We start from the raw sequence: 101,659 nt of genomic DNA on the forward strand, positions 1-101,659 counted from the left end.
GATTTTGAAAAGTATACTATAACCAAATTATTATTATTATCATCAGATGTTATTCCACTCACTGACATTGTCCAAACCCTTGTTACTGCCTCATCTCAACCAGTTATGAGGTCATTTCTGATGTTATTAAAGCAGTATATAATGTGCATATTGTACTGGGTTACTGTGACTTTGCCATTGTACACAAAGGGACTCCACAAGTGATATTAAATTTGTTGTTTATTTAACATACAGTGTCAACAGCTGTATGATGAATCAGATAAAACATGATTCTGATCTCTCATCTTAAAGTGGGTTTGGTGCAGAGGGATCATAGTGAACTTTTCAACATGTACTCTATCTTTCAACATTAACAATTAACAATTAAATACAATTCAAACACAACAGCCTCACAACATAAATTATCACAGTATCCGCATCATTCTAACAGTCGCCCCAAACATTCAGCTCATTAACCTTGATAAAGGTGGTATTTGTCTGCAGGGCAGCTCATCTTCATGTGGCCATATTCTTTATATTTGTCTCTTTTCCCTCTTAGTCCATGGTCTTGTCACTCCAGGCCATTGACTTTCTCTTCGCCAGTTCCATCCAGGACGGCTTGCCACTGTCCGACATGGACCGCAACTCTGACGACTGTGTGGGGGACGATGAGGGCGAAAAAGATGCAGGGTTTTTCCGGAGCCATTTGTCCTCACTGGGCCTGTCCGGGACTTTGGTGGGGGTCGACTCTAAACAACAACAAACAAAACTTGTGTCACATTGCTGTAATGCGAGATACTGACTTTCTATAGGTGTCATAATGATTATACTGTATGTAAAAGCACCTGTAAGTTTTACCCCTGGTCTTCCTTCTGGTTTTGTGTCTGTGCTCAGAGACGTTGTATTGGCAGAGACAGGAGATTCATCTGATGACTGCACTTCTGATTGAGCGTTCTTCAATTCCACCTGAGAAGAGCTGAGAGTTAGAACATCTACTCAGGATAGAATAGCAGTCCACGAACCAGGAAGTTAAAGGATGAATCTCTGAATCTGAATAAAATTCACCTCTGACAAGGAGGATAGGTTTTCCTTTGTTTGTTTGTTTATTTGCCGCATTGTGGAGAGGTGAGACATAACATAACAAAGAACCCATTCATTTTTGGTCCAGGAATTATTTTTCTTAGACTTAACATGATAGGGGGGTTTTCAACGTTTTCGTTGATTTTTCAGAGAATGAGTCATAGATCTTAATGAATTAAATCCGGCACATTTAGGGAACTGATATTTATGAGTGTCTGCAATTGGTGCAGATCCAAATAATAATAATCAGGTTCTAGTGAATTTAAATGTGGTTTCATGAGGGGACTGTTGGTCCTTGGCGGAGGTGAGTGCCAATCTTTTTATATTTACATTATATATCACATATCCGTTCAGCAGTTATGAACATAGGCATGTTCATGCAATTTATTTTAAGTCAATCCCACATTTACCTCTCTGCAGCTGTAAATGCTGATTAGGGCATCTGAGTTGTCACAAACAAAAACACCTGTATACTCTTGTTTGAGTAATGTTTGCTATCAAACAACTGTTTCGGAAGGTTGAAGGAAACCTCCTTGACATATTCACCAATTTGCCAGGGAATAATTTATGGATCTTGATTTAAAAAAATCAGGCATGTTCAGGGAACTGATGTGTGTGTGCAATTTGGTGCAGCTTGATTGAATTTAAGGGGACTGTTAGGCCTCGGCATTGGTGTGTGCTCTACTGAGTGTCATTCCCGTTGTGACCAGTTTTTAAAGATTTACAGGTTCAGCAGGAGGGAAGGTTTGAGACTGAGACAAGGCAAGGAAAGGGTGAGGATTTGTTACAGAGAAGAAAACTGTAGTGTATTACTAGACTTATACTTTATGTCGTTTTCACAGTTGCAAAGTTACAAACCTCCTTCGCTCCAGCTGGTGTGACCCACTCTGGCTGTTTTTGCAGAAAAGCAGCCCTCTCGCTCACTGACCCGCCCCAAGCTGCTCGTCTTCCTATGGGTGAGGGACCCTCTTTTTCCTGCACGTTGGCGTCTCTTTCCCCTTTTCCCAGGGCCGACACTGGGGGAGGAGGAGCTGTGATCGATGTGGTGGTGGAAACTGAAGCTGTGGGTTTGAGCTGGTTGGTGGGGTGGACACCTCGATTAGTCCAAGCAGGTGGCTGGGAGGTGGCGTGCTGGCTTGAGGAAGATTGTGCAAGACACTGGGTGGCGCTCCCCTGCAGTGCAAACTGAGATGAGGTGTCTGCTTGTGTAGAAGAACGTAGGGGAAACTGTGGGGTCCATGGCTTGGTCTGTACAGGTGGATGAGACAGACACTGTGAGGCAAACTGAGTTGTACTTGGGTGTGACTGGGCTTCATTGGTTTGTTTGGATGTTTGTGCTTCTTTAGGAGTGTCTGACAGACCAGTAGCTACCGTTGTCGTGTTCTGTTGCACTGACACTAGTGATGGTTGGACAGCTTGTGCTTGACTTGTACTTTGCACCGTTGCTGTTTTCACTGTATCACTTGATGGCTGATTTGCTGCTTGCGATGGTGTTGAGCCCTGCTGCATTTTAGCAATCTGTGCCTGCGTTTGTGCACCAATCTGTGTCTCTGTTTGAGTCGTCGGCTGCACTTGTGCTTGCGGTCGAGCCACAGTCTGCGCGCCTGTTAGGTCTCTGGGGAACCTGCCCGTGAAGAGCTGCTGCAGGGTCCTGGTCTTTTCCATTGCAAGGCTCATCCAGGACACTTCAGACGATGCTGGTGCGGGGGCAGACTGGGGCTCCTGAGCCACAGAGGGGGCAGTCGCTACTTCTCTGGCGTCTGAGGAGGTTGCTCGGACCTCTGCAGACGTGATGGAAGAATTGCCTGTCGATGGTAAGGTATTCTTGAGTGGAAGGGAGGAGCCAGATGGGGTTGCATCTGTGGAGGAGATGCAAATCTGTTAGACACACTTGACAGCACTGTTAAAGTTAGCCTGGGTGGCATTTTAATGAGTGCAAAGGTCGTTTGTGATCAGTAAGAATCTTATCTCTCTGGAGAGATAATTTACGCTGTGGGACCTCCTTTCAAAGGTGCAGCACTGCAGAGTGAATCAATGATTAACTTTACACGAGACTGAAAAATATGGCTGCGTGTTGCGATTTTAAACCATGGCTCGTTGCACAATATGGAGTAAACAAGTGTTATTTTTTTTGTCATTACCTGAAACTCCCAAGCCAAAGCCAAAACCCAACCGTCCCCTAATGAAAGTGCATTTAAATTCACTAGATCTGGATTTTTATTTGGATCTGCACCAAATTTCACACACTCATCAATAAATGTTAAAGAAAGTGAAAAGGAAAATCCTGGATCTGTCACCCTGTTCTGGTTTGATACCAAAATGTTAAGGATTCTTTCCTGAACCGTATGGCATCTTTCCACTAAGTTTCGTTGTCATACATGACATAGTTTGGACAAAAACCTAATCTACTTTGCGGAGGTAGTAGATTAACGATTTCTCAAAAAACTCACCTGACACTCTGATGTCTCCAGAGGTGGATGGGGTACAAGAGATGAGCGGCTTTTTAGACACGTAGCCGACATTATCGCTCATCTCCTGTCTGTTTTGTTTGTCACACTGGTCCTCACTGACTGGCGGCTTAGAGAAATGGTTAGGGGTCGGATCAGCCCGAACTTTCATCGATTGAGACATTGAGCGTAGTTTCACACCAAATGCTGTCTTCCCTTCTTCCTCCTGGACCTCCTCCTGTGCTTCCACTGCTTCCTCCACCTCCTCCCGGCTGCTCTCCACCTCCTCCTTTGCTGAAGTCCCTGTGTCTGCGGCTGCATTTTTAGACGCAGATGCCACTGGTTCTGTCTTTTTGAGGCTGTCCATCTTATCCCATGTAATTCCTGAGCCTTTGCGTAGAGATCCCTCTTGCTTAAGGCGTCCCACAACTCTGTCTTTAAGTTCCTCCTTTTCCCTTAAGCCTGCAACACGTTTCTCCTCTGTTCCCCCTTTGCTCTTGTGCCTGGCTTCGGCTTGTATCAGCACTCCCACAAAACTGCTCGATCGGGGTCTCTCACTATCTCGTTTTTTGGCAGTGGTGATGGAGAAATGGAAGGACCCAGATCCTGGGCCAGATCTCTTTATTCCTCTTATGCTCTCTGTCTCATCTTTAACCTGCTGTTGAATAGAGGATTGCCTGGATGCCAGTGCTGAGCTGGAGGTAGAGGAGATCTGGTCCGAGGTCTCTTTAGTCATTCCAGTCTTTTTAAGAGTATTCCTCTTGTCGTGGAACATTACTTGTATCTCAGAATCCCCCTCTCTTTTGGTTTTGAGTTCTGACTCTATAAAGGATGATTGTGGACGTTCACTGGACGTAACATCCACTGGTCTTTGAGGCTTAGGTCGAAGAACCTGTGAGGAGATAGAGGGTTTTCTCCAAGGAGGAGCAGGGTCCGTTTGGGAAGAAGTCAAACCGGATGATTTGGGGGCTTCTTCTAAAGTTATTGGTGCAACCTCTGGGGATTTGGTAGGAAGGTGCTGAGCTATGGTCGTAGTATCTGCTTCTCTTTTTTCTGTTTCCAGCGACACCTTGTCTGGAGCACAAAGCCGCTGCTCCTCTTCTTCCACATACTCAGGGTGGTCAATGTTGTTCAGGGCCTGTGACGGAAGCCCAAAATCAGTCTGCTTAAAAAAACAAAGACAGAGAGGTCATGAAAGTAAATGAGGTGTGCTGTGTGTTGTTTGACGAACAGTACGAATCACTCACTGTAGCGAGTCTCTTCTGGGTCCTGGCCCGTTGGTTTCTGGGCTTGACGGACATCCGGTGGCGTGCAGCAGACGTATCCAGGCAGGGGGTGAACTGAGCAGGAGAACTGAAGTCCAACGTACTGTCAATGATGGGGGAAATGGATGGGACAGTAGGAGGTAAAGGATGGGATGGAAACTGGGGCACAAGCTTGGTCAGTGCAGGTTTGGAGATAGGTGAGAGAGGACGAAAGGATGGCTGGGATATGGTCTGAAAAGAAGAAATTAATAAAATGTTATTCATCATATTCATTCCCTTATACACCTAAACCTAACCTGACTCTGCCCTACCTGCTCAGTCTATAGTTTTCAAATCGTCAACTAATCCCACGAAAAGAAAAGAAAAACAATGAACTATCTCTGTGGCCTATACCACCACTGTTTCCACATATTCCTGAACTAGAATGAACATATGAGCCCTATAGATTATTGTGAGTCACTTCCTCAAACACTGTCCTGCAGGTGTAAATACTCACTAGTGCACGAACTGTGTAGTAGTTTGTGTATTGTGAAAATTATTGGTTTAACCATGCAAAAACCATGAAAGGCTAAATAACAACAACATAAGGTTAGAGGACCCTCCCCCCCAAAAAAACATTTGATTCCTGTTTTTGTAATGTGTGGGAAAATTTAGAGTACCAAGATATATTTTTTTTACGATTTAAAAGGGATTTATTTGAAATATAGGGGATTTTGGATTTTCACCTGCCTTTTAATCAAGTTTTTAACTAAACCAAATCCATATGCTCCGATTTAAATGGATCAGGGAAATGTCCACTATTTAGAGGTTTTCCCTCATTGCAGGGTTTTGAGTTTTCACACTTTAAGATTATATTTTGTAAGAACAGCAAAGCACACACAAACATGAAGAAGTATTGAACTTCAAATGCACTGCCTCTAAACTGATGTGCACATATTGTTGGTGTTAACTTTTCTCATCTTCTCCTCTTGTTCCTGCTAAACATAAAGCTATGGCTCCAGAGGACAGTGTGACAGAGTTTAGCTAATGTACTGAGACTCTATGATGAGTATGGCTTACGGAGCTTAATTTAAACATAAACTCATATACTTGAACTGATTAACCATGCAGATAACTCTCACTTAAGAGAGATGAATTATTACCTTGCAGACACCTCCTTGTGATGTAACATCACTTCCTGAGATGTCACGTGAGCTGTCATCCTCTGAGCGGCCGCACAGGTCCTCTGGACGTCTGACTGGCACAACCAAAGGTGGTGGCCCCAAATGCATCTTCTGCTGCTGAAGCTTGATCTATGATACCAGAGAACCTATTGTTTAAACAAATAAAACTACATTTGTAAAGGCCCAAGTCGCAGCGAGAGTTTATACCTGCAGAGCTTTTATCTTGCTGTGAACATTCTCCTGGGATAAGACCCTGGCTGGTTCAGTGTCTGTCAGAACCTCATCAGCCTGAAAGATGCTGTCATGGGACAACGCTCGGGATCCAATCATTCCCTGGGAGCATCTGAGGTAGCAAAACAAAAATAGTGTAAACGATTAGATGAGAAATTTGGACAGAACATTGAGCTATAGAAGACATTTTTTAAAGGATTTACTGTCATATCGGCACTCACACCAAATCCTCCTCTGATCCTAGTCCCTGTTCTGCAGTGATGTCGCTGGACGACTGACTGTGTTTGGTGTTTTCCTCTCCACCTGTTCTCTTGTTCCGCCCGAAGAGACGAGTTCTGAGGGACTTGAGTTTGGACTTTTTGCGTCCTGACAGAGATTGAGATGAAGGAGATCCAGGTCACAGCAGCTCTCTCTCTTTCACTCACACACACACACACACACACACACACAGTCGTGTCTCCATGACTACATTGACTTTTATTGATTTCCTGGAGACTTACTCTAACCTTAACCATAGTTACTACTTCATTAACCCTTACCCTAACCCTAACCCTAACCTTAACCTTAACCTAACCTAACCTTAACTTAAACCTAACCTTACGTTATGGGGACTTGATTTTTGTCCCCATAATAAAGAAAAGTCACCACAACATGAGTAATACCTATACCACACACACACTAGCATAATTTACATACTGTTGTCTAAATGATCTTTTCTAATTGTAACATCAGGCATGCGTCAGCTCGTGCTGAAGATTATTATCTATCACTGACGATAGCCGTGGCGTGTGCGAGTCACATGTTTCCGTGTTATGCTGACAAAGTCCTTTACTTTGATCGCTCGCTTTTGTCATCGAGTTGCTTCTCTCCCCACCATAATTCTCTCATGCAAAACGTCACGACAGATAATCTCACCTGGAATGTCTTCAGTGCCTTCTTCTATATCTCCAGAGGAAGCCTCCATTGGTCTGAGCTCTAAAGAAAAGTGCACAGGAAAGTGTGAAAAGAAAGGTACTGATAAGAAGCAACTAGGTATAGAGTTTTTAAAGGTTTGGCCTCAAACGTGGCGTGATCTCTGTTCTCTATGGAGCTTGCATATGCACTTGATGCATTCGTGTGATTGCCAGAGGATGTGACAATGGACTTAAGGTTCAAAGGTTTATTGGTGTTATCAGGAACAGAACAAACCTTCACTGTAGCTCAGTGGGGTGTGGTAAAGAAAGTGTCTTCACGAGCAACACAATACAAACAAAGACACTTTAACAAGAGCATAGTACACAGTAGAAAAGTGCAGCCTCATGAAGAAAACCCACTATGCAGGTTCAAAGCAGGAGGATTTCGGGTACGGCAAAGCTGAGTGCAGCCTGGATAACTCTGGAAAAAGCTAAAGCTCAAATTTTTCATCTCAGCCAGCTTCAGTCTTGCCTGACAAACATCCGAATTGGGTTGTAATGTTAATGGGTGCAATAATCAGTGCAGGGAGTGTGTTTGCTCTGTTTTACAGACTTGCCTACCCCCGATGATACTGTTCTGTTAGTGATTTGCACACACCAGGTTCTGTGTTTCATCCACTTCTCCCTGTGTATCCTAGAAACTGCATGGTGTCAACAAAGCTTTATCCTTTACAGCACGGCTGCTTGATAAGACCAGATGTGTCTGCACTTCCCTGCACTTCTCATATCACTCAACAGGCTCAAACACAACCTCTTAAGATATAGGCACATAAACGCAGCTCGACACTCTGAAAGTTGCCTGTGGTGTCATATTTTGACTTACATAACGTTTGAACCTCTCGCCCTACAAATGAATTTCTACTCGTCAGTGGAATTACCACCACAGGGAATGAAAAAGTGTTCATGCATCAGGCATGCCATCCGGTGAGCCAAGCTATAGCCCCAACAGAAACGAGGATAATCTCATGGATTATTGACATTGCAGAGAGATCCTTGTAAGATTTCACAGCACCATAATCTACAACAACAGCTTAATCACAAACTTCTCTTGCCGCGTATGCCACTGCACAACATTCACCTGACATGCACAGGAAAAGTAGCTCTGATTCTCAATGTGAAAACCTGTAAAACACACAGACACACACACACACTTTGCAGTACAACAATGAATGAATTTACCCAGCGTTCAGCAGCAGCAGCTCTGCTCCCCTTCCTCCTGTTTGTCCTCCACTCTGCTTTGAGTTGTCCCGTGTCGGCTGTGTCCCTGTCCTAATGTTTAAACCTCAGGCTTGCGTCATGCACATCTGCGGATGGAGGGAGATGCAGAGGGAAGGGAGCGAGGGAAGTGGAAGAAGAAAGAAAGAACAGGCAGGGAGGGGAGAGAGAGCGACAGAGAGAGAGAGAGAGCGAGAGAAGGTCACTTTATGACAGGGTGAGCAAATGCACAAAGAGAAAAGAGGACAGGAGAGAAAGAGTGAGTGAGAGTGAGTGAGCAAGAGAGCGAGAGAGAGAGAGAGAGAGAGAGAGAGAGAGAGAGAGATACTCTATTACATTAGTGGCACACTGTGGCCCTTTGCGCTAAGCTCCTTATAAAACGCTAACCTGATTTTAGGCCCAGAAATGAGAGTAGAGGGAAAAAATAAAGCTCCAGTTGGAAAGAGGACGAGGATACAGGAATTACAGCCCATAGAACTGTTTACACATTGAACCCCTGCAGGATCGTGTGTGGTGTATACACTTGCATTTATATCTTTATGAGGACCATTATGAGCATAGATCTCACCAGGTGAAGATATTTTGTCCGGTCCTCACTTTTTCAGAGAGCTTAAAAGGGGTGAAGACTTGGTTTATGGATTAGGGCTAAAATTATGTTTAGGATAGTGTTAGGCATTTAGTTGTGATGGTTAAGGTTAGGTTAAGGGTTAGGCATTTAGTTGTGATGGTTAAGGTTAGGTTAAGGGTTAGGGTTAGGCATTTAGTTGTGATGGTTAAGGTTAAGGGTAAGGGTTAGGGTTAGGGTTAACAGTTATCTTGATTACTCCCCCTGCCCCGTCCAATTAGCAGTTGAACTGGGAGCCAAAGACAAAGGAATGGCCAACACACATCAGTCAATAGCTCTCCATCCCCATATAGTGGTCCCCTACTATCACACTGGATAGTATTTAGAGATGAGAGTATCGAGGCCACTGGGCTACAGTCAGTGAGAGGGAGGGAGAGCAGCAGAAAATATAAACCAGCCGAACATAAACCCAGCCACTGACATCTGAATTACATGCAACAAACCACATGCAGCATGTCAACAGTGACATAAGAGTCTGGGATGTGCTGTTTTTTTAATTCCAATTCCATTCATGGATTTGTTGTCGGTAATCTACACATACAGGACAATATGCATGAAGGCATATTTTACTTAAAATGGGTTTACAGCAAATGTATTGTCCTATAGAGGAGCTGTCTGTACATACTGACATTTCACTGACTTCCACTTGTAATGCAGTTTTTGTCCCTTTCGCTCAAGTAAAACAGAAAACAGCTATGATGGTCTCTGGTTCATGTGATTCGCTGATGGATTATAATTTTTTTCCTCTCAGAGCCCAGATGGGGCTGTGCATATCGAGATTAAGGCCGGTGGATAATCCGATCGCAGCACTGTTTGAACTCAGGAGCGTAACCATTCATACAAACAATTGATTCCCATGAATATTAAATGAGGGGATATTTTCTCTATGTTTGTTTTGGGAAAATTATTTAGTTCAATTCTCGTCAAATTCATATTAAGAGAGAGACACAAATCACTGCTACCACAGCATACTGATGGTTCAAATACATTTATTTATATTACATTACATTATAGATGGTATGTTTTGGCATTAACAAGATTGTGTACATTGTGTGGGCCTTTCATGAACACCAGATGATATGTAAACTGAGGACTGCATATTTTGAAGTTGTGTGTCTAAAGCCAGCAGAAACTTTTGTGTAAAGGTGTAACGGAATAAAAACTAGAAAAATAAATTCCTGCTGAAAATGCAGTGTGAATGCTGAGTTGCTTTGCTGAATCAAGATGAGAGTGCACACTGGCTTTACTGAATGTGCAGGAAAGCAAAGCAGAAGACAGCTGAATGAGTTTAGTTTACTATGTAAACTTCCTTGAGATAATGTATTCTGTGATTTGTCACACAAATCAAATTCAATTTAATTGAATTAGTTCAATAGATTAAGTATTTCTTTGCTGAAAAAAAAAACAAGATGAAGTGGAATAGTGGTATAGTAAATAACTGATGTTGAAGACTTTAATTAACTGAAAAAACTGTTGAAACGCAAAATCAACAATTGGACGACAAAGTCTGAATGGAATTCTAGAAGCATGTGTGTTTGTGAGTGTGTGTGTGTGTGTTAGAAACTGTGATTATATGCATCATATCAATGAGTTGTCCCCACAGAAATAGTTGAAAAAAAGGGTGTTTAATCAACTCATCAGATGCACTTGTGTGTGTCTAACAGAGGAGCACCACTGCAGAAATACTCAAAACAAATTCTCATTACACAAAAACCATACTTCATATTGATGATATTTTTAACAGAAGGCTTCCAGGATGCTTTGCCAAACCCAAACATCTCACACAATAATCAAAAAAAATTACTGGCATATGAAAGTTTTAAAATCCCATTTCTGACTTTGATCTAAAGGTCAGGCAACATGGGGCTTATGAAGGCTCCTCTGGTTGTTTAAGGTTTTACTGTGAATTAAGAACAGGTCCTAGCACAAACTTATCTACAAAATGAGTCACAATTTATGTACACAAAGTGAATGTTGGAGCTGCAAGAGAAAAGACGATCCAAAATGTATAAAAAAACAGAGAAAAAATCTAGAATGTCACCACTCTAGGAGCTTGGTCAACAAATACATCAAAGGAATTGGTGAATCCTTTTATGATTGTGGTGAGATCAAATCATTTTAGGACCCCGGGTGTCATTAATCTGCTGACTGGCTGTTGGACACACACCACTCCTCTGGCAATAATTGTTGATATTTGATACAACACAGTAGATTGGGACTGAATGTGAAAGCAACAAATGTCATTGTTGGAAAGTATTTTGTTTTGTCTTCCTAATACTGACATTTTTGGTGAGGAGATTGAGGACGAAATTGAGGACGAGATTGAGGAGGAGATTGAGGGGGAGATTCAGGGACAGAATGAGGAGGAGATTGAGAAAGAGACTGAGGAGGAGATTGAGGAGGAGACTGAGGAGAAGATTCAGGGACAGAATGAGGAGGAGATTGAGAAAGAGACTGAGGAGAAGATTCAGGGACAGAATGAGGAGGAGATTGAGAAAGAGACTGAGGAGAAGTACTTCACATCCGATTCTGAGGAGAAGGACTTCACATCCGATTCTGAGGAGGTAACTGTATATACTAAAAATAAACAAAAAACACCACAAGCACAAAAATGATTTCATATTTTGAATTAAAAACAGCTACAGACTTCAGCCCACCTAAATAAAATTATGAATAGACTTGAAATGAAATGAATCAGAGAAGGCATCATTTATTAATTTATTGATTATCTTATCTTGCAATCATTAATTTTTCATGGTAGTGTAGCCCATCTTGCATCTAATATTAACAATTATCGACTTAATTTCATCACTTGACTATATTTAAATATTTCTGTGCTATGAGTAAAATAAACATGTTAATAGCTTGATAAATATGATGAATTGAAAACATTGTTCAAGAATGAACGTGAATGAAAAAGAACAACTATCTTATGCTTCACAGCAGAGTGTATCCAGTACATCGAGAACTTCTAATAGACGACAAAGAGACCTACAAATGGAAAGAAAACCCAAAGCTGCTCTTGAGGAGGACTTGAAGATACCGAGAAGAGATCGAAGAGCCCTGAACAAGGAGCGAAAAGAAAAAGACGCTCTTTCAAAAGCTTTAAAGAATGCGCAAGCTCAAAAAAACAGTCTTCGTGTTGAAATGGAATACACGAAAATTAGAATGACTAATCTTAAGAGATCGGAGAAAGTTCACCAGGAAAGACACACAAAGCTTCAAAAGCAGATTAAAGAAATGACAGCTGCTCACAAAAGCAATGAGGAGATGATCAAAAAACTAAAATGTGAGCTGCAATCAGTTCGAAAAGAGGAACTCTGTGAGCTGAGGCTGAGAAACCGTGAAAAAGACAAAGAAATCCGATCCCTTCACTTCAGTATTGAGAATCTTCAATGTAATATTGAAGCCAAGGGCAATACTATTTCCATACTGCAGGAGAAAGATACCCAGCGGGCCTCAGACCTCAAGGAGGAGCAGTCAAAAAATGTCAAACTCCAGAGGGATTATGAGGCTGCGGTCTCGCAACAGCAGCAGAGGGACAAAAAAGAACAGGTCCGGCTGACTGGTGAACTTGAGGATGCCCTATACAAGAGTCGGCTTGCTGAAATGCAGCATCAGGACGTCAGAGAAACTTGCAGAATACTTGAAGAAAAACTCAAGAGGGAGAAAGCCCGGCTCTCGAGAGCGATCACAAAAGTTGTGATGCAAAGGGAAGTCTCAGCAGCCACAGAGGGCATGACGTATGAGATGGAAACACTAAGGATAGAGAACAAGAATATCAGGGGTAAATTTGAGGCTTTGGAGGCAAAATATGACTTTCAATATAAAGGTGGAGCTCCCCATCCGACAGAGAGCAAGACAAGACAGGCCCAACATCAAGATGACATACAAAGTGCTATCTTGGAGGAGAGAGTCAATCAAACCGCCTCTGCTCTTGAAAGAGAAAGGGAGAGAGCCGATCAAACTTCCATTGCTCTTGAAAAAGAAAGGGAGAGACTTAATCAGACTGCCTCTGCTCTTGAAAGAGAAAGGGAGAGAGCCGATCAAACTTCCTTTGCTCTTGAAATAGAAAGGGCCAGACTCAATCAGACTGCCTCTGCTCTTGAAAGAGAAAGGGAGAGAGCCGATCAAACTTTCATTGCTCTTGAAAAAGAAAGGGCCACGTCTGAGAAGTGCCATGACGAACTCAACGAAGCTTTGGTCCAGCACACAAAAACGCAAGAGGAGCAGCACCGTTTGGCTGTAGACCTCCAGAAATCTCAGAACAAACTCAACTCTCAGACACAAGAGCAAACTAACGTTGCTTTGCATAAGGCAAAAGACGCTCTACACAGCCTTCAGAAGGAACACACAGCTCTTGAAAGGAAGCATGGCGAAATTAATTCTCATTACCGTGAGGTGCTTAAAAGTCCCTCTACCCTCCAAATAAGATATGAGAGGCTTGGCTTTGCGACAGGGGAACCCCGACCAGATTTCAGTCGACCTAAGTTCAACCTAGATTGGAGTAAACTTGGTTCATCCTTTCACGACTCCAAACCCTGCGGAACCCTGACCCCTGTCCATCAGAACTGAGATAATCATTTGACCTCAATGTGTAAATAATGTACATTTTGATCTGACATCTGAAGGTGCTCTGCATGTATATATAATGCATCAGTTTTCCATTGTTTGTAATAAAAAAATATGAAGTTCTTCTTAAATTATTCCAAAATCAACTGCAATTTTTTTAAATCATTAGCTGAAGAAAGAAGAAACAAGAAACATGTTGCTGAAAAACCTGAAAGGCAATGTGTGTGTGTTCCTGTACTTATATCTTTGTGAAGACCATTTTAATCATAGACCCTACAGAGTAAGGACATTTTGACCGGTCCTCACTTTTTCAATGGGCTGTTTAAGAGTTAAGACTTGGTTTTAGGGTTAGGGTTAGAATTAGGTTTAAGTTAGGGTTTGGTTAGGGTTAGACATTTAGCTTGGATGGTCAGGGTAAGGGCTAGGGAATGCATAATGTCAATGAGTGTCCTCACTAAGAGAGAAGTACAAGGTTGTATGTGTGTGTGTATTTGCATGTGTGTGTGAAAATCAAACAGAAAAAACCTACATTGATGATATACTATTCTCACGTAGACAAAAAAATACAATAATCGCAGGAAAAAAACATAAAAATTTGATTATTCAAAAAGAATAGAAAATGTAAAAAATCTGAATGTGACTTGAATAGCTGAAAGTCTTGGGACCTGTTTGAAAGATGTTTCTGGCACAAAGTATGAGGAGGATGAGTTGAGATTCTTTTTGAATTAAAGTGGAAATAATCGTTTCACACACAAAAGTAAGTACTAACTCAAAATCTACTTACTACTAACATAACCACTTAGAAGTAGAAACCTTAGACTATGCTAGCCAAGTTACTACTTCTGCAGGACTTATTTTATCGTCACATGTACTTTAAAATCACTGAATATGTAAGTCACAGGAAAAGCTCAAAAGATTTTTGAAAAACACAGAGACGTTATGATGTTATACAAGCACTTTTAATAAATAAATAAAAAACTATTTAGAAACATTTCCACCAGGTGGCAGTATGACACCCTCAAAAAGACGCCTCAAAAGTGATGAAGATGAATCCAGAGAAGATATATAAAATATTCCAACACATAGTTGGTCGATAGTTAATACGTATCAGCGACGAGATGCGTAATGTAAGATGATGCTGATCATTATAGTTTACATGAAGGCAAAAATCCATCAGTAGAGCAGATGAGTATGTGTGTGTATTAAAGGCAGGAAAGTGGATGAAGTCCCTTGAGCTAGAATAACAGTAAATCCAGCTTGAGGAATATCATAGTGTTTTAGTGTGTTGGGTGTGAAAAATGTCAACAGTGGTCTCATGGCACTGTCTGAGGTCATAGTCACAATATCCAATAGAGAAGCGGCCCTGTGGGACGTAATGCAACAACATAGTTTACCACCAGAGCTCAATGTTCGATCACAATTAAAGGATTGATTACTATGAAGTGTGGAAACTCACCTTAGGTCTCTTGAAGTAATCCAATCCTCTTCCTATCTTTATGATCCAACCATTGTCAAACCTGTAAAAACTAAATTATATCTAGATTCCGGCCACAAAATAAAGTCACAGTGATGACAAATAGGAAGGCTGATGTGTGACAGCTGTACCTGATCTCCCTGTCGTGGATGGTGGAGGAGTACTGCACATCCAGATCCATTCCATGAGCACTGACACTCTCTTTGAGCTCAGCCAAAGCTCTTGTCTGTTGGCTGCTGTCCTGCTGCAGGAGCAAGCGAAGACAACAAACATCATATTACGACCAGCAGAGAGTGCAAAGGATGCAGTGGGTTATTATATACACATAACCTACTTCATCCTGTGAGGTGAGGAGATGGATCCTCTTCACCTTGCATGGCGCTTTGAGCAGCATCTCGCAGAACCGAACAAAGTTGTAGAGCTGTGGTGGAGAGAGGGGATGAGGGGCATTTTGGATATGAGATACAGTACAAGGGTATGTTCATGTCTGAAAACAGCTTAACTATCGTGACTGTTTACAGCTGATTGTCTATAACAGAACTTTCTCACTTTGAACAAATTATGAGAAGATAGAAGAACTGGCTTCAGGTTATGAATTAGCTGGTCTGATAATTTTCTTAAATGTGGTTAACTCATATTAACGAGTCATAACTACTTATGTACCTGGTGGGTGTGTCTTATGTATGGGTCCTCCACCCAGACCTCCATCAGTGAACTGCTGATGTACGGCTTGAACAGAACCTCGTAGCTATGACCTGTAGCATCCTCCGGTATTTTATTCTGCTCATGGTACTTCCCGTCTGACAGGACAGAGGGAAACAAAATCAAAGTTAGAGGTGTGTGTGTGTGCGTGTATATATATGTGTGTATGTATAGGTGAATGTTTGAATGTATGTTCGTATGTATGTATAGATGGATGAATGGATGAATGGATGGATGGATTGATTAATGGATGGATGGATTGATGGATGACTGGATGGACAAGTAGATAGATGAATGGACGAATAGACGGATGGATGAGGTTCATGAATAGATGGATGGATGAATAGATGAATACATTAATAGATGACATCTACCTTCTTTCATCTGGCTGACAAGAGCTTTGATCTGCTCGGCTCGGGCCATGTAGCCTTGTGTCTTCTCTCTGTAGTGTCCTCTCTTGGAATCATCCTTCACAGCTGCTGACAGAGGAAACAAGAAGAAACAGTGATGGCCCCTGTCTCCGTGTTCCCACTAATGTACCTGTGGAATCCAGACAACAGACCTTTCAACACGTCGATCAGCAGCTGGATTCCCTCCTGGTAGCAGACCAGAGACTCCGGGAGGCGGCCGCTGTGGTCCAGCTCCACCGCCCGTTTCAGGACGGACACGGCGGCGTTCTCCATCCCTGTCACGTGGTTCTGTGTCATGGTTGTGTCGCCTGTTGTTTTTCGACCCGATTCTATAAAACGGACAATGTCGTCATGATTAAAAGTTGTTGAGAAACTCGCTGGAAGAAATGCTACTACTTCCTGATGGCTGAGAGCGAGAGCACCGCAAAAATAAGTCCGGGTGAAACAGAACACTGCAAAGTTGTATCAAACTTTATTTATATTTCACCTTTCAAATAAATCGATTCATAGTGTTTACAGGAGATTTAGAAAACATGGGTTGTCGTGAACTGAAAATTATTCACACGTTTGGATTTAGTGCATAGCAAATATAAACTAATTTAATAAAATAACAAAAACATAAGATCACTACCTAAAATAATTATTTTTACTTTTATTAAAACAAAAATAAAATAAAGTATAAATAATAAATGCATAAAATTACAACACCCTCCATACACCCAGACTAAATAGGTGTGTATTTAATTTTACATTTTAAAATATCGACGTTTCCAGCTCATTTTAAATCCCCTGGTTCAACAGACAATGTTTTAGATACAAATAAATTCAATAAGAAGTAAAATATATTTTTAATAGTTTATTGTTTCTCGGTTTAAAATATCAAATAAAGTGGGGTGGGAACTTTGTTCAAGTAACATTTGTCACGTCGGCGGATTTACACAGTAGCTCTTCGACACTTCCGGTTGTGCCGGTCATGGAGGATGAATCCAACGTGATCAAACTGAATCACCGCTATTTTCCAGCTCTTGGATAAATACTTAGAGAATATTTAGTGTATGTGATGTGAATATAGTCACAGTTGTGTGTTCGTTCATTTACTGCTGAGTTTAGTTGGGTGTTTTTGTGTTGTGGTGTCGTGGGGGGGACTGTAACCTTGATGCAGCTGGAGAAGAAGTAACTGTCCTGAAGAAAACATGGCAGGTGTTTGTCGTGGTTTGAGCTCCTTGTCAACAAAGGTAAGAACATCTTTATTATGTATATAACTAGAAACCGGACAATACCACAGCCGCATACTGGCACAATCAAATCACGTTTTAACTGTGTTTTATAAACCAGCACAGACAGACCTGACAAAAGATCAGCATCGTCTCATTACAGTACTATTCACAGAAGCCATTAAAGGTCCAGTGTGTAAGATTTAGGTGAAAGGGATCTAATGGTGAAAATGGAATCAAAAGACAAGAACCAACTATTCCTGGCAGTATGTCTATTCTTTAAAAATACATATTCATATGGTGTTGAGTCAACCAGACATTCATCTTTAAAAATGTTGATGGATAACAGTGTTTGGCTCTTATAACATATTGTCCCCTTTAATAAGACACTATAACTTATTCCACACCTGCAGATATGATTCCTTTCAGTTATGTAGTGTGTTGACACATTTTTACCTTAACTCATTCTCTACATTCAGGTGTAGTTTGATCTAGAACCAAAGGACAAGGCCACATTGGATGGATAACGGTGCCTTCGGGCCTTTTACATTTTCAGCACAGATGATTTCCCAGCATACACATATTATGAAGGCAGATATGTATAGATTAATATTGATGAAGTATCCTATAATGTGTCTTTACTGTACCTCAGTGTTGATACCACACAGACATCTTAAATGTCATATAAAATTATGCAAACTTAGTCCTGCGTACTGATTTTTAAATGAAACCAGAGATGCTGTCCTGCAGTTTTTATTATCATATTGTTAAATGGTCCAAATGTACAAGTCATTGTATTTGTGTTCTTTACTATTACTGAGCAAAGCTGCCTTCAGCCTCTGTGTTTAACTTTGACTTGTCACTGTTTGTGTGTTTTTACAGATCCTGACACAAGCTGCACTTTCACCCCGCCCATGGTTTGTGTCTGCACGCAGCAAGTTTTACAAAGCAAGGATCCCAAAAGAGGTAATAATCAGGGGGCCATTTTATATCAAAATGACCAAAAAAGGGGCTCGATAACCTGCCTATTCTGCCACCCCCACTCAGCTTTCCCTCCATCCTCCATGATAAAGACCCACACAAACACATCGACTATCTGTCACAGTCAGATTGACCATCAGCAGCCCTGGGGGAAATTCTACCCGCTTCTATGGTCGGTGGCCATCCATAAAGATTTTACCATCTTCGGATGCCAGGCAGGATTCAGCGTGAACTCTGTAGATACCGGTTTAGCTGTGTGCGTTCACAAAACAATCATACAGTTCTCGACTGCAGGGGTGTTATCTCTCGCCCCAACCCCTGAACAATCAGCTCCAAAAGTTAAACATCTGGAGATACACTCCCAAATATTCAAAATTTGGTCAAAATCCATCCATGCCTTGTTTAGTTATTTTATTTGCGCGCACACACATATACACACACATGAACACACTCTGCAGCGTAGCACAGAGTAATGAAGCATGTATGAGAACCATAATAACTGCTTTGTTTTTCACTTCTAAACATTTAAATGACTTATTTTTTTGTATATTCCATGTTGTCAGTATTCAGCTTCTCAGTTTTTCTTTGCAGCTCTTTGTAGAGAGATCAAAAGAACATGAGAAATATGGAGGAGATCCAGACCAACCTCATAAACTGCACATAGTGACTCGAATCAAAAGTGTGATGCGGAGACCGTACTGGGAGAAAGAGATGGTGAAAGATCTGGGGCTTGAAAAGGTAAGTTAGACTTTTATCCCATTTCAGTTAGCCTCCTCTGCTTTAATGTTTAGTGACAACAAAAGCCCATCCTGTGATGATCAGCAGCGATTACATGAGCACTGTGTAGTTTTTACAATTTAATCAAAACCACCTCTAGCGAAGTTCCTGCTATAGTAGACGTCTCTAGTTCCACATAATGACAGAGGCACAAACTCATGAGTTGAAATTAAAACCAGCCATGCTCTGGACAGGTAGTAATTTGAGAATAGAAAACTGATCCACTATAGAGGCACCAAGTATTTTTTAGGCAAATTTCTATTGAAAATGTAATGCTTTGATTTGTTTACTTGTTCACACCTTGTTCTCTCTTTGCTTTGTGTTTAGGCACACGTCCCTGTGATACACAAAAATACTCCTGCAGTTAACAACCGACTGAAATTTGTAAAGCACCTGGTGAGGTAAGGTTACTGTGCCAAAAGGGGGTGAAACACTTGTTTTGAATTAGGACATTAAAGCTGCTTTCAGAAGTGCACTGCACTCTGGACATTTCCTGGAATTTTTCCTGCCCCCCAGTAAAATTGTATAATAAATGTCCAAGTGAGCACACGTGTGGCTTAAGTCTCTGAACACCATCAGAGATTGCAGTAAAATAATATCTGATAAGTTGTGTTTCACGTGAAGATTTATTTATCCATTTGAGGTATTTGTTTGGTCATTGAAGGGACACATAAAGGCGACTGTTTGGATAATTTCCTGCCTTTCTGTCATGTGTTTCCTGGTTCATTCAGAATCCAGCCGCTGAAGACGCCCTATGGACTCCCTGCTGAACAGGACATGGCCGAGACTTTCATTAACAGCAAGGGAGAGCTGATTGTCCGTCGCCTCCTCCAACCTGTAGAACCCAAGGCCATTGAATCCTAGCCTTACTCTCACTAAGTGAATAATTCAGTTGTACATAAATATCATGTAAAGATGTGTCTCCATGTGTACCAGTTCAGATTCCACTTCTGGAAGGTAGCTGACTGTGGGTCTGCATAATAAAGCAGGAACACCACGATTATAAAGTGGACTGATCAATTTTGCTGTGTAAAATCTGTCTATGTTGCAGGTTTGAATGGGTTCTTGATTTACTCAGTAAAGTTATTGGTTTGTTTAGTCTACTTATCAGTCTATGTCAGTTCAAATAGCACCATATTAATCACACATTTCCATGACAGTTTAGAAACGGGGGGTTGCTCATTTTCTATATAAAACACACTTTACACAAGCTAGAATTAAAGACCTTTTAAAAAGGAAATACATGTATCTTTTTGATTTTGGTGTTTTTCTGTGTCACCTTCTCCACAATGGTTCTATTAACTTTCTTCAGACACCAGTTTAAGCTTTTTCACGTTTTCACATATTTCATATTACATTATACAATATCACACAATCCATGTATTCGCTCTAGCTTCTAATCCTTCAGGGGAGTGCGAGAGGCTGGAGCTGCTTAGCTGACATTGGCTAGGAAGCAGGGTGCACCCTGGGTAATCACAGATGAAGCCTTGAGACTGTTCCCACAACATGACTTTCCAGAAATAAATAGTCTGTCAAGCCCATAGTACCTCTGGAACATTCTAATGCCACTGTTCATTCATACGCGTATGACTCGTCTCAACTGTTGTATATTTTAATGTGGAGAACCATTGATCATGTGTTACCACAGGCAGCTCCATTACATCATATTTACTAAAAAACTAAACATTTATTGAGAGTGTTTAACTTCTAAACACTAAGAAGTTTCACCTGTCCATTTGTTTGTAAGCAAGACCGATTCTTTATTTCCCTTTCTTCAACACTGCTTTTTTCAACACTTTCGCCGTTTCCCCAAAGAATAATTCATGGATCCTGATGAAATAAAATCAGGTACATTAAGGGAACTGATATCTATGAGTGTGTGAAATTAGGTGCAGCTTGGATTTGAGGTGACTGTTTGGCTTTGGTGGAGCTAAATACACTATTGACTAGTGTCTATTTTTCTCGATGTGAGAAGCTCCTCCATTTTCCTTGAGCCTTGCAGTGTAGAACAGTGTCCAGCCACTGTACACTCACTATACAGTACGTGCTAAAAACCAGCGATCAGGATTCAAGACCCAGCTGAAGCGGACATCTCCAGGCTGTTTTTGACAGATCACCTGCTGCCCTGCTCTACCTGCCTCTACATGTCATTCTCATTAGTTTAATTAACTACAATCCAAACACGTCTGAATGTGCAAGGCCTTTGGTATCATTTACACCACTTAAGCTCTTTATATTTGTCTCAAGGCTTGCGTAGCTTTTCAAGGTGTATGAGAAGCAAACCTCAACCAACGTTAAGGACGCTCCTCTGATTTCACACAAGCATTTGTGACGAGCATCAGCGTATTTCAGTCGTCTCCAAAGTTGTTAGTGTGTTAGTGAGCGACTGAGAGACATTTGCGTTCTCACAAACAGCCCCTCCATAAGTATTCATGGACTTCCTGTATGTCTAATAGCAGCGATGAAGTGAAAAAGCAATGACTTTTCAGATATAAATACTCATTTCACTTTTGCTTGATAAATTAGTGAATGAATTGATCATCAGACCTGTGAACTGGCTTACCATTTACTAATGTTTTTGTCCCCATATTAAATGTATCAGTATATCTGTTGCTTTGTATCTTTACTGATAAATTACTACTGTTTAATAATTTACCTGAAGGTGGAACTTCTGTAGAAGTGGCAGACGGCATTCTTGCTTTCCTTCACCTCGCCGAAAAAGTCCTTCTCACTTGAGATTTCTCTGTACTCCCCATGGCCTTTAGACAACCACTCCTTAAAAACAGAGAACTAAGGTGAGTAACAGAGCAAGAGATCTCAAATAGCAGTTCAAATAATACATAAGAATTGAACTGTAATCTTTTCAGATACAAGATTATCCAACCACTCTTACAGATAAAGGTAAACAAAAATACTGATTGGATCAATTATATATACTATAATCAACAACGTTTGGCTCATTTCTCCAGAGATGCCCTAACCTTGCTAGGAGAACAAGTTCATGCAAATTCCCATGTTCTCTGGCAGACTCGCATGGCAGTAGATGTGTTGTACGCCGATAGAGGCGGTGTCTGTCATCTCTTCGGTGACATGTGCTGTACCTTCATTCCTAATAACACTGCCCCTGATGGTTCTTTCACTAACGCTCTGTCTAAATTGCAACTTCTGTCATATGAACTAAAAGGTAACGCCGGTGTAGGTGATATTGGATCCTGCTGGGATTCCATGTTTGGTAAGTGGAAGTCATTGTTCATCTCCGCGGCTATCGGGTTAGTCATCGCTATGACCCTTTTATCCCTGTGTGGCTGTTGCATTACTCCGTGTGTCAGAGGCCTTATCGTCAGGGCCATAGATAGATCCGTCTCCACTCAAATGATCAAAACCCCTGTCGATGAATATGCGCTGCTCTTACCCTCCACTGAATTGCTCACTGATACTGATTCCGATGATGATCCTGTGTAAGCCAATTTCCTCAAACACCCTCCATGCTTGCTCAATTATTCAGTAAAGTATTTTATTTTTTCTTTCCACAAAAACAGCAGTTGCTTTCTTATCACCAGGTTAGTGATGTCCTAGATTGCATCTTAGTGAATTTCTGGGCCCGATGTTTGTTTTTTATATATACTGTTGTGATAATTTTATGATCAAAGGGAGGAATGTAATGGAAAATGTTACCAATATACCACACTATATATTATCTCTGCTTATGCATGCTATTTCTGCTTGTGAAACTGTTAAGATGACATTAGAGCCACAAATCTGTCTCCCACCACCAAGAGCTCCAAGAGGCCTTCAGCATGTGTCTGTCTTATCTCCTGGGATTCTAATATTCACACACATAGAGCTCACAACACATACAGTAGTTCTCACAACACAGTCAACACATAGTTCTCACACAAACACACACACAGTTCAACTCTTCACACACAAATGTTTTCATTGTATCTGCATAAAAAGCATACGCCTGCAACTGTTTCTTTGTCATTCCCTCTGCAGAATGCTCATCGCACACTGTATGACTGTCTGATCTTCCTTGCAAGGAATAAAATCCTCTTAAAAGACTATTACTCTCAAATCTCTTTATTTCAGAAGTCTCCCCAGGTCAAATTTCCATCACAGTACCTAACACGGCCAAGGCCCAATACAAACTCACAGGCGCAGAGAATTCCTTTTACACTTTTTATTAACTCTGGATTGGTTGAGACTCTTGCTACAAGGAAATGCCACGTGTGAAAATGTGATCTGATGCTGAAAGATAATCATGGCACTCCAATGACTTACTCTTATTAATGGTTTCTATTCTAACATGAGACACAGTTACAAGAAAACACATGAAATAAACAGGGGAAAAACTAAATGAGCACACCTGTAATTCAAGAGAAAACTTTCTGAATTCTGAAAGTAAAGACAACATCAACAGCAACACAGTGAGGCTAAGAGACATGCGATAGATGACTGGAGCAGTGGCTCAGTGAAACATATCCTCTACAATTTAATGCGGGCTGTCTGCTGGACATTTGATTTTTAAGATGTAGCCCCGAGAGAAAACCAGACGAGCATCAGCGCATTTCAGTCGTCTCCAGAATCAGAATCAGAGTCGTTACTTCGGCCTCTGATGGTTTTCTTCTCCACTTTCGTAATCTTTGAGCCGGACTTCTTCCCTGCTGTGGGGGCATCCATCAGGTTACCACTGGGACGGGAGAAAGAAACATTAGAGCAGAGTCACAGTGTAAGCTATGAAGGCCTTAATAGACAAAGGAGGGAGTCTGTGTCTCACCTGTAGTTAATAACACCTGAACAGCCAAGCCTCCACTCAAGCATCTCTGTGGAAAAGTCATCTGTGTTTCCCAGGTCAGTGAATCCAACCACGTAGTCCTTTGTTTTTCCATCTATCAGCAAAGCCAGAGTGGGAATGGTCTTGATGCGCAGCCTCTCCGTCAGAAATGGGGCCTTTTCTACATTCAGTTTGATAAATTTGGTCTCAACGTGCTTCTTTGCCAAGATGGTCAGATGTTTGTCGATGATCTTACATCTACATGTGAGGGAGAGAAAACAGACAAGTTCAGCAGCTTGATGACAACAAAACAACAAAACTAAAGTTGTAGGAAAAGATCTAACATGTCATTATGTTAACAGAAATCGTAAAGAAGAAAGTGAGCAACTGAGAGACATTTAAGTTCTCACAAACAGCCCCCCATAAGTATTCATGGACTTCCTGTATGTCTAATAGCAGCGATGAAGTGAAAAAGCAATGACTTTTCAGATATAAATACTCATTTCACTTTTGCTTGATAAATTAGTGAATGAATTGATCATCAGACCTGTGAACTGGCTTACCATTTACTAATGTTTTTGTCCCCATATTAAATGTATCAGTATATCTGTTGCTTTGTATCTTTACTGATAAAATTACTACTGTTTAATAATTTACCTGAAGGTGGAACTTCTGTAGAAGTGGCAGACGGCATTCTTGCTTTCCTTCACCTCGCCGAAAAAGTCCTTCTCACTTGAGATTTCTCTGTACTCCCCATGGCCTTTAGACAACCACTCCTTAAAAACAGAGAACTAAGGTGAGTAACAGAGCAAGAGATCTCAAATAGCAGTTCAAATAATACATAAGATTTGAACTGTAATCTTTTCAGATATAAGATTATCCAACCACTCTTACAGATAATTGAATCTTCTTTCGGAGTGTTATGCAGCTAAACAGTACAATTCACAGTATCAGAGTTAAGTGACAACATCCACATACCTGCTTCTGTTTCTGGGCTTTTTTGAGTGCGTCCAACCGCCGTTCCTTCAGTCTATCCAATTCATCTTCATCCATTTCACTCAGTTTGCTCAACTGTGCATCCACCTGCTCCTCCATCAGCTTGGCCGACTGCTCCAAAACCGCTGATAAGATATCCATCTGTTGGTTGGCCATGGCTGCCTGCTCAGTGTAAAACCTTCACCGAACCTGCGTGAATAAAGAGCAGATACAGTGAGGAGCTTATCTGTGACTGTGGTTCTACTCTACTACTGACAACTGCCCCCAAACAGTGTGACAACAAAGGCAGCTGCCTTTACATATCAGTTGACAGTGGAAGTGCTTGAGCTTTGAGGTTGCCGTTACTGCATTTTGATAATTAGGGCCCGAGCACCGAACGGTGGGAGGCCCTATTGAAATTGTAAGGATTATTCTTATTATTGTAACCCAAATGCTTTTTGAGGGCTTTAACATGCTCAACTTCTTACCAAACTTTGCAGAAAATTAGAAAGTGGTGAAAATGTACGTATTCTGGAGTCATTTGAAATGGGCGTGGAAAAATGGCTCAACAGCGCCCCCTGGTTTCCCTTCGACCGATCTTCACAAAAATCGTAGCCCAGGTGTATCGTGACCAGTCATACAAAAAAGTCTCAAGGGGCATTATGAAAAACGCAACAGGAAGCCCGCCATTCTGCATTTAGTGGCCATTTTGGCCATATTCCACATTTTTACTTTGATGTACTTGTCCCAGGGCTTTCATCAGATCAACTTCATATGGAGATGCGTGTCATCACAGCAAGATGGAGATAAAAACTAACTCAAAGATCGATTTTTCGTCACACGGTGTGACCGTGGCGTGGCGTCAAAGTTTGATTACACGCCATCAAAACACGAGATTCTGTATCTCAGATATATTTGGTCCAATCGAGTCCAAACTAGTCATGTAAGACAAGAGTCCCGGCCTGATGACATCTAAACAGAAATCATGACTTAAAATCACAGCGCCACCTGCTGGCTTCAGGAGGTGACGTGTCTTATACTTTGATGAACTGCTCCTGGCTGCTTTACAATATACAGCTCAAAAGAGCTCAGTCAAGTCATTGGATCATGGTCAGAATTGTGACATTTCCTCAAACCGTGTAAACATTGAGGTGCAGCGAAGGTTCATCCTTCGCCAAAGGAGACGATGTTGTCATAAGTCCAGTGTGCATAGTCCTATCACTACCAAACTTCTGTCTCATGATTATAGTCCAAGCCTGAACAGCTCTATGTGTCAATATTTCCTCAGTGTCATAGCGCCACCTACTGATTGTCCAATTGACACAAAATTGCTCAAGCTACATCAGAGCCCCTACTTGAACAGATATATTAGTCTGTAGGTAATAATAGTGATGGCACCACCTACTGGCAACAGGAAGTAAGCTTTGTTTACAACTATCATTCGATTTACATAAAATGTTCACAGTGTGATGTCAATTGATAGCGTGGACCGTAATGAGCAATTAGCAGGCAAGGATCGACATCGCGTGACGGACGCAGGAAGTGAAGTGTTTATCCTTGCCGCAGTGCGCAAAACGCATGTAACGCGGAGACGTGCGCTTGGTCATTGATCGCTCTGCAACAGGCTTCGAAATGCCTGTGCTCGGGCCCGTTAGTGCTACAACGTAGCCCTAGTTGATTCATTGTTTCAGCCAAACATAAAAGGTAATTTCCTAGGTTAAGCTTTCTAAATTGTCTTTGTCATATTTTGTGACTGTGACTTTAACTGGCCCTTAATGTAGGTCACAAAGAAGTTATTCTCATATTGTTTTAAATCTATTTTCCAGCTCCACAGTAAGCTTTTCCCTAATATACAAAATAACAGCATCAAGAGTCATTATAACACTACAAAGTTTGTTTTATTGTTGTTGTTGACATTACTACTATCATATGCGGAAGTGTTCCTTGTCGAAATATCATTTTGAGTGGATTTGCTAGCCACTACTAAAGAACAGGTTCTTCACCAACTGGAGATTCTAGATGAGGCACTTTACTTAAGATAAGATCATCTTTTATTAGTCCCACAATGGGGAAATTTGCCATCTTACAGCAGCAAGAGTCAAAAACAGTAATCAGTAAGAAATAAGTAACGTGCAATACTTAAATGTGAGGAAATATAAAAATATGAATGGAATAAAAACGAATATACAGAATATGCGCAGTGTGGGGAAATGTACAGTGAATGGATTGCACATGAACCACTGTGTTGCACCGACAGAATGAATATTCCACAGTTTACAAGTGTAGCCTCTGTGAATTATGCAGCTACTTGTCATTGTTGTCAAGAGGCTACTTGACAACAATGACAAGTAGCCTCTTTCTGCAGCGCTCACACACACACCGAAGCCCACGTGTCAGGACGCCTGTGTTGTACAGTAAAAGGATCGGGGCTGACGTGACCCTCAGCAGAGAGAAACACTGAAAGACGAAGCCCGAGCAGCGTCTGTCAGGTGGACGCAAAACCACGGTAACGGGACACGCCTCGTTGCTGCCCCGGCTGTTCGCCTCGTTTCCCCGGGTAGTTATTGTAGCTGTTTCTTTACTGAATAATTCTCATTTGACTTCCCGTGTAGCTCATAAACACACGTCCCTCGACTGATATGTGTTGCCGGGTACAAAGACTAGCAAGTAGAAAAAAGGGAAACAGCATGAACATAACACGCTACGCATTATTCTATTAGCATGCAACGCTAGTTAGCCACTGTTATCCACGCAAGTCTAGAAGTTGACACAGGCATGAAGGGAAACTCCTCCATCGGCGTGTGAGACAGTGAGTCGGTGGCAATCTTTGGCGTCATGGTGGATAAAAGTGTTAATCATGGTTAAGTTGTCTTCGAACGATAATTACCTGGAGATATGACGGACGGCTAGTAGGTTGATGCGCGAGGTGCAAACAATCCTACCGGAAGTGACGCTGCGGGAGGACCGGATTGTGGGTAATACGTGTTAGTAAGTGCACGATCTATGTTTTTTTATTACTAAAGATATTGATGAAAATGTTGTTTTACTTTGGAGGAATGTGTTGTTTGGTCTCATGGAAAGTAAAGTATGATGATTAATCTTATTACAATGGACAGATTCTATATATATAAATCTTTTATATATATCTATATCGATATATAGATATATCTCTATATATATGGAATCTGTCCATTTATAATAAATGTCCATTTACAGGTAAGAAATCATGCTTCACTGCCTTTCACAGTGAGTTCAGACAATACATTTACTCTCGCAAATTTCTCCCCCTAGCGATAATGTTTTTTTTTTTAGAGCACTTCTTTCTACTCCTACGTTTTTTTCACAAATATGTACATGTTCTGTGAATATAAGTTGTTTCATTTTGTGAAAAATAAAGTTACAATTTAAAAAGTAAACTCCTAAGTTCAGGAGCGTTTCAAGGGATTTTTGGGGCCTGCAGGCAAAAGGGACCTGGGGGGCCCTACATCGGATCAAATCTCCCAAGAAATACACAATATCAAACCAGATGATTCCAATATTGAAATAATCATCTTATCTAAATTATGAACAAAGTGAGTACATACTGTGCATTCACATAAATAATAGTCAAGTCGTAAGGGTTTAAGTGCAAACCCCCACAACAATTCCGTGCACATCGTACAAAAGCATTTAGACATTGTAGTCTTAAAGGTCCAGTGTGTAAGATTTAGGTGAAAGGGATCTATTGACAGAAATTTAAGTTTGGAAGGGGAGAATGAGGTCAGGGGTGCTCAGCTGCACCATGCAACCTGACCACTTTGTCACTAAATTCTACACAATGCAACTTTAAAGGTCCAGTTGGTTTTCTGAAACACTTTTTTTATTTGTTTAAATCCTCTACACATCAATAAATACTGTTGTCTGAAAGAGAAGAAAAGCCGCAGTCTGTGGCCCTCACTGTATTAAACACGACCAATCACTTCATTCGGATTGGCTGGTGTACCTGTCCGTCACTAACCAAGCTTCCTGCTTGCGTGCCATCTTTTATGAGTACTTGCTAAACAACAAGAGTGAACATGAAAATTATATTAAAAGTTTTAAAAGAGCGCAATCTAAATACTGCATTTGTATTTGGCTTTATAAATTACTGAATCAACAAGACAAGCCTGTTTACACCAAAATTCCCAGTTTTTACCAATTTCTTTAACCTGTTTCCAGGGCTGATTTAAATTTGTGGAAACTTCAACTAAAGTATGGACATTTCTTGTCTTCTAGTTTTTGTTGCTTCTGTCCGATAAGTCTGGCTGTGAGTGCTTTTGTATACCTTCTGAATACTTTCTACTTAAACACAGAATAAGCTCGTGGACATCCTAGTTTGTTGAATGCTTCAAAAAATGACAAAGACAAATTCTTTATTACAGAGTTTACAGTTTATTACCAAGATTTAGAAAAACTTACAAACAGGTTCACAGCTTAAGGTCGTCAGGCACAAGCCAGTTCAGAGAAGACAAGACTGGCCGAGTTGAACTCCTGGCCATTCCCTTCTGGAAAGATATGACAGGTGAAGAGAAGCAACATCTTGAAAATGAGCGAGTGGACACTTGCACATTATGAATTACATTCATTTCAACTAGTTTAAAAAAAGAAACATGACAGCTTGATTTGGTTTGCATATAGGGAAACAGCTTTAAACGAACTTATGCAACCACACACAGTGTCTTGCTTGGTGAGATCACAAGGCCAGCCGACCGCATCTGCCGATTACCTGTGATCACCATCATCGCCGTGATAACAGTTCAATTTAAAGAAATACAATGATGTAGCCACACATTTCTCCAGCAAAGTGAAGTTACAGAAGATCACGCCTCCTGTTCCCATGCAAATCCAGCATTATTTTGATATTCAGATTTATGAAACTAGTGAAAACAGATTGAAAAACCAAGATTTACTCCCAAGTACAAAGCGAATATGAAACGTCACATTATTTCGAAGGGACATCTTACTTGTTAGTGAAAAAAAGAGATGCATAGGCTACTTATTGATTGCCATAACCCCAGTCCTCCGGAATCAGAGTGCTACTGAGAATCAACAGTTAACCTCACATGAAGTGCTTTGGCCAGGTTCTGATTTCCAGGTTGGAACATGTACAAACGAATAAAGAGTGAGAAGATTTACAATTTAAAGACAGTTACTAAGAATTCACTACATGTAAACAATACAAGAGGTAAGCCCTCTACATACATCTTTTCTTTTAAAACTTTAAACAAGGATCTTTCAAAACATTATTTACATTTTATAATAACAGGTTTTGGCACTTTTTGCAACAAACAAGAAAGAGAAAAACATACTACTGCTTGTACCAGAGTCTATTTAGTTTTTTTACGACACAGCAGTAGTGGATATTTCACAGTTCGGTGTTGATCGCATCGAACACCAAAGAAACGATAAATGAAATATAGGAGAATTTTGATATCTGAGCAGTGCTACAAGTCGAAAATTGCTAAAATGTGATTTGTGTTGAAACATGATGATTATGTCATTATTTTAAACCTGGACTGACTGAATTCACCTTAAAATGCATCTGAGGGACACAATTTATTCCTTTAGAGAAATAGGGGAAGTCGCCTGCTGTATCAGATGGAAAATACTTACCAGGGAAATTAAAATGTTCCAGGTCTCGTTTGAACTGAGTTTGTAAGAAATAAGTACTGCCAGCAGAAATCTTACCATAAAATTTCTCATGCCTATGGAACTGATTGTTGGGGATAGAAAGACCTTTCTTCGGAAAACAAGGAATTTTCAAAAAACGCTACAATTAGCACTGTTCTGGGTTTTTCATTTCTTCAATAAGAACATTACCAGTCCTTCAGATTATGTAACATGTCTCTTTTAGAGCAATAAAACAATGTACTGTACATACGTTCATTAAATACTGTCATGGGTCTCATACTTTGTGTTTGTGAGGCCATTACATGGCAGATGTGGCAGTGGCGTCACAATTGAGGAGGTGTCAAAATCTGTGCTGCAGATGTCTTCGTCAAATGTCTTCGTCAAAGTAGCGAAACAAAATGTGGTGAAGGTAACACAGTGAAATCAGATTCCCCTCGTTCTTCATGCTATCTTCAGGGTGCTACCATAGGCCTGGTGCACAACCACCTGCACGTTGTCCAGGATAAAGTCAAAAGCCATACACCAGACGGACTCCACCGACTGCTGCATGAGTCTGCAAAGAACAGATCAACATGCAACATAAAGAATCAGAATCAAAGCTCTGTTTGTCTCTCTAAATGTGGGTCGCATATCTCAAGAACCATTCATCTTGTTGGCTTCATACTTGACATGTGTGGTAAGGGCCCAAAGAAGTGCAGTGTTGAATTTTGTGCGATTTGGAGTGACGAACAGCAGGTGTAGGAATGGAGAATGTTAGCTCACCTTTTCATATATTTCATAACCAAATCCAGCATCTCCAGATCTTTGTCCTCGATCAGATCAGTGCAGTATTTCACCACCTGCAGGATGTCCTCCTCCATGGGTTCTAAGAAACAGGAAGTAGCGATTAATTCTGCAATACCACAACCAATGTGTTGGCACTGCTACAGAGCTGCACTCGTCCGTCTACCTGTTATGGAGGTGACCCATTCCCGTAGGAGGGTTTTAATATCCGTCAGGTCACAGGCTCCAGCCAATGCAGGAGCAGGACGAGGGATGAATTTGGTCAGAGACTCTGGGATGTCTGGTTTTGAGGGGGATGCGGAGGGAACATTTTCAGTCTGGGAAGAGAAAACAGATGTGAACTGGAGAGATAAGTTAAATTACGAACTTCCATAAACCGTCCATCCTCGCACACACCACTAGAGAAAACAAGACCTTAATCTTCATGTATGAAACCATATATAGACTCACCTTTACTATGTTTGATCCCCGTGATGTTGTAAGAGGTGGCAGGGTTTTAGCAGGGCTGTTTGTTGTGTGACGCCTCTTCGTAGGAGAAGGTCCTTTTTTAACCGGACTCGCTGCATTTTTTCTCTTGTAGCGCCGCTTCATACGACCGACAGTGGTCCCTGCTCCCGACTGTTTGAGCTGCAGCAGTGGGTTCTTCTGCTCCACTGCAGAAAAACATAGAGGACCAAAATGAGGTGTATATGCATTATGATGAAGTAGAAGACATTCCTGGACAACTAAATCACCTGGGCACTTACACATTTTTGTCTGAGGTTGGATAGTTATGCGGTTATAGGCAGACTTCAGTTCTTCCTGAAGCTCTTTGGGAAGGGCAGCGAAAACATCTGGATCAACCTGCAGCCAGAGATTCAAGAGATTGCTTGAAGCAGAGAGTGGAGGTTGGCTCCATCAGTGAGGAAAGCACTCAGTAATGTGGTGGTGGGAGGCGTTTTGTTTTGTTGCCATACAGTGAAACACGACAGCGGTCATGCTCCAGAAACTGCATTCCTACCTGTGAGAAGTTTGGTAGTTCCAGTACAATTCCCGGAGTGTCTGGCTGGTTTGGAATCTGCAGAACCAAGGTCCCGAAAGGTGGGGCGTTCAGTGCAGGTCCAGAGGCAGGAGGACGAGGAGGTGAGGTCGGACACGTCTTCAGAGAGGCGGACTGAGGAGGAGGAGGAGGAGGAGGAGGAGGAGGAGCAGACGTCTGTGGACTCGGTGAACGATGATTGTTTGGTCTCCTGTCCCGATGACTCCACGACTGCTCCACTTGCTCCCTCAGCTCTGCAGGCAGGGCCTCCAACACAGAACGGTCCACCTTGGCATTCACAAAGAGACAGACTGTTGAAACTGTATCACTGATCGACTGAATCAGATATATCCGCCAAGCCCTTACCTGTGAAGGGGAGGGGATTTCGATACTGAAGTTGAGACGTGCTCGAGGATTCTTCGGAGTTCGTGCCTGCTGGTCTTTGCTTGTCCCTGGGACCGGCTCAGGAGGAGACAGAGGATGTGGAGTGGAGCCAGATGATGAGGCTGCTGTCTCAGTCTTTTCCTGTTCAATGCCGTTGTCTGCAGCACCTACAACCCGAGACGAACCTCTGTTGTGGGCTCGAGCACTTCCTTGACCGAGTAACAGCTCTTTGATGGAGCGTGTCCGCTGGCCTGTGGAGTCCTTAGGGACAGAGTGATTTCCCTCAAGGAGCTGGACCTGGATGCCGACTCCTCTCAGGTCCTGAACCTGCAGCTTCATGGCATGAAACAGCTTCATGACTGCAGTGGCGATCAGCTGACCACTGTCGGTGCATTGAGGGAGCATCACAGTCCTGGCAGCAGGAAACAGATAAAAATCACCAGGATAATAGAATAGACAATAAAAAGAGGATGTTATCAATCCTTTATAACATACAGGGATGACAGCCTCTTACCTGGCCAGGTTATCACAGATGCCATGACCACCATATTTAGCCGACTCCAGTGGAGCTCCAACCTTGCGAACCATGACCTTGAGCGTAACTCTGCGACCCCGCAGCCCTGCTTCTTGTAAACGTCTTTGAACCTCCATGGACAAGTTATTCAGGAAACTCTCTGCCTCATCAATCTGGTGAGAGGGAAGAACCAGAGAGTTACAGAGAGACAGGGAGGAAATGAAGGATGATAAAAATAGAAGAAGAGAAGGCACAGGAGGGACAATGAAGGTCTAACCCTTGTAAAGCGAATGTTGTAGTTCATCTCCGCCGAGACAGACTTTCTTTCCTTTTCGTAGCGGACGGGCCGATCATCCAGGCCTCTGCAGAAACGGAACAGGGTCTGTCCGGTCCGGGGTCCAAACTTCTTCTGCAGCTGAGACAGAGACAACTGCTGGAGGTCCCCACATGACCTCACGGACATAGCAGCCAACTTCCTGCCCATAACAGGCCCAACACCTGGAGAGACGAAGTTACATTAACCCTGTGGTCACATGTTTAACACACAAAAGCAAATAGACTGTAGATTGATGGATATGACCAGCAGGTGGTGCTGTATATCTACCTGGTAAGCTGGTTACTGGCAAGTCCCTGATAAAATCATCCACTTTTTCAGACTTTAAGAAGTACTGCCCGTCCGGCTTGGCCTTTCGCGTCGCCAACCGAGCCAACAGGATGTTGGAGCCTGAACAGATGAGCGTTCAGTTTAGAATTTTTTAAATCACACTGTTTTGTTCTTTTTTTAACAGTATAAAGATAAACTCACCCATGCCCACTGAGGCGCAGCATCCTGACTTCTCCTTGATGTCGGCTCTAATAGCTTCAGCAAGATCATCCGCGTTGACGCCCAACTCAGTCAGCAGAGCAGAACCGTCTATCAACACTTCATCGCAGCTCAGAGCCTCAATGTCATGGGTGTAACTGCAAAGAACAAACGAGTGAGGTGGTGAGCGCTGAGCTTTATGGTCGTTTTACTTGCAAACGACAGAGAAGTGAGTGAAAAACAGATGAGGGAGTTGCTCTTACCTAGCCAGAGTCTCATACATGCTGAGAGCCACCTCTTTATAAGCCTCAAAATCATACGGGACGGCCTGCAGCAAGGGGCACAACTGTTTCGCTTTGCCAAAAAACATCCCGTTCCTCACGCCCGCCTGTCTGTGAGAGGAAACAGATTTACATTCAACTCAGTCAGGGATTGAAGCAAAAAAACATCTGTGTAGCATATATGGAAAATGGAAATATGCTTTCAGTGTATTTTTAATCAATCGACAAATGGAGATATTCCTGCTTAGTACAAAACATATCTGTGCAATGAGGTGCATGCGATTGTGAGTTGAAATCTTACCTCGCCTCATAACTACAAGATGCAATCTCTGCCATTGACATAACAGCAACATCCTGGTCCACTCCGTTGGCATGTGACTCAGGACTCTGTTGTGACGGAGTTCTATGTAGATCCTCATCACTTATCTCTGAGAGAGATACATTTTGTCCAGCAGGTTACAATACAGTAAAACATGTGCAGGGAAATGCAGGAAATACACTGAGCCAGGGCTGTGATAATCAAAGTCGTGTTTCTTCAGGACAAACAGGTGGAGTGTGACAGTCTCACCTGTTGTAGGAAGAGTGTGTTTCCTCTGGTAGTACTGCTGCTCCAGCTGAGGGTTGGCCCCTGGTCTAAGGGGCACTCTGGCCTGTCCACGGTTACTGGTCACAGCGACAGGCTTTCCTGCAAGAAAAGCACCAAATCAACCAGGGGAGCTCACTTTACATGTGACACTATTCTTTCTAGCAGGAGCCTATGTTATATATAAACAAAGTCAACCTTTAAACAGAAAGAGGTACCTTTGAGGTCCGGTCGATGTCGGATCCCCACAGACACAAAGAAACAATCCATGTCCACGTGAAGGATACAAGATTTAACAATTGGGGCTGCTGATGTACCTGAAACACACACATACCGGATCACCATTGGAGTTTTCCAAATCATAAAAAAACAATTCAGCGTCTAGAGGTGCCAAATGTATCCCAAATAATCTGGATGGACAGAAATCAGGCATCAAGAGTCATGAGTGGTTACCTCATTAATTAACCTGGGACACTGATATTACAAATATTTGAGATGGTGAAGAGAGCACGTAAAGATACTGGTCTCTGTATATGTGATGATGAGAGACAACAGAGGTCTGCATAGTCATCCTTATCAAAAAATAACAAGAAAAATCTGCCTGCTTTTTACATAGAGGAAAATAAGTGACTCACCTTGACTGTCTGAAGAGCGCAGTGCCACACATTTCCTTAGTCGCTCTTTCCCTGGAAAGGAGGCGCCCCCTGCTGCTTTTCGTTTGCTGTGCAGTTCATTGACATACTCGGAGAAGCCGGTCCTCCACGTGGAGATCTGGTGTAAACGTGAGTGAGAGTAGAACTCGGAGATCAAATCATTCGTCTTTGCCTGCAGCTGAGGTGAAGACTTTGACGCCGACGAGGATGATGATGGCGGCTTCTCAGTGATGGTTGTATTGAAAGATGCAGGATCTGATGAAAAGGCATTGTGGTGACTTCCGTTCAGTCGAACAAGGGAATGTGAAAGAGAGTGAGATGCGGAGGATAGATGAGTCTTTTCAGGGGGTGAATCCACCTGAAGGGATGGCTGAAGCTGTTTTGGGATTAGGTGGCTTTCGGTGGCTTTTATAGCCTCCTGGTAGGAGGGTGGTGGTGGTTTATGTCTCTGCTCGTTGGCTGCTTGAGAGCTGGACTCCTCCAAACAGACAGGCCACTGGTCAGATTGCTTCGGAGGACTGTGGGGAAACTCATACGGGTCGGGTTTGGGCTGACACTGCACCGGAGGATTCTGAGGTTTAATATCAGGACTCTGGACTCTGTAGTCAGGCAGTTCCTCGTCGACAGAGGGGTCGTCTGAAACAGGAGACAGGTCCTCTGGCTTTAAGGCACCATTAACATGATGAACGTGTCCATTGGTCAGGGGCACTTGCTTTACCGCCTGTGGGTAAAGATCTTTGCCACACTGTTGCATTTTGTTCATTTTGGAATGGCTCATTATCACATCTGCTGAGGTCTGCAAGGATCCATTTCTGTAAGACAAAGAGGTGATTAGTTGATGTTAACATTTAATGGGGAAACTATTTAATTTAAAATGAACAAAATACTCACACTTTTAAGTCCACTTCCTTGCAGCCGCTCTGGCAGGTGTTGCTCTGAGGTTGCTGTTGGCCGGCTCTCTGGTTGCTGAGACAACGGTGAGGTGTCTGAAGAGGAGACTGTGGGGGCTTTGTGCTGCTTGGGTTTAACATTGAGTGGGTGTGTAAAGGGCTTCTGTGACTGGGGTCTATATTGAGGTGACTGGACGCTAAGTGACTTGGCTGGGGGTTCATGATGAAAGCTGCAGAGCTGCGCTGGAGGGACTGAGGTTGGCTGTGGCTGGGTGTTGGGTTGGCTTCATTCTGGTAGCTGGATGAGGGGTGGTCATGTTTGGGAGCAGAGTATTGTACGCTGTGCTGCGGCAGGTGGAGCTTTTGATTGACGCTGGGCTGCAGCGGCCCGTTGCTCGGCCCTGCGATCTCTGAGATCTGGCGCAGCGTCATGCCAGGGAAGAGTGGGCCTTTCTGTTTGGTGTACAGCTGGTACTGCAGGTACGGCAGGAGATGCCCAGCCTTCACACTGTTTTACACAAAAGACAAAATAAATACAGAGATTTTTAATCATCTATCTGTTATTCAATATTAATAAACTTTAAATAAACAGGCAAAAAGCACCTTGAAGTGCTTCTACATATTCAGTTAATCTACAGCCGTGATCGGCAACTGGAGTTTGTCTGTCTGTCTCTCAGATCAACTTGATAATTAGATTTTTTTATTTCAAAGGTCACTTTTGCCATTTCAGAGAGACAGCTTCAACCAGTACCACAGACCAACCCAACAGCCCATTCAAAACAGGTTTAGAACCGGCACTGCACTTGTGTTGTAAAATATAAATAATCATATGTGAACCCATGAAATAAATACATAAAATAAATACCTGTCCGTAATCCACTGCGGCCTAATGATCTTCTCCCCTTTGAGCTCCTGGATTTTATTGTTTGGCAAGTTGTTGGCGATGATGTGTGTGGTCTTGGAGCGTGAGTAGTAGACGTGGAACTGGCCTCCGTGCAGCATCATCAGTCTGCGCAGCTCATCCGCACTTGGGTCTGCTCGCAAATAACAAGAAACAAAACACTAAGAGGAAAAGAGAAGCAAGAAAAAGATAATGCAGCTCACAAATACAGCCATTAGCTTATAATTTAGGCCCACACACCTGCAGCATCTCAACACACATTTTCTTGTCAGGCTGTGCCACTTTCTCATTTCAAAGTGTCAACGTGCATCAACAACCAAGAAAAACAGCAATTTCATCACGGTCACTCCTCAGATCCGCTCGTCCCGGCTCCTGAGTCTTGACGTCTTCTATTTGTATGATTAGTCCAGTGTGTGCTGCGCGTGTCAACTGACGCACCTCAAAAGGACGTGCGCTTGTGTATTCGATATTCTGATATCAGACACTCCTCTGGGACAGTCATGGCAAACATTTACATTGCTGCTCTTTCCTTCATACTTTGAAGCACTGACTGAGGAAATTATGAGGAGATGAAGACACACAAACTTGAGTCATGTAAAGTTATGTATGTAGCAAAGTGTTACCTGTGTAGCCATTAACATAAATGGCCACTCCGCTGAAGATGTTGGAGCATATGCCTTGCTTCTGTTTTTCCCTGGGGGCGTCACGCTTAAACTGCTCGTCCAGCTTGGAGACTTTGGCCGCCATGTAGCCGCCCTGCACACGAGAAGGAGAGCGGTGACAGAAGGTCAATCTCATTCATATTATTCACACCTGCATGTGCAGAGGCCCAGCGCTCCAACTGTCACATATGGAATTTAAGCACATCCAACCTTTGAATAAGGTATTGATGATTGTTGCTGGGGTGAGAAGACATGATTGACAGCTGAGAACGACTCAGGATTGGTCGAGCACATGTATTGACAGGACCTCGCCACTACCCCGTGATCAATGTCGTGCAGACTCCGGCTCCAAATGCGCAAGATGGCAGCGTGTTGGGGATGTTTTAGCTTCATTTCTCAATACGTTGCCCATCTTATATGTACAGTACAAGGTTTACATGTGGATGTGTGGATTCAACATAACAGAAGGCAGGTGGAGTAATAAAGTAAGGTGATTTAAATCCAGTTTGCAGTAAGCTACAATATAAATACCTTTTATACCCACTGCATAATCTTTTTTATCTCATACAGAGGTCATTTTCTGTCCATTGTTGGTGATGATGAACTGAGCGACACTCACCCTTTCAGCCCAACCATTGTCACCACTGGCGTTGGCTTTCTTCTTCGTCCATACATCTCGACTCATACTGAGTTACCTGAAGACACAGGAGGAGCCAAGTGAGCAAAACTGAATCATACAAGACAGATCATCAGAATACACACAATGCTTCATTAACTTAGCAGGTTATTATGAATGTTATGATGCATACAAAGAACTGAACGTACATCCTGACATGATCCCGGAGTCAGTTAGTAGTTAGAAAGTGCAGGACTAAAAACCCTCTGTGATCTCATTAGCCTGGCTTTAGATCAGGTATGGTTTATAAACATTACCTGTCTGTTAATATGATTATGATTTCATCCCCTTCTATTTAGTTATTTGTTCTATTTAATGAATCTATATTTTAATATTGTTATTACAGCTTTTCAAATCTCTTGAGTGGCATTTCATTGTCAGCATATTTATTTGTTTTACCTTATTCTTGGCTGATCAGCCAATAGTATAAAAGCACTTTGAGCTGTATGAAAGGTGCTTTACATGGACCTGTTCATAAAGTTTTTATTAATTTAATAACCAACTTCTTTATTTCTTTTGATGTTCTGCCATTATCGCAAGTTCTCCGGAGTATCGTGAGTAACTTGCTGATCTCGTCTCGCGAGAACTTGCAGTAAGTACTGCGGGAGGAGGACAACAGCAACATTTAGGCTAAAAATATGGTATAAATTACGCCATTTCGGGTCAAATTTGAATGTCGGGGCTTACGGACACTTGGATGACACGTCAGGAGCAGTATGGAGGTATTTTATGTTTTCTTTCTGTAGGTATTTTATGTTTGAAGAATCGCTCGCCATTTACTTCTATTGTTTTGGATTTGGCTGCAACACTGTTTACCCCTGAAACTCCGAAAGTGTTTTGTGGACTCATACACTGCACCCACCCCTCCATCTGCACAGTGGTGAGTAGATAATGAGTGAATTTTCATTTTTGGGTGAACTATCCCTTTATGATAGGGCTGAGTGATAAAACAGTAACAATAATTAAAATATCGCAATACATATATCGCAATTTCGTCTATAACAATAAAACACAAGTTGTTCTTTGTTGAGTACAACCTTCCCTCAGGTGCATCAACTTCAATAAAAACATTGGTTTGACATGTATCGTGATAATTATCGATATCGAACATTCTTGGCCATATTGTCAAACATAAAGCTTGTGATATTGCCTTGCAGGAGGGGGTATTTAAGTGTCCAAGGGCATGTCCGGGCAGCTCCTCCGCCACTGACAGCTCTGCACTGTTACACCACAGCCCCATGTGGCACTTTTGTCTCCTCACATCTCTACGTGCTAACATTAGCTCGGCTGGTTAACCATGCGCGTCGCTGCGCCACGATACGACGGTAACATCGACACTGTTTCACATCTGCAGGAAAAAGAAAAAAGGAAAAACACACGAGTCCCAGTGTGTTGGACGATGCAGCCAAACGAGCTGCACAACAATGGACCGGGCGGAGAGACAGTGGAACTTCGGCGCCTTGTTGTTCCGTCACATTTTGTAAACAAACAAAGTGTCTGTTCGTAAACACTTGTTGGTTTATGTATCTACCTTTGTTCCTGTCACAGCGGGTTGTTGTCCACACTTCTCCCTGCAGATACGAGTCAGCACAGCCGTCGTGCGCGCTCCGATCAGACGAGGAAAGAGCCACAAGCGAAGCCGAAAGGAAACAAAAAGAAGAAGGAGCGGGATCCTCCGGACGCTTCGCTCCGCTGCTCCGGCTCGACCTGCTCCACGGATCCGCTTCAGACGACCTGAGATCCCCTCACTCTGTCACGCTGCCTCGCCATGTCTGCTCCTCAACATTTTCTCTCCCCCTCCCTGTCCTCTCCATTTCCACCGCCTCATCTGTTCCCCCCTCTGCTCCCACACGTCAAGCACAAGGAGGAAGAGACACCGGGCTTCCGGGGGAGATTTTCAAAATAAAACGTTCAATGATGATTCAAGATTCAAGAGTTTATTGTCATATGCACAACGATAACATTGAACAGCCTGCAGAGGGGGGTTAAATTGAATGTTAAATTTAAAAAAAACAGTGGTCAGGAAAAATGTCGAGTCATGGAGGAAATTTAAGTTAGTTTAATTGCGTTGTACCATATTTTACTGCATTTTATTGTTTTGCACTGTATTGTATTATTACACCAACCAAGTTGTAAAATATACCCTATATATCATCATATATATTGCATGGCCATATGTGATTACTACTATTATTATTATTAGTAGTAGTGGTAGTAGTATGACTTTTGCACTGTTTTTTAATATGTGTGTATCGGGGTGGGGGGGGTCATAGGGTGTTTATGAATAGGACATAAATACTTAAAAAAATTAAAGCAAGTCTATAACAATAATAATAATTTGTTCAACAGTGAAAGGTTTTGTTATATCTTGTATTTCTAGGAGTTCTCTTATTGCTGTGAATTTCCCCGGCGTGGGATTAAAAAATATTATCTTATGTTGTCTTATCTCATCTTATTCATGCTGTTGAGCACAGTTATAATAGTAAGTAAGCCTCAATCATACTTAAGTTAAGCTGCCACATATATGTAACTCATGTTGTTGTTTTTTTTAAATGGTGATCAATCAAAAAAATTTAATTTGTGTAATGCATGTATTTCATCACACATCCCTGTTTCATTTCATTTGCCTTTTATTTTCAAAATCCAACCCGCTCCCTTCCAGTTTTCTACTATCTCTGCACAGTGAGCTTGACGTGTCCCCGGCTTGTTGTTTTGAACTCGTGTTGTAATTCCTGCACTGTGCAGGTGACTGAGTCCATCGTGTCCTCTGGGTCCATCATGTCCTGGAGGCTCCGCACACTTTCTATAAACCACCCAGCCTGTGACACCTCGCACCGGGTCAGTGGCGCACAGGTGAGTCGCTGGTGTGGAGCAGGTTGGTTCACATCACTCTCTGTGCACCTTTGAGAACAACATGGGGTTTAGATGAGCAGCCACGGTGTCTGTGTGTTCAGACAGTGGATCAGAACAAGGCTCCCTCCTTCCTTTATTTATTTATTTACGTGTGTCTGGCTCCGAGCTGCTTGTCCTCACACGGCCCCGGCGCACAGGCAGCTAAAGGCCGTGACGCAGAGACACGTGCCGGATGAACGAGCCAGCGGCGCAGGCTGTGAACTGATGACGCTCCAGGACGATCCGACTCTTTCTGATAGGCTTGTTTGATACGAACGGAGCCGAGTCCAACCCGAGAGCTCTCATTCTTATAAAGAGATCCTGCTCTTCAGACAGGCTGGGACTGAGGAGGACATCCAGCCTTCCACTCGATTCCAGTTTTGACTATAGACTGTACGTAAAGATGGAGGACATGACAGCTCCTCAAAAGTGAAGCCAAAATAACACGACTGTGAAGCCGACTGGTGGCTGGCTGCAGTATTGGTCAGAAAACCCCACCTCCTCAAGTCTTCCCCATCTGCATGCTGAAGTGTCCTGAGGCAAGATGCTGAACCCCGAATGGCCCCTCATAGAAAAAAAGTGCTGCCCATAGATGTATGAATGTGTGCGAATGGCATAACTGTACTGTAAAGCGCTTTGAGTGGTCATCAAGATTAGAAAAGCGCTACATAAATACAGACCATTTACCATTTACCATTAGTGCTGTTGAAGATTTGAAGAGTTGATGGTGTTCCACCTATAGGTGATATAATATGACAGCTCCCCAAAAGTGAAGCCAAATTGTCTCACTTGCCTCTTGGTGGCTGACTGCAGTATAGTTCAGAAGTCCCACTTCCTCCATGTTAGTGGATGGGACATGGACCAATCAAACTTTTTCTCTCTGGCTGGCTGCAATAAAATTCATAAATCCCATCTCCTAGTTGATAATGGGACATGGATCTAACTGGGGAAATGAAGTAAGGTAGTTGAAGATTTAAAGTGTGTAAAATAGATACAGGTCACCCTGTAAACGTAGGTGATATTTCACCTATAGGTGGCACTACAGCAGCACAATGTGTATTTATGGCATAAACTGGATATCAAAATTGATAACATGACAGTGACAGTCAGTGTTTTGATCACCTCCTGGTGGTTGACTGCAGAATAGATCAGAAATCCGGCTTCCTCCAACGAGACATGGACCAAAAAATATTTCTCTCAAATATGTCACTCATGCTTCTCATCACTCTTATTTTTAAAATGCTTATTTTTAATTAGTTATTTATACCTATTAAAGCGAGTTAAAATGTCATGATTGACAGGTGAGACTGACTTGCAATTGGTCGAGTGGGTCTATCGGTGGGACCTTGATAAAGCGGCTCCATTCCCGGATCACTACTGTGCAGACTCTGGCTCCAACCACCAAGATTACAGCGTATCCGAGATATTTTGGCTTCATTTCTGGATAGTGGGAGAAACTGGAGACATGTCGTCCATCTTTATATACAGTCTATGACACCGACTAAGTTAAGGGGGAGCTTGTGATCATCCCTCTTTTAAAAGGCACTTTAAAAATAACCTGAGCCATAAGGTGCGGCTCCCTTCACAGATCCATACATCCCATCCCCACTGTGGACATGGTGGTCCCCTCCAACAGCCTCACACTGTGACGATAATTCTCCTGTAGCCTGCAGTCTGAAAAAAGAACACATTAAAATCCACAGTCACGACTGCTGAGCATTTCCATGTTAGGCAGCTGCTCGATGAATGGATTCGATTATAATGCAGTGAAATAAGGTCACTGAGCCAGCAGCAGAAAATCACAGAGAAATGGCACAACCTCAGTTCAGAGTGTCCTTATCTGTGGAGTGTGGTTTGTCTGATTTGACACATGATCTACTCTCTGCTTTATGGGATCAATCAAGTCAGCAAGGGATGGATTTATTAATTTAAATTAATTAACTAATTAAGTCAAGTAAAGGACAACAGAGCAAATAAATAATTATCCAGGGAAATAAAAACAAATTTAATCTGGTTCTGGATTAGTATGAAAAATGAATTTCATAAAATCAAAGAAAACCAGGATGCTATTGACCTGAGGCTTGTTTTGTCCTTAAGTGCCTCCTCATTGGTTGTTCACTGTTGCTATGGTACCAGACATCAGATGCTGAAGTTGCATGTGCGACTTCTGTGGTGGTGCAGGAGGAAGTAGAATTGCAGAGATGGAGTGTGTGTGTGTGTGTGTGTGTGTGTGTGTGTGTGTGTGTGTGTGTGTGTGTGTGTGTGTGTGTGTGTGTGTGTGTGTGAGAAAGTGCACAAATGGACTGCTTAATTCTGAACAGCACTCACACCTATTAAGTGCGTGCTAGAGAGAGAGAGAAATCCTATAGGCTTCTCTGCCTTTCCGAGACAAAAGGATCCTAATATAAATGCATGAATGCCATCACTATTATGACATTTTACAATAATGACAGAGTGAGAAAAATAAGCTTCTTAAAAAACACGTATGGGTCTCCCCTACTGTTTCAAACCTCGGGGAGAAAAGCTGTGCTCACTGGAGGACACACAGGATTATTTTGTGTTTATGGGCATTCCTGTTTCTTTAGTTCTTCTTGGAAATTCTGCATCACAAAAAAAAATATCTGTACTTGCACACCTACACTGAGATGCCAGTTTATTAGGTACTCTTCGATGAAACTAATGGAGACGCCATTCGCTTTAGGGAGGATTTTCTTTTATCAAAGCAGTAACGGTGCCTTGATCGCCACCTGGTGGTTGGCTTCATTTCTGGATAGTGGGAGGAAGTTGAGTCATCCATGTTAATGTGCAGCCTATGGTTGAGACTGTAAAGCTGATAACTCTAAGGTGACCCTCAGGGTTAAAACTCTTTTTTTGAATGGTTCAAAGGATTTAAAACAAAAATGAAATGAATGACTATCACACTAAGTTAAAAGTGTTCCAGTTGCTTCTGATGATTTAGAATATTTTGACCCACAGATGACCTGGTAATCATCACTTTGTGATTGACGCTGTTTCCTGTTTCCTTTATGAGAAAGATCACTTTTTCTTTTGTCTCAAAACCATAAGTCTGTGCTGCTTCAAATGAGATGCACTATCATAGAAGATGGAAATGTCAAATTAATACTCCTTCACTAGATCCAAGAAATTAAACTTGAAGCCTGGATGAACTCTACAGCTTCGTTTTTCATTCAATTACACAACCACACACTCAGGAAAGGGACAAATAAGATTTGTAACTTTTAAAAGTCTGTAACTTAACTCACCAACATTTTATTCTCTTGTATTTTCTCTTCTTTTTCTAAAAACTGACATCCATCAAATATTGCACAGTAAAAACACATTAAAGTAAAAAAGTTTTTTACAATTAAGAGCCTTTTACACCGACAAGTGTTTTTCTTGGAGAAAGTGGTGAATGATTGATCGGTTTTTAAAACGTATTCTCCTGTCTTGGCCCCAGAGAAACAATCCTCTGGATAACGATTCATTCCAAAGGTTGAAAAAGGCTTCGAATGTGAGTTCTTAAAGATCCGAGAAAAGTTTGGCAAATGAATAGAGACTTTAAATCCACAGCACACACACCGCGTCAGAATAATCCAGTGATTTCGCACCTCAAGTAGGCTTTTTCACACAATAAGGCCCAGACGGTGAGCGTCACAACATCCTATGAGGATGACAAATGTCCGGCTCCATGAGTTTTTAATCCAACTCCATTTCACACAGCGCAGCAGGCGTCAGTGTTGTCCTGTCAGCTGCACAGCTGAGATCCATAGAGTTGTGTCTTCTGCGGTAAATGAAGCCTGGAGATCCAGCGAGCAGGTGAAAGTAAAATCCCTCTTTTTTTAGTTAAGTTTGGCACTGATGCGAATCCACTGAAGAGCCTGTCTGGTGAACTGGACCGTGTGAGCAATGCTACTGTGAAGAGTCAATGGCCCAGATAAAGTATTCAAGTAATTGAAGAACTCTGCAATGAGAAAAGGAAAACAAAATCTTAAATCAGTGGCTTAATTCAATTTAATTTTGGATTGGAATACGTTTCTTTTAAATATCCATATTACTGTTATTGTGTTTTGTTTGTAAATGTGTGGGACCTCCTCGAAAAAATTATATATCTCAAGGGGTTTATTCCATTAAAATGCATTTCTAACAATTATATGAAAACAATTTTTTTTACCCACGGTTATGTATCTTTGAAAATTTACCTTTATTCTCCTGTGCGAGGTTGTCGGCCACCTCCCAGTACTCGTAGCTGTACAGCACACTGTTGGTAATGGTAAGATGATTTGCTGCCATCTGGTGGATACGCTGGGGAATGCTTATGAAGGTGGGGGAAGTGCTGCCCCCATGTGAACTCCGTGCAAGGTGTTTGGCGTTGGGTGAGAGTGACGGAGGGGCTCCTTCTGCACCCCTGGGGAGTGGAAACACAGGAGCGAGAGAGCGATGGTGATCAATGAGGGTTCAGTGGCTGGGAATGGAAATAAATGGATTGAACAGAGAGGCTGTGATGAAAATGTATTATCCACCTACTTCCCAGAGTCATTCCAGCAGGGCGGTGTAGAAGGCACTTTGGGAGAACTCTGTAACGGCACCATAAACGTTATCCAGATGCTTGCACTCCATGTAAAATTGTAAATCAGACTTTTTTTCCGATATACCTTGAAATAGTCGAGCAGCACTTTGGAGTATTTCAGAGCGTGGTCCTTCTTTAACCGAAACATCTGCCAGTAAAGTAGGGCAAGGCATCGGAAACTGTGGACACACAAGCGAAGGTCAAACAAACTCAAATCACAAGCAAAACTGCGGGTTCTTCAGCGTGATGATGGATGTGGCATAAACACAGGCGATGACACACGCACCACAGAACCGCCAGCTGTTTGTCTTCCTGTCTCGCCCCAGGGCCAGAGTGGCTCTTCAGCCTCATTGCGTACCTTAAAAAACAGCCAACAGGGATATTAACTATGGTGCTGCCGGTCATGTAAACGGATGTGTCTGTTTTCTTGTTGAATTAACGTTTGATTCACCTGATGAGCTCCACTGTCTCCGAGTACATGGTATATGGAGATTTTGCCTCCAGCGGTCCTTCCTCCATGGCTTTCCCACACTCCATGAAGGAGAGAGCAGCATCCACGTAGTTCACAGCTTTCCCCAGTTTGTCCACCTGAAACAGAAAGAAAAATTCTGTAAAGCTGGAGTTAATATTAAAGAGGGAATTTAAGCGTAGCAAAGTTTAAATGTGATTTGTTTGCCTACGTTTTGTGACTGTGTCACTGAGTAACATACAGAGTGCTAATTTTACAAAAGGTTCAAGTCCCCATCAAGAATCTACTTTTGCGTATATTGTATAAAGGCTATATAAGAAAAAATAAGGCATCTTGAACGTGCATATTTTGACTCTAGATGTTTCCCGCTGCTTCTACTTTTGTGCTAAGATAGGCTAAAGGTATACACGGCCTGGACTGATCTCTCTACTGATCGAGTGCAGTGTCCTCATGATCTTCTGTAAAAACTAGGTGACATCTACTTACTCCTTGTACTCGTCAATTTTACGCCCTCAATGCTCCACAGCCACTCTCTGACTTGCCAATTCAATATGGACAAGAGCCCGGGGAGGACTGATATTAGGAAGTAAAAATGATGTTGTTATCGAACCCTTATGACAATGAAATGACATTAAGGCTCATTATTTTACAGTTCCATCACAAACTTTATCATAAAAAACTAGAAATAAAATAAAAAATTCGATTTTCCTTTCTTACTGACCAGAAAATCTTGTCTCAGCAAATAGTTGTATTTCACAATATATTTCTCTTTGTCGTCGAAAATGTAGAAGGTGAAGTTCTCACCATTGCGTCGGCTCGATGCTTCATCCTTTTAGCTTCGTGTAAGTAGTACTCAGCATGGTGTGGACTAGGAAGATGAACAACAAAGAAAGTGCAATACAGTCAGATTGTTTTATGTTATCAGTAAATCTATTAGCCTGCTGGGTCTTTATCAGACAAACCACAGACAAGGTGAGTCAGTTCTGCACTACGTGGAGTATGTGTCATTGCTCACGTTTCATATTTAGTCACGGTCCCCTGGTGTCCTGCAGGGCCCCAGCACTCAGACGGGGGCTGGGTCTGTCTGGACACTTTAACACATTCCACCTCCATCTTGGGCTGAGTACAAATATGTAGTGTAAATTAGGTTATGCAAGCAATAGAGCTGGGGTGATGTCAATAAGCAGTTGATTTGTTTTTACCTTCACAGCAGAATCTCTGGTCTTGTCTCTGTTCTTGTGGCTGTGATGCTGCTCTGAAGTCTTAGTTTTGGGAGGAGGTTTGGTGGACTCTGGGCTGTTGGACAGTGGAGACAGTGGAGACAGGGGAGACAGGGGAGACAGTGGCCTCTTGCTGTCTAAGTACTCCTCCAAGAACCTTTGAGTACACACACACACAAGCATATTTGCATTGACACAAATACACATTTGTACACACAATGAGACTTCACGCATATACTGTATATGAGACCAAACTGGGAGGTGATTTGTAGGAGGATGAGGGACTAGTTTTTTAAAGACTGCTGACAGGACAGGGTCACTTCAGGGACCAATCTGATTTCAGCTGGAGCCAGTGCACCCCTGGATGAAATGCAAAGGTGTGTGTGGTGTTTTCTTACCCATTGTGTGTGGTCTCGGTCACAAAGTTGCGCCCAGCTGTGTGAGCTAAGGGCTCTGTGCGATCCGATAGGTCTCCTCCGGCGTGGGGAAGACTCCTCTTGCCTTCTCTGTGTGACACACCGTTCTCCAACTGGACGCACACAAACGCACAAAGAAAAAACATGTCTATAATCAACACTTTCTGTGTTTCTGTATCAGTGTCATAATAACGTGTGATTTTTTCATCAAAATGCATGAATTGTTCTCTGAGAAATCAACAGAAATGCTGAAAAATGTCCTATCTCACAATGTTAAAAAGAAAAAAACGATTCCTGAGGCTGGCCTGATCCAGATCCGCACCAAAATGTAACAAGTGCTTCCTTGGGTCATGCCCCACCTCCACACAAAATTTCATTGAAATTGGTTGAGTGGGTTTTGCGTAATCCTGCTAGCAAACAATTAGAGTAACCCAGACAGAAACATTATTTCCTAGTTGGCGGAGGTTAACATAAAATACACGTTGTGTACCTTGCGTTTCCTTTTGCTGTCTTTTGTCACAGTCTCAGGTGTGTACAGGTGTTTCATGGTGTCTCTTTGTTTGTCCTTGGTTAACAAGGAGGTGGAAGGAGAGGAAGAGGGTTTTTTAACAGAGGGACCACTCGTGCTGTCCGGGACCCGTTTGAGAAGACCGAGGTCGATCTGCACCACCAGGTTTCTGAGCCCTCGCTGGGAATAAACCGTAGCCTGGTCACCTCGCCCAAACGGGACTAGGGTGTAGAGTTTTTTTCTGGCCTCGCTCTGCTGCCCCTCGCTTGGATGAGCAGTGGCACCTCTGGGGGGTGCTGCCTTGGGCCTGTTGGCGTCGGGTCTGCCCGCGCCTTGTTGCCCTCTCTTGGCGAGTCTCTTGTGGGAGGTGGAGTCAGCTGGAACCTTGGTGATCGGACGTTCGGATTCAGAATCTGAATGTGAGGAAGAGGATGAGGAGGACCGGCGATGGGGAGTCGGGCAACGTGACGGAGGAGGTGAAAGGTCCGCTTGTAACTCTCTCTCCTCCTCAGCTCTCCCACCCTTTTTCGTCGCCCCCTGGCGGTTTGAGTCGTCCTTAGGTCGGTGTTGCTTGGCTTCAGTGGGTGGTCTCTGTCTGACCTGCACTGTTTGCCATTCACGTCGATGTTGCTGCTCCTTCCTCCTGTTTTCCCCTTTTGCTGTCTCCTCTCTCCTCCTCTGCCTTTCTATCACTCCCTCCTCCTCTTCCTCCTCTTCTTCTTCTGCTGAACTCTGGATCCAGGGACGTCTCAGCAGCTGCTCCTCCGCCAGCCTCCTGTCTTCCTTTCTCTCCCCTTTTCCTTTCGGTTTTTCCCGATGTCTGTCCTCTTTCCTCTCGTGTTTTCTCCCCTCTGTTTGTGTTGGATGATCTCGTCTCTGGTCCACCTCCTGTTCTTTGGTCTGGTATATTTTCCTTGACGCTTTTGTGTGATTCACATGCACAGGTGTCGGCACTGTGGCCACCCACGGCTTGGCCCTTGGTTTCAGGCTCGGACCAGCCCTCGAGTTCGACCCACTGGCAGAATTAGCAGCAGCTTTAGAGGTAGATTGCGACTGAGAGCAGTGGCCAGCGTTGGTTTCACGACTAGCAGGAGCTAAGTGCTTTGCTCTAGTGGGGTTAAGTTGTGAGCCATGTTGAAACGGAGGCCTGGTCTTGTGGTTGGACCCGCTGCCCTGGATTTGCTCAAAATGTGAAGTGTGTTTGGCTTTGGGAGCCTCTGAGATCGGTTTAGAAACCGGATGAACGTTAGACTTGGGTCTCGATTTTTGGCTGTGATTCAGGTCAGAGTTTAAAACTGTAGCAGAGGCCTTCGATTTGCTTGGCTCTTGGTCGTGCGTTGGTCGGGTCCTGGGCCTGTGCTGATGAGTCGCCTGAGGGTGAGAACCGTTTGTGGGCTTGTTCTTGGTGTTAGGCAACGGGGGGATCCACGACCTAGCTTTTGTCCTGTGGGGATTGGTTGTTTGGACAGTTTGTGTTTGAATCTCAGGGTAGTGTCGGTGCCTTGAAGGAGACGGTAAGCTGGGACTTGGGCTTCTCGGAGGATGTGTAGGAAGGGGGCTCGGGCTGCGGCTGCCTCTCGGGCTTCCACACGGACTGAGGCAAACACTTAGAGCTGGACTGAGGATGGAGCTGAGCCTCGGGCTGGGGCTGGGGCAGGTGCTGGTGAAGGGGCTGGGGCTCGGACCGTAGCTGTAACCAGGGCTGGGAAGAGGGGTGTTGTTGTGGCTGTAATTGAACTGTGGGCTGGGAATAGGGCTTTGACTGGGGCTGTATTCCTGATTGCTGTCCCAGGACCTGGCTGGGGATGGGGCACGCTCGGTGTGGGGAGAGGGCAAGCGTCTCCTAGCGCTCCGGGACGGATCCTGTTCACTGCTGTCAGATTTTTTGTGGGACTTCTTCAGCCATTTGTCCAACTGCCACTGGGCCGCAGCGGGGTGATCAGTCTAAAGAAAGCACAGAAACAGGGAGAGAGATTAAAAATATAAATCATGAACTAGATACATTTAAAATGAAATCTATAATAATACAACAATATAGAAATAAATCCCACATTAAAATGTTCTATTTCTTATTATATTACTTTATTATTAAAGATTATGGCATGGATCTGGATCAGGGGGAACGATCCAGGAATTGTTTTTCCCACTTTCTTTAACATTGTGAGATCGGGCGTTGTCAACATTTTCTTACATTTCTCAGAGAATTGTGTGTGAATCTTGATGAAAAAATTCTGGCATATTTAGGAGACTGATTTTGTGCAGATCCAAACAAAAATCTGGATGTAGTGGATTTAAATGTGGTTTAAATGATTTTTAGTAAATAAGAAAAAAACATTTGCTCCTCGACATAAGAGCTAATTTCCTTCTTTATAATAGACACAGTTTAGTCCTGATACTTAGTATTATGATTTCATCTCTTTAAATTTACAACTTCATACTTGGAAATTTAGGACCTTTTTCTCGTAATTGTACGACTTTATTCTCAAAATCTTTTTATCCCCTTTAAGTGGCCCTAATACTCTGTTGTACTGTCAAAAAGATCTGACTGCATTTTAAATACAAGAAAGTACAATGTGCGTCTCTGTAACAGAATTATTCAACTGTTAACCATGAGTTGCAAAGGAAATAAGTGATTAGCACTCAGTGATAGTAACTTGTAACTTAAGCCCTTAAACATGCATTGAGGTATGTCTGTCTTTTACTTTGGGAGTAAATGTACTTTGTTATTTCACCTCTGCACACGTCTTTTTGTGCACTAATGTAGAGATGAAGTGCGAGCAGAGAAAAGCGTTGTGTTTAACCACATGAGGACTGACACATATTTCAAACAAGTGTGCACACACTCCAACGTTTGCACATTCCAACAGAGCCATGAATCAAAAATGTACCACATTTACTGCACCTCACAGATTCAGCTGCTATTAAAACCAACCAAACTCCAAATTACAAATTGGTATCAGGTCTAAAAAAAAAAAACTTGATTATTTAATAAAATAAGTTGAACTGACGTTAAAACCTCAGCGTGTGACAGTCTACAGTAGCTCAACATTCCCACGTTCAATAATGTCAAATGACTCACTTCATGTTTGCTTAACAACTGGCTTGGTGGCCGCAACAATGAGACGAACACGAGAGAAAGCAGGAGTTCGACACTCAAAGAAATAAATAAAAAAACCAAGGGGATACTCACGACTTCAGAGCAAACTTCTTCCTCCCTCTCTCCTTCTCCCTCTCTCCTTCTCCCTCCCCCTCTCTCTCTCTTTCTCTCTCTCTCTCTCTCTCTCTCTCTCTCTCTTTCTCTCTCTTGGCTGACCAGGAGCTAAATTAAACCTTTACTCCTCAAGTCAAACAGTTACCCCCCCCCCCACCCCCCACCCTCCTCTTCGGCCCACCTCCACATCCTCGCACTCTTTCCAGAGAAGACACTGCATCTCTTGTGCCGTCTCGCTTTCCCTTCCTCCCTCCCTCCTTTTTTTTCTGTCCCTCCCTCTTTCTCTCACTACCTGGAAGTCTGGATTTGCTGCTTCCACTTCTCCAACCCCCAATCTCTTCTCTGGGAGACACTCAAATGCTCCATGTAAATGAAAAACACATGGCGTGCACCCACCCACCCACCCCCACCACACACCCACACCCACACCCTCCCTCAAAAACACACACACTCAACTGCCCCGCTCTCTCTGTATCGGCCCAATGCCGAGCATGTTTGGTCGTACAGTCTGCTATGTCGTGTACAGGGCCTTCCATTCATAAAAGAGGAGCAGGTTTCCCCCCTTCATTCCAACGCAGAGCGCAGGTCTCACACCAACCCCCACAATGCCCCTCACCTCCACAAGCCCATCATACCCAGCGTGCTCTACACCTCTAAATCGCACGTTCAATATTTATCTGAGATAATGAAATGCAAGTCGCACACATTCCCTCGTGAGTTGTTGTTCTGTGAAAGAGGTTTTCAGTGTCGGCATGAACCCGAGTCCTGACGACTTCCACCTCCCGAGGGCTCAGCCTGTTGACATGACACCCAGGCACTAATTTCCAAAGCTACCCCTGCCCCTCGACCTCACATCCTCGTCCTCCCCCTCCTGTCCAACTCACACGCATTCCTCACTCCTCCGTCTCTCCCCACACCTGCAGTCAACTGCCTCGTGGCCACCACTCCCTGCGGAGAATTCCCCTCCGAGGCACACAAACACAGACGAGAGAGGCACGGACAGAGGAGATAAGAGAGCAGAAGTCCAGACTCGGCCTCGGTTACCTCCTTGCTGTTGCACGGCGGCTGCACGTTGGCCGGCGAGGCAGGATCTGGGTGAACGTCCGGGCTCGGGCTGCGGGAACGAGGGCTGCTGCTGCCCGACCCGACGGTGGAGTCTGAGCCCGAGGAGTCCGAGCTGGAATGTCTCACCCGCCTGCCATGTGTGTGCGCTCGCTGTGCTGACAGGCTGTCAGTCAACACACACACAAACATCAAGAGAGGGGTCAGCATAGGTACACAGATGAGAGCAGCAACACACCCACAGGCGGAGACATTGTGTTATTTTTGAATGGCACGCACGGTTTAACTTGTGTTAACAGACAGACACTCCAAAATAAACATGCACATGAAATTTTGTAATCAAGTACCTGTGTCTGTCCCAGGGCGCTGACTCGTGAGTGGCCTTTAGAGACAAAAAACAAAAAGCAGAAACGTCATCATCCACAGCAGCAGCAGCCCTGTGATAGACTGGCTACACTCGCCATACTTGTTACCTGTGCTGCTTCATTTCTTTATGTAATTAGCGGCAAAAAAGGAAATCTATCAAAGTGCCGCTCGTGCCGCGTATGGGTGTGTGAGATATTTAACACGACCAGAAAAACAGGCAACCTGTAACAAGAGCTGCCAAACACTCCAGTATTTGTTTGGTTGCACAACACAATGAAGATCAGCTGAGGTCACAACTACCAATACAGGTTTCTAATTTGAAAATTAGTTTGAAGATACTCACCCTCTGAGTGTCATCATCGTCACTGCTCAGCTTCAGGTCATCAGCGAGCATGCTGTAAACGAACAAACAAACAAACATTGCAATTGTAATTTTTTAAGAAACTATGTTTAATGTGGATTGATCATAGAAAGAATAGAATAGAAGAAGGAAATAGAGCAATACAAATTAAATTAAATAATCAAATCAAATAAGCCATTGTATAAAAATCTTTAATGCTTCTGTGAGCTTTTGAAAATGTGATATGTCAAATGTATTCACCTGATCCACTGTTTAATATGTGGGACATGATTTATCTGTACCTTGGATAAAGTTGAAATAAAACTAGTTATATTTCCAAAGAGAAATAGTTTCCAAAACCATGAACAATTTTGCATGTAAGATGTTAAAGTTAGCAATAATTTAAGTTCACACAACAAAGCCTTCGACATTTTACTAACATTATTAAATCTTTACTTGTTTATTGTTTTAGTTTTTTTGCTGTTTGCTTATATATATATTTAACTTAAAACATTTTAGTGCTTAAAATTCTCAAAAACTGTGGAAAACAATACTTTTTCCAAAGATGTTGTAAATGTTAACTGTCACTAAGCGTCTCCATTACATAACAGAGGCTGTGAGATCATTGGAGACATGCTTACACTACTGAACATGTGTTTCAAATTAAAAGGAGGATGTAAAGAGTTAACACACAGAAGCACATCGCTCTCCACTGACAGCTTCTAAGACTGTTAACTGGCCTTTGACCTGACTTATGTTACACAGGCTAAAACAAACACAAAGTTAGCTGACCGACCCCCCCCCGTATGTTGACTTCCCTTCATTCTCCCTTTCTTTCATTCGTGCATTTTCTAAATTCATTTCAGAAAACTTGGTTAGAAGAATACAACAGGTTTAGCGAGGGATTCCAGTTATTGTCTGTGTGCGTTCCACAGTTGGGGTTCAGGTACGATGACCTTTTAGTGGATCGTGTTTCCTTGAGCATCACTTACGATTTGTGAGGTGCCACATGAGGGTGACGGGTCAATCGCTGCTGAACATCCCCCCGACCTGACACAGAGAGAAATGTTAAACATTCAATAGAGAACCAGCTGTAAATCACTGCTGCTATCAGATGTGAAAATGTATCAATCAGTGAAGACTTACTTTGCCTTTGCTGTGTAGTCGATTGTTTCACGTCCTTGGAACAGAGAGAGAACAAAAAATGGTAAACATACAATATGTAACTTCGGCCACTAGGAGTCTCTCAACCAAAAAAAAATCACAGAAGCCCTATTTCCATGACTTCCTGAAACAGTGAGGGATCATGGGAGTTGTTGTTCACACCATTGCCAGATGAAAATCTACCTGATGCAAATCATTTTCATGGATGAGATAATGTATTAAAGTTTTATTCACGTTACACAGCAGCAGATATGAGGCAATAGGCGACCAAATGTCCTGTTACCTTGAACCAAATCTGGGATTTCTCTGGGTTTGAACTTTATTGGAAACATTTTGGATAATTTAAGTACACGAGTCAACCAAACATATAACATAGGTCTAGTCGTATTCATAGTACTGCTGCTCGTACAGAAAAATTATCAAAATCAATGCAGCAGAGGCAAAGATATTTAATTCCACACGTTCTTCTCCTTCGTCAAAACCTGGCGCCTGCATTACCCACAGTGCAACTCACTGACAGTTTGATTGGAGATTCAGGCGTGTCATGCTAGTGGTAGCTAATGTAGCCTTTAGCTGCTAACAGACATGAGGAGGGGGCTACAGAGGTCTGGTTACATTTATTATCTCTAACTCCACACCCCCCACATTGGTTATCTTCAGACCCAACTGATGCCGACTCCTATGACATCACTTAAGGCAATTTATCATGGAGGCACAAAAGGATTCATTAAAACACACACACACACACACACACACACACACACACACACACACATACATACCTTTGGGTTGTAGAGGATTTGTCGGGCCTGGTCACCCCCTAAGGCTTGCTGTGACGGCCACGACTGAGTCATGTCCTGCGCAATAGAAACGGGGTCAAAGGTGAATTGTGCAATGTCACTGTGAGTGATGATCTTCACATAAACAAACCCGAGGCTTCCTAAATCTGTCATCGGAGCTTTCTTTATTCCCCTTTGATTCTCTTCCATTTACACACACATACAGTGCAGAGAGTGCAGTGCATCTGACAGCTGACTCTTGTTATTAGCATAGTTCCTCCCCACCAGGGGGAGTGTGTCTGGGGGGGAAATGTGGGTCAGGCTCTGTACAGTAACAGTACATGGTTGGAATGGGAGTGTGTACTTAGCAGAGATGTTGGGATTTCTGTGTTGTTTTGGTTTGATTGATCACTATAGCTGTATCGTCCTCAAGGCATTTCAAGAATCTTCTTTATTTCTTATCTATTTGATCTGTTTAGGTTTCCCAGCTCGTCCTTTGTGTGCCTGTGATCACTCTGTGGGTTTGTCTGTGCACATGTGTACACATCCACATGTCATTGCTCCCCCTTAGGATCTATGGACGGGTCTGTGATGATTACACATATACATCTGGACTGTCAGGAATATTTACACCACTTCTTATTTGTTCACTGCACAGCACTCGACAGGAAACCAGTCTAAGTGAGACAGCTCTGTTTCCACAGTACATGGTGTGATTATTATCTCTGTTGATTAGATTGCCCTGAGCCACACTCAGACAAACCCTGTGGTTGCTGATAAAATGGGCTGATTTTGTACCAGTCGTTCAGTATTTTATCCTGATCTGGCTCCTGAGCTACATCAGTGTGGAAGCATGGGGGCCCTGTGTAATGTCATGTATACAGTGCATCCGGAAAGTATTCACAGCGCTTCACTTTTTCCACATTTTGTTATGTTACAGCCTTATTCCAAAATGGATTAAAATCATTTTTTCCCTCAAAATTCTACACACAATACCCCATAATGATAATGTGAAAAACGTTTGTTTAAAATTTTTGCACATTTATTAAAAATAAAAAAACGAAAATCACATGTACATAAGTATTCACAGCCTTTGCCATGACACTCAAAATTTAGCTCAGGTGCATCCTGTATCCACTGATCATCCTTGAGATGTTTCTACAACTTGATTGGAGTCCACCTTTGGTAAATTCAGTTGATTGGACATGATTTGGAAAGGCACACACCTGTCTATATAAGGTCCCACAGTTGACAGTGCATGTCAGAGCACAAACCAAGCCATGAAGTCCAAGGAATTGTCTGTAGACCTCCGAGACAGGGTCGTATCGAGGCACAGATCTGGGGAAGGGTACAGAAAAATGTCTGCAGCATTGAAGGTCCCAATGAGCACAGTGGCCTCTATCATCCGTCAATGGAAGAAGTTTGGAACCACCAGGACTCTTCCTAGAGCTGGCCGCCCGGCCAAACTGAGCGATCGGGGGAGAAGGGCCTTAGTCAGGGAGGTGACCAAGAACCCGATGGTCACTCTGACAGAGCTCCAGCGTTGCACTGTGAAGAGAGGAGAACCTTCCAGAAGGACAACCATCTCTGCAGCACTCCACCAATCAGGCCTGTATGGTAGAGTGGCCAGACGGAAGTCACTCCTCAGTAAAAGGCACATGACAGCCCGCCTGGAGTTTGCCAAAAGGCACCTGAAGGACTCTCAGACCATGAGAAACAAAATTCTCTGGTCTGATGAAACAAAGATTGAACTCTTTGGCCTGAATGCCAAGCGTCATGTCTGGAGGAATCCAGGCACCGCTCATCACCTTGCCAATACCATCCCTACAGTGAAGCATGGAGGTGGCAGCATCATGCTGTGGGGATGTTTTTCAGCGGCAGGAACTGGGAGACTAGTCAGGATCGAGGGAAAGATGAATGCAGCAATTACAGAGACATCCTTGATGAAAACCTGCTCCAGAGCGCTCTGGACATCAAACTGGGGTGAAGGTTCATCTTCCAACAGGACAACGACCCTAAGCACACAGCCAAGATAACAAAGGAGTGGCTTCAGGACAACTCTGTGAATGTCCTTGAGTGGCCCAGCCAGAGCCCAGACTTGAACCCGATTGAACATCTCTGGAGAGATCTGAAAATGGCTGTGCACCGACGCTCCCCATCCAACCTGATGGAGCTTGAGAGGTCCTGCAAAGAAGAATGGGAGAAACTGCCCAGAAATAGGTGTGCCAAGCTTGTAGCATCATACTCAAAAAGACTTGAGGCTGTAATTGCTGCCAAAGGTGCTTCAACAAAGTATTGAGCAAAGGCTGTGAATACTTATGTACATGTTGTATTTCCGTTCTTTTTTTTTTTATAAATTTGCAAAAATTTTAAACAAACTTTTTTCACTTTGTCATTATGGGGTATTGTGTGTAGAATTTTGAGGAAAATCCATTTTCGAATACGGCTGTAACAACAAAATGTGGAAAACGTGAAGCGCTGTGAATACTTTGCGGATGCACTGTATATGTGTAATAATTCTACAGGGAGCACAGAGTTAAAGTTAAGGTTTTGATTTAGATTTAGGTTAAGGTTTAAGTTAATGTTTAGTTTTATATTTAAGTTAAGGTTTAATTTAAGGTTGTTATTTAAGTTTGGGTTAAGGTTTAGCTTAAGGTTAAGGTTAAGGTTAAGGTTATGGTTAAGGTTATGGTTATAAGTGAGGAATAGTTATGGTTAGGTTTAGAGTCAATCCCTGGGAAATGAATGTAAGTCAATGTAAGTCCTCTGACATAATGGAGACGTTACCATGTATGTGTATGTGAACAGCCACTAGCCAGTTAGCGTAGCTTAGCATAAAGGCTGGAGTCTGGGGCAAGCAGCAGCCTGGCTGAAAGTAACAAAATCTGCCTAAAAACAACACTTATATGTGATTTTTGTGGCAGATGAAACAAGCTTTGCTCTTTCCAGTCTTTATGCTAAGATGAGATAACTGGCTGCCGGTTGTAGCTTCATATTTAGACCACCATACAGAATGATCAATCTTTTTGCATTCAACAGAGCAAATGTTAATCTATTTATCTTGAATGGGAGTATAAGACATTCATGAGAGGACACATTTTGATCAACCTGGCAAGCGACTCTCTACCTTTTCTCCTCCTCTTCTCCTCCCTCTCTCTACATTGTGCCCCCGGGGAGACAAGTGTTTCCTCTCTCTGCTCATCCTTTCACTTCGTTAACTCTCCTCCCTCAATCACCGAGGACACAGCGCCAGCCCTCACCCGTCATCCCTCCCCTCCTCCAACAACAACAAGGTTCCCAGGTGGAGCCCTATGTGTTGCTATCTGCCTCCTTCCCCTCACCCCATGTTCTGTATCCCTGTTCATCTGCTGCGCTCCTGTTCTCTGTCCCACACTGTGGACTGAACATCCACTACACCGCATGAAACCTGACATAACATGAAAACAAAGACCACTGGGATGCTCAGATCGGTGAGCTGACATTATTAGTCAATTAACTGATTAGTTGATCGATAGAGAATGAATCTGCAACTATTATTCTAATCATTTAATGCATCCAAACATTATCTGTACCGCTTTGAGGGTCACACGGAGCTGGAGTCAACCCAGCTGGTATTAGGCGAGATGTAGTGTTCATCCTGGACAGGTCGCCAGTGATAAACATTCACACTTACAGTCAGCTTAGAGTCTCCAATAACCTAACCCAGATCTGTATGTTTTTGGACTGTGGGAGGAAGCTGGAACTCCCCCGAGAAATCCATGCAAACAAGCTAAGCTGGGATTCGAACCAGTAACCTTCTTGCTACCAGTGCTAACTGGTTCACCATTTGATTGATTACTTTCATGCAACATTATTAAACATTCTCTGAATCCATCTTTTCATGTGTGATTATTCGCTGTTTTCCTGTTTTAATTTATTGTATCATATAATCAAATTGAATATTTGGAGTTTGGGACTTCTGACATGTTTACACTATATTCTGATAATTTATAGAATAAACAATAATAACATTTGTCAAAAATGAATTACAGATTAATCAATAATGAAAAGAATCCTCAGCTGCAACCCTATATGTGAAATGCTGCTGTTTCCGCCTCAAAGCAATGACGTGAATCTATAACGACCATAATGACTCAACCCTGCATAATAAATTACACAAATGATTTGTGACTAAAACACATTCGACTATAATGCATTTAAAAGGACTTGAATGCATTTAATAAGGGGTGAAGCTCATTATTGCAAAGGTTCAAAGCCACTGGGATACCTGCAAATCAAACTCGAGTCATTTCCTTACCTCCAGAATATCTTTGGCACAGCTGTTGTGTTGGCTTCCTGTTACCTGTGCAAAGCAGAAGAATGGAGGTGATGGTAAATGAAGACAGAGTCACAGGAAGTTAGGACTGACGGTTAATCAGAGGAGCTTTGTAACACCTCAGAGCAACAGATTAGTTCATTCATCAACTGGAGAAGCACCTGAAAAAAAAAGATACCTGGCAGCACAAAGCAAGTTAGACTTCTACATTACAGCCAAGTGGGTACAGTGTGTATCTCCTATACAGCAAATACAGTTAATATGCAAATATATACTCACATGTATGGAACACAAAAGAATTAATTTCTTTCACGTTTCCATCGCAAGGACACACACACACACACACACACACACATTATGAAAATCACCTTCTGAACATTGCTTCCCGCCTTTTTGCTGTACCTTTCACACACACCCTTTACTGTAAACCCCCCCACACACACTCACGTACACACAGACACACACACACGCAGTAATTGTGAAAGTTGAGAGGACGTTGATGACTCATATCTTAGAAATCACAGCTGCAGATGATCAGACGGATGCTGATACTATTGCGAGCAACTTTTCTGTTTCCTGTCCACGTTAGGCAACCCCTCTCTCTCTCTCTCTCTCTCTCTCTCTCTCTCTCTCTCTCTCTCTCTCTCTCTCTCTCTCCCACACACACATTACCTCTCTCTCTCTCTCTCTCTCTCTCTCTCTCTCTCTCTCTCTCTCTTTCTGTTGCCCTCCCCCCGTGTTCCTCTCAGTTTCACAACCCAGCTCACAATTCAAATTCACTATGTTAGCATGAAAGCCCAGAATCGTTGTGCTTGAGCATTAATTCAAGAGATAAGATTTTGCTTCTTATGCCCCTTTCTCGCCTTTTGGTGCCATCTGGGCAGCATTGGTATGCACAGTAGAAAGTGTGTGTGGTGCATCGTCCATGCATGTCGTGTGTGAGTGTGTGTGTGAAACCGTCATTTCTTGCACGCATGACTCACTAAGGTCAGTGTCTGAGTGGCTGGACTTTAAGCCTGCGGGTGGAAAACACTGTGAGAAAACTGTAGCAGCCATGAGGCCCGTAGGCGCTGAATGAAAAACATAAACACAGACGGACAGTATTTCAGCTCCCTGTGGTGGTGCTCGGGCTAAACTCTGAAGCCACTTCACTCTTACAGGCCCATTAGTTGAGTATTATCATGTGCGATGTGTTTCATACCCACTAGCATCACGGCTCTGGTGCAATACCCAGATGAGGGAAATCCCCCAGGGCCAATCAAACCACAACCCATCATAACACCTACAACAAGCTGCATGCGAGCCAGCTACACTATAACCACCTGTTGCATTCTAAAAGTATGTGCAATTACTGAAGTTATGCTCGTCTTTCAGGTTATATTTGGCACGTCCATATGCTTTTGGATATTTTCAACATTTATACTGTCATATAGGACAAACAAGACAACTGTTTTGGGTGCTTTACCTCCTTCATTCCATCCACTCTCTCAGTTTCCATCAAGTAAATCTGACAGTCTTTTGCATATTGTCTCTGAGGCTATTTTTGCCTCAGAATGACAATCATTTCACCAATCCCTATATGCACATTTCTTTGCTGCAAGGGTCCACCTCACCCCCATCTGTGTTGGGTGCTTTTAAAGAAAACCAGAGAAAGCTGCAAACTGCATCTTTGTGAAGGTTAGAGCAGAACATGCAGAGATATTATTCCATGGGATGGTTACACCTGAAGCTACTTTTTGCACAAACTGTTGACTTCACCTACTCAATGCACTAGTGTGGTGCAAGAAAATACGACCAAGAGATCAAACTACTGTCACTGACCACAGCTCCTTCCACTCCATGCTCCCTCTCACCTGAGAATACGCGCATCGGAGCAGAAAACAGACGATGGAAAGTTTCTCTCTGCCGCCGAGGACAGTCGGCATGGTTCCTGGATGGTCAGTGCTCTCCTCCGGCGTCCATACCCCTGAGGACCCGCGTCTTGAGGTGCAGTGGATGCGGACGTCTGGCCCTGACACTCCGGGCTCTTCACTCGTGGATCCTGCCCGCAGCTGCTGGAGAGTCTCCCCCTTCTGAGTGTGTGTGTCACCGGGGGAGACAGAGGGTGATGTAGGCGGGTCTGTAACGTCAGGGATGACACACGCACACACACACACACACACACACGGAGATCAGTCATGGAGATCACGACTCAGAGCGATGCTGTGACTGTGCAATGATGTATTTTCAAATGCGCAGTTTGGATGTTAAATCTGGCGGAGACACCACAGTCAGTATAAGTCATGCTTTCCAACCGACAGAGGCGTAGCTGGGAATTATATGGACCTGGGTGAATTGTTTGTTTTTGCCACCTGGGGGCAACAAGCTGTAGAGACACATATTCAATTGATATTAAAAAGCCTGTTTATCCATCAAGAAGAAGAACCCCCTTGCTGCATGTCCTCCCCCACTCCCTCTCTGGTCCCCTTCACAGCTAGCTCTCTATCCCATCCAAAATAAAGCCCGAAAAAACCCCCAAAATATAAATAAATTTTAAAGAAAAAGAACAGTGTCAACAACAGTGAACATTAATCAAAGCTGTTTTCAAACACGCCTTGAACTCTGTATATTTTCCTGAAAGTTTCTGGAGGGGCTTGAAATTGTGAAATGTACCTTTAAGACATTCTGTGTTGCCTAGACACGAGAGACCGAACGTCATCAGACTGCACATTGTATTATCAATCAATCATGTATTATCAATTGTATTATCTTATCTTAATTTGCTGTCACCTTTCAGATCACATGCACCCATTGTTAATGTAAAAAAATATTTAACAGTTAAATTCATATTAAAAAAATCCTTAGAATTCATTAATAATTAAAATAAAATAAAAAAATCGTCAATACAATGAATCAATAATCAAGTATTCTGTTCCCCCACAGCAGCTACACTTTATTCAGCCAACATTTCAAACTTTAAAATTGTAAACCAAGGTTAACAAGCAATTTTGTTCCTTTTATGAAAGTTTTAAACCAATAATTGCTTGTATAAGACACTGTTTAACATCACATAATGAGGCAAGAGAAAACTAAATGCCTTGAAAGCATCTGGACATGTAGGTGTAGTTTGAAGGCAGCCAAGAAAACTCACTTTGCTCCTGAGGACAAAATAAAAGATTGAAAAGCTCCTGAACAAGCAGGTAAGTGGAGCCTGTTGATTTTATTTTATTAACACTAGATTTCTTAATTTTATTAAAGTTTTTACAGAGTCTATACAGTTATAATGAAGCGATGTCTACGATAACACATCTCAGTGACTGAATACTGTTCATTGTGCGTCACAGACAAAATTACGTTTGATGGCTCCTAATACAAAAACCATTTGCTGTCGACACCCACTTCACTTACTCACGTAAATGTAGCCTATATCTGATTATCTCTCCTCCCTCTATCTTGGCATTGAGTGCGTTTCGAGTCCATCCATCATATTGCTTATGCACTCTGGCCTGTGGAGTGGCTCTGGGTTTCCTGGAGTTTGCCTGGTCAGAATAAAATATGCACTGACTCAGAGAGCTTGAGAGGAAGAGATGGCCACATGAAGTTTGGGCACCGATAAGTCAGGGGACTGTGAGGGTGATGAAAGTTTGTGGATTCTGAGATGTGTTTGTAGAAGCCATCTTCTTTTCTTCCTCAGCTTTTCTTTTTTTTTTTTACAAAGGGTGCAAAGTTTGCTTCCAGAAATTGCTGTTATTGATTTGGATTAATGTTTCCCCACTACCTGTGAACGGTTGCTCGGGCCACTGGTGCATCCACCCCAATGCTGAGCATGATCAATATCAACCTTTTTAGTCAAAGAGGTGATCTTTCTCAAATGTTTCTGCATACGTTTTTTCCCTAAACTTGCCTTTTGTTTAACGTTCCACAGCACTTATTTCCATCGGCTTGTCTAGATATTCCCTTGCAAACTTCTCACACAGAATTTTGAGGTGAGGACGCAGGAAAGTTTTTTCCTGTGATGACTCCTCCATGAAGGTCATATTTGTGCAGTATAGTGCACCAGAGTGTGCTGAATGTTCCTGACAGTATTCTGGAGTCAAACAGAGGATTAGATTTGCCCTTCTATTAATCCCACATGCAGTTCTCCTGAAAAGTTGGTTATTTTTGCTCTTCCAGACCTCCACCATAACTGTGGACTCCCATCTATTAATGACATTACGTCCTGCCTGAAATGCTTTGCTATCTAATCTTCTCCTGCTTTGTGAGCATCAGGTATCTTCATTTGGAGAGAATCAGGCAGATGCATAGAGGAGAACATAGCTACACTACATGGCCTTTTCCTGACGATCATTGTGAACTAAGAGAAAAGAGGGCATGATTTTTCCTGTGGAAATGTAGGGATGACCTGGGAATGGAAGGATGCATGAAGCCTGGGGCCAGCCAAACATTAGCACCCCTGGTTACGGACCCATGGTGATAAGACCTCCGAGGCACATCGGCATCCCTCGACGCTGCCTGTTTAGAACACGGATGGCCTCGAGAGTCAAGCTTCCTGACAACAGATACACAGACCCTTTGTCACCCTCACACAGAAGAGAGGGAGATGGAAAGGTGCTGTGAGAGAACGAGCAGGCCTGAGCCGGGATGTCTGTCCCTGCAGCTTTCTTTGGTTACCATGGAGATCCTGTGGGTATCCGAGATTCCTGCAGGTAGAGATGGAAAAATAAAAAATTTATCAAACACACTTTAAAAATGCTTTAGAATGTTTTGGTGGATTTAATGACGATTAATAGTACATCTGGTCAGAAAGCTTTCGTAATCAGTCTTTATTAATTGGTAACCCATTGATAAATACTCATGTCTGTGCTGATAAATATTGATAAATTCATAATTGATGAAGGTTTTTCACATTCTATTAACGCCACAGCAAACACTTGTAAGTTATCTGGATTCTAAAATATGAATGAGTCATCAATAAATTATATCTACACCTTTTGAAATGTTAAGAATTTGTTAGAAATGTTTTTCCTTAACACAAAGTACAAGTGATTATCTACTGTAGTGGTCACTGTGATAGACTTAAGACCAAAAAAGAAGAAGCAAGTGTGGTGGAAATCTGAAAATGAAGAGCAAACAAGGAAATTGTCTTTGTGTATTTATTAAGAAGAAACTCTTGCAAAAGGATCAACCCAGAGCTCCGCACGGCTCACTGTCAGAGAGGCGATAAGAAACAAAGTAATTATTACAGACTCATAATGTGAGGAGCAACCTTGGATGAAGCAGGTGGTTTCGCTACATGTCTTAGGGAGGGAAGGAACACCAGATAAGAGCTTACTGGAATGAACAATTTACACCAAAGAGGTATTGGAGCCATGGCTGAAAGAGAAAGGTTACGTGAGGATGACATTTCCACGACAAAAGTGTCCTGCTAGAGGAGGATAACACCAACCTGGCAACACAATGACAGCCTAATAATGGCTGATTTGTAAAGCATTAATAAATTATTGATTGTCCATTAATAAGTCCAGGGAACACATGCAGAGATTAGATGGATGCTAGTCACAAATAGACTGAATGTCACCATACATCACTATAAATTGACCATGAAACTTTGAAACTTGTCCATTTTAAGGACACTTTATGGACGTTTCTTCATCAGTATGAGGTCTTCTTAACTCTACCACTAAAGTTACCTCTGATATGTAGATAACTAATTGGCCATCATTAACTTGTAGTTGACACAGGTTATTAATAGGAGATAACTTGTTGTGTAAAGCTATTGGCCACCTGAAGATAACAGCATACGAGCAACAAAAGAGTTTACAGATCAGTAGATTGAGTGTGCAGTGAGCGCCATCCTGTGGCCAAAGTGATAAGTGCAGATGTGCTCTTCCTCACTACCTCTTCCTCCATTATTGTCATAACTATGTTAAATTCCAGCTTTTCATTTTGCCTCAGGACAAACACAACGAGAGAGGGTTGGATAATGTTTCCTTCCAAGGCTTACAATAATTTATTTCACTATAAAATGAATCTGCCTGTTATTGTTTTGATAAATTATGTACTTAGTGAAAAAGTAGTGTCCTAGAACCCAAGATGGCATACAACCAACAGTTTATTTTATCATTATCTATTTATTAATTCTGGCTATTTTTATTCAATTATTCATTTACCCATTGACTAATAGATTCAGCTCTTTACGTCTCGCTGGCTCAGTGGAGCCTTGTCCCAAGCCTCTCTGTGTTTGAATAATTTGCATGTTTCCTTGTTCATGTTGGTTCCAGCAGGTGATCCAGTTTCCTCCCCTGGTCAAAAACAAAACACAGGTCAGCTCAGGTTGAACTGAACAGAGTCTCTGAACTGCTTTTCAACTGAGAATCTCTTTGTCCAGGCGGTTTTCTCAGGTACAAGCAGAAACACTGCTGCAGGTACACGGATACAATGAAACTGTGCTTTAAATGAAAATGTTTTAGGGTTGGATTTGACCACTTTTGCTTATGACCCCTTAAAATAGAGTTACATCCTTGTGACCCCACAACAGAATAGGGTAAATGTGTGTTTGTGTGTGTGAGTGTGTGTGTCATGTGTGTGTATGTGTGTGTGCCTACTCATTTTTGTTGCCTCTTTGGACCTTTTCCATTATAAATTAAGCAACCTTGTCAGGAGTAGTAGACCTCATGGGGACCAAATCCAGGTCCTAATTAGGCCACTTAATTTCTTTGGTCCTGGTTGAGGTTTGATGTGAATTGTGGTCACGTTTAGGTTAGGTCCCCATTTTCTGACCCCCGTTCAATGGGCTGTTTGAGGGTTAAGACTTGCTTTTCGGGAGCATCACTGACATATTGTTTTTATTAAAGCAGATCATCATGACAGTGCTGAAGTCCAGCTGATCAGTTTTGTGTCGATAAAGCATCATCACTGTTGAAGCTGCTGCTCTGTCTGCTCATCCTCCTTCTGAATGGAGGCACAGAGATAACAACGGGCAGCAGCCATAATAAAACAGGGCAGGAAACGCACAGCCACACATGAGGGGGCCTGCTCGTGTCACACTGATGCGTCCTAACAACTGGTTGGACTCGCCTGTCCCTCTGCTGTGATGTCATCCAATGGACGAGTGGCTGGCGGCTGCGATGCGCATACGTGCAGCCCGCTGCCTCAACGCATCACAGAGGAGCGCGCTTGACAGCTTGCCAGGTTAGAGAGAGAAAACACACACACACACTCACACACACACACCACACACACACACACACACACTGAAGGGAGGAAACCAGACCTGCCGAGGCTCCACCAGTCAGCCGTCACCATCCTCCGCATCCAGGTTTCCTCATCGACATCATCCTTTTCTATGGATCCACGATGTTCCTCCTCTAACGCACGGATGGTGACGGTGGTGATGCTGGCAGTGTAACCGGTGGACGCCGTTAGAGACACCCGCACACAGCCGCTTTGTCGAGGAGGGGGAGAAAGAAAAACAACATCGGGGGGGATCTGTTGTGACTGGACATGAATTCGGCGGAACAGACGGTGACATGGTTGATCACGCTCGGGGTGCTGGAGTCGCCGAAGAAGACCATCTCGGATCCCGAGGCGTTCCTGCAGAGCTCCCTGAAGGATGGGGTGGTGCTGTGCCGGCTGCTGGAGCGGCTCAGCCCCGGGTCCACGGAGAAAGTAAGAGCAATACACCCCCCCACACACACTCACCCCATCTCCCCGTGTACTGCATAACCCTATACCCGCCCGCCCCGTCGGCGGGGTGCGCTGCCCGGATCCGCGGTTTGTTGTCTGGCGTCTCCCTCTGCGCACTGGTCCGTGAGGCGATTTCTTTTGTAGGTCACGGCAGCCCGGGTTATTGTCTGCGAAAACAACGCCAGGACGTGGTGGCACATAACGTGTGTCAGCGTGGGGCGATTCAAAAGAAAAGAAAAAGAAAAGGATCAGAGAAAGGAGAGGGGGAAAGAAAGGAGGCCCCAGTGCGTATTGATCTGCTCCAAACAAGGCAGCATCACAACAACAGGAGAAATGATTGATCAGATGTATCAGAGGGGGTTAGATCCACTGTGGGGTCTTATAAATAAACTAATGCAGGCCTCATTTAGCAGCTTATGTTTCAGTGCAGGTTTATTCAACAGCCTCGGTGTTAAATTCCTCTTCAATCCACGGCGATGTGGCCTGTATGTCAATGTGAGGGATGACTATACACACTCCTCGGCTATAAGAGTGGGCCGCCATTGACTGCAAAGGCGCACAGACACACAGACGTGGACCCTCTCCCCATTTAAAGACACAGTGCACGTGTTTGTGTCCGTCAACCTAAAGCTCCAGTCGTGCAGCAGGCCCCGCGTAAAGGAGCCAATGTTTCCCTGGAAAGTGGACGTTCCGCCCGGAGGCCCCTGCTGCAGCTCCGTGTGAGCGTTAAATGATAAAACAGCTTCCTCCAATTTGCACGTTGTCAGTGTTGTTTAATTAATGTGTGACATAATGAAATCAGGGTTTGTTTTTTTGCACCGTTTTGTTCACATGAGCATTTCATGAGGGCTAGTGTATATCTAGGCACGGTTTGTAAAGGAGGACACATCTGGAGCATTGCACAGACACACTAATGGATGAAATCCATCAGATGAAGTCTGAGGCCCAATCAGCCTGTATACTGCTGAGCTATTTTCTCACATCTGCTGCCATCTTATGTCAGGGAGGATTTTATGTGTCTCATTTGCAAGTGGCTGCAGAGAAGATGTTCGAATTCCTCCGTCCTGCCCTGCAAAAGCATTTTCATATTATCAAACTATTGCAGTGGTATGTATTTCACTATATCTTTTGTTTTACCATAATGGTCTGACAGGAGTGACCTGGCAATAGATTTAAAACGGGTCAGTGAATGGGACGCCGGTCACTGAAGACAGGTTCTGTAGCTTAGTTAAATCTTAAGAACAATAGCATCCTGTGATGATTCCCCCAGTCAGCAAATTGAACTGACAGAGCTGGTGAGCTGAAACTGTAAATGAACACAAGGTGAGCAAAAAAGAACCAAAAAAAAGAACAACAACCACAAAAACTAGTGTGGCACTAGGCCAAACAATAGGTGTAGTTTTTATAGTAAGAATACAGAAGAAAAGGGGAAGTGGTAGATAACCTGAAGTATTGATTTTTCATAAAACATAGCAAGTGCATTTGCATTCAAACCAAAATATGCATCGTATGAATATTTTCTTTTTGCTTTTGATGAGAAAATAAGAATCTAGGAATTGTGACCATCATATCAGAGAGCCATGCTGAGTGGGACATATATAGTAAATGAAAATCTAACTTGTCATTGCCCTCTGGTGGACAAACTATGTAATGGATTCACTGATACATCAGACAGATACTTGTCATGTCTACGCTGATAACTGTCTTGTTATCAGATGGACGACACGTTTCTACTTCCCCTCACCATCCAGAAATGAAGCCAAAATAATCTGTATACAATCGCTGTCATTTTGCGACGATGACATTTTGGATTGTAGTCTGGAGCCATGGCAGCAAGGTTGCGCTAATGCACAAACCTGACCAATCAGTCTAAGCTGTCAATCATGACATTTCGAACCGTTACTACATCAAATAACTAATTAAAATCGAACCTACCAAAAACATGAACATTTGAACAAACATCAGTGTGATAAGAACTACTTAAAATGACAAAAACTATCTTTGAGAAATGTTTATTTGCCGTGTACACTGACTGTTCATTTGCTTATGTCCCATCCACTAATATAGATGAGGCAATATTTATAACCTATACTGCAGCCAGCCACCAGGGGACAATTGAAATGATTTGGCTTTACTTTTGGTGCGCCATCATGTCGTCCATCTTTCTATACAGTCTCTAACTGATACAGATATATATGTGGTAATCTAACATTGACCAACATATCGACCTGGTCTGCCCGAGTTATCTTGCTAAATGTTACACTATTTCTACTATAAATGCTAATAATGTTTTTCTTTCCCCCCATGCATGCCTGCTGTTTTATCTAACATTTCATCTTCTCCTTCTTGCTTTTACAATAATGAGCAGGGTTTGAATCCCTTGGCATTTATCTGCGGTATCATTGGCCAGCATATCCAGTCGCTATCTGACCCAGATGCGACTCATAGCATCTCCGAGATGTTGTAGGCATCATCCTTCCCTGTTTCTGTTCTGTACCGAGTTCCCAGAGCTATAATCGGATGAGTAATTGCCTTCAGACCTGCAGTAGTGGATGTGAATGTGGGCCAGACGTCCCTCACGTCTCATCTTTGCTGCTCAGTTTCCCTCCAATTACAGCCCAGAGCAAGAGAGAGCTGCAAGGACACGATGTGAGGATGTTTCAGTTTTATCTCATCGAAAGAAGGTCTTCCTTTATCAGTGACCCACACGACATGATCGCCCTAGTGTCTAGTAATCAATGAGTGCTACCAGCACGCTTCCTAGACTTGCCTCTAACCTGGGCACACTCAGACAACATGATCCTCTCACCTTCTCATTATAATATTAGCACTTTATTACTTTATTACATTAGCACTGTTGCCTCACTGCACAAAGGTTCCTGGTTCAAATCCCAGCTTTGCATGTTTTCTGCTGAGTACTCTGGCTTCCTCCCACAGTCTAAAGACATGCAGATTTGGCTTTAAGTTAATTGTCCGTAGGTGTGAATGAGAGGGATTTGTTTGTCTGTATATATTGACCCTGCCATACGCCGGTGATGAGTCCAGGATGTACATAATGTCAGCTGGGATTGGCTGAGGTGGTATAGATAAAGGATGGATGGACAATGAGAGATATGAGGAAAAACTGTAACTGAGGAAAATGAGAATATGTTGGCTAGAGAATGGATAATATGAATCAAATGAGGGGGGGAGAGTTTACAAGCAAAATGAAAAGAAAAGTAAAATGTCAGATTTTTTTTTACAAATAACAGGCCTAGTAGTGAGGAACAGGAGTGAAGGAAACACAAACAGCATTTGCAATAAAAGATAACTATGCCTTTTATATTCTTTGTCTTGTATTTACCAACATATATAAGAACTTACTGCAAATATACCAACAATGGTCTTTATATTGACTGATAAGTAACCAAGAGAAATCAGTAACCTAATAAAGGTACAGAAAACAGTGGCTCCCTTACACGATGTGTCCACTACAGAGAGCTGATAAGTGTAATTTTAAAATATTACATTTCCTGATATATATCATGGTCACAATTCTTAAAGAAATCTACGGATATTTCCTCAAGAATATATGTTGTTATTGTCTTAAAAATCCTTCATCACTCAAACTAACATTGTATATATATCTCCATACACTCAGAAGTGACTTTAACAGGCAGACCTGTACAATCCAATGCAATCTAATGCAGCTGTTATGTCATAAAGTCTATATACTTCCATGATGATAATGATATTCAGTTGTTTTTTAATGTGTTGGGTTAAGATATTATATGTCTTAGCACTGAGGTTATAGTCAGTGATTGTTTTGCATTGGAAATCATTCTATTAAAGGTACGGTGTGTATAATTTAGTGACATCTAGTGGTGAAGTTGCATGTTGCAGCTGAACACCCCTCACCTCACCCTTCCCCTCCTAACATGAAAGAGAAGTTGTGGTAGCATTAATTTGTTATAAAAAATCAAAAGGTGTTTAGTTTGTCCCGTCTGGGCTACTGTATTCAAAACATGGTGGCCTCCATAGAGAGGACCCCCCCCTCTGATGTAAATATAAAGAATTTAAATATAAAAGGTCCATTCTAGGGTAAAGAAAACATCAATTTGTACAATTTAGATGAAACACCCTAGTGAAAACATCACTAGGATTATTTTATATTCAAGTTGTGCCAATAGATCCCTTTCACCTAAATCTTACACACTGGACCTTTAAATGATAAGTGATGACAGAATTTAGGATTTTTAAAATGTACTATTCTCTCCCATGTGGTTACAGGAAGTTATAATAAAACCCAGTGCTGCCATAGGCTATCAGGGCAGCAGTGGGGGATCCCTATTTGTCAACGTCATTTCCCTCCACCAGCTCCGCCGCCTCCTCCACTTCCCCGCTGCGGGATTTGTGCTCAGCCTCCCCGGAGCGTCAGGCCCAGTGCAGCCGCTCCAACTGTAGAATGCGTGTCGGGGAAAGAAGACGCATTTTCCGGGCTGATAAACTCACAGATACCCGCAGCGTGAGGAGCAGGACTCATCCAGCGGCAGCAGCAGGGAGCCAGGAGGCTTTTTATCTATTTGATTTTCTCTAACCAGCGTTTGCGTCTTTCCAGATTTACCAGGAACCGAAGAACGACGGCGAGTGTTTGAGCAACATAAAGGAGTTCCTGAAGGGCTGCTTGTCGTTCCGCGTCGAGGTGAGAGGCTTCCCCCCCTTTTTATTTACACATGTCTGCGCATATCTGGTGTTAAAACGTGACGCTGCTCTGCGTGTATCACCGAGTGCACCGCGAAGTTTGTGTGCAAGAGGGGACTCGAACAATGGGGCTGCTGGAGCCGCTGACACAGGGAGGAGGAGTGGAAGTGTAGCAGCCGGGAACAGTCCCACCTCGGCCGGACACAACAGAGCTGTGGCTGTGCAACATTGTAGCAAGCACTAGTGACGTTAATGGATCAAACTGTTAAACTGTGGCCTGTTTACGTTTCCTTCTTTTGTTTACGTTCGTGCTGGGTGATAAAACAATAACAATGATGTTCGGAATATCGTGTTTATCAATAGAAATGTAACAAAGGTTTGCTATATATCGATTTAGATTGTTGCTAATTCATTGTGCAAGCACTGGATCTACCTCAGCCACAAAGAAGTGTTTAAACCCTCAACCTTCACTCAGGACCAAACATCTTCAAACCTAAAAGATATAATAATGTGACGATTATCGTGGTGATTATCGATATGGATTTTTCATCTTTGTCTCATTTTTGGTCACACCACCCAGCCCCAGTTAAAGCTTTTTAATTAATGCAAAGCTTTGTCCTTAGGTTCAAATGTGTCTTTATTGTCACGACCACTTACGGGTGAGCGATGTGGCCACAAATTATATCAGGATTCAAATTTTCATATCAGTACATGTCGATAATTATCACGATAAATCGCAGAAATAAAGCAAACCCTAAACCTAAACAGCAAAGATATTTTACAAATCTGAGGTTGATTAATTATTGATTTATTCCTCACTGTGCTCGTACAATGCATAAACAGTGTCTATATACAGCTCTGGAAAAAATTTGGACTCCACTGCAAGATTATCAGATTCTCTGCTTTTACAAGGTAAAACATGGAAAAAAAAGTAATATTCTTTGAACTACTGAAAACATTTATCCCAAGTTTAACAGACATTGATGCAATGGCTGCCGTACATGTAGAGATGCAGACTTAAAACAAATCTGGAGTGGTCCCAGGGTTGTATTTTTAATATTTGTTACATTGCTATTTATACAAATTGTATTGCAGTAATTATAGATATTGTTGTATTTCTCAGTCTTACCACCACAGATTAAGACCTCACACATGTTTGTCTTTATAGAAATATTTAGGTGCATTATAGTTTTTGTGTAATGATTATACCCGTTCATAATCTGTAGCAAATTGAAGGCAGCGTGCTGTTTAAGTCTGTGTGTTGGCCAGTGCACAGTGGGGTCATTGAACCGCCCCTGTGTGACAATGAAACTCACTGTTTCCCAGCATTGCCGAGTGTCCAGCCACAGAACGAGAGGTGGAGACGGGCTGAGACAGAGCGCCGTCACACTGAGTGTGTGAAACATCATTTAGTGGTTACACACAGCTGAGATGCCAGTGAGGGAGAAGACTTCCGTGATGATTTATTAAAAAAGAGCCTCTGTTTGTTTTGGTTCAGTTCAGGGAGGGACAGCTTCTGGCAAAGGTATTGAGCAATAATCAGTTTTTTTAAAGTAATTGTTCCCCTGTCATAACCATAACACTGCCACCAATTTCCTGTATGGGTCATTCCATGTTGAATCATCACACTCATTGGCTGCATCGTCACAGATCGTAACGAAATTTGAGAAAATTGAAAAAGCCGATTTGGTCACATGAGAAACCTGTGAAATGCTACTATAGCACAAACATGATTTGACATGCAATGACCCACATTTGTTAAGACTGTGTTTAGGTCCTGGCGTGCTAAAGTGTTTTTAAACGTATGTGACTTTTCCTTTTATTTTGGATTGAAGTGGACAGCGCAGGATTATTGTAGTTTGGGGGTCATGGCAGTCCTCCCGCTCACCAGCTGCAGATGGATCTTCTCCAGAGCTCAGAGCACTGCTGGCTCCGGCCCCAGGTAGCTGCGGCTGCAGATTAGAGCAGTGGTTCGCTTTTTTGTGAAAGATGTGACAGATAGAGGCTGTGCTATTCGCAGGCCTGACCTTCCTCATTTTAATTGAGTTAAGCTTGATGTTTGGCAGAGCATCAACGCACTGGTCTTGCCATATTTCAACCAGATTGATCCCATTTTCAATTGAATTTGGATACCCTTTCCCGATTAGTCACTCCAAGAGTGTGTCCGACACTTAGGCAGCTGCTGGTACTGACCCTTAACCTCTGATGGCTCTGACCACAGGAAGTGATCATTACAATTCCCATGACCCCGCTGGTCCCTCTGGAACAGTAACCTTACCCTGCATCTACCATGGCAGTAATTACAGATCCATGTGTCTGGACTAAAGTGAGAGTTAGAATCCATTATCATAAAAAACAATAACCAGAAAAGTTTGTGGTATTGTGGAGCTAAAATACTTTGTATGGAAAGCTGCTGAAGATGTTTACAAAAACACAAATTTCTGTGGTGTTGGCTCAAGGCTGCAGCGAAGACATTTTTTAATCATCAAGTACTGTCAGTTCTTTTTCTATTAATTGTCCAATTTACTGAACGTCCTTTAGAAATTCCTCCATTCAGTTGAGCTCAAGGTGAAAACTTCAAATATCTTGTTTTATCAAACCAACAATGCCAAAATCTCAGATATTTAATTAAAAATAACGAAAAATCTGGAGAAAATTATAGGATTTTATTCAGTGGAACCAGATAATTTTTGGCACTTTAGCTGAATTAATTATTAATTATTTGACCTGCATAAATCCGATATATTTTGTGAATTTAAAGCTGTAAAATTTGAGATTTCTTTTGATTTCCTGTTTACCACATCATAGTAAATTAAGATCTCTGGGTTCTTGTGAGTCCAACAAAGCAAGGGAATAGATGACACCATTTAAGCCTCTAGGAAACTATTAACAGATTAAAAAAAAAAAACCCCGCACATCTCATATTAACTACACAGTTGATGGTTAGCGAAAGCTTGTGACCCACAGACATCAGCAGCAGATCTGTGCTGCGGCCATATTCACCCGAATGAGAAAATGCTCAGGCCGATACATCAAATCAAATCTAAAAACTCTCAGCTCCGACTGCAATCTTCAATTCTCTCTGTCCTCGGGGGATTTTTGTCTTCAATGTGGTCTTTAAGAATGGAGACGCATGATCGGTTGGATTGAGGTCAGGTTACTCTGTGAAGAATCTCCTACTGTTTAGTAATAAACTGACTGGCTGCCTTGTCTCTATGTTTAGGAATATTGACCATGAGTCCAGTGTTGTCCACCTAATAAGTATATAAACAGTATGTGAACACCCTTAAAGGAAAAATTATTATTTAGTTTGATTGCCTGCAGTATTACTGTTTAAAGATATGCATGTGTTCTTAACTCCGTCACTGTTGATATTGTACTATACTATACACACTGCTAGGGGAGTCGCAGCATTGATATTTAATGCTAATTTAGTATATTTAAGTAATCTCCTAAAGTTACGCTATAGCCCCTTTCAGACATGCACTGAACCTGAAATTTTCCGAGGACGTTGTATGTGAGGACACAAATATCCCAGTCAGTTGATCCACACATTTTCTGGAACTTTTGATGCCAGCGCCCTGATAAAATGTCCAGAAACGGACGCAAAACTGAAAAAAACAAAAGAATTTACAAATTTCTCCAATAAATAAAAAGAGAAGCCAAACATAGATGCTGTGACAAAAATGTTACTGTGTGTTGTTGTGAAGGCGTCTGACCTCAACAATATCCTGCTGCGTTCTTCATATGTGAAAGACAAACTCTGGAAAATGTCCCGACCAAATTCTCCAGGGTTCGTGTCTGAAACCCGCCAAAGTAACATTTACTGAGCAACAGCGCCCTCTGTATGCTCACGTGGGGATTCATTCTGTTGGGCTCCTTGTCCGAGCAATCAAATGGTTTTCATGCAGAGAAAAAAGCAAAGCCTATCAGTGTCTTGACGGAGCTCTGACTGTGTAGAGTCCCACACACTGAACTGAAACACAGCTGAACGGTGGATATTACCCATGATTCCTGGCTTCCTGAACCAGAAGAGCTGCTGCAACAAATTCTGTTCAGAATTCTTCATATATTAAAAGTTTCCTCGCTGAAAGTTGGCCATAAAAGCATTTTTTTTAAAGATTTAATGATGAATGAATTCTTTTGAACTGATCTACAGTTCATCATTACTCTTGAACTTGCTGGACCGGATTCTGTCAATTTAAGCTGCAGTCAAAGTAACGTAGAGCAAGAACAGACGTTTAGTATGAGGATTAGAAATGAAAGCAGCACCATTGTCCCTATTCCAAGTCAGTGAACTATTAAACTAATTTAAAAGCTGGTATTTTGGGATAAAAAAAGTTGCATAGTGATGCTTTAAAGTAAAATATGATATTGTCACCATATTCCATTATCTGTAGTGGACCTGGTGTAGTGGGTTGTAATTCCCTGTGCAGTAAATACTGATTTCCTTGATGGTGATGGGTGTGGGAAGTGTGGGAGCAGTTTGCTGCGCTGCTGTAGCTTGCTGAGTCACAGAGGGGTGTTGCACTATTGTCTGCTCTGAGGGGATCATTACCTGCCTGTGATGCTGAGGCCCAGCAGACGTGTCGTAGCTTGTCGTGTTAGTCATGTTCATTATCTCACTGCATGAATGTTTGATGTGCGCCACGCTTCACTTGTGAGAGATGTGTCACATTTCTAACGAGGAAGCGATTTAAGTCACGTCTACGTTCTGCAGGGAAATAATAAGTTGAGCACAAATGCTGAACGTGGTTTGTAGTTTGAGTTCCAGTGAAAGTATAGATGGGTGAGGAAGAGGGCACTCTCACATGAATGCTCACTAGGGACAGTCTTTTAGTGTGCACACACACAAACACACACACTCTTGCATTCACAGTCGTTCACATATTCCCTGAGGACACATCTGCAATCAGAGCGGAAGATGAAAGAGAAGCATCTCACAGTCACTCAGACTCAATATATGTGAAGCCGGGGCAGTTTATCATTTGAAGCCGTTACACCCAAAGAGAGAAGACAACTACAGTCATCAACACAGATACAATCGCTGCCATTCATACTAACCACGAGGAGAGTGAGCGTCACACTGACAGTGATAAAATCAGTGTTTACTCTTCTACTGCAGTTAAAGGACAAGACTGGAATTATTCTCCATTTTTCAGTTAATCCTGTGAAACCAAAAGCCATCAATGCATCAGTCTACTACAGTTTATTAAACGTTCAGACCATAGACTGTATATAAAGATGGACGACATGGCAGCTCCCCAAAAATTAAGCCAAAGTGTCTTGATTGCCACCTGGTGGCTCGCTGCAGTACAGGTCATAAATCCTTTCCCCTCCATGTTAGCAGACGGGACATGGGTCAAACTAAAGAGTCAAACCAAGATCATTGATGGTGCTTGTCTTTAATTCTTATCACACTGATGTTTGTTCAATGTTCCCTTTTCCAGTAATTTTGGTTTTAATCAGTTATTTGATGCTTTAAAATACGTTAAAATGTCATGATTGACTCGCAATTGGAACCTCGATACTGTGGCTCCATCCCTCAATCGCTACTGGCTTAATTTCTGGATAGTGAGAGAAAGTGACCTGTCATATACAAACTATGGTTCAGGCTTCCCTTCCCTCTCAGTGACACTCACGCCCTCTTGGTGTTATCGTAGTTTCACGTTTCTGTGGCCGTGTTCAGACATGGCATTAACATGCAACTCCGGGGATCGGATCACAAGTGCACTGCTCTAAGTGCATCACTTCCCACCTGGCGAGAGAATGTGTCTCGAGTGACCACTTGTGATGGTACCTCACTTCCCTGCTCTACATGAAAATAAGCATGCACACATTTGTCTTTTGAGATAGGGACAGTACAAGTGTGAAATGGGGAAAGAGAGATAGGGGAAGACAGGCCGAGTCTCCAGCCTCTGTTTGCGGCACCGCCACAATATACATATTTACCTCCACACATTCATCTTCTATTTTTGTCAAATGAGTACTTTATTTTTATTTTAAAGCTATGTGCATTGTTTCACTCAGCCCCCCCCCGGCTCTCACTCCTGTGGCTTAGGTTATTTAAGCAGCATTTGTTGATATCTTTTCTTGAGCTTTGATGTCAATAACAATTTTTTAATGTCCAGTCCCACCATTTGATGCGCTTCCTTCTCATGAAGCAGGGAGAGGTCAAAGCTCAGTTTCTGTCATTAACTTTTATGATGCACATTGTTGTGTAAAGCTGTAGCTGCTGCAGATATGACCTACATGCGTGTGTGTGTTTCACCAGCTACTTCTGACAAAGATAAGGAGAGTTATTGATCAACTGCCCGGTGCTTGCTCACAGTGTGGCCAAGCGATGATACAGCCCTGCTGTGCTGGAATTAGTGATTAGCTTTAAAAGCAAAACGTACTTGCTGATGATTCTCACAGATCTGCCCTGTCTCACTCTGTCCTCTCTCACCCGCAGCCGTTTGAGGCCAGTGACCTGCTACTGGGACTGAACTTCTCGAAGGTGCTGAGCAGTCTGGTCGCTCTGAATAAAGTGACTGCAGGTGAGTTAAAAATATGTGCAATATGAGTGAGTTTCATGCGCCATGTGGGGGTGTTTTTATTTTTATGAAAGGCAGGCGAGTAGTCATAGGTGTGTGGGCGCTGGCTTCAAAAGCCAGGTCTGGTGTATTTATATTTTGCCCTTTCTGTGCAGATATCGGCGTGGGCAGCGATTCGGTGTGTGCCCGACACTCTTCAGCCCACCGCATCAAGTCCTTCGAGTCGCTGTCTTCTCAGGCTTCGCTGGGCCGATCCTCCAAACTGCTGCAGAACCAGTTTCGCAGTCTGGTGAGCTCAACTCTCACCGCTGATGACTAGCAGCAGAGTTTAGGAACACAAAAGTTCAGGGTCACTGAAAACTGATAATGTGTTTTTGTAATTTTGGCACAGTCATTGATTACAAATTAAGAATCAATACATACATAATTATACATTATACACAGTAGTTAAGTGCAGTAGTTAAGTGAGTGCTAAAATATGGACAATTAATGTTTCCAAGTTGTTAAAGGACACAATTATATAATGATAAATAGATGGTTTAATGGCCTGCAAACACATCATGGTTTAAGCTATTGCTACTGATTAGACCTCTGCTATGGTCGAGGGTAGTCAAAAAAATGAATATATAGATATATATTTATATCTATATATCTATATGGATATATAGATATATATCACTAGACTTTGCTTAAAAGCTTCCATTCAAACTTTACACTATATTCACATCTATAAGCAACTGGACATGGCAAAGGCAATTCACTTGTTTGCTTTGGTTGAATATATTTACATGATATTAAACAAATAGATGGATAATTATGCAAATATGAAAAAAATGTGTATAAGTGTGTTTTTTTCACAAAATACATGTAACCTTTAATGTTTCACAACAAACCTTTTGCTGTCATCGGTGTCTCACCTCACATTTCCTCTTTGGTAACATCCTCCCCTCGTTCTCGACAGGACATGTCGGAGAACAGTGGACAGCAGCTGCTGGTGAAAGCACGTTTCGACTTCCAGCAGACCAACGAGGATGAGCTCACCTTCGCCAAGGGGGACATCATCGGCGTGACTCGCCAGGAAGATGGCGGTTGGTGGGAGGGGCTGCTCAATGGAAAGAGTGGCTGGTTTCCTAGCAACTATGTCCGCGAGGTCAAGGGCTCTGGTAGGTACCTCGGCTACTTGTGTTCAAGCGGGGAGCTTATGATGGGTGCCAGCTATGTGATGTTGATCCGTCTTGAATTTGAATGATTTAAGGCAATTAGAACGTTTGGTTTTATAACTAAACAAGTTCATTAGCTTACTAAGATATTAATACAGTGGAATTCTTTATATTATTGTTGTGTTACAACCTCCAAAATTGTCACTTGCATCCTTCAACCACATATTTCAGAAAGGATCCTCTGCTCCTACCTTCCTCTGAATGAACAAAGCAGCTGGAGAGATTAAATATTATTCAGCACAGATATTTTTAAAATCCCTCAGATTCAAAACCTGCCAATTCATGGACAACATCACAGTTGCCATTGTCACATTCTGGTCACACGATTGTTACACAGCCTCACATCTGCTGTGGTTCGTTGTTTATTCACTGGTTAAAAAACATTGTGTCACGAGGCAGCACCTCGAATTCTGATCCTCTGTCTGAGTGACATTTTTAACTTGATCAATTTAACACTGATTCTTTGGGATTGTAAAGACTAATTATATAATAATAATTTATATAGATATTTCAGATCCTGCAAGAGGAAAATGTCTCATTGCAAGGCACCAAAAAAACCCCCACATAGGGACGTGTTTTGGGGTCTTGTTATTCTACTTGAATAACAATAAGTACACAAAAAACACCTTGTATACCTGATGTGCACTTACTGTATATTAAGAGTTGTGAAAAGCTGTTTAACTCGGTACAACTTCTCCTAAAGGGACTTTGTTGTTATTTAAAGTTGGTAGCATTTCTTCATATATATTCTTCTAGTATATATATTCTTCTATTCATCTGGGTCAATGGCCTATAAATGCATGTCACTAATACATGTTTCTTTTTCACCTTTTCTCAGAGTAACAGCAATAATTTATACTTATATTTAGATATTCTATTTTCTCAGTGATTTATTATAGTTTGGGAATCACAAGCCCTGATACGTCTGTAACTTAATGTATAGATTAGTCGTTGTCTGGCTCCCTGATGTTTTTTCCGATTACAGGCATGTAAAATGAAGTAGATCGCCCAGTCAACGTGACTAAACCCGATTTATGATTTCAAAATGTCTGTATGTCCGAAGGCAGGTTTCAACAGGCTTGGGTATCTTCACTTAAGTATACTGTAGATGTAAGATTATTTGCATATACATCTTTGTAGGACATTTAATCTTTTAGGCATAAATTACTTTCGGCTCAGTGTTTCAGTTGATTGGCTCATCATGTACAATATAGTGTTTCATTTTGTTACTTTCTAATCACAGACAAACAAGTGTCTCCCAAGTCTGGTACCCTGAAGAGTCCCCCTAAAGGCTTTGACACTTCTGCAATCAGCAAGACCTACTATAACCTGGTAAGAACGCAACTCAACATTTATGTGAAATGTTGAAAGTGTTTGTGTTAGAGCCTGATTCTTTTTGTAATCTCTGTCTGTATCTCTACTTTCTATTTAATCTTGAGCTAATCTGCCGGAAGAGTTGAAAACATGTTTTGCTTGATCAATTATAATGTAGTAAATTATTTTTTTAATGCTTCTGTGGTTTATTAACTCCAAAAATTGCGGCACTTACTAATTAAATATAAAACTTGTATCTGTAACCCTCAAGAGAATTATTATCCTACTCCAGTTTTTTGGATATGGACATTTCCTAATATAAGTTTTTCCTCTTCTCCTATTGTAGGTGTTGCAAAACATTTTAGAAACAGAGACAGAATATTCCAAGGAACTTCAGAGCCTCCTGACGAACTACCTGCGACCTCTTCAGAGCATTGACAAGTACGACTTATTCACACACAAAGCTGCATGAATCCAGTACCAAGATATTTTTGTGCGGTTGTTGTATAACAGGAAGCTGGATCAATCTGATTACGTGTCCTTCTTCTAACAACATATGTGAGCTGAGCGCGTGTCTGAATGTGTAGTCACCATTGTTCTTTTCCCATCATCCTTTTTGCCTCCAGGCTGAGCAGCCCGGATGTGGCTCTAATTCTGGGAAACCTGGAGGAGATCAGCACCTTCCAGCAGATGCTCGTCCAATCGCTGGAGGAGTGCACCAAGTGAGTCCCTCCTGCACACACAGCCTCACTGCAGCAGCAGCATCATCACTGTTTCATAACAAGCAGAGGGACATCTAGTGTTGTGCTTAATGTACTGCAGGCATGTGGAATACACAGTACAGCACCAATCTGCAGTGGGTCTGAGACCAGACACTCCATATATTTCTGCTGCTGTTTGTTTTCTTAACTGGTGCACAAGAATTTGTGCAGATATATTTTTAACAATGTGATTTTTATCTTTTTCTTTTAGGCTTCCAGAGAGTCAGCAAAGGGTGGGGGGCTTCTTCCTCAACCTCATGCCACAGATGAAAGCTTTGTATATCGGTTACTGCTCCAACCACCCCTGTGCAGTCAATGTGCTCACCCAGTACAGGTGAGTTTCTTCATGCAGCACAAGTGGTCATATGGAAAAAGAAGGTTTTGGAGTTTGTCTTTGTTTTACTGTTGTTGTTGTAACCTGCTGTTTGCTGACTGAGGCAGATATAGTGGCTCATCACTGTGCACACTAAGTACACACTTTGCAGTCTTCTATTACCAGCACTACTGTAGCTGAGGCAGTACTTTTTCTTTACAAAGCAAAATAACTTGAATACAACTCACGGAGAGGGACGAAGGGCAGTTTCACACCTACCTGGTGTAGTCCGGACATTCACACGTTTCAGTTTAGTCAGAACCAAAATAACAGGTGTGAAAAGTACTAAATACAATAATTTAGTCCCACCTAAAGAGGGGGTCTCTGTCGGGATCAAACTGAGTCATGGTTCAGTTTCTTTGTGAAGAAAAATAAGTAGACGCAGCTCACAGGATTGTGTGTTGTCTTCACCTCTGAGGATTTAATGTTTGAACGACAAGGATGTTCATTTTGCTGGTTATAATCCCATAATGATATTACAGTGGCAACGAAATTAACTAATTTAACTCAAATTCAAATGAACAGAAATTAACTGGCAATTATTTAGAAAACTAATTGATTCAGTTATTTTTTCAAGCGTTCTTTATTTCCAACGTCTTTGGGCTTTTTTATTTGTCTATCAAATTGGATTATTTGATTAAAAAAGTAATTGTTAGTTGCAGCCGTAGCTGCTCAATTGTTATTCTCCTTGTTCAGTGATTTTGTGCACCACTCAATCAATCTTAATTATGAAGGCAATCACATTTTGAGATCTAAGAATCTGAATGCCAGGTAGATATGTTTGACCTGACTTATTTTTGAAACCAGTGTAAAATAACTACCAAAGGAAAAATAGTCCATTTAGTTGCTGTCTGAATAGTTTGTTGTTACAAAACTGTTTGTGAGGTAGAGAACATATTTAAAATCATTGCACGTCATCCAGGTTGAATGATACCTTGAGTGACCTCCATCACCTCTCTCTCTCTTTCCTTCCTCTTGCAGTGATGTATTGGGGGAGTTCATGGAGGGGAGGGGGGCCGTCATCCCCGGGATCCTCACCCTGACCACAGGCCTCAGTAAACCCTTCATGAGAATCGACAAGTACCCCAACTTACTCAAAGAGCTGGAGAGGCACATGGAGGTGTGTGTCTGTGCCTTTTCATTTGTCTCGGTGCAATCTTAGAATAGGTTATGAATTGTATGAACCATATATTTCTCTTCCTCCAGGAGACTTACCCCGACAGGCCAGACATCCAGAAGTGCATGGCGTCTTTCAAAAATCTGTCTGTAAGCTGAAAACACTTCCTGTCTCGTCAGACGCAGCATGTCACCAGACTTTCATACTGTATGTAATGAATCAACAACAGGCCTTTTTAAGCAGGTTGTCTTTTCCCATCATGCCAGGCTCAGTGTCAGGAGGTGCGGAAGCGTAAGGAGCTGGAGCTGCAGATTCTCACCGAGTCAATCCGTCTGTGGGAGGGGGATGACATCAAGACGCTGGGCTCTGTGCTTTACATGAGCCAGGTCTTAGTCCAGAGTCCTGGCGCCGAGGTACGAGCACTGTCCACCTCCTTGACCTGCACTTCACTCCGAACTGACAAAAAATATTATTAATTGATTGTAATATCACAGTTCATAGATGACAGTGTTTTATTGTCATTTAACCAGTAAATGCTACTTAGCAGTACCTTTTATTGCATTTGAGTGCAGGAGGGTTCATGTTTGTTGTGCAAGTGTTTGTTAATAGGTACTTATCAGTCATTTTAAAGGTCCAGTGTGTAGGATGTAGGTTGATCTGTTGTCAGAAATTGAATGTAATATTGATAATCGTGTTTTTATTAGTGTATAAACACAAAAAAGCCCTTTACATCCACTTTGAGAGCAGATCCTCTCCCTCAGAGTCTGCCATGTTTTTACAGTAGCAGTCCCACTCGTTTTCTTCCGGACATTTTCCTGCTGTATTCTCACATGGGCTCACTCAGACATTTTCCAGGAGGACTGGCAGGGAAAAACTCTGGAAAATGTCCAGATCAACTGACTCTGACTTTTGCGTTCTCACATGCAGACCCTCCGGAAAATGTATATAAAATGTCTGGACCTCAGTGCATGTCTGAGAGCAGCTTTATTGTGAATCTTTGATTTGAACTTGGCTTCAGACATTGTAGAGCCTTGTCATACCTACCGGATTATTGTTTCCTTGTATTCACTCTCTCTATATTCACCTCTCTGTCTTGATCCTGTTTTTCAGGAGAAGAGTGAGCGTTACCTCATGCTCTTCCATCACGTCCTCCTCATGTTGTCTGCCAGCCCCAGGATGAGCGGCTTCATATTCCAGGTCAGTAATTTCTCAGATATAACATTTCTTAAACTGCTCCCCAGTGTTAAAACTTATTGTCTGATATAATGATTTTCCTCTGCAGGGAAAATTGCCCCTGACCAGTATGACAGTGAACAAACTAGAAGACTGTGAAGCCCATAAAAATGCTTTTGAGCTCAATGGTAAGACCACACCAGATGAGCTAGATGCAGAGTTTAATCCATTTTCAATGCCCTCAGTCATTGTCTGTGTTCCTGCAGGAGCTTTGTTTGACCGTCTCCACGTGGCGTGCACCAACCAGCAGGACCTGCAGGACTGGGTGGAGCATCTGAGCCGACAGATCAAACACACCTCAGCTACAGCGCCCAGCCACAAACCTCTCACTGTGCCCTGCCACACGGTCAGGAGCGGTCGATTAGTACATACTCATATACTGAGGCTTTTCTTTTTAGTCTTTTTATGTGTTACCCACTGTAGTGTAAACAACTATTACAGAGTGAAACCTAAAATCAGTGCATTAGATGGACAGTTTGTAATTCCAAGGCATGTACATTGCGCTTCTTCACCCAAAAATTAAGAACTTAGAGAAATTACTGCAAATGTTATATTTTTAAAAACTATTTTATTTTAATGTAAATATGTTTGTGATGTATATTAATAACTCTGCACACCATTAGTATAATTCTCAAACAGTAAAAAGTGAATTATATGTAGGGATTAAGAAGGCTGATGCCGATGCTGATATTAGGGAGTATGCCTTTTTGTTTCGTTCCTCAGCTCCCATCTCACCCCCTCACCCCGTCCCGGCATGCTGAGGGCAGGTCCATGACAGTGGCCCCCACCTACCACACCCTGCCTCACCCCTCCTCCCATGGAACATCTCACAGCACTATGATGTGGGGTCCACTGGAGCCGCCTAACACCCCGAAACCCTGGAGCCTGAGCTGCTTGAGGCCTGCACCCCCTCTAAGGCCCTCTGCCGCTCTGTGCTACAAGGAGGTGAGGCTCTCTCTCTCTCTCTCTCTCTCTCTCTCTCTCTCTCTCTCTCTCTCTCTCTCTCTCTCTCTCTCTCTCTCTCTCTCTCTCTCTCTCTCTCTCTCTCTCTCTCTGTGTCTGTGTGTGTGTGTGTAAAAATAAAACGTTCAAATTCTCACAATAAATTTCTGATTTACAGGATCTTAGTAAAAGCCCTAAGAGTGTGAAGAAACTTCTTCCCAAGCGCAAGCCAGAGAGAAAACAGTCTGAGGAGGAATTTGCCTCGAGGAAGAGTATGTTAAAAATTTTAAGATCCTTTTTATGTTTACGGTTTGCGTTGAACCCAGATGTGATATCTTACTCATAAGTAATAGTTTGATTCAAACTTCTCCAGATGTGGTCGTTTTTACATTCGTCTTTGTGTAAACAAACCACTACCTGATGTTAGCCTCAGAATGTTTACCATTGCTTAGTTGCACCAACAGCTGCTTCAGTCTCTCCTATTGACTGTTTTGGTTATGTTAGGAAAATACTGAAGCAATCATCCTGATTTTAAATCCTAAATATCAAACATGCTATATAATTATCATGTGGTTCTGGTGATGCTGCGGTCAGTTCGGTAGGTTAAAGAATAGCTCTGGAACCCCTCACACTATCAGATAATCTGGGCCAAACATCAGTACCGACCAAGGTTGCAAAACAGCTGCCTCATAGTAGGATTCATACTAAAGGGGCCACCTAAAGGACAGCTATTACAGTGGGGTTTATTTCACTTTGTGCAATAAAAAGCAAGCAAATCTTCCAAAATGTAGGTAGTAAAGCAGTGAGCAGTGTGGGGAGATCTGAGGGCGATGAGCTTGTGATTTATTTTTTCCCTTTGCACCCTCTCACTCTCAGGTACAGCTGCTCTGGAGGAAGACGCCCAGATCCTGAAAGTTATTGAGGCTTACTGCACCAGCGCCAAAACCAGGCAAACTCTGAACTCCAGTAAGAAAGAAAACACAAATCTGACTCGTACATGTGCACGAAGAAGAAGGGTTCATACTGTAGCTCGCTGTCTTTGTATTGACTATATATCTGTGACTCAGAGCCTTTCTTTAACACTGGTATTCAGAGCTGATCTTTCTAACAGTATCTTCTCTTCTCTCTGTCTCTCCTCCACTCTTCACTCTTTGGCATTGCTGTGGTTGAATTCCTTCTTTCTCTTTTTTTCTCCACCAATCTTTCTCCTCTGCATACTGCGCTTTGATTTTCTCCATGTATTCTGATTTGCGCCATCATCTCATCCTCCATCTCATTGGTTTTATGATTTGCCATTTGTTGCGTGTTGCGTATGCTCCCCCACCCGCACCGTCACTCCTCTCCCTTCGCCTACCATTTCTTCCCTCAACATTCGCAACGTCACCTCCACCTCGGCTCTGCCTCGTCCAGCCTGGCAGGGCACTGACCTGATGCACAACCACGTGCTGGCCGACGTGAACCGCTCCTGCGCGGACTCAACGGGCCGCCGCAGCAGCGTGTCACGGCCCGAATTGACCTCTGACCTGTCGGAGGACTCTGACTATGACTCCATCTGGACCACCCACAGTTACAGGATGGGTTCAGTGCCGCGCAAGAGCTGCATCTCTCACCAGAACTAAAGAATATACAGTACTGCCACGCTGTACTGTAATGTAACGTACAGCACGTTTACCTCTTTTACCTTCAATGTATTAAAGAGAACCTTTTTTTTATTGATCTATTTATTTTCTAATATATATTTGTTAATTTTTTTTGTTAACTTATTTGGTTTATTTATTTCGATGGTCTCTTTTGAAGATGTTCAAAGCATCTCCCTGTTGCCTTTGACACTTTCCCTTTTATGTGCCTCCTCTCTTTCTGTAGTTGTCATGCAGTAAGTGTTAGGTAATTCTTGTTAATTTATCTTGAATGTGACCACTCCCCTTGTTTGACCATAAATGCGACGGACTCTCGTCGTAGAGAGTGGAGAGGGAAGTTGGAGGGGAATATGGGGGAACCAGGGATGGGGGAGAGATGGGGACTGAGTTTTTCCTGTCTGATATTCAGATGTAATTCAGGAACGAGAGTATTCTATTTACCATGTACTACTTCTCTCCAGTATGTGACTTTAGAGTATGAATGCTCAAATATAGCACAGATACGACACATGCGCGTAAACACACACACAGGTTGAGGCACATATGCCCCTGCTGGCTGATAAAATAGCAGCATGCAAATGTAATATCCAAATTCTTAACATTTTATAATATTGTTTTCATAATTTTAAAGTTTTATTCATGTTGCCAGCCGAAAGCAGAACAATATTCAACATAATAACCAGACCACTGCTGAATAATCTGTTCTTGCCAACATTAACAGTATGTGACCGTCAGTCCGTTCTTTGTTGTAGCTGCTACAGAAAGAGGAGATCATCACATACACTAGATACAAGCTAACAGGCTAAGAATGGTGAATTTAAAGGGGCTGTTTACTCGCATTACAAAAAACAAATTTTCATACTGATCTCTAGTACTATCCAAGTTGTGCAGATAGTTTTAGATGGCTTAATTTTAAAACAATTGGCACCAATAGGTCTTTCCAGAATCAGTGATCTATGACTTTTATTTTATTAATTTCTGATCTTAAATTTTGCAAAAGAAAGTCAGCCATTGTATATGTTTGGAGGCAGAAATACCAGGAAAGCTATCTGCATTACCAGATTCCACCACTAGAGTTAAGTGAGATTGATTTTTGGTGCACTGTTAAGTTAACCTTTTAATAATTTGCTGTATTGTGAAGTCTCCTAAGCATAATCCTTTTAAAGCCTGATCTTAAATTCAGTAATATTACTGTGTCAGTGGTTCTACAGGGTTATTTTTACAGTCTTATCATATCTCAAGTTACTTTATGAATGAAATATAAAGCTTCATAGAACAGCACAGGGCAGTGCGACACTAATAACTGTAAACTACAACCTAAAACAGCTACAGTTATACAAGTTGATATCTTTGTTTAGTAGGGATGTGTCTCCTGCTCATTAAAGGAAAGATCTGATATTTTCGGAACTGGGATTATGCTTAATTGCTTTTCTTGCTGAGAGTTCGAGATGAAGATTAATTCCACTCTCAGGATAGCAAATGCAACACGTTTTAATATTCTAGTTATGAGAAGCTAGTTTGCTTAGCATAACATAAAGAGAAGACGAAGAGGAGCTGCTGGCTAATATAAATTGAATATATATATTATTTGTCATAACTAGAAGATTATGTTTTAGTTATGAGAACACTTAACCTTCAAGGGATGAGAACAGAAAACGAAGAATAAATTAGCTACGCTAGCAGTTCCTCTTATTCAAGTCTATATGCTAAGCAAAGCTTAACGGCCTCTGCTTATCCAAACCAACTTCTGGTTAGCGTAGTCTAACCAGAAACTCTCTTGTTAAGCTAACCTGCATGCGGGTAACTTAACCAGAAGCTGTCTTGCAAGGCTAACCTGCATCTTGTTAGCTTACCTTAACCAGAAGATATATTGCTAGGCTAACCAGCATCTGGTTATCTTAACTTAACCAGAAGCTATATTGCCAGGCTAACCTGCATCTGGTTAGCTTAAATTAACCAAAAGCTTTCTCGCTAGGCAAACCTTCATCTTGTTAGCGTACCTCAACCAGTAACTATCTTGCTAGGCTAACCTGCATCTGGTTAGCTGACCTTAACCAGAAGCTAGCTTGCTAGGCTAACCTGTATCTTCTTAGCTTACCTTAACCAGAAGCTGTCTTGCTAGGCTAACCTGCATCTGGTTAGCTTACCTCAACCAGAAGCTGTCTTGCTAAACTAACCTAAATCTTGTTAACTTACCTTAACCAGAAGCTATCTTGCTAAGCTGGGGTGCTCCTGGTTAGCTTAACCAGCTTCTGGTTAACTTAGCCTACGATACAACCATTATACCACAGACATTAGAGTGGTATCAGTCTTTTTAACTAATCCACAGCACACAGGCCAATTATCCTACATACCAAAATATTAACTATTTCTTTAAAGTGTAGCTGTTGACGGCTCTGACAGTTCGACATAGTTAGCATAGTGTCATAAACAAACATCCCTTGTGTCACAACAAACTAACACCTATGCTACGGCCTCATAAGTCAGACACCCCTCTGTGTTGTCTGGTTTGCGTGGTTTTCCATACTAACCTGCATTAATAACTATTTTTATGAAGAAGTATTTTTCCAGTATTGGTAATAAAAGTACAGCTTGGCATCCACTTAGTCTATCTCCTCTTACAGTAAGCAATGCAGGTGACATGTGGAATATATTGGTCCATGTTACGGTACTATTTAATGAAAATGAAAATTGTTTATTCATTATTTTGTATGAAGGCATTTCTTTTTTTTTTATGTTATTCTTTATGTCAATGTTTACAAAATGATCCCTGGATGAATCATTTGTGTTCTTTTTTTTCTACATTTTATTGGTCTGATTTAAAGTTTACACTGAAATTATAACATGAAGTGTTTAAATTATTTTGCACAATCATGTAAATGGGCGTCGGGGGTGGGGGGTAGATCTGTTAAATTCTGTACTTTTTGTCGTCTGCCTAGAGTGTGTATGATATAGTCCTAAAGGTAGACTTAAGTATTCAGTGTTACTGTAAAGTAAATGCTCATTCGTAGTGTAAAAGAAAAAAACAAGAGATGATTATATGGGAATATTTCTATGTGATCTATTCACTCAGCCTCTGAATACTGTCAGTGTGGACTTGAAAAATGAAGAGCACACAGTGTCCCTTTCTGTAAATACTAGTTGTCATGGAACAAGGAAAAAAAATCCATTGTACCTTCTATGAGTATTTGAGCTGAGAATATCACTGTCCTTACATCACGTGCTATACTTTGTGACGGGTGTATTCTGTGAAACTAACTGTGGGACCGGCAGGGTAAAGAGACTGTCTGTGACAAACATCGTCTCAGTGTGCTCTAATGCTGTATCCAGTTCACACATGTGACCACGTCTTATCTGCAAACAGCGCCTTCAGTGTATTTGTTCGACACTGCTCAAGTGTTCAAGTCCCAAACGCTGTATTATGAGTTTTGAATAAATCTGTCATTTGGTAGACACTGGCTTTCTGGTGATTTGTAAGGACGAAATATGATTATATCTGCTGTGTGTTTTCATTTTAGGATTCTTACGGACAGAGAAATGTATTGTGAATAAATGAAGGAATGTGTTTGTTTTTTTTGTCTGATATTGTCACTGTCTCTCATTTCCTTTCTCTTTCCTCTGTCTCCTATCTGATTTCTTCTCTGTGCATGACTAACACACTACTACCAACAATTGTGGTATATCTCCTTCTCTTTGGTGCTGCTGGCCCTTCCAGAAGAAGCTCACACTGTGGAATGAAAACGTAATATACTGAAGATGTCATCTTACTGCAAGGTGAGAAAAAGCTGTGTATCAAGTGTTGAGTGCTCTTCTGTTTTGAAACAGGACCGCAACGAGAGACAGGACTTCATGTGATCATCCCTGGTGAGGAGAAAGTCCTTGATCCAAGTCGCAATGGACAAAGTGCACCGGAAGAAAAGTAAGTTAACGTGCTTCTCCTTTATCCTGAATTTACATATTGTAAATCCCATTGAAGGACCAAAACCAAAATAGCCGTAGTCTACTATCAAACTGTGACTGTGGCACACAGCCCCAAGCCAATCTGTTTCAACTGAACACTTAAATCTTTAAGATCTTTAAAATGGGGTAATTTTCAATTACAGCTGTATATTGTTGCAATTATTACTCAGGAGTCAAAAGTACATTTGTTAGGGACGACTTCCAGTTTAGACCAGCTCAATACGCCTCATGGCACAGAGGAATAAGATGTATCGAATTGTAATGTTCTGTTAGTGAGATAATTAAATAAAGCTTGATTTATTTAGTACTTTGCAAATAGAGAGGTCAAAAAGTGCCATATTATTACAAAATGCAAACACACCCGTTGAGGGATGGATCACCTGTTAGATAAATAAAGAGGATTTAACAGTTTTGGGCCAAATCAACAAATACACAGTCTCCCTTCATTTTAAAAGGAATTTGATGACATTGAGATTATATATTTTTCAAGACTTGCACATTAAGTATAACGTTTCAACTGTAACTCTTATTATTATGCTCTTGGTCTGTGCTACTGCTATGAGATTATATCTCGCATCTTATCAAGTGGGTCTTAAAACAACACTCATGCCCATTTGTTCAATGAAACATATTCTGGTTAATACAGTTGTTGCTCCTGCAGATACTGATGATGAAGAGATTGGGGACAAAATCCACAGCACCTCTCTGCAAAAGTGCAATTGTATGCAAAATGGACAGTAACCTAAAATGTTTGCGATGTACATATCAACATATGAGTGTCGTTTTAAAATGGACTTGAAACAGTGTGAACCTATCACTTGATGAGCAGACCTGTGGGTGTTACTGATGTGCTGACCTGTAAATATTCCTGTCTGAAAGGAGCCTGGTGGATGTGGTGTACGCTCTGAGGGATGAGGTTCAGGAACTAAAACAGGTAAATGTTCAATGATGGATTATGATGTTTTATCAATTATATAACTTTTAAGTCAAATTAAACTGTTTTATGATCTAATCTAAAAAAAGTTGGTTATGTCAAGCATTGACATAACTTTAACCAAGTGGAGTTAAATCTATTTGTAATGACCTGTTTTGTAATATAGTTTAGGAATGTTGTTTTGAACACAGAGGTTTGAAAGATGAGATTTTGCACATTATTTGAGCTAACGATACTGTATCCTTAGTTTTGGATTGAGACAGTCTCATGTCTTCTCTAAATCTGTTAAACAACAGTATGTGTTTATAATATTGTTTTCCACAACAGGACACTAAGAAGATGAAGAGGTCACTGGAGGAGGAGCAGAGGGCAAGGAAGGATCTAGAGAAGGTTGTGAGGAGGGTTTTAAAGAGCATGAACGACCCAACATGGGATGAGACCAACCTGTGAGGCCGTCGCACACAATCTCCATCTGAAACTTTGAAAAGAGAAAAAGAAATGCGTATATGTGGACTTGCTTCTGTTGTGCGTACATGAGTTAAGGCTGGTTGTGTGAGTGAGAGCAAGAGTGCATCTGTAAACAGGTAATTGTGTACTTGTTTGACATGGGTGCATGTGTGTGTGCTTTAAGCAGGATGTCAATACAGCCCCTTTCAAGACCAGAACCACTGAACAGCATCGACCATCTATTCCACAATAACATTCCTTGAACACCAAGCAAGAGGGCGAGGACATCACACACTTCCACCACTTCAACATTCATCATCCACCGTCTATGGCCTTGATCAGTGTGGCCAAAGAGAAACCAGAGCGAGATCCTCTCCGTCTGTTTACAATCATTCATCAGGACACTGTCCACTGGTACATAAATGGTACATTAATGGTTTTAATGGTCACAAAGGCCTTGGACCACTCTGAACTTGAACCATGCCATTTCCGCATAACCTCTCTTATGTTATTTAATTTTTTTATGAATTTATTTTTGTTGGGTCTCTTTCCCTGACACAAGCTTAACGAAAGTCTGTGCCAGGAAACATGTTTCTTGTCTTGTCATCTTTATTGTTTGATCACTTTGCGGTTTGACTTAATTTCTGGGCATCCTAAGGGAAGTGTACAGATATTAACCCGGTACTGTATATTGTAAATACTGCTAAAAGATGAGCCTTTGTCCTTTGGGAGAAATAAATGTGTTTTTAGAAGATGACTTTGAGTTGCCTCTGAAATCTGTTTTTAAGACCACAAAGGAACTGTGTAACAAGGTCGGATTTAGTTTATATTGTGCTCTCATTGAGTTTATACTTTAAGTTGTGTTGAATCAAGTTGTCTTAAATTGATGCAAAGAAAACTATGATGTTGACTAGTTGACTTCTATAGGAATAATGGTTGTGTCTTTAATGCTTGTTTGCACCAACCTGGAGCTGCCCCATAAAAGTTTAATTCAACCATAAATATCACCAACAACTACTTGTTTAGTGGTTCCAGCTTTTTTCAGATTATGCAGCGTTTACTCAGGGCCCCTCACCACAGTCTATAGCCTTATTGTGAACATGAAATATCAGCAGCTCAATCAACAAGTGATCTTGTCCAGCACAGACCTTTTGCATCATTCAACATAACGGACACTCCAGTTATTTATTACTCGTCGTTTCCTTGCCACCTCTGCCTGCTGTGATGGTTTTAAAGTAAAACCCCAAACCTCAGGAAACCCCTGAGTCTGTCCCTTTTAGTAGTAACCTCACTCTTGCATTTACTCAGGTACTGTAATTAAGTGTAATTTCAAGGTATTTACTTTACTTGAGTACCTATTGGAGGCAAATATTGTACTTTTCACTCCACTATATTTTATTAAATTATAAATGGAAAATATAATCAACTTATAAATGATGATGGAGCTACCAGCAGGTAACTAACTGCAACATTAAACTATAGTGTAGTATAGTTTATAGTATATAGTTTCTAGTATAGTCTATTGTTAAATTTTTATTCTGATTCAATCTACTATGTCCACCCAGTAAAATGCAATAACCTTTTACCTGAACAGTGCAGATGAGAATTTATATTAGTAACTTAGTGAGACATAGTTTTTTTGTTTTCTTTCATCGTTGTCTCCCTTTTGAACAGCAGCCTGCAAAGTAGTTCCTGACCGAACCACTCCATTTTGTATCACTCCGCCCACAGGTGATACGTTATTTATTTATTTTTTTCAAAGGCGGGTTTATTTGAAGTGTTTCCCTCCGCCATGTTGCCTCTAATCCCCTGAAACACCCTCAGTGTGTTGTTTACACTGTTCTTTCTAATATTTCTGGACATTATCTTTTAAAATGTTCACTTATTGCACTGGAAGCTGTTTTCTTTTTCTACTGGTAAATACTTGGGACCTCCACCACCTCCTGTAAAGAAAAAGAATAACACCTGGAATAACTGCTTCCCCCCTACAAGCTAAGTGCTGTTTGTGCTAACACGTAGCATCTGTCTTCTATGTTTGTGTTCTTCATTACATCAGTAAATTAGCCTAAAGTTGTATTGTGGCTGCTGCTGAGCCTCTGTTTACATTGTGCTCTAAATAGTTATGGTCTTTTCCTGCTGCTCGACTCCATATAGCATTTCATAAGAAGAGATCATTGCTACACTATCAAAATGTAATTTTAGCTGTATGTTAATAACACAGCTGAACAGAGGGGGGTAATTCACAAGTAGGACCGTTTCTTTGCTTTTTAGCTGAGTCAGTTCGTGCATGTTTCAAACTTTCATTTAGTTTTTTAGCTTGTTTGGTTCTTTGTAAATCAGAGACAATGTTAATCCCTTTATTTACATCTGTGATTCTCCTGCTTGGACAGTTGAAGTTCAAGCTGTTGTTGCAACCAGATATTCATTGTGCATATACTGCAAACTGAAAAATCAAAAGCTGCAAGTGTTTTTCATTTATACCATATATATAACTGCGTAGGATTTGCCTCACGTGCTTATAATAATCATGGTTTGAATACGTGTTTTGAAGCTAAAATACAGCTTTTATAAGAGTTTGATGTTCAAGAATTGTTTGCTTTTGCAAGAGGGGCATGATGTTTTGTTGTTGGTGTAAGGTTTTGTGTTTAGTATGTAGAAAATAACCTATAGTGTCTAAACAAGCAGATCAGAGTTTTAGCGCTGTGTCATCTGTTTTGATCTGCCATGCTTCCTGCATTTACAAATTCCTCAACTGCTGCTGTTGCTCATAGTGTTGTCCATAAGTCCCAACTTGCAGTATTCATCCATTTCTCACTTAGTACATCATCATCACTCCGCAATCCCTGCTGTACTGACATTTACTGATGCTCACAGGGATTGAAGTGACTACATGTTCTGCATTCACCTTCATTCCTACTCGAGCTGACTCAAGTTGAAACATAAAAATGACCCATCGTTGATATTTTTGAATCAAATGAAATCCTGTGCAGAATACGTATACTAACCAACCAAAACATTAACTCAAGTAAGTGGTTTCAATGTTGCGGCATATCAGTTTACTTTTGACTTGAAGCAGTGGAAACCAATTGAATCTACAAAATAACTTCTAAATCACACTACTTATTCAGAATCACTCTTTCAAAACAGGTCACAATTCTAAACCAGTTACCGGTTTGTAACATCTCAGTTGTTCAGGTAATTTTTATGGCATTCATATCGATTGCATCTCTCTCTGACCCTAACAAAAAAATCATTCATGCTCATGAATGTGTATATGTTTGTGTGTGTTTGTGCACCTCTTTTTGAAACGACTGGCATATTATAATCTACGGTGTCCCCTGACCATTGTGGACAAGCTTTGTGGAGGGAGATGATCCCATTTTGCTTCTGTTGGATGAATAAGCACAGATGTCAACCTTTTCACTGTGACTCTGCACCTTGTCCACTCATTAGTAATGAAAACTGTTGCCTTTTGTTTCATGCTGAATATTTTCCTCGTAGAAACAAAGGCGAAATTCGCATTCATTGCGTGAAGCAGATCTCGGCAGATAAAGCCAGGGCCAGCGCTGTCATGCTCTGAACTTGCTGGCCAGTGTCTGGTTGGCCGACAATTGCTCAGTCCTCCATTCACGAACCGGAGCATTAACAAGAGTTGACTTGTTACATAAAAGTTTACCTGGACCTCTTAGTTGCCTGCTTTACCAGGTGGAGTCATATTGCTGTGACACATGGGCTCCAGCATTGGTTTATTTCTGCTCCCACTTTACCGGGACAAACTTAAAAGCCTCTGTCTTCATGTCAAGTGTCTGCTGGGTGAGAAACTCATGAACCAAGGAGGTAGACGTGTATTATCAAGGTTCTGACCTGCCCCAGCCCCTCTTCACTCCCTCTGCTTCTTTCTTCCCACCAGGATGGAGTGACAGCCTGTCACTGTGGCTGCTCCACAATACGGCTCAGACCCCGCGACTATTGTGGCGCTCAGAAAAAGCATCAAGGTCCTTTTCTCTTTTCGTTCACTCCTTTCTCTCTCTTCTCAAAGCAGAGAATCAATCAGATGTACACACACGCACACACATGCATACACACGACTCACTTCTTCTCCCTTCCCTCTGTCTATTCAACAGCCAGTGATCATTTAGACTTGACATGTATTGTGAAAAACTGAGCTGCTCTGCCTCTTTCTTCTTCTCTTTCTTTCACTCCCTTTCTCTTTCAACTGTCTGTCATTAATGTCCAGGTCTTACAATATATGAACAGAGGAGAGGAAGAAAGCGAAGAGTGAGGGATGAATTGATGGATGGGAGGATAAGCACTCAGTGTCTTTTCTTTAAAGATTTGTTATTGTACAGTACTGTCTCCCAGTCATTTTTGGTTGGTGTTTCAGTCTGAAAGCCCGTCCACGTGCTCTTTTGTATGGGAAAGCAATAAGGCCCCATTGAATGAAGCTGAATGGACCTGCCATCCTTAGGGGCTGAGGCCTGAGGACTCCTATTCTTTAGCCCCCAATCTAATTGGAGCTGAAATGAAATGGAGGTTTCTTATGAAAATAGGCTTTGTTTGGCCGCAAGGCTGGTAATTCATAAACAATAAGCAGGGCCCCATTGTGTAGATAATAATATATTCATGCTGCTGGAGATGGGGAGAAGGCAAAGCGAAGGCTGAGGATATATAAGGAGGATAGGCAGAGACAGGGATGGAGAGTGGAGGGATAAGAGGAAGGGGAGGAGGAAGACAAGGGGCTAATAACAAATAGTGGGTCAGAGAAAATTGGTAATGGTTGGGTACAGGCAGAGGACTTATTAGAGGAAGTCAAAAGACTAAAAGTGGGCAGGAGTGAGAAGTGAGTGGGAGTTAGGGAGGTGAAAATGACAGGAATCGGATGACAGACAAGATAAAGAAGGAGGCAAGGAGGGAAGGAGATTGGGAAATGGTTTCGAGTACCTCCAAGCCTACAGGTGACCAGTGCGGCGACAGCAGAGGGGGTAGAAGGCAAGTGTGTGAGAGTATCATGAAAATGAATAGGTTGGACTGTGCAAAGCTGTGTGGACTTGAGAGTGGTGGAGCTGATAGTGGATCGGTCAAGTGCACAGAGAGCTGAGCAAAGCAGTCAACGTGTAACAGGCGAGCGTATGAGAGGAGAGACGAGAGGAGAGCAGCCTGTCTGCGCTGGTATAAAACTGAGAGGAGGGCTTTCACCGCCTGGAGACGTGATGGGTGGCTGGGAAACACAGGTGAGCTTTTCCTGCCTCTCAGACGCATCAGACAATCTGTCATTGTTGTAATCTGTGATCATGCAGATCAAAGCTGCCTCACCGCGATGATCTTCAGCTGAGTCTACACATTCTTGAAGAAGTTTCTGTGTTTGACAAGAAGAAAAGTGCTGGACTTCTATGGACTTATGTGCTGACTGAGGGGACCCAGCTTCCTGTGTCTTCTCTGAGCATCTGATCCAGTTCATGGAGAGTGATTTTTGACAAACTGTTCGACTGGAGACACTGATCCCTCTGAATGCTTGTAACGCAATCTCGACTTCCAATTTTTGTCCTTTTTTCAGAATTTGAGCAGAGTTTTGTGACAGTGGAGGTGAAGTATGATGAGGACATGCATACAAATATGAAACTGAAACCTGATTTGTTTTACTGCGTAAGAGGGTGAGATGGCCCTTAACCAATGGTGAGTAAACTTGACCCTGTTCGCTTGGACTTAAACTCTGTGTGTGTGTGTCTGCGTATCTGAGTGTGTTCGGGGCGTTGCATGCAAAGTAATTGCTTATCTGTGGTCCACAGTCTCCACCAGTTTTCTTTCTCGTGAAATAAAACATTGAAGTTATTCCGTTAACCCTGTGCACAACTTCTTAATTGTCAAGGTGACACCATAATATGCAGAATATCATACAAGAGTGAGAAATGGTATTTGAAGGATTTATTTAGGATAATAGCAAACTTTTTTACAAATGCGTTTCTACTTTTACCTACCTGTGTTTACCTGGTAAGGTGTGTGTGTGTGTGTGTGTGTGTGTGTGTGTGTGTGTGTGTGTGTGTGTGTGTGTGTGTGTGTGTGTGTGTGTGGTGTGTGTGTGTGTGTGTGTGTTTAGCCTTTTGGCTCATTGTGAATGGATCATCAAATGTGGAGAACAACTTGTTGGAATTAGCAATTGTGTGACAGGGAAGTTAAAACCATCACTTTTATCTTAAGAATACGAAACACAATCTTAAGTGTATGGTTAAAATGAGATGACTTAAAGGTTATTTGAAGAAATTTAAGTCATATAATAATATAAGAGAAATCATGAAGTTGTTATTACCAAAAGAGTTCATTAAAATGAATTTAGTCTCCTCCATGTTGGTTGTTGTTATGTAGGATTTGGCCAAGAGGTGGCGATATTTACTTGGATCAGAACAGTCTATGATCCAAACGTGTGATCCCTGGACTGTGTCGGTTTTAGTTTTGAGCCACTAGATGTCAGTATTTATCAACTTATAAAGCAGATTTGCTGCACCGCTTGCATTACACCAAATTGAGCGTAAAACTTAAACAGAAAATATGCGCGTATGAGTCTCTGCAAGGTATTTGTGCAAATTATTATAGACCTGTAAAATATAAAGATATAAACTTAACATCAAGACATTATGCAACAGTAAATTAGAGCTGTCAGTTGATAATGCTTCATTGATGCTTTAGATATTTTAATTAACACTTCTTTGACTATCCAGTGGAGGAAGTCCCAAAAAGAGAAAGAGAGAGAATGCTTTTGGCTGATGTTTAGACTAGATTGGACTGTAAAATACAATATTTGATTGCATGTCCCAGTAAAGGTCATGTGTTTATTCTTAATTACATGGTTACCCCTACCACGAGATGGCAATCGCACATAGTAAAAGTGTGTGTGTGTCTGTGTGTGTGTCAGGGGCATGGAAGAGGCTGGGTGTGTATGCTCTCCATGTACATATGCATACATATCAGTGTATCTTTACAATCACATTAGATTTTTGTATGTATGTTTAAGTGTCTTTTACATCTTAACCTGTATTTAGTAAATCCCTGTGCAAATGGAGTTGGATAATTCATGGCTGCAGGTCCTTGTTTGTGTGTGTGTGTGTATTTATTTGCATGCAGCAAAGTGGTTGCTGGCGGTGCTGGTCACTACAAGTGGCTGGCATTTGGAGCCTGGTAATCAGGTTGCGGGCAAACCGGGTGGCAGCGTTCCGAATGGTTTGCTGGAGATTATCCCAAAATTATCCATGAATTATCCCCCAGAATTACGCCATTCCTGTCAGGCCTTGTCCATTGATGGGAGTGGGGAAGAGGGAGAATGTTGGACGAAGAAGTGTGAGTGTGTGTGTGTGTGTGTGTGTGTGTGTGTGTGTGTGTGAGTGAGCACGTTGTCGGGGAGATTTGGATGGAGCAGTGCTGGTGTCTGTCACGGAGCGTGTATTTCTGTCTGTGTGTGTGTGCTCTGTAATGATTCTGGCAGTGTTGGTACATTGGGGTAATGGAGCATGTTAATCCACATCAAACAGCTATTAGCAGCAGATTTTACTCATAAAAGTCACCAGTTACAGGAAGAGGAAGGACACAAAATTAACATACATCCAGCAACCTGTGTAGGTTTTTTCCCGTCTCTCATGGCAGCCCAGTGTTTTGTTTTCCAAGAGGCATTTTTTTTTGTGCCAAAAGAAACACAATTGCGCTCAAATGCAACAGAAGTTTGGCGCTTCGCCCTCCAACTAATCAAATCCCTCAAATCTGCTTCAAACTGCTGTGTAAATGTTGTGTATGTCAACATTGTCATGAAAGGTTTTTATTCCCAGAGCTGCAACTTTTCAAGCCATTTGGAGCATTGTGTCGAATTCATTTCTGTGTGGCTGCTGTTACTGCACACTGTGCTGTCATTAAAGTCTGGATGGATAGAGAGGGACTACTTGCCTGCTTGTGCGGCTGCTGGAGCCCCGGGAGGATGAATAGTGCCGGTGAACCTCTCTGCGATAAGTGTTCAGTAAACAGGTCAGTGGATTGTCCTGCGAGGCTCAATCTGAGCTATTTTCCCTGAGTGAGACCACAAATTATCCTCCGTATTCATCCCATAAACAGATCACAGCCAGAGCAGAAACCACAGTGTAGTTGTGGCTGTGTTTGCATGCTCAGTTTCTCTGTTTTCTTGTTCATCAGCTGAACACAGCACCGGCTGTACATGGGAACCACAATATGGGAAAACACACGCACACCTCTCACAAACTCAACAACAAATTCCAATTGCAGCTCTCGTGAGCAGCAGAGGAAAGCACAACTATTAAAGATGAGAAAATAATTAGATGTAGAGCAGGTGCACGTGCAGGATCATGGTGAAATATCCTCTGGTGAGGAAGACGGAAATGGTGAGAGGCTGAGGGGCAACGAGAGGGAGAGGCCGAGGTGATGAAAGGTTAAGTACCCTTTTTTAATTGTTTTAGTCGTGGCTGGCTACTTCCTGCAGGGCCTTGTTCCTTGACCCGCTGGTTAGAGGAGAGAGGGGGGAAAAAAGGTAGGGAGAGACTAAAGCTGCATGTGAGGTTGCAAGGTGAGAGGTGGAAGAGCTAAAATGGGAGGAGTATTTGCCTCTGGCTGATGGGGAACAATTGGACACACACATAGACACACCATCTCACACACACACACTTGAACCAGAAACAAAAATGGACATTCTCACACACACACATGCACACACAAACATGGAAGCACTAAGAACTACAGTCCCAGCAGGCACATGAACTTCAGTGCAGTAGTTGCCATGGAGATACACTGAGTTGCTGACCCCCCGACTCCATTTTTCCTGCCGCTTTGCTATTGAAAGAGATGATTGACAAGTGTCCAAATGTCAGCCGACCCAGCCGGCCACACAGATGAGGGGCAGCCATTTTA

At 42.2% G+C, this 101,659-nt stretch overlaps 7 protein-coding genes across 15 annotated transcripts; 2 read left to right on the forward strand and 5 right to left on the reverse strand.

The window, feature by feature from the left end:
• Nucleotides 1-206: 206 nt before the first annotated feature.
• On the reverse strand, nt 207-9,221 carry cracdla (cracd like a). Of its 4 annotated transcripts, none has more exons than XM_035175445.2 (10): nt 8,298-9,218; nt 7,081-7,138; nt 6,387-6,531; nt 6,142-6,277; nt 5,914-6,063; nt 4,754-5,002; nt 3,510-4,671; nt 1,918-2,918; nt 825-945; nt 207-728 (listed from the first exon to the last, which is right to left on the reverse strand). In XM_035175445.2, the coding sequence occupies exons 2-10, from the start codon at nt 7,127-7,129 to the stop codon at nt 535-537; spliced, it is 3,207 nt and encodes a 1,068-aa protein (XP_035031336.2). In that variant the 5' UTR covers nt 7,130-7,138; nt 8,298-9,218; the 3' UTR covers nt 207-534. The 4 variants fall into 4 exon arrangements, with proteins under 4 accessions (XP_035031336.2, XP_035031338.2, XP_035031337.2 ...); XM_035175447.2 differs by having other exon boundaries at nt 3,510-4,644; nt 7,081-7,140; XM_035175446.2 differs by having other exon boundaries at nt 3,510-4,668; nt 7,081-7,140; nt 8,298-9,216.
• A 5,249-nt stretch (nt 9,222-14,470) lies between these two features.
• On the reverse strand, nt 14,471-16,550 carry mitd1 (MIT, microtubule interacting and transport, domain containing 1). The gene is made up of 7 exons (XM_035174593.2): nt 16,269-16,550; nt 16,081-16,182; nt 15,668-15,804; nt 15,339-15,425; nt 15,136-15,248; nt 14,987-15,047; nt 14,471-14,893 (listed from the first exon to the last, which is right to left on the reverse strand). The coding sequence occupies exons 1-7, from the start codon at nt 16,411-16,413 to the stop codon at nt 14,798-14,800; spliced, it is 741 nt and encodes a 246-aa protein (XP_035030484.2). The 5' UTR covers nt 16,414-16,550; the 3' UTR covers nt 14,471-14,797.
• Nucleotides 16,551-17,051: 501 nt separating this feature from the next.
• mrpl30 (mitochondrial ribosomal protein L30) lies at nt 17,052-20,328 on the forward strand. Its single transcript, XM_035174925.2, has 5 exons — nt 17,052-17,351; nt 18,213-18,296; nt 18,903-19,049; nt 19,416-19,489; nt 19,820-20,328. The coding sequence occupies exons 1-5, from the start codon at nt 17,310-17,312 to the stop codon at nt 19,950-19,952; spliced, it is 480 nt and encodes a 159-aa protein (XP_035030816.1). The 5' UTR covers nt 17,052-17,309; the 3' UTR covers nt 19,953-20,328.
• Nucleotides 20,329-23,253: 2,925 nt separating this feature from the next.
• txndc9 (thioredoxin domain containing 9) lies at nt 23,254-27,814 on the reverse strand. Its single transcript, XM_035174924.2, has 5 exons — nt 27,725-27,814; nt 24,841-25,047; nt 24,520-24,638; nt 23,866-24,120; nt 23,254-23,778 (listed from the first exon to the last, which is right to left on the reverse strand). The coding sequence occupies exons 2-5, from the start codon at nt 25,012-25,014 to the stop codon at nt 23,658-23,660; spliced, it is 669 nt and encodes a 222-aa protein (XP_035030815.1). The 5' UTR covers nt 25,015-25,047; nt 27,725-27,814; the 3' UTR covers nt 23,254-23,657.
• A 1,413-nt stretch (nt 27,815-29,227) lies between these two features.
• Nucleotides 29,228-40,300, reverse strand: rev1 (REV1 DNA directed polymerase). The gene is made up of 21 exons (XM_035175048.2): nt 40,165-40,300; nt 38,577-38,652; nt 37,919-38,051; nt 37,260-37,428; nt 36,396-36,902; nt 35,487-36,316; nt 35,070-35,168; nt 34,837-34,953; nt 34,570-34,696; nt 34,251-34,379; nt 33,991-34,145; nt 33,790-33,909; nt 33,463-33,683; nt 33,186-33,358; nt 32,654-33,083; nt 32,270-32,575; nt 32,016-32,112; nt 31,720-31,922; nt 31,436-31,586; nt 31,249-31,351; nt 29,228-31,039 (listed from the first exon to the last, which is right to left on the reverse strand). Exons 2-21 carry the CDS (start codon nt 38,640-38,642, stop codon nt 30,928-30,930), a joined length of 4,248 nt encoding a protein of 1,415 aa, XP_035030939.2. The 5' UTR covers nt 38,643-38,652; nt 40,165-40,300; the 3' UTR covers nt 29,228-30,927.
• A 4,458-nt stretch (nt 40,301-44,758) lies between these two features.
• aff3 (AF4/FMR2 family, member 3) lies at nt 44,759-62,045 on the reverse strand. Of its 2 annotated transcripts, XM_035174537.2 has the most exons (19): nt 61,796-62,045; nt 59,925-59,969; nt 55,631-55,705; nt 54,831-54,864; nt 54,677-54,734; nt 53,688-53,739; nt 53,326-53,360; nt 52,961-53,144; nt 48,688-50,649; nt 48,180-48,310; nt 47,764-47,938; nt 47,577-47,680; nt 47,366-47,429; nt 46,544-46,680; nt 46,379-46,450; nt 46,178-46,271; nt 46,050-46,099; nt 45,725-45,930; nt 44,759-45,486 (listed from the first exon to the last, which is right to left on the reverse strand). In XM_035174537.2, the coding sequence occupies exons 1-19, from the start codon at nt 61,865-61,867 to the stop codon at nt 45,365-45,367; spliced, it is 3,672 nt and encodes a 1,223-aa protein (XP_035030428.2). In that variant the 5' UTR covers nt 61,868-62,045; the 3' UTR covers nt 44,759-45,364. The 2 variants fall into 2 exon arrangements, with proteins under 2 accessions (XP_035030428.2, XP_035030429.2); XM_035174538.2 differs by lacking the exons at nt 59,925-59,969; nt 61,796-62,045 and adding an exon at nt 56,854-57,989.
• Nucleotides 62,046-67,006: 4,961 nt separating this feature from the next.
• Nucleotides 67,007-93,518, forward strand: LOC118119998 (rho guanine nucleotide exchange factor 7). Of its 5 annotated transcripts, none has more exons than XM_035174542.2 (22): nt 67,008-67,589; nt 72,205-72,288; nt 78,742-78,826; nt 78,979-79,112; nt 79,785-79,986; nt 81,287-81,375; nt 81,704-81,798; nt 81,984-82,079; nt 82,330-82,452; nt 83,473-83,611; nt 83,698-83,757; nt 83,875-84,021; nt 84,719-84,805; nt 84,891-84,969; nt 85,048-85,187; nt 85,565-85,786; nt 85,962-86,055; nt 86,660-86,749; nt 87,194-87,373; nt 91,246-91,339; nt 92,260-92,314; nt 92,642-93,518. In XM_035174542.2, the coding sequence occupies exons 1-22, from the start codon at nt 67,425-67,427 to the stop codon at nt 92,762-92,764; spliced, it is 2,583 nt and encodes an 860-aa protein (XP_035030433.1). In that variant the 5' UTR covers nt 67,008-67,424; the 3' UTR covers nt 92,765-93,518. The 5 variants fall into 5 exon arrangements, 4 of the variants coding, with proteins under 4 accessions (XP_035030432.1, XP_035030433.1, XP_035030430.1 ...); XM_035174539.2 differs by lacking the exon at nt 87,194-87,373 and having other exon boundaries at nt 67,010-67,589; nt 92,642-92,704; nt 92,949-93,518; XR_004698170.2 differs by lacking the exons at nt 87,194-87,373; nt 92,642-93,518 and adding an exon at nt 91,136-91,162 and having other exon boundaries at nt 92,260-92,291.
• The last annotated feature ends 8,141 nt before the right edge of the window (nt 93,519-101,659 follow it).

The sequence above is a fragment of the Hippoglossus stenolepis genome, chromosome 13, assembly GCF_022539355.2.
Source record: "Hippoglossus stenolepis isolate QCI-W04-F060 chromosome 13, HSTE1.2, whole genome shotgun sequence".
Lineage (NCBI taxonomy): Eukaryota > Metazoa > Chordata > Actinopteri > Pleuronectiformes > Pleuronectidae > Hippoglossus > Hippoglossus stenolepis.

Excerpts from the sequence above, each read along its gene's own strand:
- cracdla (XM_035175445.2), bottom strand. The coding sequence starts at position 7,129 with ATGGAGGCTTCCTCTGGAGATATAGAAGAAGGCACTGAAGACATTCCA. Across the intron at positions 5,003-5,913 it reads CACAAGGAGGTGTCTGCAAG|ACCATATCCCAGCCATCCTT; the intron begins GTAATAATTCAT and ends TCTTCTTTTCAG. Across the intron at positions 4,672-4,753 it reads CCCAGAAGAGACTCGCTACA|CAGACTGATTTTGGGCTTCC; the intron begins GTGAGTGATTCG and ends TGTTTTTTTAAG.
- mitd1 (XM_035174593.2), bottom strand. The coding sequence starts at position 16,413 with ATGACACAGAACCACGTGACAGGGATGGAGAACGCCGCCGTGTCCGTC. Across the intron at positions 15,249-15,338 it reads TCCTCACCTCACAGGATGAA|CAGGACAGCAGCCAACAGAC; the intron begins GTAGGTTATGTG and ends TTGCTCCTGCAG. Across the intron at positions 15,048-15,135 it reads ATCCACGACAGGGAGATCAG|GTTTGACAATGGTTGGATCA; the intron begins GTACAGCTGTCA and ends TAGTTTTTACAG.
- mrpl30 (XM_035174925.2), top strand. The coding sequence starts at position 17,310 with ATGGCAGGTGTTTGTCGTGGTTTGAGCTCCTTGTCAACAAAG. Across the intron at positions 18,297-18,902 it reads AAGCAAGGATCCCAAAAGAG|CTCTTTGTAGAGAGATCAAA; the intron begins GTAATAATCAGG and ends TTTTCTTTGCAG. Across the intron at positions 19,490-19,819 it reads TTTGTAAAGCACCTGGTGAG|AATCCAGCCGCTGAAGACGC; the intron begins GTAAGGTTACTG and ends TGGTTCATTCAG.
- txndc9 (XM_035174924.2), bottom strand. The coding sequence starts at position 25,014 with ATGGCCAACCAACAGATGGATATCTTATCAGCGGTTTTGGAGCAGTCG. Across the intron at positions 24,121-24,519 it reads TACAGAAGTTCCACCTTCAG|ATGTAAGATCATCGACAAAC; the intron begins GTAAATTATTAA and ends CCTCACATGTAG. Across the intron at positions 23,779-23,865 it reads TCAGGTGTTATTAACTACAG|TGGTAACCTGATGGATGCCC; the intron begins GTGAGACACAGA and ends CTCCCGTCCCAG.
- rev1 (XM_035175048.2), bottom strand. The coding sequence starts at position 38,642 with ATGAGTCGAGATGTATGGACGAAGAAGAAAGCCAACGCCAGTGGTGAC. Across the intron at positions 34,954-35,069 it reads ACATCGACCGGACCTCAAAG|GAAAGCCTGTCGCTGTGACC; the intron begins GTACCTCTTTCT and ends CTTTTCTTGCAG. Across the intron at positions 31,040-31,248 it reads GTTATGAAATATATGAAAAG|ACTCATGCAGCAGTCGGTGG; the intron begins GTGAGCTAACAT and ends TGTTCTTTGCAG.
- aff3 (XM_035174537.2), bottom strand. The coding sequence starts at position 61,867 with ATGCCGACTGTCCTCGGCGGCAGAGAGAAACTTTCCATCGTCTGTTTT. Across the intron at positions 46,451-46,543 it reads GAGACAGTGGAGCTCATCAG|GTACGCAATGAGGCTGAAGA; the intron begins GTGAATCAAACG and ends CTGTTTTTTAAG. Across the intron at positions 46,100-46,177 it reads TGCTGCTCGACTATTTCAAG|AGTTCTCCCAAAGTGCCTTC; the intron begins GTATATCGGAAA and ends GTGCCGTTACAG.
- LOC118119998 (XM_035174542.2), top strand. The coding sequence starts at position 67,425 with ATGAATTCGGCGGAACAGACGGTGACATGGTTGATCACGCTCGGGGTG. Across the intron at positions 86,056-86,659 it reads GGAATTTGCCTCGAGGAAGA|GTACAGCTGCTCTGGAGGAA; the intron begins GTATGTTAAAAA and ends TCTCACTCTCAG. Across the intron at positions 92,315-92,641 it reads AGGTTCAGGAACTAAAACAG|GACACTAAGAAGATGAAGAG; the intron begins GTAAATGTTCAA and ends TTTCCACAACAG.